Source organism: Cyprinodon tularosa, unplaced genomic scaffold (assembly GCF_016077235.1).
Source record: "Cyprinodon tularosa strain WSP-4 unplaced genomic scaffold, ASM1607723v1 ctg66, whole genome shotgun sequence".
Classification (NCBI taxonomy): domain Eukaryota; kingdom Metazoa; phylum Chordata; class Actinopteri; order Cyprinodontiformes; family Cyprinodontidae; genus Cyprinodon; species Cyprinodon tularosa.
Genome location: NW_024039407.1, coordinates 2,873,064 through 3,010,560, shown reverse-complemented (window position 1 = coordinate 3,010,560; position 137,497 = coordinate 2,873,064). Strand labels below are relative to the sequence as shown.

At 38.9% G+C, this 137,497-nt stretch overlaps 1 protein-coding gene across 2 annotated transcripts; it reads left to right on the top strand.

Annotated features, from left to right (window-relative positions):
• Positions 1-15,928: 15,928 nt before the first annotated feature.
• Positions 15,929-136,564, top strand: LOC119799431 (nucleolar protein 4-like). 2 transcript variants are annotated; one of them, XM_038309323.1, is made up of 11 exons: positions 15,929-16,339; positions 40,580-40,732; positions 42,038-42,149; positions 46,340-46,449; positions 84,291-84,444; positions 123,905-124,362; positions 130,509-130,700; positions 131,369-131,557; positions 133,226-133,339; positions 134,049-134,280; positions 135,849-136,564. In XM_038309323.1, exons 1-11 carry the CDS (start codon positions 15,929-15,931, stop codon positions 136,091-136,093), a joined length of 2,370 nt encoding a protein of 789 aa, XP_038165251.1. In that variant the 3' UTR covers positions 136,094-136,564. The 2 variants fall into 2 exon arrangements, with proteins under 2 accessions (XP_038165251.1, XP_038165252.1); XM_038309324.1 differs by lacking the exons at positions 15,929-16,339; positions 40,580-40,732; positions 42,038-42,149; positions 46,340-46,449 and adding an exon at positions 57,274-57,452 and having other exon boundaries at positions 135,849-136,093.
• The last annotated feature ends 933 nt before the right edge of the window (positions 136,565-137,497 follow it).

The window sequence follows — 137,497 nt, the reverse complement described above, 5'->3', positions numbered from 1 at the left end:
GGACTTTTCATGGCAGGGTTCAAGAGTTCAAATCTCATTCTGTCTTAATCAGGAAAAAAATCAACATCTTAGGAGGCCGGTAAAAAAAAACAAAAAAAAAAAAAAAATGGCTCAATTTTTCAGTAGACAACATTTAGATTACCGTAATGCTTAAAGGGGGGGAGGGGGCGTTCTGGCATGGTGTTTTTGCGTGTGTAAAAAAAAAAAAAAAAAAGTTTTGCACAGTGTCTTCAGTAGTTCCTCTTTTTGAATTTACAGTTGGCTTTCCTGCCTCAAACTGTGTGAACGCTGCTGATTGCACAGGACGGTTCTCCTGAGACAATGTTCCATACATACACTCCAACAACAGACTTCCTCATTCTGCACGTATATACGTTTCTCTGACATGTATATGTCACTCAGAGGAGCAGAGGGAAGCTCACACTGCTCCCCCGGCCGGCCATTAAAGTTCTTGTCTTAGTCGTCCACACAAGGCTACAGGAAGAGCCTCAGTCACTTATGCTAAGAATGTACCATCTGTTCATCAGGGGTCGAATTATTACTACGTTTTGCTCAAGTGGGACATAGATGCACATTTTGCATAACAAATAGCCTAAAAACTAAGGCTGATTACTATATTAGTCCTTCTGTCTCATGGAATCAGATGAACTAACTAAAATACATTAAGTAAAATAACAGAATCAAGATGAGAAACAGAAAATAAAGTAAGAAACATTCCTGTCATTTAGACTCTTAGAAGCTTTATATACAGCAACATCGCAGTTATGATTACAACCATAAGAGACAAACAGCCATAAGTATTTCATAAGAACATACAGTAGATGTTTACACAGGTGTTTTATCTTCCTGCAGCTGCTCACACATAGATTCCCATATCTCTCTAACTGCACATGTACTCAACCCAAATTACACAGAAAAATGAAGTTCTGGGGAAACTCAATAAACTTTGCTTAAAAGATGTCAGTTAGTGATTTGACACAGATGCAATCATTTACACACTGGAAAAAATCGAAATCTATATAAGTAATTTTTTGTTAAGTGCATTTGTTCTTGGATTGAGGAAGTAAAGTAGAAATTTTGCCAATGGAACAAGAAAATATACACTTAGTATAAGAAAGCACAATTGCATTGTCTTATTTCCAACGCATATTATCTAATCATCTCATTGTAAGAGCAAAAATACTCATTCTATTGGCAAAGTATCTTATTTACCTAATCAAATGAAGGGTAAATACCCTCAATTTAAGACATTTTTTTTTTTTAGATTGTTTTTCCAGTGCAGAAGTTTGATTTTACGATTCTCACAGGGTCAAGATTATATACAAAAAACCCCCATTAAGGATGGGTTGTATAGCTGCATTAACATGTCAGCATTGGTCTGAAATTTAAAACTGGGACAATTTTAACCATTTATGTTGATTTGCATCTTGTTGTGGGTTGCGTTTTCAGAGGCGGTTGGTCATGTGGCGTCTGTTTGGTCATGTGATGATGAAGAACAGGGTTGTGGAGTGTTCAACTGAAGCAAAGAAGCAATTATCAGCACTGTCATTTTACTTGTTTATTTTTACACAGTACAGAAAGGATAGACAAGTATATATGATATACATTTTTCATCATAACAATTGTTGATATTATCTGCAAAATATTTATATCCTTGCATCCCAAATACAAATGCATATATATATCCATGTCATTCAGTTACCATGATTGAGCAGGTTGGTTCTCTTCTCTTTGCAGCATAAACCTGATTTATTGACTAATTCTTAAAAAGAAGGACCAGTGAGAAAGGAAATGGTCAAGATCGAATCTGGAGGTGGGTTGCACAAGTAAAAAATTCTCTTAAATCCTTTTTAGATCAACTTCAAAGGGTCATCATTCATGTGAGTAAAGGTCCTTCAGGTGCCCAGATTGCTAAGATCTGTAAAAACAACCAAACTCTGTCACCCTGATAGCAACAATATAAATAAGGATTTTATATTCTTTATATAACCACTTAGGTCATGAACTGGATTCAACTGGACAAGTTTAAAAACCACATGCATTTAAAATGTGCCAATGCAGAAAGACATGCATCTTTCTAAATGTAAACCTTCCAGCTTGTTGGAACTTTAACACAGCACACATTGATGAGCCAAGCGTCTTCTGCAAAAAGGCTTTATGTTCAGACAAGACCTAAATCAAGCCGCTTGGTGCCAATCACAAGTATGTTTGCAGGAAGCAATGTGAGGCTTTAATCGGGAGGAGAAAGCAGCAGCTATCAAGCATTGTGGTGCTAGTATCAGGCTCAGGGATTGTTTTACTACCAGTGGTTCTGGTGCCTTTAAGTTTATCTCAGATGTGCTGCTTGAAACCTTAAACTCACACATAGAATAGAATATAAGATAATTTATTGTCCCCTAGTGTGCAGTGCATAGTACCTGCATTAGAAACAATAAATAAACATAAAAAACAAATACCAGCTAAAAACCCACCTGTAGGCTCATACACCATCTTAACACATCCCCTAAAGAATTAAAGATAAATATAAAATAAATTAACATACAATACTAAAATAAAAAGCAGAACACCAACTTATTGCAAACTTCTAATTTCTCCGTGTACAGATCTATCTAATATTTTGATTTAAAATTTTGATGGAGGTGGATATAAAGGATTTAAAGCGGTATTCGATTACTCATAATAATCCTAAAACCCACATCCATTTATGTGGATGTGGGTTTTTGATAATTAGAACCTGGTTAAGTTTAAAAAGGAACTAAAATGCAATGTTCTATAATCCTTCAACTATAGCAATACAGTAAAAATACAAAATAAAAAATCAATTCGAAAAATCACTAATATACTAAAATATTTTGAATGAAATCACTTAAATCATAATGGGGATGTTGCTCCAAATTTTCATTTTTTTGTATTTTTTTTTTGTATTTCAATTATTGATTAAAGTGAGCAGATATTTTTTATTAATTGGACAGAGCATCATAAGTCTAATTTTCCTCTCATTATACCCAAACTCATTCTCACTGAATTTTGTATGTATGCAGGCAGCTGTTGATGAGATTGCTAAAGCTAAGAGAACATCTTCTGACTCATGAAGGATGAACTGCTTCCAGGCACTTCCAGAGGATAACAAGATATCTAACATTACCATGACGATCACAGGAAATACATGGTTTGAACTTCCTCTCCCCTGCTCTGTTCCTGTTCCATATTATGATCTCTTCAGCTGGAGCTGCTGGAATATCAGGATGATAACTATCATTAAATAACCCTTTTTAAATATAAACCAGAAAACCTCTATATAACATGACTGGATTAATTTGATATCCTGATGCTGATGTACTCTGCTGCTATTTGAATAATAATAAAATGCATTCAGGTTAAGTTTGGAAAGCTTCGTGCACCTCCTGCTTTTTACCACTAGAGGGCTTCAATGATCAAAAGTTCTGGGATGACAGCAGAAACACAACAGGTAAAACTTGGAGAATTCAATAGAAAAGGGCTAGATTAAAACAAACAAACAAACAAAAACAAAAAAACAGGCGTGATTTCTGAGTGTGTTTCAGTGTAAGAAGATTCAGACACAGTCACATAGTTAGAAAGCAGAGTTCTTTTTAAATTGGTTTAATCTGAACTGATCTAAAAGAGTGTTATGATATTCTGGATACTCATCAGATTAGTAAATGATAATCTAGAACAGGGGTCACCAATTAAAAATCAGCTGGGTCGGAATAAAGAAAATCAACGACCAGTAAAGGTCCAGAGACATTTTTAATTATAATCTGTAACTTTAAACAGAATTTAACACTGAAATAAAATTTGGTGTTTATGCATCCATGTTATACATTGACTTTTTAAATAAATAAAAAAAATTTACAAATAGAAAAGTGTTTTTTGAAGTAGAGAACAACAATTGTTCAGTTTGGTATATAGACAATTTCCTGATTCACGTATTGTATAAAACACCTGAACTGACCGTTTGTTGTTTGTTTCTTTCTTTTCTATTGCTTAATGAAAGCAGTGAACTTTATGCTGCTCTGCAAAAATTTTAAACCTGGTTTTGAATGGCAACAAAGCCATTCTCAAGCACATATCAAGGTGCTCATTTTGAGCCTGGATCCATATTTATTTTCAATTCTGTTCATGGTGGAGAATCCTGCTTCCCAGCAGCAGGTTGAACCAAACATACTCAAAATGTTCAGGGTCATCTTTGAGCACCATTTCACTTTTCTGTCACTAGTTCACTGTGGTTCTTCCAGCAGTCTGCTTTCTTTCACTTTTTCTCATCGTCTTCTCCTTTTTCCCATTGCCCGGCTTGCCACAGGTTTGCCTGCTGTTTTTAAAAACAGCAAGCAGCAGCAACCCAGACTGACAGCAGCTCATTGGCTAATATGTATTATGTTTAGGCTGGTCCGGGACACTCTGAAGGGCTTTATCGTACAAATGGGAGAAGCAGCGATGTTTTAAATCAGGTTGGGTCCGGATTAGCCAGCAGGTGGGTTTGGATCCAGATCTCTAATCTAGAATCTAGATGCTCCAATCTGGTGCACCAGAGAAGGCCATGTTTAGGTCATTTAGGCTGACAGAACAACAACGGTTGGTATTTGATGTTGACTCTATGTTGAAATGATGAATCTGTAAAATATCGGATATTAACAGAACCAGTAGAAAAAAAAAAAGCTAAGGACATTTTTGACTCAGATTGTCTGATCTATATAGTTTTTATTAAGGTTAGGTTATATTGGAGCTGGTGTGGACCATTCCCGTTCTGCATCAGTTTAGATTTACACAAAGTTACTGAAGAAAAACCAACAGCCAGTCAGTGATGAGTGATGCACATTGGAGGTCCATGATCCAACCCAATGCTCAGTACAGGGTCTATAGCCTCTGGTAAATGAACGAGAGAGCCGATGAGTCCCAATAGGGGTGGGATGTCTGGTTTTCCTTCTATACCTGCGTATCTCAGATAAGCAGAAGACAATGACTGGTTTGGATGATAAAAGCACAAAAATGCACCTTGTTTTTATGACTCATTATAGAATAAAAAACATTATTATAATATGTCTGTCATGGTGTTTATGCTCAAACCCCTGATGGTTTTGTTGAGAATTACGCCTCCATACATGGGTCACTTAATTTACTGCCATGCTTCATCTTAGCCCTTTTTTTACAGTGCTCTGTGCTGCACAGTCTTACATCTAAATATTTATTTAAAAATGTCACGAGGTGATTAAAAAACCCTTTCTTGTAAATGCATTAAAGAAATCAATGCATGGATGTGCCAAAATTGTAATCAAACAAAAATGAAGCCTTTTTTTTTTTTTTTTTGTTAGAAAGAAGATGATCACACAGCTTAAATTAATAAGACCAGAAACCACAGATCAGGCTTGAAATTCAGGAGTAGTGATGGACTTAGACCTGAACCTTTGGAGGCACATAAAGACAGCAACATCATCTAAAGTACATCTCCAAGATTCTTATCCGATCTTTCGCCGTGCTTCTTGGGTCTTCTGCAGTCAGCCTAGCTAACCTTGGTCAGCTGTTGTCTCTTCATGCCCTGCAGCTGTTTCCCTGGCAGGCATCTCCAATTTACCACTGTGCTCCCATGCTCCCCTCTTGAGTTGCCTTATCTCCCCACTCTGGTGTGCTGTCTGCCCAATGAGCTCCTCTGTGGTTCCTTAACTCCAGAGGGGGGCACGGCTGCCCTCCTCATCCCGGTTATGGTGCCTTCTCTCCTGTTGCTCTCACACTGAATCACCACTGAGCTCAGAATGCTGTCTCCTCTTACCTCTGTTGTTGGATGATTCATCTCTTTGTTTTGGGCATGAATGCAACGACCGGCACTTATAATTGCATTGATCGTGTCGGCTCTCATGAAAATCGGCCGATTTCTGAGCACAGCTGAATGACTGGTGCAGTGAACAGCATGGGCGGAATCTATGCAGGAACAGAACACAGGTTAGTGACCACGTCTATCTGGCAGAGGATATAACGAACGTGTGAATCTCCTACCAGTTCTTAAAGTTCAGTCGGTTCCCAAAGGATGAGGTGAGTTAGCCGGAGGGGCGCCAATGAGACACAGCGGGCGCCGCCCAGAGGGTTCCGCACGCTGATGTCCCGGAGGTTGGAGAGCAGGCAGGAGATCAGAACCGAGCAGACAAAGGATGGCAGGATAATCCAGAGCCCGAAGCCAAAGCGTGTCGAAGACTTGCTCAGGATTCAGAACAAGGAGATCAGAGGTCCAAAGAGGTAAAGAAGGGAAATCAGGACAGTGTAAGGAACCAGTTCCAGGTTCCGTACACAGGCAGAAAACCAGCAGAAGTCCAAGGACAGGTCAGGCAAACAGATCAGAACAGGGACAAGCAAGCACAGAGGTCCAGAGGCAGAATGGATCTGAAACACTCAGGTACATTAGAGAACTCTTACCACAGGCTTGAATAATCTGACCCTGATGGCTGGTTTGAAGGCTGGCTAAATAGAGGCTAAAGCATGTAGATTAGATGATCGGTAATGAGAAATGGGTGGAGATAAGCAGGTAAAATGAGTAATCAGATCAGACATCAGAGCCCAGATCATGACAACTTCTGTCAAAGGGCGTTTAATTTTGATGAGGCCCTTGTGATCTTTCCTTGGTAGAGATGAAAAAAAAAATGCTAAAATAAATGCAGATTTTGATCACACAGTAAATTATCAAGCGTTTATCAATATTTTGTCAGAAGGACAGAAATTTTTCTTCTCATTCAATGTGATTGGTGCATACAGCCATCTTTACTAAATCTCTAGACCATCTATCTTGGTTCTTCTCTCATACTCTCTTCTTTTAGCTCAGCTTAGATTCAAAGCACCATAGTTCCATGCCTGTCAGTGGGCAATCTGAGGAGACTCATGTACAGTATATAGCTTTTGATGGTTGTAAGCCATACCTTGTTACATTATTATTACACATAGTGTCCCTCTAGGAGCTCAGAGGCAAAATATATATATATCTGACATCTAATGGTCAGACTGCAGCAACATGAACCTCTCCCCTGACCACTGACTCGCCCTCCAACATGGAGGCCATCATGGTAAAAAAAAAAGGCCTCTGCATCCTCTGCATTGCCTATCTTGTATGATCAAGTGATGAGGTTACATATTTATTTTTATAAACAGTATTTCATTAGCCTGTGTACAGATTTTATATAGGGGAAAACAGTCCAGCATTATGGCGATAGTTTGTCAGCTCTGCGCTGCTATAGTGCAAAGATGTCTGCCTCCATAAGTACCAGACCCGCTCTATGTAATTATAAATAGCAATTTCAAAGGCAAAGCAAACATGAAGCTTGAGACTTTCAGTTCATAGACGATAATTTTTCAATAAATACTCATGCATTTATGCATTTAGCAGATCCTTTTATCCAAAGCGACTTACTAAGTAGACACGTTACAATTTACAATCAACCTACACAGTTCTGTGTCTTTGAAACTAAGCTTGTTGATTTTAATACCTGCTCAGTATTATTCTCAAACACAAACATATCAATAAATATATAACCGAATATATATATATATATATATATATATATATATATATACATATTTAACAAAAAAGTGTGAAACAACTGTAATTTTGTCTTATATTCTCGGTAGCCACCTTTTGCTTTCATTACTGCTTCGCACACTCTTGGCTGTTGCTCTCCAAAGTATGTTATTTTTGTTTCATTTTTGTGTCAAATTTGTTACTTTTAAAGGTATTGTGGAGGATTTTCTATATTTTTTTAAAAGACCCACCCTCTCCACTTTAAAAAAAAATGTGCATGTGAAAGTATGCATGAGCCCATTTCTCCTCCTGCCTGCTCTGTTTAAAAGTTGCTGTTTGAGTCGCCCTAGCTCCTATACCCCTCAATCACTATATAGCAAAGGGACTTTATAGTGAACTCAGTCAACTTACCGTTCGGACAGATGATCACTACCCTGTTGGTCCACTGAGCGGTGCCTGTGCCATCTTTGTTATTAGCAGCCTATGGTGACAGCAGACTGCTGTGACAGCAAATCCCATAATGCTTTGCAAGGAGAGCCTTCCACACAAAGCATACCGGTATATATCTGCCTCTTCTGAGGCCTTTCTTTTCTTCTCATACACTTCGTGATAAAAAGCGCAGTGAGAAAGGTGAGCTTCAATGACTGTCTGAAACCCTAGCTCACCACAGATAAATGCCTGAAAGTGTACATGGGCAAAAAAACAGGATGACGGGATAAGCACATAGGAAAGCCTTATAAACATATCTCCAGAATGATTGCCAATTTGGAGAACCACTTATTTAGATGATCCACCGGAAATAAAAGATCATCCTCTATACCTTCTCTGTAGGTGTACGATATCAGGAATTTTTTGTATCTATCCGTCAGTATTTCCTATATTGATTGTGATACTTTTTTATATCTAAGATAGATTTATAAAGAAACCCTTCACCTTTATGTGTTTTTTTACTTTATTATTAAAGTTAAACAACGAAACATTAATGAAAAACAAAAACAGTTTTAAAGCAAAATCTAAAACAAAATTAGTACATCACAAAGAAATCAAATGATCTGCTGCTCTACACCAGTATTTTATTGTTATATCAATACAAGTGCTGATATCACTATTATTGACACAAGGATCAATCTGCCCACCTCTTGCTATTTCATATTAGAAAGATAATTTTATAAATTCACATATGAACAATGCAAGGAATAAACTAGAAAAAAACAACTTTATTAAGCATGGCTTACGACTGGTCTAAAATCTTGTTTGAGGGTCAACGTTGGGGTGGAGGCTGGTTGAGGACTCAAATGCAAAGATAAGGGAGGCAGAGATAAGTTCTTGCAGGTTTAATGAGATAAAAATGGTAACAGAAACAAAAGAAGAAGAAAAAAATTCTAGGAACCAAAAACCAGGGGAAAACACGCACGAGGAGCGACGAAGTGGCGACAAGGAACCAGCACTGAAGAACTGCACAGGGAGAGTATATATGGGAGACAGAACAAAGAGGTGATCAGGTGATATGGAGCAGGTGTGGATAGAAGTGTCTAGAAGGGAGCTAGGGGAAAGGAGACAGGCATAAAGAGGCAACAGAGAGTAACTCAAGACTGCTTAAATATAAGATAAGGTGGAAAATAAACCAAAGATCGACAAAACAGAATGACTTAGATAACTCAAAACTCAAAGTCCAAAAGAAGAGAACAATAACACCTCTTTGGATTTGAACCCTGTGTCAATATCGAAGGTAATGAATTAACTGCAGCCCCTGCATATTTAAAGCTCAGAATTGGGAATTGCGAGACAAAAGGAATCAGTGAAAATAATCTCCTGGAAATCTGTGTCTGCTTTCAGCTAAGACCTGGAACTCGTGTTACTTGTTGCACCATTTCTGTGCACTGCTTTTAATGCTTTGTTTTCAAACCGGACACATTTTCTTCCTCCAGTTTCCGTTTGTGTCTCTACCTTGTTTACTTCCATGTCTTTACACCATTGGTTTTATTGTTGTGTTATTGTGCAGAGGGGGGTAGCGCACAGCGTCTGTATTTTGATGTGCTTGTAGGTTTTAGGTGGTGCAGAACTGCAGGCTCGGCTGCTCTGTGCTCGTTCATATCATTTGGTCCGTTTGTGTCCCAGCCAGGAGTCACCAGCAGACCTCTTCCCCGACGCCTACTCACACTCCCTCCAGCTGACTGGCACCATGGCAACCAGAAGATCCAGCCAGCCGAGCAGGCGAGGCATCCGGGTCCTGTGTTTGTGACCATGTGTGTTCAGGTGTGTGTGTGTGTGTCCCTATTTGTCTCATCTGTGTTTTTATGGGTACTTCATCCTTTTCCCTTAAATAAACATATGTGCACCTTTCTCCACTTTTTTTTGTACAAGAGGGACTCCAAATGCAACATCTGTGTGCATGGATAGTCTCTAGTGTGGCATGTGTATGCACAGCTCTGAGTGTATCTCCAGGCTTGTGTGGGTATGAATGTGTGTGTGAGACAGAGGGATAGGTCAGTAAGACAGGAGGAGAGGGGGAGGTGGAGGTTTTGGCTGTTGTTGGGTCAGAAAAGCAAAATGTTAATTCTATGGATAAAGAAATAAGCTAATTAAAGCACATATAGTCTGAAACAATAATATAAAAATCAAAACATCATCTAAAAACATTCTGGCACGTTATCCTTAATTTTTTATTCATTTAAAGGTACGTAATGTGTTGCTAAAGCGTAATTTATCTTTGTTGAATTCTCACATTATGCAACAAAATAAACATTTTTAATCATTAAAGAAGCAAATAAAAAGTAGGCCGGTCCAGGGTTTGGCTGACAAGAAATCAGAGAACAAGGAACACTTCAGGGCCGACACCCAATACTGTAATCTGTTAAATGGGTAAGTATTCAAGCTCACAAAAGAACTAATACCAGCTGTTGTTATGCCTAATTAAGTCCCAGTCAATCTTCATCACCCCCTCAATCACCCGATGATAAATGTTCCAATCCACTACATACCATTCCCCTCTCATTTCAACTATATTCACTAGTGTATGCTGTATTCCTGATAGCTCTAACTGCTGTGGTTAGCTCTACAGTGTCTCAAAATGACTAAGAGGGGAAACATTCCTAGGAAAAAAAGTAAAAATGTACAACAAATAGACCATAGGAGAGACTCTTAATGCTAGGCATTACATTTTAGATAGTATACCATCTATTAGTCATAGAATGACAGAACCAGTGAAAGGTTTACTGAAGTTTCATGGTTTTTTTTTTGGGAACCAATATTTTGTCAAAGTATGCCAGTGTCAAAAACAAACGGAGGAAGAAAATATTTCCACGTGGAAGAAACCGCATAACATTTTGAATGAACAGTTTCTTGCATGTTTTATCATTTGTAACCCCGCTGAGGAAAAGGAAAAACATTTTGGGTGGCCAAAATGATTGACTACCTGTTTTTCCCTAATATTTTAGAAAATTCTGACCCAGCTTATGGGTACAATGTTACCCTAATTAACTGTGGTGACACAGAACTATAGTATATCAGTCTAGATATTGATAGAAGATGCTATAAACTCTCCGGCAGCATGTTGATAGTAAAAAAAAACTAAAGAGTCCTGAGAATAGAGCCTTGGGGAACCCCGCGTGTGATTTTTGTATAGAAACCATGATTGACAAGGCCGTATGCAGAACTGATATCCAGTCAAACCAATATAGATGCTATTTTGCATCAGTGTTAAGATCTTTTAATGAGAACTTTCTACAAGTGTACTGTAAGCACAACCCAACTAGAAAGCTTTAATTCATCTTTTGTATCTAGAAGGTGTAAATCATAAAGAAAATTATCTTCTAAATCAGGTACCTATGGTCCAATACGCTCAGACATCCAGAAGCGTTCTTTGTTTTGCAGCTTTTTGGGTTGAAGGTAGAATTGAGTCAAGTTTTGGTTAGCTGCAGTACTGGGAATAGCTAAAAACCAGTGTAATATAGGTCATTATATCAAAGCTGAAGGTTGATGGTTTTACAAAGTGAATAGTTTCTGTTTTATAGATTATAATTCAGCTGATAAAACGATCTTGATGGTACAGAAGATGTAACATGGCTACCATTTAGAACCTTGAATGTGTTAATATTCCCTGACTTCTGTATTTGATGTAATTTGCCTTCATACAGTAGGACAGTTTGCCTAGTTTGTTTCCAGCTGTTCTCATCAGGGACCATTTGTTGGCCTCAGAGACAGGATAAAAAAAAAATAGTCTTTGTAAAGGGGATTAGTTGGAGGGTTTTGAAACGTACTTTCACTTCCTATAATAGAAGGTTATTTTCATCCTTTTGCTTGAGTTTCTTCTTTTTCACCACCTTTCCGTTGCTTAGCTATTTTGGGGCTTTCAGAAACAAACCTAACGGACTTAGTATCTGTCGTCAGATGTTTTTCAGACACTACTATAAATACTACACTACTATAAATAAAAAAATAAAATCACGTGGCTTTTGGAGGATGATTATCCATATTCTTTCTGATCCCTCGTTTTTACAACAAATCCAAAACAGGTTTTTATTCAATAAAACATGAGGAGTCACAGAATATCTAATGGTTATTATACATCAGAGTTTGACCATTAAACCCAAGCTACTCTGATCACGTCAAAATATCTCTTTAGCTCCTCTGAATGCTCTTCATCCTTAACATCCCAAGTTTTTATTACCAGTTTCCAGCTCACTTGCTCTCCTCATTTGTCTTTTAGATCCCTTTACATTTTTATCACTCATCTGTCATTTCATCTATCAACCTTTCCGTCCCACTCATCCTCCTAATCCCTCGTTGTGATCCCTTTTCATGGCTCCTCCTCCTCTTCTTCTTCTCCTTCCATGATTATTCTTAGTTTTTTTTTTTTTTTTATCACACTTGATTTTTTTGGGATAAAGAAATCAATTTTAATATCAGATTATAATAGCTGGAGTACATACAAAATTCTGTGTTTAAATTATTTTATGTTTCATTTGGGGAAAATAACCTCAGCCTTTATTTAGAAAAGAAACTTTCTCCTATATTAATAAAGAAAAATTCTATGATTCACCATATTTTCCTATAATTTCTAAAGCTGTAGATTCAAATACACACTTAAACTGAACAGGTCTGACATTACGAAGTTGGCTAAAAGAAACAAAGTCCTTGAGATCTACCAGTTGGTAAAGGATTTGTGAAGCAAAAAAAGACCATATAAACAATTGGAGAAAACATGGAATGATGGAGAATCTTCCCAGGAGAGAACAACATCCAAATCACAGTGGGTCTAACTGCCTTAGAGTTAATAGATTAACATTAAAAATGAGAGACTGGGCAGAAATAGTGTCCATGGAAGAAAATTCTGTATCACATTTTCATCCTGATTAACCCCGATGCTTTTAAGAAAGTGTGCTGTGGACAGATGACAGCAAAAGGTGAAGTTTTGTGGAAGTTTTCCCTCCTTTTAGATCCGGTTTGAAGACAAATAACACCTTTCAGAAATTATCATTGCAACAGTGGAACATGGCGGTGGTAGTTTGATGGTATTTGAATGCTTTGCTGCTTTAGGGCTTGGATGACTTGTTGTCCTAAATAGAACCAGGATTTTTTCATTCAACCAGAAAACCCTGACAGAAGATGTCTGGGTTTCTGTCTGTGACCTATAAGCAAAACACTTTTCAGATGCAGGAGGACAATGAAGCCAAGCAACAAGTCCTGAATTGCTAAATAATAACAAAACAGTTTTATTTTTTTTATTTTTAAGTGGTCTAGTCAAAGTCAAAGTCTTATCATAGATTAATATAATTTGCAATGTCCTAAAACAAAGTAGTCTGGTGGAAAACCCAAACGATTATGGAGAGAAAAGTGGCCCAAAAAATAATTAACAGTTATTTAAATACTTAGTGTAAGTCATAAATTCGTTGTTATAAAAAACAAAAACAAAAACGGATTTGAGGATCTTTTCCTTATCTGGTGAAATCATTCTTTGAAAATAATATGATTTCTGATTTTAGCATATATTGCAGGTCTTGGTTATATCAGGTTGGTCTAATATAGCTTGCGTTGCTAACTGTAGTGTTTGCTCTATTAAACCCATAGAATAAGCTGTTTGCACCCGGAGCCGTAGCCAGAAAATGTTTATGAGGGTGGCCAGGCATTAACCAATGTACAATAAGGGGTGGCCGAAAGTAGATAGGCACCAAAACCTCACGGTCAATCTACACTGATCCAACAGGAAAATTAACGAACAAAACATCCATATTTTCTAAATAAAGACAAACTATACTTTCCCACAGCCTTTGCAAAAAAAAAAAAAAAAAAAAAGGCGAATATATTCAAACATCTTGCTTTCTAGATAAAAGGTATAGTGGATAAAATTCTTTCAGGTTTGAGTTTTGGGCGAACATCTTTTCCATTGTCATTACTTACCTACTTTTATCAGTAATCATTCTACATAAAATTAGTATGTACAAGTACTAATATCTACATAAATTGATTATTTAATACGTTTTTATTAAAATAGTTATTTATCTATGATTTCACTGAAGACTCCTATATGCAGAAACACATCATTTTCTCTTTACCCCATAAAACACTAAATCTATTTCTGCTTTCTATGCTGTACTTATCTTTAATGTTAGTATATTAATGTGCATAATTAACCACAGTTTTCAGCTGTCCAGATGTGAGTCGACTCAGCCTAATGAACCTGGAGAATCCTCTCTCCCTCTCTCTCTGTGTAGATTAGTTCTTTTCTGAACAACGTGGAACTTGCATTCGGTTAGGGGACGTAAGGAGGTGTCATTCACACCAGATCCGGTTGTAAAAGATCACAACATTACCTCTAACTCAATACATTTCATGAAAAAAAACACCAAATGAATCCCCTGTTCTAATCTAACCTGCGCTGACTGCAGCCGAAGCAGAGGATCAACCTGTTGAATGCTTTCTACTGAGAGATATACAAACACATCTGCATGCACAGTGGCGGTTCTAGACCAAATCTTCCAGGGGCCAGGAGGGGGCCAGCGTGTTTTCATGGGGGCCCAGAAAAGCCTGAAATATAAAACACGGCAAGGGATTCAAGTATATTAATATAGCTGCATAAGCTGAAGTTAGGTATAATTAAAATGACTCTCTTATTAGGACAATATACATTCATAAGTTAGGAATTTTACATATTTTTGACTTAATTTAAGTTAAAATTACTGTTTTCTCTCAAATCTGAATTAGAACTCATGAAAAACTGATAAATTCAGCCGTAACAATTAGAGCAATTTGTTTTAAAAAAAACCATTTTGCAGATGAAAACTGGGATCTATCTCAATACCACTGAAGCTATCACCTTATTGTTTTTAGATAATTAGTAAAAAAGAATTTGTAAAGGAAAAAAAAATCCACCAGATCCAAAGGACCTATCAGCAACCATGTGTATTCCAGCGCATATCACCATTAGAACTTCTTTGAGTATTATGTCTTCATTACAGGGGCCATAATAGGGGCCAGGAAGTCTACGGAGGCACTGGCCCCTGTCTAGAACCGCACATGTGCATGCATGTCGGTTGGTATTTATTTCTTTATTTCATTTCCAGTGGATAGCTACTTCCTGCTTCAAAGGGCTGGCTGCAGCGTGCGCATCCCAGGACGGCCCGGGTTGGAAACGTTGGACCTCATAGATGTTTGGATGGATCTCATTCAGGACAACGTTTCCTGTTCATAGTCTTTTCCTACAACCAGCCTCGCTGCGCCTAACAGTTTATCAGAGGAAGAGCCAATAACGCAGCGCAGCAGCGGGAGTCTAACAGGTGTCTGCCATCAGCTGGAGGAGGACGGGGAAACTGGACCGAATATTCTGATGGGTTTTTCTTCTCTAGTAAGAGAGGAAAAGGGGTGATAACCGAAACGCACGTCTTCCTCATTTCATTTCTCCCTCAAAAGGAGGAAGAGGCTCCTGGTTGTGGACGAAGGGGGAGGCGCTGAGTGACATCCCCCACGGGACAGGCCGAGCGACCCGCGCGGCTAACAGGTGTGTCTGAGGGGCACGCGCGGCTCAACCGCCCCGGTTTGTCCCGTTTGTACCGCTTTCTTCCTGCTCCATTTGGAGAGTCCGAACCGAACCGAGACTTCTGGGCCAAGGAGTTCAGCTGAGGGAACCCGAAGAGAGATTTTTGGCTTCCCTGCTTTATTCGCAGCCGGTGCGTAAATAGCAGAGAGGAGGAGGAGGAGTAGGAGGCGGTTTGGTCCAAATTATGGCTCATTTTTCTTTGTAAATTGAATCAATTTCTGACGATGATTGTCGGGACAATTTCACGGCTTAAACCTTTTTTTTATTCTATAGTTCTGAGCCTTTTCTACTGATTCCCACTGCGTTTCAGTCAGATTCCAACCAATTTCTAAGACATTTCCCAACACGGTAAAGTGGGTCAGTTCTCATTTTTCATTATGACAACGAGAAAAGCCGCCGGGGCTGCTGGAGACGTGCTTCCCATCTCCACCACCAACAGCAAGCTGCAGAGCCAGAGCCCGACCCAGCAGAGCATCCAGAGTCCCGCCGGTGTTCCGGCTGAGGTGGCGGAGATGGTGGGAGAATTCCGGGACTGGTGCCTGAAAACCTACGGAGACTCTGGAAAGACCAAGACCGTGACCCGGCGCAAGTACAACAAAATCCTGCAGACGTTGCTGCAGGACGGCGAGGAGGACGGCGGAGGAGCGCTCCTCCAGGAGAGGGAGGCGGGCGGCCACCACATCAACGCCAAATTTAAATTCTGGGTGAGGTCGAAGGGCTTCCAGGTGGGCCGGAGCGGAGCGTCATCGGATGGACCGCCGGTGCTGTACGTCCCCATCAAGGCGACGGTTGGTGCTCCTTCCCCTTTCTGTCTCTTTGTGTTTAGGAGCGTTTGTCCCATTTTGGACCGATATTTGTTTCATTTTTAGACGATGGGAACGAAGCCAAGGTAAAGGGGGGGGGGGGGGGGGGGGGGCTAAATCTTAGCGACTCGTTGCCATGGATACGACAAACACCTGTCCCATTAGGGCTGATTCCACCTGTCAGTGTCCCGGTTCAGCGACTCAGGCTGGGCTGCTCACACCTGTGGAGCCGATCCAATCAAACCCAGATTTTTTTTTTTTTAGCTAAAAAATGCATTAATTTCTTCTTTAAAGGAAATACACATCAATTAATAGCACAGGCAGGCTTTGCAGAAATGAAACCAGATGTTATCAGGGAAAGATGTTCACAAACGGTTACATTTTAACCACAGAATAAAAGATTTTCCTCCAGACTTCAGCAGACCAAAGGATGCAGCAGATCTTCATTTTTGGTACCTTTGTTCATTAAATCTCTGCCAAACTGCTGAGGTTATTCTTTAAAAAAAACTAATTCACAGAAATGTTTTTTTTTTTTTACATTTCAAAATTAATTTTCTGTTTGAGTTGTTTTTAATCTGTCATGTTGTTGTTCAGTGGGCTGCTGTTATTGAGAGATGGGTCAACTTCATGCAGGGTAATCTTAAATTATATGTTGATTAGTTATATCTTTAACCAGCAGACCCACTGCTCCATCTAGCAGGAGGAGCTTTGTTCAACATTAAGGTGTTCCTGGATTGTTAAACAAAGCTGCTCTTTGTCCAACAATCCGAGTTTTTAGATCTGAATTAGAGGGAAGTCCATAAATGGTCTCAGAATGCTGGTGTGACACGCAGAACCGTCCTTTTCCCAGCAGTTTAGAACAGTTTATAGGCTTTAGTTGAGGTTAAGCAACTCTACCTCAGGCTTCTATCATTTCATTGTGGTTATTCTTCCAGAATTTACTAATTTTTAGCATCCGAACATTTCATCCTCACTGGTAGCATGCTAGTCTCTCAGTAAGATTAGGGATTCTGATATTTATGTTTTTTTTTTACTTCATTGTCTTTTCTTTGTGACACTGAGCTTTAAAACCTACTGATCGAACAGTTCTTGAAATGTCGGAAGACACTGCTCCTTCAGGACGCTTTTAATCGCTAATTTATCAAGGTAAATCTCTCAGACAGAAAGCCACTTTCCACCGGCACGGGATGCCTTACAGCGTGGTTGCTTTCACATCTTTGTTCTCCAGCTGTCCCAAACAATTTGAAGGAGGTTTCATCGAATAGCATAGCTGCACCATTTAACTACAGTTTCAAATTTTTTTACACAAAAGAGGCTTCTGAGCCGCCCTTGGTGTCCCAAAATTATAGTCTCACTGTTTTGGTTCTGATGCACTCACACATACATGTTGCTAAGCAACATGTATGTGTCTGTGACTTCACTGGTGGCTACAAGCTTTTGTCTCTCTATGTGAGATAGTCCTGAAGCTTGAAAGTTTACAAAGTTGAAGGTATGTCCATAGAAAACAAGCTGCTTATACTCCTATGGTGCAGATTTTTATGTCAAAATAATAAATAAATGAGGAGGAAAAGTTCTGATGTGATTTCAATTAAATATTTTGCTAATTCAAAACTGTAATGTATTTAATTCAACACTGCGTACCATTTCACCCAATTAGTAGCTTTATTTGAATATGAAATGATTTTTCAGGTTGATGCTCCTTGCAGGTTTTTTTTTCTCAGAAAACTGGCTGGTGTAAATTTGAGAGTCAGATCGATCACTGAATGAGACCCACAGCTCTGCTTTACAGCAGTTTGAGCTCCCCTTAAAGATAAGAGCTAATAACCTAAAAGTTGTTAGACCACAATGCAGGGATAAAAATGATGAGATCAGACACATTTCTGGTTTGTCTGTTGAACCAAATATACAGGGAAGAATCTGGCCTTGTCCTTACGAGTAACACAAAGACAGAGATGGGGGATCTGGAGTCAACAAGTCATCTCTATATCATATATTTATTCTACCCAGCCACTGAACCAGGTGAGTCCAATCTGCACAGGTTAATTCACACTGCAGATTGGACTCACCTGGTTTAGTAGCTGGGTAAAACAAATACATGTTATAGAGATGACTTGATGGAACCACATCCCCCATCTCTTCACCACGACTTCTTATTCTACTGGTCCAAGGTGATCTACTATCGGATGCAAAAACACAAACAGAGACTCTTTAATTTTGGAACAGTGCAGTGTTGTAGCCTGACTGATTTACACCATTTACATGGCATATGGAAAGGAGCGGGTAGGGCAGAGATGGGGGATCTGGAGTCAACAAGTCATGTCTTTGTCATGCATTTGTTCTACCCAGCCACTGAACCAGGTGAGTCCAATCTGCACAAGTTAAACCAGATTGGACTCACCTGGTCAGAACAAATACATGACATAGAGATGACTTGATGACTCTGGGGTAGGGTGGGACTAACAGATTTTGTGGAAGCAGTCATCGGATAACTACAAAAAAATTTATATAAAAAAAAAAAAAATATATATATATATATATATATATATATTAGGGCAATTAATCGGATTAAACTTGATTAATTGATTAATGAAGTAATTGTCAACTAATTTAGTAATCAGTTAATCATTAACTGGGACTAAAACGTGCCTTTAGCTGACAGTGCGACCCACTTAGAGAAGTGACTATATCAAAATTGTAATAAAATATATAAACAAAACAAAACAAAAATATATTAAAAAAAAAACTTTACGACTGTCAATATGCTCTATCCAGAACTCCTCAAGTGGAAAAGTTGTACTTTCACCTGGTTTAATTTCTTGTTTAAGGAAGCTCTGGCAATCAAATTATTAATTGATTAATCTAAAAATAATCAACAGATCAATAGATTTGCAAAATAATTGTTAGTTGCAGCCGTAATATATATATATATATATATATATATATATACAGTATATATATATATATCTTTGAAGCTGCAATATTAACTTTTTTGGCCAAAGAAAGCATTATGGTTGCATTATGGGCCGCCTCTCATGCTGTGACAGGTCCAGTCTTTTTTTAGACCTAAAGAGTAGACACCACTGCTAACTTGGCCAGACTGTCTTCAGTCTGCCGTGTCATTGGCATTTTTTTTTATTTTATAAAAGTAGAAGTTTGAGAATATTTTCCACTTATTAAACTGTAAAGTCACAAGCTAAGAAGCAGACCATTTAGGCCAAGAACACCTCTGAACAAATTTAAATGAGTTTGTAAAAATGTGGGTATCTTTTATCAACCACAATGAATATTAATTTGTTTGAGTCCAACCCAAAATGGGTTGGCCAAGTATGTAAAGTTCGATACAAAGCTGTGACAAAAGCAAGAGATTCCAAGCCCAGAGCTGGAGCATAATAAAAATGCCAGCGTAGAAGTTGTGATTTTCCAAGTCAACTATTTGACAGTAAATATTGACTAGAAGAAAATTGGACTTTTTGACAAATGCCCTAATGCAGGAGGATGCACAGGTATCTGCTGCTGGTTTGTCAGAATCCACAATTTCATTAGAAACCCCAAGAGCTTTTAAGCATACATTGTTGTTTCTGACGGAGTCTGCTGCAATTTCTTTTGTTATTGTGATTGGCTAAACCAGAACCGTATAGGGAAGAGAGTTTTGACTACTCCATTGGCAACAATGGGTAAAATATCAAAGAGCAATGGGGAGGCACAGAGCTGAAGTAGTTTGAGGGAAATTAGCCGCTCATGCTAGCATTTCCATAGACAATAGTAGACAAATCTAAACTACAGGATTATAGAAAATAGATCTCAAATATCAAATCATGCTCTCTGTTTCTACGTAGCCTTAAGTAATAAAAAATAAAGAATGTGTTTGAGATGGATAAAAGGGAAAATTGTTACATCCACAGTTATATATAATATGATGCATGCAATGAATACAAATGTAGAGAGTTAAGAATTTATTAAGGGCAGATTAGACTTCTGCAACCGCACACATGAAATGTTGCTTTGGTCTGGTCGCAAACCAGTTTTGCTGTTATGCTTCTGCACAGTCGGTCTGGATTTTCTAGGGAAGCACAGCAGTTTCCCTCCAAAGGGCAAGGGGGAGCCTATTCGAGAACTCGTGAGAACTCTGGCGGATGGTCACGAGAACTTTGGAGGCGCCAGTGGGAGTGTTTATCTTCCAAAACAACAATGGCACGTCTGCAAGATATCACGGTCACAGAGATGGAGTTGCTAGACATCAAAGAGGAACAGGTTCTGTTAATGGAGCGAACCTCCTCAATTAACCTTTTGTCGTAGTTTCCATTGTAGTTGTTCCCCGGTTTTTAAAAATGGCATGCCCGGCACCGGATCGAGAAGGACAGACAGCCGGAAAAGGAAAAGGACCAATCACAGCTGCTTTTTGTCTGCGCACTTCTGCTTGAGGTCTGCACGGGTTTGCGACCGTCCGACATGTAGTCAGGATTTTTTTTAGGTGCGCGACGACGGTTGCAGAACCTCTACGTGGGGGGGTGTGGTCTTGCACGTAGACAGATTTGACAGTTGCAGAGGCTATGCTTTAGAAGCATAAATTGGCCTTAAGACTACATTAACTTACACCCAATGAAAATAACAAATGCCCAACTTACAGTAGTAGATTCCCTCACCATCTGTCATCTTTTGCAGACCCACGTTCTTTTTTAAGACCGTAACTCCTAAACCATTTAAGATATCTCAAAACGGGCTTTCAGCTTGAGCAATGGTTTTCCGCTTGGTCCTAGTGCCTGACGGGTGTCAGTGTACTGTAACGTAACATTGTTTTTGGACAGAAAAAAGTGCAGGGGCCCAAATGTGAGTCGACTCAGTCCAATGAAGTTGACATTTTGACTTTTTGGGGAATGCCCTCGTGCAGGAGGATGCACAGGTAGCAGATTCCCTCATCTGTCGTCTTTTGCAGACCCCCTTTTAACACCCATTATATTAGTACACTAGGTGTCACTTCAACCATGCAACTCCAAAGGTTTTGCTGGACATCCCTCCTTCACACATTATAGGTCAGACCTGCCAGGTTAACAGTTAACATCTTTATGAGTTGATGCAAAAACTGTATCATGCAAAAAATTAGCCGTTTAAAAGCTTAAAATTCAAGAACTGCCAATTAAAAGGCAGTTGTCCATGATGCCTGTATAAGCTAAGAGGAACTTAACTTCTCCTTTATCATCTTCTGCTCGTACAGGAGGACTACCTTATGGAAGCTGTGACACATTAATAAATAAAAGGATTAACTGAATCTGAGGGAACAATTCTAATAAAGTAAACTACGGTTCAGTTTATGCAATTGGAAGGTTAGGAAAGCTGTAGTGGGGATGAGCATTTTTCATTTGATCATGTCTAACTGCCGCCATTGAGGCTGGCATTCAAACTGCATAAAACCCTGAACTGACTGGGTTTCTTCTGTTCTCCTCAGGTCACTGAGTGAGAGTCAAACTCCACAGCTTCTTCCAGCTGTATTTATGTTTGAAATAATCAGTGTACTGCTACTTCTGTTTTCTTTCTTTATGTCACACTGAGAGGGATGTGACCTTCCTGCAGCAACTGTCTATCAGGCAGCCTCTTTGTTTACACACAGACCTGCACACCAGCGATGTGTGCATGTCTGCACCATTTGGTGTGGCAAATAATGATCCATTATTTCTCTGCTGAATGTCGGGTATGAACATTTATCCAGAGACACGGATCAAAGAGAATAAGACCTGTTGGTCTACATGGCTTGTAGGTGCACTCTATTGCCAGGGCTGTTGACAGACTCAGAAATAAGAGTAAAACACAGAGGATATGTTAAACCCAATCATATTTAAACTGACAGAGTTTACTGAATAACTGTGGAGCTGAAAATATTAACTTTTGATTTCTTTGTTTTGAAATGCAGTCCCCTCATAGACCTAAGATTTGCATAAAAGTGTTTTTTATACTCACGTTTATGTCACAGTGTTGAAAGCAGCCTGAAAACCAAAAACTGGGAATACAGGCTGGCTTAAGCATTAAACATTATGCTCCCTGTTCAGGTTTAATTCTGTCTATGACCGGTTTAATTTTGTATAGCTCTTATTCAAGTTTTTTATTTATTTTTTTAATCGGGAACTATGTTATAAAGAGTATCGGTCTGAATCCTTCACAGGGATGTCAAACTGCATCAAAAACTGAGTTTGGATTAAATGAATCAGGTTGAACCCAGTGTACCGGCATGGAGGTGGTAGCATGGTGCTGGGGGCTAGTTTGTTGTTTGTAGCATTGGTGCAATGCAGAGAAGGAATAATGAAGGCCAAGGATTTCCTACACATTCTTTAACATGTTTTGTCAACAGGAAAGCAAAATAAAACACAAATCAACACTGTTTTTAAATGAAAAACACTGACTAGTCAATCCTTACCGTTTGGTGATTATTTTTTAAGGTGACAATAGACAAACTTTACCCTGATAATAAAGTGCAGAGCCCTGTATATAAGCTTCATAGTGAAGCTTTAAGACCTGCGAACCTACTGGTGGTATGACTTAAAAAAATGTCATCTCTGATTTTTTTCCCTACCAAATCTTATTAATCTTTTTATTCCCGAAGTTTCATAATAAAAATAATTTACATAATAAAAATAGCATGTATCACTTTCAAAAACACTTTCAAAATTTTTTATTTGTTCTAGGATTTTATTTTGAACCAAACTGTTGGACTCTTCTAGAACACTTCATTTGTGCTCATGAATGCTGTCAATGTATGTAATTGTGTTTTTTTTTTCCTTGGAGGAGGGGGTCAAAAGCAGTTACCAATGATGATTCCCAATTAATGACTTCAACAAATAGTGAAAAGTCCCCCCTGCAGTCTGTGTGTTTTCAGCACCAGGGATGTGTGAATACAAGCTATGAGAGGCTTCCACAGAGTCGGGGAGTGTAAGAGACATCATGGTTGAGCTTTTTTACATTTCCATTGACAAATTCCTACCCTTGTAAAATAAAACAAGGTGGTACAGGACCATTAACCACACAAGGACGCCCACCGCACCACTGTCAGTGCAGCACAGAAAGGGGCAATCACACTGCATGTCCTCACAACTCATTGCTTTGAGCATTGTCAGCTGTGCTTAACAGCTTGATGTTTAATATAAAACAGTTCAATGTAAAGACTTTTTACTGCTGTGCAGAATTTTCCCGCTGAGAAGTTTAAAATTTTAGCCCATGGTACTCGGTGCAGCTTCTGTTACATGCTTCTCTTTGGGGGCTTATACAGAGAGAAGCTATATATGTAAAAAAAAAAATTGTAACAAAATTAACGACTGATAAAAAGAGAATTATCAGTGCCTTCCTCTTTATGTAAAAACAACACTATCATATTCATGTTTATGGGGGTTCGGAATTTATGAAAAAAATGAAAACCAACTTTGCATACACCATAATTTTCGGACTATAAGCCGTGACTTTTTCCCCATTTTTCAACCTTGCGGCTTATATAACAATGCAGCTTATCTATGGACTTTTACAGCTCACGGCCACTAGGGTAATACCTAAATCTATGGATTTTACCATCCACCATGTTGATGTCATATTTGCTTCAACACACAAGTACGGTAGCCACGTGCACAGGAATGTGGAGGTCCTCCGGAAGCAGGCTTCTACCGCGAGTGGTACAAGACAGAACGACAGCGAGAAAGACGGACATTGCGAGCGCAAGACAGTTTGTGTGACACCCTCATTATGGAAAACAAACGTACCGGTAGAAATAATAAATAGGAGCCTCCCCAAACATTTGCCTCTTTCCCGACAATCCTCTCTGTGCACGAACCATATGGTAATTAAACATAAAAAACCTGCGGCTTATAGTCCGGTGCGGCCTTTAATGTACAAATCATGCAATTTAGTGCGGCTAATAGTCTGAAAATTACGGTAATTAACGCCTTGACAGATGGCCACTCACACTGAGCCTGATTCTGCTGGAGGTTTGTTCTTGTTAAGAGGGAGTTTTTCCTCTCCACTGTCTCTACAGGCATGCTCAGTGTGAGAGATTGGCTTCGAGTCAATGTGTCAATGCATCAACTGGTTTTCCTTGGATAAAAAACTTTGAATCAATTTGACTGTATGATCTGGTTAAATTGTAAAGTGCCTTGAGATTGCATGTGTTGTGAATTGGTGCTAAATAAATAAACTGAATTGAATTTAATTTAATTAATTTCAGTTAACATCGCCATTGTATTACTGTAAATTAGTTCTACATTCAGTTATAACTTAGTAGTACAACTGCAGGTCTTAGCTTGCTATTCAATATGTCTGGGTGTAGCTAAAGGTGTGGCTACATTAGCGGCATATTCAGTCAACAAATTAGCTAACTTCTGATATTTCCTCTTTTTATAAGGCTTTGCTGTCGACCAACAGGGAAAATAGCTGGTTGTTTGCTTTTTGGCTTGCTTTTCATGCAGTACAACCGCTCTCACTAATGACAATGTCGAAAGTACAGCAAACAGTGAAAGTAGCTAGTTTGGGTGGAAAGCGGATAGGATGGAGGACGATGCATAGAGGGGTTTATGGGTTAAATTATCTACTATTAGCTGGCAAATCATGTATGCTTGATTGTATATGGGAATGGTGCAAGTTATGCACTTGAATTTGATTGTTTTTTTGTTTCTTTCTTTCAGGAATTGAAATCCCTCCCTCTGGCAGTCTTAAGCCTCTTTAACAGATAGATTCCAGTATTTTACTGGTGCCAAATAACAGGGTCGAACAATAATTAGCACCTTTCACAAATGCCATTTAGTTCCTGTAAACTACTGGGTCAGCTCTTTTCAAGCTTAAACTCGTAATGATGCAATGGTTACACCTAATGTCACCTGCGGGTGGCAGTACTGCAAGGGCTATATGTAGCTTTAACTGATCAAACCAGCCTCTAAGGAAGAACTTCTGCAGGAAATTTCTAGTTCTCAGCTTGTAGGGCCAGTGTGGGGGACAGATCCGGGTCATACAAATATGGGGGGACATGTCCCCCTTGTCTTCAGTGCCATCTGGGGACACCCACGTTGGTAATACACCGTTATCAGTTTACATCTAAGAACAAATAGCGATGAACCGATGCCACTCTGGTATGGTAGCCCATGTGTGAATCGGTGAGGAAAGAATCCAGATTTTTCAAAATTGAAATCTTCATAACAAGAAAAATTGATAAATGGATGAAATCAACTGATCAACAAGCCCTAGTTTAAGCATGGGGTTGGCAGCATTATGCTGTGGGTTGTTTTGAATGATACAATTGGATTGCAGAAATAAAATTGGAGAAGGAGATTCTATGTCCAAATTGGACCCTGGTGGTCAATAGGGGTGTAAATAATAATCATTTTGTATCAATGCATCGATCCAACAGCCGACAATCCGATGCATCGACACATCTGCAAGAGTATCGATTCATGTTTTTTTTTTTTTTTACCTCCGGTCTATTTTCATCCATTTGCTCCTGGACGTAATTCTGACTCCCGTGCTGCGGTGGCGCTAAACCTATTTTGCCCTCCTACCTCACTTCCTTTAGCCACCACCCTCTTTCTGCATGCACACATACAGTCGTTTAAACGGTAGGCAAGACAGACATGGTGGAGATAGCGGAGGTAAAAGAAGAGGTAGGCAAGACGTGGCGGAGGAAAAAGATGATGATGTATTCTTGAGGATCGAAAATAATCGAATCATTTGGTCAGGAAATCAATACTGAATCGAATCGCCATGATGGGTGTGATTTACACTCCTAGTGGTCAATGCCTAACCTAGAAATGTCATAACTACCACAAATTTATATACATTGTGTCCATTCTGGCAAGTAGAGCGGTGAGACATTCAGGATTATGACACAAGCCTGTTAAAGGTTGCAACAAGAGTGTTCAAATTTGAGTCGAAATTGTATCCTAGAGAAAATTAACAACAAATTTAACATTTCAGTAGTTTTTTTTATTTTGGGGTAAAGAATAATGAATTAGTCAAAGTTTAAAAAAAAGTTATTTCACATACTGTATCTATCCCATTTCCTTGAATGCTTCTGCACAATAAGTTTGTTGTGACTCTACTAATTAGTTTTAATAACAACTCATGCTGCATGTGTTTCTGCTTTTGCATGTAGAGTCTACACCATGATGATTAAACAGTGACAGCTGACCTGGGAATTAGAAGGACTCAAAACAGTTTTTGACTTGATGACTGCAGTTAATCCAGTCTCTTTCTTATCAGCAGCAAAGTGGGCTGGAGAACGAGGTAACCCTCTGCGTCTGTTTACGAAAACCTCTGCACTTTGCTCATCTGCCCTCTTAAGCAGCAATGGAGACATGCTGAGCAGAGCAGTGACAAAATCATCCCTGTTGTTTGGTGCATCTGGGGGTCGGATAGTGTGCTGTGCGTCTGCCGAAGAAGGGCAGCTGAATCAGGTTGGCCCCTGCTATCAGGCTGTGGGGATCTCTTCTATCTCAAAGAGCTCATTATTCTGTCATAATACAAACTCTGAATTGACAGGAATTAGAGGTCTCTGGCATGTCTGTATCTGTGTGTGCAAGGGTGTCTGTATCCTAACCTCACTTTGACCCTGTCTTGAGGCAGTTTGTGTGTCTAAGACCCCCTTCGCTCCAGTTTATCCCAAACCTGCTTTGCAGGGTTTATGTTGAGGTCTTCTGTAGTTTACTGGGCTCCACCATGTATTTGTTTACTTGTTAGAGTTCCCTTTGTGTTTTGAGCACAAAATGAACATTCATAAAGAAGTGATAATGTATAATAATGAATATATGGTGGTTGGATATGGTATTTCTGGATTAAGCGTATTTATCCTGTGCTGATGACACACGTCTGTGTGGCTTATACATGATAAATACAACTTCCTTACATCCTCGCCAACCTGTTAAGAGTGAATATTTTCTAAAAATACGATGGTCGGGCAGGAGTTAAGTGCACGTACCACATATTGAGTCTTTGGTCCTTGAAGCAGCCGTTGCAGGTTTGAGTTCTGGCCTTGTGACATTTACAGCATGTCTTCCCCCTCTCTCTACTCCCCTTTTCTATGGCTACTATTAGGAATAACAACAATAAAGGCCACAATTGCCTGAAAAAGACTTTAGAAAACTCCCAACCTTTTCTGCAATGCTGTTACAGGCATCGCTGATGGCTTCCCTTGCTCTCTCTAAAAGGATCCCCATTGCAGCTGCACCAGACCATCCACTCTTTATGATAAATATAACACTATGCACATGGAAGTTAGGGGAACTGAATGGGCTTCCTGCTGGAGAGAAGTGCACACTCCTCCAAAGTGCTCCCAGGTATGCTGGTTGCTGGGAGACCTCTACAAGCTGTGAGTTTAAATACCAAGTATACCTTTTAGGCTGTCAAAGGAAATCACAGGTGATGTTTGAAGTGTTGATGAGGGAGAAAGGAAAAATCTCTAGCGGTGACTAATGGGGTTTACTACATTCAGATTTTATAGCTCCAGCATGGCTTGTAAAAACCAACTTAAGCTTCTGTGTCATCTGTCAATCATTGGTGTGTTTATCCATCTAATGTCCGTCCTTTATCAAAGAGGTCCAAGAGTGAGTTCCAGACATCCATCTCTTGAGTAGCATCCCCCTGCTCACTTTTAAAGGCTTTACGGGAATCCCAATTCAGGAATGATTCAAAGTCATTCTAGCGTGTCGTCCCCAGAGTCTTCTGCCTGTGGGACGTGCCCAGCAAGATGGGTAATGTAAACATGTCAAGCTGTAGACGCTAATCCGACTTGGTCCAATCAGAAAGAAATTTTATTCCGATTGAGATAATTTTTTTTCTGGTTGCATTTCGATTGTTATCCATATACACACCCGCTCAGGTCTTTAGAGTAGAATCCTCTCCTCTTTGCATGTGTGCAACATCAGACTGAAGTTTTTCTCTTTACTAATCTTCATTCAGGGGCTCCTGGTCCTTGGTGGAGGATGTGACTCTAAATTTAATGTGCAGATGAACATGCCTGCCCTCTATCCCTGTAGCAAAGGAGCATTAGCATGAGGTACTTCTGAGTCGTATAACTAAAATGACAACCGAAAACAAAAGTATGAGGCGACGAAGGTCCATAGTAGAAGACAGGTCTGAAGAACCAATGAAAAAGAAATGTGCGGGGCAGGCACAAAGAGTAGCTAAAGCTGAGGCTGAGCAGACATACAAACAGGCAGCTTCTTCTTCTAGTACTAAAGCATTCCAGGAAAACTAAACAGTTCTGTGCTTGTTCAAATGGTCTAACCTGATCGAAAGGTTGATATATGTAAACACACCTCACAATCAGATCCATTTGTAAACAGAGATATTGAACTTTCGATCAACCAAGATTTAGATCGGCTTGGAGAAACGTTGACAACTTTAGTGATCTCAGTGTTGGAATCAAATTCTCCCAATTCTTCGGGTTCTACCTGCCCAACGGGAGGCACAGTGATTGAAGTACGGAGCTCCTCAAAGGGCTAAACCAGGTGAAATTACAAAAATTTCTAAATGCATTCGTTGGTAGGTGGAAAAAAAAAGATAGAGCTGTAGTAGTGCTGTTTTTCTAAGAAACCAGTAAAATGACCACTTTCCTTTCACCATTTAGGGGAAAGTTCTTGATGTTAGACATTGTGAGCTTGATTTTTAAAAGGTTTGTGCATCTTTAAACCTGCTAACTTATTTGTAAACATGGACATTTACAGACAGTTATTTGCTTATTGTACTTTGAGATACTTTGAGACAGTTTACTTAATGTGAAGTGCACTATAAATGGCATTTACTTTTATCATCAGTATTAATTTATAAATAATTATTTTATCATTATCTTTGTGCTACATAGCTTAGTACCTCATCCATTTTATAAACACTGCCAGTAGAACATGCGATCTGCTCATTTCAATAGGGTGGAACAAACCTGTTTACATTTCTTATCATTTGCACTAGCGGTCTCTGTAGACCGCCCGCAACACGACCACTTATTGCACAAGAAAAATGATTTTGCACGTACAGTTGTTTGGACTATTTTAAGATCAGGCCCTTTGTATTGAAGTCTTTAGATACAGTGACTTAACTGAATAATGTGACAATGTGTGATCCAAAAAAATCTGTTTAGGAAAGTTCCTAAACACAGTCTGACTGGGTTGACTTTCATCTTTGTTTTCTCTTGACAGTAAATATCTGTTGAATATTATAATTTCACATTATGATTATCTCAAGATTTTAAGTGTCCGGTCCTGCAGATTAAATAAACAGTTTCAGACTAGGTGTAGGAACCCTTCCTCCATGTATGGTCCAACTCGCAGTGCGTTGTATGAATCTTAGCGACAGATTTGAAGGATTTGAACCCCCCGTTTGTTTCCCACAACAGTTCAAACAGAAACGGATAGAGCTGATGGAGAGTGTGTCTGTGTGTGTTCATGTGACACTGCTAGACCTCTGTGTCCAGGCAGCTGTTCTTTATGTTAGTCGTGTTAACTATAGTGTCTTTGTTCAGCTGGAGAATCTATCATATTGAGCTTATTAACATCTTTTTATGGTTAGTTATTATGTAATGTTATCTAGTGAGAATACCTGCCATTTACTATCAGTTATGTACATTTGATCCAAAGCTTGTGTTTTCAGGGAGGACATCTCTTATCATTCTCCTTTTTTTTTTTTTTTTTTTAGAATAAATTCAGAAAATCCAAACTTTGTCTTAGAAGTTATAGATATAAAATCACATCCAATATTTATGCCATGATGTCTAACAATAAATTATGTTGCACAAATAACCAAAAAAGGAATCCCAGTTTGATGATAATAAGAAAAAAAATAGAACTGAATGAAACAGAAGCTACTATTGAAACAGAAGATACTATTGAAACAGAAGCTACTATTTTAACACTTAAAGCTTGTTTTAAAACCAAAACCAAAATACAAAAGTATGTTTTATACTACGTCATCAGAAATATGATTTTATTTAGATATATATATATAATCTAAATACCCTTTTTGAGAAAAGGACATGAGGATTGACCTTCAGCAAACTGGGTCAGAACTTTAAAAACAAAGCAGTGAAGGATGTGCCTATATTAGTTCAGATGAGGAACCAATAATCTGTCTTCAGGTTCCTGGTTATGCTTCTTTAGCCTGAATCAAAGTTGGGGTAAACAATGCTTTGAATTAATGAGAAAAGCTTTGAAATGTCATTTTAAATATGAATGTAAGTCATTTAGTTTATCTGTAACGATGTTGTGCAATGAGACATGGGATAAATTGTTTATGAGTCATCATATTTGCTACAATGAAGGACACAAAGCTACTATAGTGAGAAAGAGAATAATCTCCCTCATCTCACTCTGTTCAATTTAGATGTTTTTGATGCTGGAGAAAGATTCTGTTCTTATATTGTTATGTTAAAACTTAAGTCCAGGACCCCTTATGTCTTACGTTGTAAATATCAGGCCATAATTGGAAACGGTTCACTTTTTATCAGGTTATTCAACTCTAACCTCAATCAAACTCAAAGCTGAAAACCATCTAGTCGCCTTGTATGAGCCTTCACCTTCAGATCCAAGAGTTTGTAGAATCTGCTTGGGGGACATGGCCTTCAGTGGTGGCTCTCTGTCTGACTTCATGAGTCTCTCCATCTTTGTTTGGGGATTTTGGAGCGCTCAGATATCTAGTGTTGCTTTAGTTAATTGAAGTTCTTGGAACAGGTATCTGCAGAGCTCTGTTTGGTTCCAGCACATCGATCAGGTGAGACAATAAGTCTTCCTGTTTTGGATAATCCAAAGTGTTTTGGATGATGGTGTTGTTTATGAGCCTTTTTAACCGAGCTGCACCTGTCTGACAGATGGCGTCACATTTGACTTTAAAATCCTTTGTTATACAGAGGCCCCCTTTATGACAATAAGGCCACCGACCCAGATCATCTGTCATGATGTGTTTTTACAGATATCCTCAAATTCAGTCTTTTTTTTTGTGCATTTTGACAAAATATCTGTAGTTTGGTCTAATCTGTCCAGAAGAAGAAATCTATTTGCTTATTAAATGCATTAATCGGCAACAGCCAGATTTTATATTCCCAAGCAGCAAATTTGGACTCAGATTTTCACATTTGATCTTAGGTTAAACATTTTTTTTTATTTTGAAGATTAGATTTTGTGAAACCCATCAATGTCCGTGAGGTGAAACAAAAGGTGAGGCACAACCTGGACGGGTCACCAGGTTACTGCAGGGAAACACACACATCCATTTCACTAAATCCTAGTTCTCTTCCTCCTCCAACTTCCTCCTCATCAATGCCCCCTTGGCCGGTCCAAATGTCCCATCTGTGTGTAAACATAGCAGTTTACCTCACAAGGTATTACCAATTGGTACTTTTATGATTACTTAAAAGTAGGGATCCACGATATTGGGATTTTGGCCGATATCCTATATGCCGATATTTTAAAACTCATGTAGCCGATAACCGATATCGATACTGATGTTAAAGCTGGACAAAAATAAGTAGTCATTGAAAATAGCAGTTTTGTTATCCATTTCTGACACTTTGAAAAATAATATACTCAAATATATTTTCAAATAGATTTTTAAAAACGCGGTATCAATCTATTTTATTTTCAAAATCTCGTGAAATTTCATCGTTCTGTTAGAAACTCTCGTGATATTTTTCAAATTCTTGTGAGATTTTGTTAGTAAAATAGATCGATACCGCGTCAATATATCAACATATAAAAATATGGCAAAATGTTTTGAATTTTCGGGGGATTTCGTAGCATAACGATGACATATAGCAATATTTAATTAGTAAAAGAGATTGATATGGTGTTTTTAAATGGCAATATATCAGCATATGAAGATATTGTGATATTTTAATGTATCAATATTTTTTCCCTCGTCTTTAGAAGTTTTTAAGTCTGTAAAAAAGACGTTTTCTGAGGAAGAAGAAGTAGTTTTTTTTTTGTTTTTTTTTTAGACTTTAAAAACTCAGAAGCTGATCAAATATCGGGTTAAATATCGGTGGGGTGGCCGATGTCCGATATTCAGTTTTAAAGCCGATACAGGCCGATTCCAATAGGGGGCCGATTATATCGTGCATCCCTACTTAAAAGCTCTGCAAATGACCTTCTTGAAGTCTATGGAAGCCGCTGCATAAATAAATAGCTTCTTACCTCCAAAAGTTATCAGTTTAAAAAGGGACATTTCTGTGTGGTCTTTGAAGGCAGTGGTGAATATTTATAAGAAAATAAAATTGGAGGATCGATGATAAAGAACCAATCCATAAACTGATCCTGAGTCCCTTACCTTGACTTTAAGCTAAGATGCATTTTATCAAACCACACACACTACTCTCCTCCCCCCTCCACGTGTTTTCCTGTTGCCATGGACAACAGACCCTTTGGCTGCGTTGAAGGTAAAAGGAAAATTAACACGAGTCTTAATTAGACTGCAAGGCTGCAATTATCTGCATTCCTCCTGCCTACTCCTCCTCTGCTGACCTTCTCCTCCCTCTCTTCATTTCTCTTTTGCACCCAAAAGGAAAGCAGGCTTATTAACACCAGCATGAAAACGGGATGATTAGCCAGACTAGCCGACCACAGTAAACCTCCAGGGAGGATGAACGTATCGCGACTCTAAAACATGTTGGACTAAAACCAACCAACTGGACTCAGACGGTGACACCTGTGGTGATTTTAGAGAACATTTTAAAAAGATGTGTGCTTCATTTTAAATTTAATTTAGTTCAGTTCGATTGTTTAAGTAATTGATTACTCTGTTGAGTATTTTTATGTTTATTTATTAGGCTAAGAAGAAATATGTTCAATATTTCTAAACAAATATTTGAAATAAAAAAAAAACTTTATTGCACATTTTGAAGAAACTGCAAAGGGTAAAAAAATACATTTTCATATAAATATAACTATAAATATAAAAATGAAAATTTTATCTTTAATGGAAACAAATGGAATATATTCTATATGTATATATGTAGAGCTTTTACTTAATTACAGTTGTAAATAGGTTTTCTCTCAGAAAATGGTGTGTTTTTATCTTTATTGTAACAATTGGTTTTCGGTTACCAAATTGGTTCATGATTATTTTGCTTATTTAAAATTTATCATTTCAGCCCTAATTCAATTTAGGTATTTCTTTGACATTAGAAATAAGAGCTGTTCTTTAAATGAGTTAGAAATTTGCACAGTGATTTTGAGAAGATGATGCTATGAAAGTCACATTTGGCCTCCCTGCTTCTTCCATAAACCTCTTGGTGCTCCTGGCTGGAGAGGAAGAATAATAACTGGTTATAATTTGAGGGTAAAACAATTAAAATAAATAGTAAAAATATCTATATTTAGTCTTTTTTGTCCAAGCCAATTTTGTACTGTGTGTATAAAAGGTAGAGATTGGTCTACAGGTGGAAGCAATGAGTAAACTAAAGTAAACACGAAGAAAAAAGATTATATAACACCGTTTCTTTAAGCCCTGCACCTGCTCCCATGTGCTTTTGCTTTAAAATGCACTAAATGGTCTTTGTCTGATAGACCCCAAAAGACTTAAGATATCTGCTTTCTCTGTGTTCTCAGAACCAGATCTAAAGAAAGTGAAGCGCCTAATATCAAATATATACGTAAGCAACTCCACAGGTGGTAATGATGTCATGATGTGATCTTCATCCTTCAGTAGTGAACTGTAAAGAAGGACCAGACTGACACGTGAAGACACCATGGAAATGTGTCACACTGAGGTGTTCTGTGTGTATCCGTGTTTTGGCTCCTGTTTGCTGCAGTCGTGTTGAAGCACTGCCCTCATCCTGGAGGACATGTCTGTGCGACAGTCTTCTGCATGAGGAGGGGTAGGTGTGGAGGACGAAGGGCAGTGGTAATGATAGAGCAGGGATGTGGAAGGGGGGGCATTTAGCTTTCACAGCATGTATCCTAGCAACAGGCTGGTTTGGAAACGGTGCGAGGACAGGAATAGTGGGTCAGAGCCCACAACATGATGGGAAATGAAAGAGTGACAGACAGTAATTTGTGGATGGGGGGAGGGGAAGCGCTCCAGGTTGGAGCAAAAAGGTGGAGGGTGAGGCGAAAACAATCAGTGAGGATGAAGAAAAGATCGACTGCTTTCATAACAAAACGTTTAAAGGAACCGAAAGACCGGAAATGTGCCTCTGTCGGTGTTTGATAAGTTGCTGGAAACAGTGCTCATATCCTTTATACCATGATAAATACCATCATGAGGAATGACGGAGGCCTGCAGAGTGAAGCTGCCTGCACCACATAGCAGGAAGTCCTGCATTTAAATAACAGCCTGGGGTCTGATTGGGTTCTCCCTGTGCAGGTGAGGGCTCTCCCTGGGTACTCTGCCTTCCTACCACCTTTTCTTTCTCTCTTGATAACCCCCCAACATATTTGCACACAAACACATGATATGCACAAGTTATTCAGGGTTTAACATTCACTCAGTGCATCTCTGCAGATGGTTGTTGCTGTCTGACTTTGACCTCTCTGCAGGCCTTGTAAAAAGTCTGGGGGTGTTACAGTGTGTATATATGTGTGTGTACAGCTGTTGTTGTTGTGCAAGCTTGTCTGCCCTCCTTTAAGATGTCCCTGTGACAGTCTCTCACACACACCTACAAACACACCACATGGATGACTCGGTGGGTGTGTGGCTGCTGTCACATGTGCTACAGTCCCAGACTGTGATTTGCTCCACAACTGCAGAGGGGAAAAGCAGACGGAGCCCTGTGCTGTCTGCCGTTTTTGCTTCCTTCATTGTTCCTGTTTGTAAATTCAGAGTAGATTCTGTCATTTTGCTTTCTTTTAATGTTCTGAATCTATTTAATCTCTGTATAGTTATTCCTTTTTGTCCCCAAAGCTGTCATCATGAGATTCTCATGATCAGAAGCTGATTAGATGTGAGCTACAAGGCGGCTACATCCCCACTATAGTAAGGTCTCCTGAAGTGAAGGATAAACAGCCATGTGCTTTGGTTTAGCATCATATTAAGTGCTGGTATCAGAGGTGGTGAACAGACAGTGAAGGACAAACATGCCCTCAGCTTTCATGCTTCATCCTTCCATCTTTCTGTGTGTTTTGTGTGTGTGTCAGGCCCAAGGCTAACAGTATGGTACCCTACTTGGCAGGGAGGTGGAAAAGGCAAGTGCTAGTCTTATCACTCTTTAAATACAAATCAGGAGAATAATTGGATTCTGTTTGAGGTATGTGTGATAATATTCAAAGAAAAGATCTGTATTAGTCTTACTGCAAAATAACTCACCTTATAGCTGCTGACCTTTGGCCTCTTTTTACTGGTATTTTGTTTATTCTTTGAGATGAGAAAGATTACTTCCCATTACCCTTATCTTTTGCTACCTCCATAGATTCTCTATCAGACTGAATTCAGAGCCCTGGCTGTTAGCAGATCCACAGTGTCACTATTACTGTTGGGGTCTCTGGTGTGATTGAGCTTCCGGTCACAGAGAGGATCTTTGCTGGTGGCTGGGCCGACCCGTGTTGCTGTACACCTGAGAACATTTCAATATGACTACTGCAGGCTTGGGTGCAGCAGTTCTCAGTCTTCATCACCTGCTTCCCTGCACCACATTTATTAGATCTCACTCACATTCTCCTGAACCTCTGGGGTTCAGTTTGCCAAAGCTGTAGAATCAAACCCCTACAGATCTATGCTACCCCTCACCTCTCCAGTAAGCAAAATAATCAGTCATCAGCTGTCATCAACCAACTCTTTCCTGATAAGTCTGCTTTCTCGCCTCATACCACTCTGATGGGTCAACTGAATTCCTGCAGTTCTTCTCTTTCAGATTTGCGTTGCTTTCTAAATAAAATGGTAAAACTCACTGGTTCTCCTTGTGGTTCTGCATGTAGGTCAAAATAACTACAGAACAATATCAAAGAATCATCTGGCCAGTCTGACCCAGCGGAAACTCCCTCGGGTCCTTGTGATGTGAATCACTTCATCACCACAATCAATTAATGCACTATTTAGTAAAGTCGTATAGATCAGCGGATGGAGCAGTTCACTGAGATGTTCCAGGAGCTGCTTAACAGAAATGTTCCCCCAGGGTCTACCCCCTCTATAGCCGGTGCAACTGAAGTTCCCGTAGGAACTCCTCCCGCAACTTCTCATCTTAATTTTGCCATCTGCCGCACACCTGAGCCTTATGTGTGGGAAGCTGGATGGTGTTGTGAAATCCTGTTACTATGTTCACAAGTTTTCTGTCAATCCCCCAGGTCTTAAATTTTTCCCTGCTTCTGCACAGCTGTTTCTCATTGATTGCTGTTTAACAGGGTTTTGCTGAACTGCAATCATAGGACTCAGCTGTGCTAAAGCACGGAAACCTCTAAAACCTGCAGGACAGCGCCCCTCGAGGACCGACTTTGGGGGTGCCTAATCGAGAGGAAGCAATGGCGATTGGCCGTACCTGGTTGTCATCTGAGGAACGACAAAGTCTGATGAAAACTGGACTGCCTGTGTTGCAGTGGATGTGGCCACTTCATTTCTTCCTGCCCAAAGCAGCTAAAAGGAAGGGCCCCCTGGTAAGGAAAGGACCAGTGGGCAGTTGGAAGACCAGACCCTTCCGCATGACATTACCCTGCTCTTTCCTACTGAATCAACCATTTCCCTCTTTTGCTTTTAATTAATTTTGGTTGTGAACAAAGCCTTATAGATAACAATTTGGCGGAAAAATTACTTCTTCCTGTTGTACACCTACCTGAACAACTTCATGTCTTGGCTCCAGATGGAAGTCGTCTGCATGTAGTCGCTCACCAAACTGAACCAGTTTAACTTTTGGTTTGAGGCAATCATGTTGAAGTAATTTTTTGTTTTCTATTCACCCCAATCTTTCATTGTTTTAGGGTGATCTTCGCTCACCGTTGATAATACTCTCGTTAACTGGAAACACAATAGAGTGGAGTTATGGAGTACCCACTGTCCGTCAAACTATATACAATTAGCCGTGTCTCCAGTCTTAAATTCTCAAGAACAGGAAACAGCAGTATATCTCTCCCTGGTTCTTACCCCAGTATCTTGACCTTCATCTGGTTCTCAGTAAGTCCAAGTCTCTGTCTCTCCTGCCTCCCTCACCGCCCATATGACTGTGATAATGAGTTAGTTTCTGGAGATCCTCCAACGTCCAGTAGTTTGTTTAATTTGTCCAAGCCGGGGACAGAGAGTAGGGAAAAGTACACAAACAAGTTGCTAGCCGTTTTTTTAACCATAGAATAAATTTTGATAGCTTAGAAAAATATTGCATTATACAGTTATATTGCAATATCTTGATATTATCATATTGTGACCCAAGTATCGGGAAACATATTGACAGCCATGCTCACCCCTACGGTCAAGGCAATACTCCAGTGACCAACCTTCATTTAACCTTCCTACATTGTGGGGGGCCTTATCGTCGGAAATAAAGAATCAAGTCTTGGAGGCTCAGTGGTCCGAACTGGACCCTGGCACTGAACTTCAACTGAACTTTATTAGGTACCACCTCCATTCATTGGGCCCATGTGGCACAAATCTCCTTCCAACTTGGAATCAACTGAACTCTCACACTCCTTAAACAAAATTGCTGGTGGCCTACAATATATAAGGATGTTAAAAGTTATGGTCTAGCCTGTCCAGTGTGTGCCAGCAACAAAGTTAGTCACCAGCCTCTCAGTGGTCTTCTTAAATGACTGCATATCCCTAAACATCAATGGTTTCATATTGGCTTGGACTTCATTACTGGACTATAACCATCTATGGGTTTCACCACCATCCTCACTATAATTGACAACTTCTCCATAGCCTGCCACCTCATCCCTCTTTGTCGAACCTCATTCTGCCTTGGAAGCTGACTTTTCCTGTCCTGAACTGGTCGGTGGAGATAAATTTACATCTGGCTGTTTGAAAGATAATTTTTTCTCCACAGGACTCACAACACAAACTCTATCCCAGATTCATCAGTCCATTTAAAATCCAGGCAGTGCTCAGTTGATCTGCGGTTCGCCTCAAGTGTCAATATCATTTAAAGATTCATCCTGTCTTTCAAGTCTCTCTGATCAGGCCTGTCTTACCTAGTCCTCCTATATAAGGAGGCAAAGAAATCATCTCGCTTTGCCGGATGATTACCCCTGATGATTTTCCTGCCAGAGACCTAAACCCCTGCCTGCCTACTTTCTAGCACAATGTGTCTTCAAGTACCAACATTGTCGGATCTCACTCATATTCTTCAGGACTTTGGAGGTACAGTCTGCAAAGCCTGCTAAATCAAACCCCTACAGATCCCTGCTACCTCCACTTTATCTCTCAATTAAGCTAATAAATCAGTCAACAGTTTTCATTAACCAACTCCTTCCTGATCAGTCTGCTTTCTCCCCTCAGACCAACCAGAAAGTTAAACTGATTTACTGCAGGTCTCCGCTTCCACATTATTGTATTTTGTAAAAGGTTCAAACTCACCGGTTCTCTTTGTGATTCTGCGTGTTGGTCACAAAACTACAAACCTACATGACAATTACTTCCAATTAACTCTGTAAGCTTTATCTGCAATTGTCCTTTTTCTAGAGCATACTAAAAAATAGTGTGTTCCGCTCTGAGGTAAATATGTTTGTACAAGTTGGAGGAATTTAAGGGTTGGACCCTAATTAGGCTGCAGGCGGCTGCCCCGTTACCTTCATCTTGAAGCGACTGAGAGATGTGTTGATTGAACTTTAGTTCATTGAGTTTGCGTGAGATGCTTTACATCATGAAGGTGAGCAATGAGCTGGTTTCATTTACACACACTCGCATGCATCTACTTAGGAGCTTGTTTCTGTCACGGGTAGACAGGCTCCCTGCTTGTTCTCTGCTGGATGTTTGACCCAGTTCACTCTCTACAGAAACACAACAGGAGGATGCCACATGACCTTTAACTCCCATCATCTGTCAGGCTATGAACATGCATACTTTTATGTTTGCCAGTTAGATCCCATAATGGTTAAAATATGACTTTTACCTCGACTACTTCTTTACCTCTATCCATCCATTCGCCCCTCCATCTCAGATCAGTTTTCTGACCTAATGGTCCTAGAGGGAAAACCTTCTGCCTCTAAACCCTGTGCAGCTGCCCACAGGGGAATCACAGTGTTTCCCTAATTTGCATGGGAATGCAGCCAGGAGTTGTCATGATCAGCAGCAAAAAATTATCTCCTTTGGCTCCATTTGATATTCGGTTTTAGGATACAATCTCTGTGTTTTGCAACAGAGGGGATGTTATTGGCTACATCTAGAAATGTCCTCCAGAGAGTGAAAGCCAGGATGGGAGTCAGATTCTCTTAGGATGATGGATGGACAGGGACAGACAGATGGATGAATTAAAGTTGTCACTATTTCTATTTTTATTGAAATAATGTTACCAATGATAAAAGAAAGCAATGATTTAACTCTTTTTACTTTCTCCTTTTTTCTTTGGAAGATTTTTTCATTTTATCAAAACATCTGTTTTAACGTGAAAAACGCCTTGTGCAGATGTTAGGTTATATTTTAAGTTACTAAGGATGATTTTTGTCTTTTGGGGGGGTTTAGTTCCAATTTCTTTATGTTGTTAAGGTTTTCTTTAAACTAACGACAGCTCAGCTCTGTAGATAGATTTCAGCTTTCTAATGTCTGCTGATACCTCTCTGCTTTGTTTGAGGCAATGATCTGTCAGACAGAACACGTTCTAGAAAGTTTGTACACATCCTGTGTGAAAGGTTTACATTTAGATGGGCTTCGGATGGAGACGCACTGATATGAATGTTGTTTATTCTGATCTCTGGTATTAGTGAAGCTTTAACCTGCCGACAGAGATTTGACCCCCCCGCTTTATTTGTATGATGAAAAAAAAAAGCATTTAGCTTTAACTTTGTCTTGAGTTGCATGTTTAGCTCAGCTGGAGCAACTGAAACAGAAGTATTTTGTATTCACTTGTTTCATAAAATAGAGTTTAAAAGGAGCTAATGTTTTGTACTTTCTTCAGCCTTCCCGTTATCTGTTCATAGTGTTGCTCTCTCTTATTCTCTGTCTTACTGAATTTATTGAAGTCATGTCATAAAATAATTTCCATGTTTTCTCAGATTATGCCTTACACACCTGTTTATTGTCATTATTTTTTTATTTATGCTGGTATGTGTTATAATCAGGCTGATATCTCTTGTATTACAATATATGGTGTAATGCAGCTGGTTCTAGATATGATTAAAGTTTTAAAGTCTCCTTCCTTTTTTGTTCTAGTGTGTGGACGGCGTGTCGGGGGGAGACTCGTCCCTGAAACGGGTGGCAGTGGTGGAGGATTTTTTCGATATTATATATGCCATGCACGTTGAGCTCGGCACTGACCCTGGAAAAACACCAAAACACGCTGGTCAGAAGAAAACCTACAAAGCTGTGAGTGGTTTTACCTCTGTGGGAGGTTTTGTCTATTTCATATTTGATGTTTCTTTCTGTTTCCTTTGAATGGCTGTGTTAATAAAAAAACAAAACAAAAAACATCTCCATCAGATGCAACATGTAGTCATGCCTTAAGATTCTGCTGTGAAGCAAAAGTTTAAGCAGATAAGAATGAGAGGAATTCAATGCAAAATGATCAGCTCGCTTGTACATATCTATCAGAGGTCAAACTGTGAATCAGTCCAGCAGAAATTTTAATCTTGTGTTACTAATGGTTCCCTCTAAACAAATGGTTTTAACCATTTCCATTTCTTATAAAAACAGCATTGAATGTTAGAAACTGCTGATGAGAAGGGTACAACTGTGGAACCCGATTTGTTCAAAAAATCTGATGTACACCTGTGAAAGTGAACATCAGATTTCACCTGTTCAGATGCAGGCGTCATGTCATCCAACAAATCCTATGCACCAAAGAAGGTGCAGAACCTTAATGCCACCAGTGCAGAGCTTGCTCAGCACCCGGTGTTCTGCATGCACAGAGACGGGAGATGTTTGAAAGAAAGATGACAAACATCTCAGAAACTCTTTGTCAGGGAAAACACCAAATATGGACTTACACTGTGGAGTAAGAGCCAGAAAATACAGTAGAAGGCTGCTGCAAATTTCCTATAGTTAATTAAACGTCCTACTGATTGATAATAAACATTAATTTATCAGTTTACCACTGGAAGATTGTGCCTAGATAAAAAATTATTAAAAATGTTTTTACATAAAAAAATATGTATATTTATAGTTTTGATCCGTTTCAAATCTAATAAAATTCCCAGTTAGCAATAAATTAAATCATAAGCCCAACAGGTTACTAAGAATGCATCTAATCAGTTTGCATATTTATCCTAAACTAAACATAAACAGTCTGTTGTCAGCCACTCTGTTAGATAGTTGCTTATACTGCTCTCTTCTGGTTAAACTGTGTATGTGCAGCCTCCTCAGGGACTACAAACTCCTGAGGGAGGAATTAACATTATTTTCATTATTGTAAACATACTGAGTATAAAAAGAATAAAGCTGTGATGTCAACAGTACCTAATTTTTCATATTGATTATTTTTTTCATTTATTTAGTTGCAAATCTCTTCAAATTTACCAAAAGTCCTGGAAGAAATACATAGATATATTTTTAAATGTTCTTTGTTTAAAACCAGATGTCTCTAGAATATTTTCATAAAAAAACAAAAAACAAAAAAAAAGATTAGATTGTCCAAATGAAACTTCTGTCTTCCTTTTACCTGTGATTCCTCAGATAGCTGAGACGTACGCTTTTCTGCCGCGGGAGGCGGTGACACGTTTCCTGATGAGCTGTGGGGAGTGTCAGAAGCGGATGCACATCAGTCCCGCAGGACAGGACTTCAAAGGTACGACCTCGACAAAGTAGAAAATCCCCCCCAGATGGAGCATATAGAGCTGCAAAGACATTACTGTAGTTTTTAGATATTTGTCGTGTCCAACACTGAAACATCAAAGGATTAATAGATGCAGCATTTGATAGGAAATCATATTCTATATTTTATATATAATACTTAGAGGCTTATTTTCATATATGACAATAATGACTAAATTCCACGAGGATGGAAAAACGTATCTGAAACAATGTGGCCATAAGTAAATCCTGAATTAATTGTGATTATCTCAGCATTATTCCACTATCGCCACCCAGCAATGATTACACCTTCTCCCCTGTCTGACGACATGAAGTAGGCTGATATATATCAGATATTCATCTTGAAATCAAAAGACATTCTGAATATCTGAACTTGGTTTTGGAAGGAGACGGGTTTTATTTGTATTCCAGCCTGGTTTCCAGTGTTTCTGCATACATCATACAGTTCTTAGGATTTATGAGAAAATGTTTAATAGAAAACATTTGTGACTTTTTTGCTCTTCTGCTGTTTTAATGGCCCGTCCTTAAGGCTCACCTGAGTTGCTAAGTGGGGATGCTGTTTTTATATGCATTCTTGTTTAATATTCTCTATCATGCAGCTTTGTTACCCTCAGTTTTCAGTGTTTTTTTTTCTCGGTTTCCCTGCCCTCCGCTCCCTCTCTGCACCCATCCTGCCTTACCCCTCCAGCTTATCCATCTCTGGTTGTGTTCCCTCTTTTTGACATCTGTCCCTCCCAGTCTCCTCTATCCCTGAATCTGTCTTCCAGCTGCTCTTTGTGTACTCCTCTCTCAGCAACCCCCCACCCCACCCCAAAAAAAAGCTTCAAGGCTTCCAGTGCCATTACATTTTCCTGCAATTCCTTCGTCCCGCTTCCTCCCTCTTGTCATTATGTCTACCCTTCCCTGTACCCTCTCTCCATCCCATCCCCCCCAGTGCATCCTCATCCCTCATTAGATAAAGGAGTCATTGGAGTGTCCCGTCTCTCTCCTCAATTAGCCTAATTAATGGCTTTTAACAATGAAAATGGCCCAGAAAACAAGCTCATTTTCCAGAGGGTTGGAAGCGGCGCTGTCGTAAGGTTTAGGGGATAAAAGGACAGAGGAGCTGACATTAAATCAGACTTTGGAGGAATGTAGAGGCAACTGGATTACATATTTGGTGAATACAATAATTTATCACTGTTTGCTTAAAAGTTCAAAGTTAATTTTGTTGTTTTTTTGTTTTGTGTGGGCAGCTCAAGCTTTCCCAAGACTGTTAAACGCCTGATTAATTGGAATGAGTTTATACCTGAAATGATAAAACACACACACACACAGAAACATTGTGTGCCACTCAGACTAAGGGAGCAGCTAATTACCTTCAAACACTGTGGGGGCTCCCACTTACACACCCACACACACATCTACCCATTCACCCATCCTCCCCCCCTTTATCACTGTGCAGAGGGTCTTTCTCTAAAGTTCAGCTGTGAATTATTAAATGCAATTAATCAGGGTGGACCGGGGTCCTGTTTAATTGATACTGGCGGCAGGCTGTGAAAGGCGGAGTGTGCCTGTCCACGTGAGGGGACAATGTCCCACTTTATTAATTTCCCTGTCATCAATCATAAACCTTAAAAAATTCAGCTTAAATTGACCACAGTGAAGAATAATGACAGGTTCTGGAATAAACGTGACTTAATGCAAACATGCAGCAAATGTTACGGAGTAATTCAGACCATGTCCTCCTGTTTGGGTCTCAGCAGCAGCTCTGCAGGGTCCTCTAGTGTCTACTTTCAGACAAACATGTTGCGGAAGCTCCATCTGGTAAAGGACGACACACAAAAATGAGAATATTTGTATGTCCAGTCGTGTTAAGCAGCTAGAGAATCCCTGAGGAGGACAACATTCCTTCCTGGACGGGAAACGGAGCTAGAATCAAAAACCTTTACATTCATAATAAAACCATAATCGCTTTGTTTATATCAGAATGCAAAATAAAGGCACAGACTACAATTCAAATCACTTAAGCATCCTTAGATGACCCCCCACAACCTGTTTTTCTGTCTGTCTTAGCTTCATATTTCCAATGTATTTATTCCCACCCCCTTACCCCAATGAATATCCTGTGCCGCTCAGATGCGGCACCACCTCTCATACCCAAGAAGGGAAAAAGTAAAACTAAAAATATTAAATATTTAAAAGCCTTTAAAGGGGCCTAGTCAAATACTATGAAAAAAAAATCGCCTTTATCGCATTTATACTTTTAGTGTTTACTTTGTCCTTTTTTAACTTTAAAAATACTTTTTGCACCAGGCGTGATCAGCAGACGTTAACATTGTTGCATGCCATTTTCCAGCAGCTTATGTTATTGAAGTGGAAACAAACAATGTAAAATATAATATGTATTTCATAAAGTATAAACTTTAGAATAGCAGTGCTAGTATTAGTGTTAGTAAGGTAGTGTACTCACACATCCATCAACTTGGCAGAGAAATCTGACTGCTTCTGCAGCTCCTACTTCAGTGAAAACCATTGGTGTTGTATTCAGAGCGCTACACTTGTATTATCACGTTTGGCATCTAATAATCTTTTGTATTTTTCACACTTGATGTTGGACTTCCACTTTTACTTTTTTGCACCTTTGCTGAACGTTGCTGCGCGCTCGGTTCCGTTCCTTTTTTACCCACTGTGCACAACGTATCTCCAGTCACAGGAGGTTGTGATGATAAATATATGAAAAGAGCTTTGTTTACTAAAAACTGGGACAAAAAAACCCCAATAAAAAACAAAAACTATAGAGCAGAAAAATACATTTCTAAAGTCATAGTAGGTGACTCGGCCCCTCAAACTTCTTAGACAAATTGAAAACGTTTGTAAAAGATAGAAGCAAGAAATAAGGAGCATCATAAAGGCATGTAAGGAAGGAATTATCTATTTTAGCATATTATTGTAAAATGATTTTTCATGTTGTTTTTCTCATGTTACAGTTTTAATCAAAGGTCATCTTAGATTTTCTTTAAGGATAGCTCTGCTCAACTTTTGGTATATAAAAAGGCTGAAAGAGGCTGAAGGTATTTGAGGCAAAATACTGAGTTATATTATAAGGTATACAAAATATTTACTTAATTTTCCCTGAGATCACTTGATTCCTACATTGTCTGGAAGAGCCTGGAAACAAAACCTTAATTAATACATAGAAAGCTGTTATCCAACCAGAACTGTCCATCCAAAAAACCACATTTGAGAACAAATTTTTTTCGTTTGAAAGAATTAATCATCGATACATATTTTAAAGCAATGTTGCAGAACTTTGGCCAAACCCTGCAGTATTTCCACTACATTCTGCCTGTTAAAGGCCTTCCACAGCATCCCAGTCAGATTTGACATGAATCTCAATGAGTTGCCTTGCCTTTCACTTTGTTGTTGATACATATAAGGGACAATAATAATATGGCCTAGTTAAAGTACAGACTCTGACTTGGCCATCCTACACTTTTATATGTTAAATTCTGGCCCATCGGGTTGTGCACTTCAGTCAATTGGCTCTAAGAACAACCTCAGTACTTCCTAAACTTAAGGCAGCTCTTCTGTTTCCTGACTTTTATTACTGGGTGAACTAATAATCAGTTTATCCAAAATGACAGGAAACAAAAGAGCCACCTTAAGTTTAGGAGGTAGTGGAGCTGTGTATATAGCCCATTATAGAAAGCATTCCTCGTGTGGGGGGGGACAGAATATTTTTTTAGGTAGAAAATTAAAAAACAAGTTTCTGAGCCTAAAATTCTCAAACAACCGGATTGATTTTTACACAAGAAGTCAGGCAGAGATATCTTTTTTTTTTCTAAGTTAATGACGTAAATTCCGGGAATCATGCATCTTACACCTCCATATATTTAAGGATTTTATTTAAGACATTTATGGGTTGAGTGATATCTGTGTTAATCATCAGTAGTTGTTTTAATGTCAATGGTCATGCCTACATTTCCAAGTGAAGTTAGATGCACAGAGATCCTTCATGTTTTGCTACATATTCTGATTTTTGCAGAGTTTTAACCTTCTACCACTGCTAAAGGGGCATGTCCTGTTAATTTTATTCTGTTTTATCCAAACATGTTTCTTCTTTATTAACTGTTTTGTGGCCTACTGTTACTGAATATGAGTTTCTCCTGTTTTTCTCACCAGAAAACAACAGACCCGCTTCTCTGGTTTCAGAGGTGATAGACCTCAATGTGCCTCTCACCACCACCTACATGAAACAGATGAAGCTGCATTTTATGAACAACAACAACAAGGTACCGCCCGGTTTCTGGTTCTCTTAATGATGTGTGGTTCAGCAGCTTTGCTCATGAGCCAACTTCAAGTTTATGTGTGTTCTGCTGTTTCTGTGTACACTGAGTCAACCTGAGCTGCCCTAAGAGCGGGTCAGCGTAGATCCTAGATTTAGTGTGAGCTTCTGAACCAGCAGCGTTTCGACAGTAAACTCAGGGACTGTTTGTGACAGATGAGTGGGAAGAAACCAGGAGAATCGCTGATGCCCTGGTAGGAGAAAAAAAAAACTCTCACTCCTCTCTTTAAACCACCAAGAAGAAAAATTGGTGCTTTAATCCTATTCGTAATGCATGTTTTATTATTTTACTTTAAACACCAAGTTTACAGGATATGAGTCACATGAGAAAATAGTTTAACAACTAATTCTACAAAAATTAAAACGTCCTTCTAAAGAGACTGAAACAGTGATGCCAATTTGTTCATTTTCACTTCAGACTGCAGGATTTAAAGGAGAAATATGGAAACGCAGATCAATGTTTTCAGTCTATTTTCTTACATGGAGTCTGAGAATTCTGCATTTTTCCAGTGCAGGCTGCATGAATTCAGAGCCGGCTGTAGCAAGGAGAACAGAAAACATAAAACCGATCAGAGCCATTTCACAGAGCAGTCCATGCATGCTGCACCATGACCATGCTTCTTTTCTAGCTATCAACAGAGTAAGTGACAGCTATAAAACATTGTTGTGTATAACCGGGAACCATTTTTGGCTATTTTATTTGGTAAATTTGGTAATCTGGGCTGGATTGTCAGCTTTTGGAAGGCTGAATGTTCGCCCGCTTTATCAAGTCCAAACCCAGGCAAGATGTAGGTTTGGTTCTGTCAGACCTCTGGGGTTTGCTTGAGTCTCAACCACGTAGGTGTTGATCTGTGGCAAATTTTGCTTATTATACAAGCTGCAAAACAGCATAATGCTGCCAACACCGTGCTTAAAGGTAGGTACAGCGTTCTTAAGAATCACGTTAGCTCCTCCAAGCTTCTTTTATGCCTTTCTCTCTCCTGACCATAAAGCCTTTGGTTGATTGGTTTGTTGCAGGAGAGGCTGTTGGTTTTAAATAGTGTTGCGCCAATAGGGTTGGGAATTGAAAAGATTTTCACGATTCCGATTCCCTTTTCGATTCTATGAAACGATTCGATTCTTAATCGATTCTTTTTTCGATTCCAATTTGGGGGAAAAAGGAGAACAAACAGTTTGATTATCAGAATCAACTTTGTTTACTTAACTATTGCACAATCTTACAAACTCAAAAAGATCAAGATGTCCACAGGAAATGTGAAACTGGAGTAACATCTGTGTTTAAATGAAAAATGAATACAAGAACAAACTTAATAACCAACAATGTCTAATAACAAATGATGGGATAATAACCTATTTTAAATAACAAAAAATACTAATTATAAAACAGTAGTAGGGAAAATTAACAGTTCTTTTGCAGAAAGATGAGCATATCTGCTTTTTCTGGAAGGATACGGGATCTTTCAGCGCTTATGGTGTCTCCAGCCGTGGAGAACACCCTCTCAGATGGGGTGGAGGAAGCCTGCACACAGAGCCAGTCCAGATAGCAAGGGCAGCGTATCTTGCTTGTTCCACCACCACAGTGTGGCGCTATCCCTGCAGGGGATGGAGGGCAAGCTTTTATAGAGCTGGATTTCCTGATCTACCCTCTGGGCTAAGGAAAGACGGGGCTTTGATTCACAAAGTGACCGCAGCACGTTGTCTTCCTCCTCGAATAGTTCTTCCAACTTGCGTAACTTGCGTAAGTTGCGTAACTTACGTAAAAAACGTGACGTAAGTCGTGCTCCCCAGAGCCGGCGCTCTCGGCTCTGGTGCTGCGGGAATCGAAAAAAGAATCATTCAGCGAGCTGCCAAACGATGCCATGGAATCGAAAAATACGGAACCGGTTCTGAACAGGAACCGGTTTTCGATTCCCATCCCTATGCGCCGATGCCATTTTTTGGCCCCAATACCGATACCCGATACCTGGCTGTGCAGTATCGGCCGATACCGATTCCATAATAATGTAAAATAATTGCCATCATGGCTTTGTCAAGCTGCTGCCTACATTTGTGAAGCAGGAAAAAAATCTAATACAAAGGGACTCCAGTAGAACTTTTTATTGCCTACCAGGATTGGATTACAATAGTTGAATAAACTATTGGCTCTCAAAATGATATCGGTGCCCTATTTGTTGGTACTCGCCGATACCGATACCACCATTTTAGGGCAGTATCGGGGCCCCGCCCGATACTGGTATCGGTATCGGTGCAACACTAGTTTTAAAGGAGGGGTTGTCAGTTACTCTGGTGTTCCTGCTCCACAACAGCAAAATTATTAGAGGATATTGATATTTCATGGTTTCTTCATAATGGTGGAACCCCAGTTTTTACACTGACAGAGGGAACTTCCTGATTTGCCATGACCATCAATTCCGGCTAGAAGGCATTTCTTTCAGGTTTTGACCACTTAGTCTAAAAATGTAGGTCATGTTTGCGTATATTTAAGTCTTTATTTATAAGTCTGACCCTCAGGCAATTAAAGAATCTACAAAAAACATGAACTTTCACACCTGTTTTTTGATAAAAAAAAAGCATTATTTAACCATCAAACTGTGGTAAAATAAAGCTTTTTAATAGGTCAATAAAGTCTAGGAACAACAATGCATTCATGCCCGTGATGAGAGGATCTAAATGTGGAACCACTACTGTATCTTTTGTCTTCCTGAGCTGTTTGCTTTTCCTCTTATTGCTGCTCTGACCTCTGTCTCCGGAGAGAGAACCGGAGCAGCTCATTCCTCCTCCTTCAGCTCTGATTATTAAACTGGACAGAGGCTCAGCGAGGGATTAAACACATCCTGCCCTCCATATGATGTTTTAAGTGAATTGAAAGCCACACATTCAAAAAGAGACGTGTGTTTTGTCACCTTCTGGCTGATGTGTTACAGTAGGCAGGTAAAACCAGGGGCTGAATCTGGACTTGGTGTTGAGGAGGATGGAGGCTGTAATTGCTGGGTTCTGTGTAGTTTCTTCCGCTACTGGTTCTGCTGCGGCTATCAGCGCGACACACTCGCTGTCGCTGCTGCTCCCTTTGTGGGTGTGGGTGTGGGCATGTTCGTGCGTTGATATCATTCGGGGGAAGCGAGGGTTGAGCTCTTTCCAATTAAGCGAGGCCTCTGAGCGTCGAGTTAATTAGTCGAGGAGAAAGATGAACACCGAAGTGCCAATTTACTCTGGAATGCCGATATGTCTTCGTGTCTTAGACACACAGATAAATGCAAACAGAAAATATGTCAAAAACACAGTTGTAGGACAATTCTTACACTTCGTCTTTCCCTTTCATTCAACCGTCATCAGTAAACACACATTACCACACGTACATGACATCATTTTTATGAATCTAGTTTTGATCAGAAAACAGACTGTTTGCCAGCAGCTGCATCAACTAATAAATCATATGAGATGTTTGTTGCTCTTTGAAGGTGCAAATTCCCTTGAACACCAGAGCTGAACCTTCGGCTGCGGTCTGAGCAGCTGCTGTCAGAGAAACAGTATTGATCTGCAGTCATGCATCGGATGTTTACCATGTATGATAAATAAAACATGCAGCTGTTTTCTTATTCTACCGTCCTCTGAGCTATACTATCCGAAGCACTGTGCCTGTATCCTGCAGGTTTACACTGATGTTTTTAACCAAATGTCAGCAGTTAAAGATAATTCTGAAGTAGAGATGCAGCTTAGAATTTTACACTCTAGAAAGGCTTTGTGTTACATAATGAGGCTCTTTAACAAAATTCGAAAGCAAAAATAACAAAGTGTTTGAATGGAAAACTTACTGTTTGACATTTAGTAACCAGGAATCTGTTTAGGTTTTGGAACGAGGTAGAAATGGAAGTAGTGATTATGGCCATTTCAGCAGAGCCGGCCTAATGCATAAGCAAACTGAGCCTTTGCATTCCCTCCTCTGACCAGCAGAGGACGTCACAAAAGTTTGACATAAAACCCAGAATAGGCTTATGTTTGGAAGTATGATGGCCGTGGGGAGTGGGGGTGCTGCAGCATCCCCTAGTGGCGAGAGAGAAATAAAAAAAAATCTATTTAAAATACTTTGCACAATTTATAGATTTCATATGAATATTTTGGGAAATAATTTTGACTTTTTTTAAAAATAGTAATTTAATTATTTTGATGCCTATTCAAAACAAGTTCCCGGAGGTTACGTTGTCAATATCAAGCAAGCTAGTGGTAACGGCAACAGATTAGTAGATTTACTTAGTCTAATGACAGAAACAAGGAGGAAATATGGCACAGAAACTTATTTCGGATTTGTCCGCTCATGAGAGACTTTATCTCCACGACCCCAGAGTGCACCTCAACATTAGGACACCTGTAACCAGGCAGGGCACCCTGCCGCTAGCTCAAAGTAAAAGCATGGTGCCACCACGCACTTTAATATCTATTCGTGGAGTTTAACGTAACTATAGTATTTAATAGAGTGTTATTTTGATCTAGTGTTATTTGTGTAATGGATGTGGGGAACTGTTCAATAATGTTTTAATAGTATAAGATGATTATTTCCTTGTGGTTTGCGTTAAAGGATTTTGGAGCTAATAGAGTTATGAGTGACATAAAAACAGTTTCTCGGGTTCATGCCAGCTGACAAAATCTATGTTTTTATAGTGTTATTGTGAAGTTTGATAAATAGCGCATATATTCACCTGAGAACTGATGATGATGTGTGTGTGTGTGTGTTACAGACCCTGGTTGCGTACACTGAAGTGTATAGGACAATAAAGTAGTGAATCTTAATCTATTAACCTATTTATTTTTATTGTATTTTAAATAGGCTCATAGGTCTTTTGTCAAAAAAAAAAACTTAAACATTTTCCCTGCACCCCCTGTTCAAAATTACTTCCAGTGGCCCTGGGAAGTACTATTTCCTGGTTAGACGTACAAGGACCTTCTTATGTAGTCAGATTTACAAACTAGTATCCATTGATGCAGCAGGAGGGGGGCTGAACAGATTTAAAGCACTTATGACGCATCTCATTAAACCAAAGAAAAGACAACTCTGCACATTTGTTTGTAAACATGTTCCTTAAGTGTCATAAAATATTATATTGCCAATGCATTTAGCTCTATGAAATAAACCAAATCTCACTGGTTTCCTTACTTTCAACCAGAATCTCATGGTCAAACCTGAGCTCTGACCTCAGCAACAAAACAAATACATCACTATTTCTTGATTTCGGAGACTCTGTGCTTATTTCATTGGAACAATCTTGGTTCCAGAAATTATTTATCTTCAAAAATGGGTTCCCAAATTATTAAATTCTGATAATGGCTCAGTTGTCCCCTTAAGGCAGTATTTATGAGGATATATTATGTTTGCACAACTTTATGGACTTCGTACAAATAAAGTAAAAACAAAAATGTTTACATGATCCAATCTATACATTTTTAACCATATCTCTACTTGATTATTACAATACTTTAAATTGGGTTTTACAGTAAAAATTCAGAGCTGAAGTGTGAGACCTGTTGGGTGAAAGAGCATAAAATGTTGAGGTTTGATGCATTATAGGAATTATATATGTGGAGATAAACTATAGGCAGGAAAAATCATTTAAATCAGGTATTTCTGAATAATTCAGTTGGAAAATGTGATATGAGTGCGATAATCTCACTTTGGTCTGATTAAAAACATAAACTTTAAATGCATAAAAGATGTAAAGGATAAAACTCAGCCTTTCATGACTGATTTTAAACATTGTTGCTGCTTTAAATTTTATTTCTCACCACATGATCTTTCAATGGTCTATGGGCCTTTGTTTTTATTTTATTTTTTTGTAAATATAATAAAGGGTGCGGACTTCATTGTACATTTTGCCTGATCAGATCATCACTTTGCTTTCTGCAAATCTAAAAACAGAACAGAATAAGGCGAGAGATGGTTTTCTGTTGCTACTCTTAGTATTAAATGGCAAAATTAATCATCAAAGAATCCCTGAGCTCTGCAGTAGTGAAGGAAAACATGGCGTCGTTTCTATAGTTTAACATTCAGCTCCCATTTTCTGCTACATTTTATTGTTTGTATCAAACCCATCGGTGTAACAGAACCATCATTAGATGCTGCAGTTATTCAGCAGAAAATCCACTTTTGAAATCCTCTGGTATATGAGACAAGTAGAAAGCAGGCTCAACAATCTGTCCAACATAATGCAGCTGTATATAACCATACAGTCTGGGTGATTGGGAGTGAAAGCACATTGCAAGGAGGCTGCAGGGCGCTCTGAACAAGGGAAGGTCACAGTCCTTTGTCAGAGTGGTTCTTATGTGGGAGTGAGGATAAACTGAGAATCTCACCAGGAGAGAGAAAGAGGCGTTCTCACTTTTACCTCAGAGACAGAAAAGTGTTTTTCTACCGACATTTTTTGCTATAGAACCTAAATTCCTGGATCTTTTAGTCTGATTGATTTTGTCAGCCTCTCCATTGGTGGGGCTGAGAGCCTGGCCATTTATGCAGATGACATATCGTGATGCCGATAGGCTCCTCTTCCAGCTGATGTGTCGCTGAGAGCACAGATTCCACCTAACACAGGATGGGAGTTCAGAATGGGATTAAAAACTGTGACACTGAGCATATGCATTAATCTGAGATGCTTTAATTGTTGTCTTCTAAAAGCCAACAACAAACCATGGAAATGCGCAGATAGTTGATTTAAAAGAACCACCTAGAAACTCACTTTCTGCCTCCATTTAAACTTAAAATCTGTGTTTGTTCAACAGTCCTTTACATTGTGATTGCTTTAATCTCTATCACAGAATGTAAATGCTGGGAAATATTAAACTTTCCCAGTTAAATTCTTAAGAAAAGGCTTTGATGGAAGCAATTCACTCTTTGTAGAGCTCTATAAATATGGAAGTCATGACCTTCATATTTCTTCTCAGGTAAGCTGCCTTTGTCATGTTTTTTAGTGAAAATCCTGCAAAACACTGATATTCATCATGGGTGGTTGAGTTTAAATTTTGGTTGCATAATACTCCTGTCTAAATCTAAAGCTGAAATGAGACAATGAGAAATAAAGTAACAATAATAAACATTAATTTGTCATTGCAACCTGGTACATAGCAATGAAAAATGTCTAAGCTAAGGGTTTGGCTTAGGGACTCTGTATGATAGTCTGTGGGAGCTGAACCAGGAACCTTGCAGCCTCCATTAAAAGAAAGCCCGGTGCACTAAACACTTTTTAAATCTGGGGATATTCAACCAGTTAGCTCATCTTCAGTTCATATTTTATCCAAAATGTCCAACCTCCCCTACAGAGGCATTTTCAGGGTAGATTTCTCCCTGATTTCAGCCGATATCTCCCGTGTTTCGGATGTGGAAAAGTAACTAAAACATGAACTGTAGACTAGAGGTGTTTGAGTCCTCCGCTACGTCCATTAGCACACATCCCAGCCCTCCGTTCATCTGCCCATCCCTTTCTCTTTCTTTCTTTCCATCCGCCCCTCGTCCCAATTCAATAAGAGGAGGAAATTAGCCAGGATGCTTCCCGGCAGGGGGGGGTGTTGGCTTGGAGGGGGAGGTGGCAGAGGGTGGGGGTGCAGACAATGTGGTGAAAGGGTAGAAATGGTTGAGGAGCGAGATGAGAAGAGACAACGGAGAGGAGGAGGATGTAGTCATGGCAGGGTGGTGGCTCTGCCTTGGAAAAAGATGATGATGAATAAAAATGCAGATGTTAGTGTAAAAAAAAAGAAAATCTTCCAGGGATTGAGGGGTGTTTGTGGGGTACGGGGCAGAGCAGGGAGCTTAGAGAAGAAATTAAAAAAGAAGGACATGTTTCATTATCATTTGTGGCCTCTGCCTCTCTGCCCATTACTGCAGCTACCTCCAGAGGAAAGACGTTTCATTAATTTAGGGAGGAGGGGTGTGTGTGTGTGTGTGTGTGTGTGTGCGTTTGTGTAGGTGAGATAGGCTGTTAGATGCAAGCCTGATTGTGGCTAATTCTTTGAAACAAAATCACAGCAATACCTGTTTAGTTTGAGATTGGGCATAAGGTGACTTCAGTTTGAACTCAGTGGAAAAACAGTTTCTCTGTTCAGCAGTAAAAGAACTTCTGAGGTTTATGCTAAACTTTCCAGTTTTATACATCTGTTCATGTTCTTACATTGTCAAACTAAGGCTCTTAATGCAGTTAGGACACTTATTTCTAATAGCGGCACATATGGATCTGATTGGACCAAGAAATATAAATATCAGCTTTTTTATAAAAGTATTTGTTTAGCAAATACAAAAAATAAAAAATCAATGGCTGCATCCATAAATTGATGTGATATGTTTTGTCTTTTAATATAGGCAATTGTTTCTCAACTAGCAATGACTCATTACATTTTTTCTGCTGGCCGAAAAGGTGCTGAAATAAAGACATCGCATACCCTCTTATCCTATAGGATTTAAAGTCCACCTTTTATTGTTATTGTCATTTTCAGTCCATTCTTTAGTAATCGTTTTGTTTCCAGGCATCATGTTTTTATCCATGCCAGGTTGTGTTACAGAAACTGAGGAAGCATGCAGAGGTCTAATCATTCAGGTGCAGGAAATGTTTATACAAACATATCAGTTTTATATACAGAAATGGGTTTTTGGATTATAGAAAAGGTCCCTCCCAAAGTGTTGGTCAGTGCCCTCCACTTGGATCCTTCAGGGTGTTTTTACCAGGGGTGTGACCTTTAGCACTCCTTATCCTCATGCCATCTGCTCTGATCCTTTGGTGTGCTCTGTCCAATAAAGCAGAAAAGCCATGGAAACAGGGTTGCAAAGGAAATCCCCTCTGTGCTCTCAAAGAGCACCACACATACAGTTTATTGATACAAAAAGCAACACTGAAGCATTGTTTTAAAGCAACTTTTCCCTCTAGATGCACCCTGTCACTATCTGCAGTTGAATTCACTTTATCTTCCCAGGAAAATGTAAAGAAAAGACCAGAAAACAAACAGGAGGTTAATGACATGCACAAAGCTATGAAACATACATGGACTTAAGTAACTGTTGGAATAAATAAGAATTAAATGAATAAACTGTTAAAACTTGTTCATAAGCGGCTGGTGGAAAATATTGATGATTGTATGCATTGAACTCAAAGCCCAGAGGAGATTTAATGTGCAGCTCGGTTTCCATGGTATTTCTGCTTTATTGGTCATTGTTCACCAGAGAGGCAGTCATTTGGGGATTTCTTTTTGTTTCACTGCTAATGAGCGGGGCTCTAGATAATATTTAGTGTGTTTTGGGGCTCAGGGTGACTCATCCTACACTGTTTTAACCCAATCTGCTCTGCAGTTCCCAGACTTTAACGCTATTCATTGACAGGAGCTCACTACCACCCTCTGCCTGTAGGGGGCGGCTTTGCTGTGTACATTTATATAAAAAAGTTTCATTCTAATGTTTGCAGAGGCTTCCTCTTTTACATTCACACTAAACAGATTTTGTTCAATAGGTTTAAAATATTTTTTATCCTTTTTTTTCTTGCCACCTGGCAGTAAATACAAAAATAAAAAATGCATCTTTGTTTGTGTATTTTAAATGAGCTGGAATTTTAAAAGTTAAAAGTTTAAATGAAATTAATAGAGATGCACAGTGCAGAAATATGATGCACCTTTAAAAAAAGCTAAAATGCAGGAGCACTATTTAATGATCCAGTAGCAGAACCACCTTCCACTGCCATGATCTAAAATATTTATGTGCCGTTATTCTTTTTTTTTTTTTTTTTGGAGCAGGGGGGCCTGTACAGTGGAATTCGGTCCCTCTTTTTTGTGTTGCTTTATTTACTCCCAGCTTTTTATTCAGCCTGAGCATATTGATCCCTTCCTCTTCAGGCATGCTTTTGCAGGTTTTCTCTTATGTTTGAATCATAATCTTATTGACGACCCAGATTCTGCCAAGTTTGAGCTGTGGGATCCATTTAAGTCCAGTACTTTGTGGTGTAGTGATGAATTAATGATGAATTTAACCCCCCAAGAACCCTACATCTTGTAGCATCATAAACAAGCCCTAATCATCACTCCGTCACTACTATGCTTTTGACTTATTATGGCCTGTTATTGCTTATATGCTGTCAGATTTCTGCACTGGTTCTATTTTGAAAACATGTTGTTCACGGATTTTGTGAAAAGAAACATTTTGGTTTGGTTCATGGTTCTGTGAACCATGATTCTGTCCATGGTGGTTGAACATGGATCCAGGCTCAAAATGAACACCTTGATATGTGCTTTAGAATGGCTTTGTCTCCATTCAAACCCAGGTTTAAAGCCTTGCAGGGCAGCATAAAGCCAACTGCTCTCATTAAGACAGAAAAAAGAAAGTAAAACAACAAATGGTCAGTTCAGGTGTTTTATAAAATATGTGAATCATGAAATTGTCTATATACCAAACTAAATTATTGTTCTCTACTTAAAAAAAAAAAAAACACTTTAGATTTTAAAGTGGAAAAATTCTCTCTTTTTTTTAAAGTCAGTGTATAACCTGGATGCATAAAAACCTCACTTTATTTCAGTGTTAAATTCTGTTTAAAGTAACAGATTATAATTAAAAATGTCTCTGGACCTTTACATGTTTATTATTTTCTTTATTCGGATTTTTAATTGGTTACCCCTGATTTAGAAGTTTGGGTGGATGGAGGTCTGCTTCAGCCTTACTGGATTTGAGCTGCACCCCCCACCCCACCACCACCACCTCCCCCGCCCTCAGTGATGTCATAACACTGGTCCCGCCCCCTCTGGTTGCCACAGAGTCTTGAGGGTCCCGCTGAGTGCGCTCACTCCCAGCCTGTGTACAGCAGCATATACTGCATGTTTAAATACCCAGAAATAGGAGAAAGAAACAACTAAAAGCGAATAATTATACATTTTATCTCTTTAAAAAAAAGACATAAGAAGTCGGTGAAGATTGATGGTCGTAATCTTGGAGAAGTGAAGGTAGGAATGCGTCTTTGGCATGCGCTTTATTATTAATTTATCAGTGTGCTCCGGAGTGTTTTCCTCCGGCTCAGGGTCTCTGTCTGCTTCCTGCATACCACTGACTGGTAGCAGGCAGATGCCGCTGCTGCTGCTGCTGCTGCTGCTGCCTGAGCGTCGGTGCTGCTCAGCAGCTCTGATTAGTCCCAGGATCCGATAGGGAAGCAACCGGAGCGGAGCGATCCTTAGCGCAGGCTGGCGGTGTGTGATGCCTGAAGAGTTGCAGCCGCTCCTCGGGTCATTATGTGGGCTCACCGGGCCGCTCCGTCCTGCGGCAGGCAAAACACCGGGATCATCATCATCATCATCACCATCATCGTTATTCACGAGCTGTGCCTGCTGCCCCGCGTGCGCACATTGTTCTGTGATTGCTCCGGCGCGCGCCACTGTGCGTCTGTGGGACGTCTGCACGAGCTTTAATGATGCGCGTGTTCCCGTGGATGGATGGATGCGGGGTGGATGAAGGGAGGGCGGTTGCTAAGGAATGACCAAGCACCCGCACCGCGCCGCGTGCCAAGCATCCAGACAGCCGCATGTTTCTGCGTGTCAAACCCGCACTTCCTCTGCTTTTTCTTTTGGCAGCTTCTGGCTACAGTCAACAATAACGAGGCTTGGCAATATGGCAACAAGTGAATAAATTCATTTATCTCTTCAGTTTTCTATGTGAGGAACTAATAAGATTAATCTGCTGTTAAAGTTACAGCATTTCTTAAGATTCCACTTGTCTTTTGTATTAAGTGAAAATATGAAGAAATATGGGAAAAGTGAGAAAAATGTATCACAGCTTGAAGCAGTGTGAGTTTAGTAGTTTCTGGCTTGTTCATTTTAGATTTTCGGTCCACTCATCTCTTTGCAAGCATCACCAGGTTACAGCCAAGTTCTCCTAGTCAGAAAGCTGTACTAAACATTTGATCATCACCCCCACCACCAGCTCCAGTTGTCATGAGGGGTTTGTGAAGGTATTTGATTTTCTCCAAACATCGGACAGTCTATTATCATCAATTATTGGTGGTAACTGTCCAAACAAGTATAAAGTCCTTTATTATTGCATGTGTTTGTAGTTGAGGATTATTTTGTCCCAGACTGGTTTTGGGTGCAGAATGAAACTATCCTCCACAGGATATTTTACATTGACCATCAGTTCATTAAGACTCAATTAAGGCTCAGTAGAACAAGTACTAGGAGGTGACAGGAGGTCTGGTAGTCATGGAGAATTTGATTGATTTTGTGTATTTGATGTTGTACTATGTTAGAGTCAACATTTCTGAAGGGGAGTAGGAACCACAATAAACAGATGTAAAGTGCAAAGAGGAGTTTTGTTGAGATATAGTGAAATATCTTATACAAAAACAAAAAAAAACCTACAAAATGACAAAAGGAAAAATCAACATGAAAGTAAGAAATTTGTAGTAAACTGAGCCCAAGCTGCCAGAGGGACAAAGTCCTGAAGTCTTGAGCTTCATTCATATCAAACTTTGTTAAACTCATTATGGTTTCCAATAATTATATTAGAGACAAGAAACCTCAGTCTTTACTCAATGCAAACATATAGACATGTTCAGTATTTACCATATATATCATTGCTGAGGTCTGTGACTGGAAGCTGTCTTAAATGTTTTCTATTTGTATATCCCCTTTCTTTCTCATTTAGCTTAAATTATTTTTGTGATGTTTCTTGACACAGTATTTATCCAGAGTAATGTACACCAGAAACTTGTTCGTTAGTCATTGTTGAACTAACACACCTGTGTGCTTTAGGGCAGCAAACTACAAATATTCCTATTTTATAGGGTGGCTCACACCTGCTGGCATAAATCTAGAAAAATACTCCACTATGTCTTTCACTTTATGTATTAACCTATTCTCTCCTTCTATCACATCTCCTAGATAGTTTATTGATTTTGAACCTAAACAATTAACAGGTCAATTGTTGTTTTTTGTATTTCCAGAATGTTTTCCTAACCATTCATGCTCAATTGCTCAGTGAAAACTCTCTTTCCACGAACACCAGCTTGGTTTGTAATGGTTTAAAGTTTGATCGTACATGTTAAAATAGTTTCCAAGGAGAACAACATACAGTAATGCATCTGGCTTCCATGTTTTCTCCAAACCTTTTATCCACACAGTGTAAAAGAAATAGTGGTTCATCAGACTTTTTTATTGTGCAGAGAAGTTACATCAGAATTATCTTAATGCATTTTTAATACATTTTTGCCTGATCCACAGCAAGCCTCCCTCTTAACTAGGTTTTAATTTTGGTGCTTGGAAATTAAAGTCATCTGGATGCACAAAGTTTTTTCCATTCAAATTTACAGTTGGAACAATTCATCAGGAAATCTTTCTTGGTAACGACCACCTGACTGCCAAACAAATACATTTGGTTCACCTTTTTAGAAAGCGTGTCTCCACTGCTCTGTTCCACACCAGGATGTTTCACGTTTTGCTTTGTGCAGTTATGAAAAGATTAAATGTAGCAACTTGGCCTTGAAAAAAATCTTCTCCATGAAGTTCTCCAGCGTCTGGTCCTGAGAAAATGTGAAGTCCACATGAAATTGAAGCTCTGTAGATGTTTGACACCCATATTCTGGCATTCATTAGCAAAGAAATCGCATGACATGACTTGTTGCTCCAGACCCATACTATGACTTATCAATGCTAAAATTCATCAAGCTCCAGATAGCAGTGAACTGCTGGTATTACGGGTTTATTTGAAGCATTAAACTCAATAATTCAAATGTGATCAAAACTACTTTTTACAATATGTGTCTGTCCACGCAGCTGGAGCGTGATGCTGAGACGCTAAAATCAAAGACTCCCTGCAATGTGTGTAACCACAGAGAGAAATGAGCATTTGTCTGTGTTCATGTTCAGCTGCAGGGTTCCCTCTTTGAGAGAAAGGGGCTTAAACAGGCCCGCGCTGACATGCAGGTCCATCTCTGTGGGGAATATTCTCCAATGCTGTGATCTCCATGTGTTTCTGTTCAGGGTCAAAGCAGCCGACCACTTTTACAACTGAAGGTCTAAGGGACGTTTTTGCAGATTCAGCTCATTCTAGTAACTGTATGTCTACATGAGGCGTTGAATATTGACATGTGAAGTCAGCAGATTTAGCTGAGAATTCCCACATCTTAGATCTATGTTATCATGGAGTGATGCATGGAAGGCCTTTTTATTTTATTGTGATAGAGGAGTGGTGAAATGTCCGTCGACCTCACAGACATAAAATCTTAATATTAACCCTGTGGCTCCTGAAGGGTTAAATGCTGTTTAGGAGGACTAGAAGAGACTCTCATCAGATAAATCCTTATGTGAGGATCTACTTAACTTCTCTGCTCCAAAATAACTCCAGTTTTCCCTGACCTGGCCATATGCACGACAGGAGGGCAGGGAAGAAGGACAGCCGCTCGGCTAATCCCCTTTCCCTCTCTATCTTCTTCCTCTCCCCCTACATTGGGGGTGGGGGTCTCTCTATTTTTGGAGATTCTAATGTCCATAGCTCCTTGGTTTGATTCTTCTGCTTTTGCTCTTCTTCCTCCATACATTTGTATAAATTCACAGTCCAGATGATGCATACCTGATATTGTTTTCATTTTCCTTCTCATTAAACTGAAAAATGCTAGAGGGCATGTTCTGGTTTTCTTTTGTTAAAAGAAAAAAAATCCCAAAATTTTGCTTTTGGAATAAGAAAATCTATTTTATAATTGTATTAATTTAATTTTATTGTGAGACACTTTGTGATTGTTTGTATGTTTATCAATTACATACAAAAAACAAGCAGAAAATTGCTTTAAGGGTACCCAAAAATAAAAGATAAATAAAACACTAATCACTCTGTGATCGACCCAGACTGGGGATCATCATATAAAGAAACAATGATTTTTTTTTCTCATCTCACATGAAATACATACATTTTATTTCTCTAAATGCATCTTCTTGACTGGATCCATTAATCCTACTGCTATCAAATAACCTGCAGCACATTTTTCCTTTCGGTTGTTGTTTACTACATTCATCAAGGAATTTTGAGTCTTTTTTTGTACGTATTATAGCGGTTAGAGGGAGAGTCGGAATTGGCCAATCAGACCTCAAGGAAAACGGCAAATTATAACGAAAAGGAGGAACTGGATGGTTTAGCTCCAAACAAATCTTCATGCCAATTTTATGAAGAAGAGGGAAAAACAAGAATCTGCTAATTCTATCTTGAAAATCTATGAAAACGGCAGACAATACACCTTCCACTACTTTTTTTTTTTTTTTTTAAGTCATGATCAAAGAGATAAGACATCTAGAGATACATTTGAAAAATAGTATGGCTGGTTTCATCTTACGGTGGAGCATTGAAAAAACAGAATTAAGATTATAGCTTAAATCTTTGTTAATCCCCTGTTACTGTGGAAAAAGTAAAATATATGTTGGCAAAAAAAAAACTTCATAATTTTAACTAAATGAAAGAAAGAGAAATTCTTAATGGGATGAATATTTTTTTACCGCATTTCTCCTTTGTAGAAACCTAGCTGAGATGCACAAAAAAGACCATATTGTGCTCTAGAAATGCTACCAGAACATCAGGTGAAGATACAGCTTAAGATAATTCATGTTTTATTTTAAGGTAAATGGCAATAAAGTGGTAGAACCCTTAACTGCTGTAGGGTTGTTTCACTCTACATGCATTTGAATTATTTGATCTGCAGGTGTTTCCTTGAAAAAGGTGTGTTCCTTACCTCCTTTCCTTGTTGGGCACCATATAGACAGTAAAACTAAAGCAGAGGTTAAATCTGCCCTGAAACCCAAGCAGTTAAAGGACTCTAAATGGGTCTGAGGAGCTTTAAGGCTGAAGATTTGTTCTTTGTCCTCTGACCCAATCTCCTGTGTTATCACTAGATAATGACAGTTTGAGGATGTTGCATTGTTAGTTTACAGAAGTGCAGGGTGGAGTTCAAGTTCAGCTCTGTTACGGGTCTGAGGTGAGCATCACGTAGGTGTGTGGTGACTCGAAGCTGCTCAGCAGTGTTTGCTAGGCGACACCAACATGGTCCAATGGTGACCTTTGCCAGGACTAATCCTCGCTGTGTCTTTCCTCGGAGCGCTTCCTGGAGGGGAAAGGGGTTAATCGTCGTGCTTCAGGCAGATTTGTGACTGACCGGATTAAGTGGTGCACAGAGTGTTGGACACGCCGCTAATCTTCACTATCTATGCCCCTGCTGGCTGTTGGGAAAGATGTGGCTGGCTGACCGGTCACAGCCTGACTGCCTGAGGGGAGTTTTTTTTAATGGTTGATCGAGTTGTTCCCTGGCTGAATGTTTGCTGGATTCCTTGGTTGGATAATATCTGCAGGACTCTGGTTAAAGACTGACTTGATGTAGACGAGAACTCAATAAAGAATACTTTTTTTCTAGTCTTTAACATAGTTGAACAACTTAATGTGTTGCTCTTTGCTCTCCACACCCTTTTCTGTAAACAGTGTGGAAATCTTAGTTATAGTCAAAGGTTCTTTGTTTATTTAACACTTTGGTATATTTCACTCTCCCTTTGACCCACTTTGTGAGTAAATATTTAGCCAAGGTTGAGTATGCTGGAACGTCATTTAAATTCTATTTATTCAGAGCCATTCATAACAAATAACATCTCAAAGCATGTTTGAAAGAAAAGTATATAAACAGAAAGTCGATTTAATTAAATTAGGGTATGATAAAACAAAGATGGAGTACACATACAAAAAACACAGAACCACTGAAATAGGAATACTTTCTATGTCAGTGTCAAACTAAAGAGGGATGGCAGTAGTAGCTTCGTTAGTGGCTTCGTTTAGGAAAGAAACACAGCTAAACAGATAAGTTCTGAGCAATCGGTTGAAAAGTGTAGGAGAGAACAGGTTGTAGCACAGAAATACAGGGCAGAGGGGGTGTCATCTACAGGAAGTCATTACTGCAAAAGCTTAGCCTATAGCCTTCACTAGAAGGGTGTCGGAGCTTAACAAATCACCAGATATATAAATAAGAACAAGAAAACAGAATATATATATATATATATATATATATATATATATATATATATATATATATATATATATATATATATATATATATATATATATATATATATATATATATATATATATGTGGCAGCAATGTTTGCAGATAATGTATATTTAAAGGGTATTAGGAGAAAGCGCTAAAGGTAGGAAGGAAGAGTGGCTAGTATTCTATGTGCTCCAGCAGCCTAAGCCTATAGCAGCATAAGTACAGACAGACCAGTGGCTTTATATCTTTACAACCAAATCTCAGTCATTACTCTAGGATTTTATGTTAGAAGTGATGAATAGTTGTAAAAAAATGACCATCAATTTTAGAACCACAGTGAGATGTATAGCTGCAGGTCTTTTGGGGCGTCTGCACCAGCTTTCCATGTCATAACTCTGAATGTTCTCTCAAGTCATGTTGGCAAAATAACCAAAAGTTAGTCAGATTGGATAAAATGTGAAAAGCATAATATTTGTAATTGTCACAGATTGTTTGAGAGATCTAAATTTGGGCACGTTACAGTCCTTAAATCTTTACACTCCTTTGTAGTTCTCAGTTTATGCTTTGGATTGTTCTGTTCTCAATGTAACTCCTTAGATTTCCACATATACAATACATGTTTCTTTAAAAAAAAGGAAAATTATATTAAAAAAATGCCTGCATTAATTCCCTAAGAACTTAATTTTGTTGATAATTTGTTCAATTTATTGGATTGCAGCTGTTTTTCCTGTTATACCTTACCGTGGGGCTAGTGCAAATCTCTACCAGATATTTGTTTGGTGATGCAGCTCAGATTGACAATAAGTCTTAAGTGCTGTGCTATGAAAAAGTACCTAAAGATTCCTACCCTGTCTCCTTCCTGCTGTTATCCACCTCCTCCATGACAACAGGAGCTACTGCAGAACTACCCCAGCTCATTGTTCTGACTCTCTTCCATCTTTGTCAACAAATAATCAGAAAGCAAACCTAAATTTCCCAACTATTTCAACTTACTTACCAAATCTTTCAATGCACTGGCTGATGTCACATTATATATCTTCTTAAGCTTGACTGGATTTTACCTAGTTAAATAATAGTTACATAAAATACATAATAAAGATTTTTTGATAACTACATATTATAATGCACAGTTTTTGAATATTAGGTGTTCTCAAAATCTAAATCCCTGGACCATGTTCTTAAAGCATATCATAAAAGTTGCATTAACCTTTGTAAAAACTTTTAAATATTTGCTTTATTAATTAAATGTTGGCCTCCTTGGGTTTCCCCCAACTGAAACGAACTTCCATTTAAAGCTGCCATCTTATTTGGGCTGAATAGGCTATATTAGCGTTTTCTACCATGTTTGATTCAGATTATTGGTATGGCAGTGTCTGCCAGTTCTCTCTTGTTTTTATCCTTTTGTTCTCTCTTGTTTTTATCCTTTTACTCTCTATTCTCCCCATCCTCTCGACTCTCTCTCCCACTCCAAGCTAAAAGGGGATGACGCTCTACCTGCTGTATGCCTCAGAGACCGAAAGCAGGGTGGGCAAAGGGGCAAGTCTGTGAGTCTCTAATCAGTCCTGCTCTCTGAGGTCTCTTCAGCAAGGCATAGACCCGAGTGAAAGACCCAAACATCATTTATTATTTATTTAGAAAAATCTTAAATCTCATGGTGGCCAGTCCTCCCCTAGATAACTGAAAAGCGCACCATAAGGTAATGATAACTGAGATACTTTTTTTAAGGAGAAATGCTTTTGGAATTTTAGTTACTAAAAAAATAACATTACAATAACGTCCAGGGCAGCCCAACACTGAAACTGACCTTGACTAACTTCCCAACAAAATGATGATGCTACCACTGCTATGTTTCATTATGTTAATGGTTGTACAGCAGTAGGTTTTGGCCATACAAAGCACGTTAAGGCCTCTGCTGACATGCTATAGTTTTGTTCCCCAGAAGGTTATCAGTCTTCAGAAGGCTGGTGAATATACTGGATAAAGTCCTTAACCGGCAACAGAAATGTGAACCCACACACAGACACCCACACCTGACCTGTCCTCTACATAAAGACAAGGTCACAATCTTCCTGTGCGGACACAGATACAGTAAAAAAAAAAAATCTCTGTTTTTCTCATCCTCTCTATCACTACTCTGTCTCTTTGTAGACACATTTATGGTTCCCTCACACACACACACATACTCATTCTGCTATATGTAGTGAGGATCAAGAGTTGACTTCCATTGACTTCCATTCATTTTCAGTCATTTTCAACCCTTTCTGTGCCCTAACCTTAAAACTAACCCTAAACCTAACCATTACCAATGCATCCCTAACCCTAACCCAATTGACACCTTATCTCTAACCCTAACCATTAGTAAACCAGCTATTGAGGACCAGAAAAATTTCTTCACAAAGCAAGAACTGGTCCTCAAACTGATGGCGAAAGGGGAAAAATGGTCCTCACTCTGAGGGCTAGACAGGTACACACAAACACACACACACACAGAGGAATGTGCCATGCATCTTGTTGTTTTGATTGTTTTTGGGTTTGGATGCAACGGATGTTCCTCTAAAGACATGTAATTCTAGCTCTTCTGTCTCCAGATTTATACCTGTACTTCACTACTAGACTTGATTTATACTGAAATAGTTGTTTATTTTATTGCTGCTCGTCTTCTATTGCTGGGAAATGTTAGGATTAAGCTGCAAATGTTAAAAAGTCTCAAATGATCTACTTTGGAGGTTCTTTTATTGATTTGATTTCCTAGATTTCCTGCATTTTAATGTAACTGAAAAAAAATAGTTAGGTTTTACTCTATCTCTCTAATCCCTCTGCTCTAATATTTTTGTGACGTACAAACACATGTGCATCTGGGCTTATTGCAAATTTTATTGTAGGGTTGTCCTAAAACTAACATTTTAACTTGATAATAGTACTTATGAGAACACTTTATAACATTTCAGCAATATACCATTTAAATGAAACATCCAATGTTTGGCTAAACAAAAGACAGGAAAACACATAGTATTAGTATTAGTAAAGGTATTATGTACGTTTATTAATATGAGTTTCTTATCTTTGGTGTACCACCATATGCTTCTGTTTGCCTGTCGAAGCTAAAGCTCTGAACACCGATCCAACAGGAAATTGTGTTGGACGAGGTCTTGGCAGTTCGTGCTATTTGAAAGTCAATGGGAATGAAAACACCCAACACGATTTTCAGCAGGGGGCTTGAGTAGCTCTGACTGAGAAAAAAAAAATATAATTTGGTGATGCAGACCAACCATGATGTCTTTAGATGGCCAACATGGAGGTTTTGACCTATAATGTCATGAATTTAGTTATGAATTATTTAAAGAGGAAGCACCCTTACTTTAGAGACAAGACGGCAAAATAACAGGTTTGATGATGATTTACAAAATGCACCTCATCCTCTAATCTACACCAATGTAAACTGCCCTTTACAAACGCTGACATGCATGAAAAGTATACATTTTTACCAGGGATTTGAACCTGATGAAAGTTCTTGTTTAACATGATTCTGAAAAGCCATTTCCTATTTGTTGTAAAAATTTGTGGCTATTTGGGATGGTTGTTTTTATGATGGATTTTACGTTTTTCCTTCAAATGACTGACCCAACAGCGAGTGCTGCTTATCCTCCTTTTGACTTCCTTCCTCCCCTCCCCCCCTTCTCTAATGCAGGATAAATGTCTGATGGCTTTGACTGCATCTTCTAAATAAACATGAGCAGAACAGTTTTTAAGGAACTTCATTTATCAGCACGTAAAATGCATTTTTCTAATCTAGCTGTACTTAAAACTTTGCACAGCAATCTCTCGGTTGCACTGAAAAAACTCCTGCAGAGAGCTTATCAAAAAGGTCCTGACAAAAATCGAACTGAGAACAGAGACGTTATGGATCGCCACCACATACAGCTGAATTGCAGCCAGAGGCTCAATGACAAAAGTGCCGCTGAATTCACAGAGAAAGTGTCTCTTTAGAGAAAAACAGATATTAAGCTCAATAAGCGCTACACCAATATAGCAGCAGGCCGAACAATTAACACAGCATCAGCTTCATTCAGTGTCTGATGCAGATTGAGAACATGCTCCCAAAGTCATCTGTTTGCTAGTCAGGCAGGAAAAACTGACATAAATTTATCCTCCTGTCTTCATGTGAAAGTCATGTTTCCCTCAGTATGTTTGCATCCTCTGAAGGTCAGCAGCAGCTTATTGATTATTGCTGTCCACCTCCACCATGCTTCATACTGTACAGGCTGTTTATAGCCTGACAGGCAGACTGAACCCCGTCTGTTTGGTCTAAGCTTATTTCTTTCTCTACTTTGTTCCTATCAGCATCTTAAGCTTCTCCTCTAACCTTCTACCAATCCTTTGTCTTTCTGGATGCTACAGATGGTGCTGCATCAAATCGGCTTGTCTAAGGGTTTTCTGGTGATACCCTCCACCCTTTCACAGACACACACATGTACATCCTCCTCATGGCTGCTTTTTTCAGCAATCGATATTCTGCAGTGGAGCTCCTCAGCTTGCTCCAATTTGTGCACTCTGCATGCTTGTGTCTGCATGTGTGTGTATGTGTGAGTGTGTTTTCCCAGCCAGCTCACCTCTTATCAATCTCCTCCTCTCCCTCTGTCCGAATTCTCCCTCCTGACCCCCTCCCCATCAATCTGTGAGAGAGAGATCCAGTCTGAATGAGGGGGTCCTGTTAGGCTCAATATCTGACTGTCTTTCTCAATGCCTGATCGTAAATTCCTCATGTTTACCACCAGGTCCATCAACCTGGACTCAGATTTATTTTTTCTGTTTCCTGCATTTGTGGTCTGCTGCAGCCCGTTTAATCATCGGATGAAAAGGTGTTCACTAATATGTTAAGGTCTCTGCTGCACGAAGGGAGATAACCCCACTGATCTATTGTAACTGAAGCAAAGTCTCCTGCTGGAATCTGTCTTCATTGTAAACTGATTCCGACTGAGACTCGATCATTTCCTAGGATAAAATATGATGCTGGTTTTAATCCAGCTGTGGGTCAGGGTCTTTCTGAGTCAGGGAGCCTTTTTTTCCTCACAGTGGTCTCACAGTCCTGCTGCTGTTCAGAAAACAGGACTTTGCCACAATTGTGATAACCTGAACAGTGAAAATGAGCATGTTCTTGATTTAGAAAGACAAATCCTTGACTCAAATGCCCTCAATGCTATATCCTCCCTATATTTGGCTGCTCTAGGCCACAGCGTCCTACTGAGGAATGCACCTTTTTGATAACAGCCTGATAAGCATTGATAATGGGCCTGTTTGCTGATTTCATTTACAAAAAAGAAAACAGAGATACTTGTCCCTTATTATTGTACATTTGAAAATAAGAAATATTAGCAATGAGGCCCCCAGAGTATGTTTTTGCCAATTATGCAGGAAAATTCCTCTGAAATAAGGAAGACAGCCTTTACCAAAAATCTCCTTATTCCGCCGTCCTCTGGATGAGCCGTTTACTCATTTACAAGTAAAATTTACTTGCTCAAACATCTACTCAAGTACTTAAGTATTCACTTTTGCAAATACTTAAGTATTTAGAAGAATATGCATTCAAATTAAGTATTACAATTATTATTAAATACTAATAAGATTATCTAATATCAGTACATTTCTGTATAATTTTAAAGAACCTATACATTTCAGAAACCCCCTGTTGTATTAAAACATAGAACTACTCTGTTACAAATTCTACACCACCTGTAAAGAACTTAACCATAAAAGTGCCACAGAATATAAAGACGGTTATATCAATTATTATTTCTTATTTAAAATCTCATCTTGAATGTCAGCAAAACAAAGGAGATGATTGTAAATTTCAGATAAAACAGGAGCAAGCTAAATTCATCAAAGGAGAAGAAGTGAAGGTGGTGGAGGAGTATAAATATCTTGGTATATATATATATACATGTGCTGGTCATAAAATTAGAATATCATGAAAAAATAGATTGATTTCAGTAATTCCATTTAAAAAGTGAAACTTGTATATTATATTCATACATTACATACAAACTCATATATTTCAGATGTTTATTTTGTTTAATTTTGATGATTACAAATGACAACAAATGAAAATCTCAAATTCATCATATCAGAAAATTAGAATATTACTGAAGACCAATAAAAACAAAGGATTTATAGAAATGTTGGCCAACTGAAAAGTATGAACATGAAAAGTATGAGCATGTACAGCACTCAGTATTTAGTTGGGCCTCCTTTGGCCTGTATTACTGCAGCAATGCGGCGTGGCATGGAGTCGATCAGTCTGTGGCACTGCTCAGGTGTTATGATAGCCCAGGTTGCTCTAATAGTGGCTTTTAGCTCTTCTGAATTGTTGGGTCTGGTGTATTGCATCTTCTTCTTCACAATACCCCATAGATTTTCTATGGGGTTAAGGTCAGGAGAGTTTGCTGGCCAATTAAGAACAGGGATACCATGGTCCTTCAACCAGGTACTGGTAGCTTTGGCACTGTGTGCAGGTGCCAAGTCCTGTTGGAAAATGAAATCTGCATCTCCAAAAAGTTGGTCAGCTGCAGGAAGCATGAAGTGCTCTAAAACTTCCTGGTATGTGGCTGCGTTGACCCTGGACCTCAGAAAACACAATGGACCAACACCAGCAGATGACATGGCACCCCAAACCATCACTGACTGTGGAAACTTTACACTGGACTTCAAGCAACGTGGATGAAGTGCCTCTCTTCTTTTCCTCCAGACTCTGGGACCTTGATTTCCAAAGGAAATGCAAAATTTACTTTCATCAGAGAACATGACTTTGGACCACTCACCAGCAGTCCAGTCCTGTTTCTCTTTAGCCCAGGCAAGACGCTTCTGACGCTGTCTGTGGTTCAAGAGTGGCTTGACACAAGGAATGCGACAGCAGAAACCCATGTCTTTCATACGTCTGTGTGTGGTGGTTCTTGAAGCACTCAATCCAGCTGCAGTCCACTCTTTGTGAATCTCCCCCACATTTTTGAAGGGGTTTTGTTTCACAATCCTCTCCAGGGTGCGGTTATCTCTCTTGCTTGTACACTTTTTTCGACCACATCTTTTCCTTCCCTTCGCCTCTCTATTAATGTGCTTGGACACTGAGCTCTGTGAACAGCCAGCCTCTTTAGCGATGACCTTTTGTGTCTTGCCCTCCTTGTGCAAGGTGTCGATGGTCGTCTTTTGGACAACTGTCAAGTCAGCAGTCTTCCCCATGATTGTGTAGCCTATAGAACTAGACTGAAAGACCATTTAAAGGCTTTTGCAGGTGGTTTGAGTTAATTAGCTGATTAGAGTGTGGCACCAGGGGCCATCAATTTTGAACCTTTTCACAATATTCTAATTTTCTGATATGATGAATTTGAGATTTTCATTTGTTGTCATTTGTAATCATCAAAATTAAACAAAATAAACATCTGAAATATATGAGTTTGTATGTAATGTATGAATATAATATACAAGTTTCACTTTTTAAATGGAATTACTGAAATCAATCTACTTTTTCATGATATTCTAATTTTATGACCAGCACCTGTATATAAAAATTTTCAAGGCTGCACTTTAAAAAAAAGATAAAATTGTCCAGAGAGCTGTTCCAAACCAAATTTCTTTTTGTTTTACACTGGTGTAAACAAAATGACAAATAAAATCTGTCTAAGTCTAAGGAAGCATGGATCCTTCAGCGTTTGCAGGCAGATGCTACATATGGTCTATTGGTCTGGTGTGGAGAGAGAGATCTCAGTGATACCAGTATTACTTTAAAAAGCTCAACAAGCTAATAAAGAAAGCCGGCTCTGTTCTAGGAACTCCTCTTGAACCTCTGGAGATGATTTCACAAAGAAGAATTCTTCATGAAGTGAATAACATTATGGACAACAGTGAGCATCCTTTTCAGAAGCGTTTTAAACAAAAACATTGTCTTCAGTCAGAAGCTTGCCAGACAGACAGCTACAGAATATCCTTCCTGCCAACAACTATCAATACCTGGATAAAAAAATAGCCTATAAGTTACTGCAACATTTAATTCCCCTTTGGGATTAATAAAGTATTTTTGAATTGAATTGCATTTGAAAAAATAAACCAATAAGAAAATAGGAGGGTCTTGATTTTCCTTGATTACCCAAGGAACAGAGGTTAATGGTTGAATGTATTACTACGAAGAAAACAAAGCTCTGATTTGAGAACTGATCCTACTGAACAACTTGTCCACATGACAACAACTAACACTTTAATGAAATTAATAAAATACAAATAATATCTGCCTGACTTTCTCACATTTGTGGAGTGTAATGCAGATTTCTAAAACAGAAGTGTCCAAATTCAGTCCCAAGAGCTGCTATCTGCCATGCTGAAAGATAAAGAAAGACAGCAACAGCGGTTTATAAAGCTTAAATGAGCCAAAAGGAAGAAGTAACATGCAGCTTCCTGGAAATGTTCTGGAGTAGAAAGTTATATGTTCTCCTCCAAAAAATACTCTGGTGAAGTAAAGATACTAAAACAAAGTACTTAAGTACACTAATCAGGTAATTGTACTTTTAAACAGACACTAGCTAAGAGGTGAGGAAAGGCAATGCCGAGCAGGACCTGGACCAGGATTCAAACCAGGACCTTATTGTTGCAAGTCAATATTGCCACCAAGTGCTCCCCTGAGCATCCCACCTGTTCAGTTTCACCTATCTGAACTTTATTTTAATCTCCTTTCATCTATTTTATATTCTCCTGATAAAGGATTTTTGGTTTCCTGCTAACCCCTCCAAACCTTCCTCACTCTCAAGTATTTCCCAAACTTTGACTGAACTTTCTTCTGAAACTAGAATCTAAATCTCACTTTAAACAGACAATAATTATATGACTACAATTTTTGGGGGGGTTTTAGACTCACATTATTGCCTGTCTTTCTATCTGCCTGTTTGATGCAGATATTTATGGAGATGGGCGTTTATCACCATAGTAACCAGGGACTGCTATCACATTACGCAGCAGGTTCTTGTTTCTCTTAACGATCTATCATCAAGTTCGGTTTGCTAAGCTCAGTATATTAGATCTTTAAAAAAAATGCAAATTTGTTCCAACAAAACTTTTTTTTTCAACATTGCATGATTTGATGTATCCATGCCATGATTTGTTTATTGTCTGTTAAGTGGTGCAAAATCTTGAAACGACGATGGTGATGGAGAGAGCGACCTTCCTTTACTCCCTACGGTTATGAATAAACTACCCTGAAAGCTGTGCAGATAGAGTTGGAACAATGTGGGAGTGTGGGTGGCGGTTAGAGAGGGGCTGATGCTAGAGGAGGTGGCAGGTGGGGGGGCAGCAGAAGATGGGAATGGTGTTGGCCTGGCGATGGGATAGAGGAGAGAAAGTGGGGGAGGGAATGAAGGGGAGATAAATGAGAAGATGATGGGGGTGCAGCAGGCAGGCAGGCAGGTGGAAGGATGCCAGTATAAAGGCTTGCAAGGCTTCAGGGTCCAGCTCTGCACCATCATGCTAAAACAAAGAAGACAAAGAGAATAATGGGAACAGGAAGGCAGCCACCCCCCAACCTATAGAAAAACCCAGAGACAGTGTCCACTTTCATTGATTTTTAAATGGAATACATGTAAAATAGCTTTTAAGGAGAAAACTAATCAAACTCAAAGCAAAAAAAAAAAAAAAAAAAACAACTACACCAGGATGAGTTTCACAGGAATGTCTAAATGAGTCCAGTAATCCTCTAATGAAACAGTCAGAAACTGGCAAAAATCTTTTCATCTGTATTTATTTTCTTTTTAAAGCTGATCTGATGATAAACAGCTATTGTGGACTGAATCTTCCATAGCTAAATTAATTTTTTATGCATGCTTTGAGCTCTGTTGTGAGTAGTATTTACTCTTCTTCAGATTTATTTTCTGCACAGATTTATCCTTAAGCTGTTATTCCAATTAAAACCTTAACAACCCATCACTGCCTCCATAACGACTGGCTCTGTAACGACTGCATCTGTAACGACTGCCTCTGTTACTGGGACCTGCCTAAAGGTAGAGGGATTTCTCCCTCTCTTCTTTTAGAGTTGGTTCCATTCAGTTACATCGAAAGGTTTGTCATGAATGTCATGTTTAAGGTCATGTCAGTGAGTCTAAATGGCATTTAATTCCAGGCTTTTATTTGACTGCTCCAAAATCCTAGTGTTTATTGTTTTTTTAAATAGAGGTGGACCTTTAGGTCACAAGCATAAGGCTGGTGATTCTCATCCAAGTTTCGTCAGAAAAGAGCAGAATCAGTGAATCCATCATCTGCAGCAAATTGTTCCGGTTCTGAAGCAGCAAAGCAGTCACAAATCAGCACACTACCACCACCATGTCTTACTATCATGATTTAAAAAGGTCCCTTTTTATGAGAAAATATTCCTAAAAACTTTTAGAGATAATTTTGAGGTTTTTATTGTAAATGGGAAGCGAACATTGTGTTTGCTGGGGTCAGCAGTGAGGTCCACTTTGCTCCTTCTCTTTCTTACAGTTTCATCTTGAACTATGACCTTAGTTGAGGCATTGAGGCCTGGAGAGATGTCTGGGTTATTTTGTTGTGACCTTGGTGAGTTGTTGAATATTGATGTTTAATTTCATCCATAGGTTATTTTGGTGACCCAACACCCCAGCAACGTTCCATAGTGTTCCATGTTTTATCTGCTGCTAATAGTTCCCACTGGGGTTTGTTGGAGTCCAATAGCCTTAGAAAGGCTTTGCAACCCTTTCCAGATTGACAGATATCAGTAACGTTTTTTTCCCATCTCTTCTTGTATTTCTTTAGTTTAGGGTATAATATGTTCTTCAGGTTGTCAGATATTTAATTTACTCTTCCAGTGATTTTTTTGCAGTAATCAGGCCAGAGGATGACTAATGCCAAATTTATTTGCTGATATTAAAATGTGATTCCTCAATTAACTCTTGTTTTTACATGTTCATGCAGGGTTAGGTTTGATTTAATACAATTTTTCTCCTTTAATAGGTAAAATTTTTGAACTGATGGAGTTTATCTTTGTATCGTATTAATTTGATTTGAAAAAAAAAAATCATTGTGACACAAAGGAAAAAAATATTGCTCTACAGCTCTGAAAGTATTTTTTTATGAATTAGAGTAATGATATCACCAGATATGGTTCATATATTGGTCCATGTCTTACTTTCCCTCATGCGTTTATGTTGATTAACCCTTAAAGGACGTCCTCAGAGTGGGCCGGGGACGTTCATACCTGCTGAACCTTCAGCGGCTGTAGAAAAGAACCAAATAAAGGATTCACAAAGACAGGTTAATTTTCTGGAACGAGGCAAAGTGAGGAGAGGAGATGAGCCCAGGCAGGAAGAAGATGATTCCTTCCGTTTGTCCGGTGGTTAACTTGATTAGGTTTGGTCTACTGAACCGGATCCGTCTGTTTTACTGTGGAAATCTGGGAACACACACGCATACATGAACACACAGACATATATTGGTTTGTTGAAATCGAAAAGCAGATCAACATGTTGGTTCTTTAGGAGTAAAAAAGACGAGGAGGGGAACAAGAACACATAATGAAAAGCAGCAGCACATGTCTTATTATCTTATTTTTATGGATTCATATTTTATGCGCATCGTTTAAACATTGATGGTTTAAATAAGGCGTGTTTTTTTATACTAAAACCCGTCCAGGTTTATTCCTGAGTTTTTGGACTTCCCCATGAAATCAGTGATGCTCAGCCTCCAGCTTCCAGTCACTGGATTCTATTTGGACAAAATAAGCAAGAAAAAAAAAAGAACAACTTTATGAAAGTAGTCTTTATTATTTATTTACGTCACACATTGCAGAGCCTGTGGCAATCCACAGCTGTGTTCAAATGGGTGTTTAAATAGTGTTTATTTATTACCACAATGTAGCTCAAGGCCATTTGAAACCAGTTTTATGTTGTTTTTTTTACTTTTTTTTTTTTTTTTACAAAGATTTGCTTTTCATCTAGTTTCATTTTCATGTTTCACAAAGAGACCTCATATTTTTCTCCCTGAAAAATAACATTTAGTGCATTTTTTTCCCTCTCCACCAAAGAAACAAACTGTAGTCTTTTAAGAAGATCTAAGGGACATCACATATAAAAGCCAACAGGGTTACAGAGATAATATCATTGCTTCCTCTTCCCTAGAATAATATCAATAAAATCAATTTAACATAAAATCTATTTAACATAAAATCAGTTTAACATTTCATCAGTACAATTTGGTCCATATTACCGTAGTAATGTTATGTGCTGCAGCCTCTTATCTTGTTGTTTTCTTTTCTGGTTACTCTTACGGTCCTTCTCTAGTCCAACACAGGTTGAAGTGGGTTTGACTGAGGCTACCATCAGGTTCTAGCTATGCTTCCTTTTACGTTTTTTTTCTTTAAAAGAAATACTTGAATCATTTCATGCAGATAAAGAACCTTTTGATAAATGCATGTTATTTTTTCTCTCTCGAGGATGGTTACATTTGAGTCTGATGAAGTGGTAGGCTACTTCCAGCTCTTGTCGTCTGTTTTTTATGCAAGATGCACTTAACTGGCTTTTAGTTTTTTTTTTTTTTGGAGATATCGTCTGCTAAAAATATTTTTCCTAGATTTTTAACGAACCCAAACTCCTTTGTTTTACCTTTACTTCGATGTAATGATTACATGTAACAACACAGTTATCACACTGAAAACAGTGACAATCTATCCATTGAAAAAGACGGATAGATTGAGGAAAGGCTAAACCACAGGGTTTTAAGAGATCCTTTCCAAAACTGCATGTTATGCTTGAACAAGTATTTTAAATGAAACGCTCATTTTTTTCTGTTTCAGTTAAAAAAAGGTTCTTTATTTGTAATAATTATAAATCCAGGTAGAAAGACAAAGAGAGCCAAGTTTGCATCATCTGGAAGCACACTAGAAAGACTTAGAGAAGGCTCAACAGAGATGGAAGCACTAAAGTTGTTCTGCGGGTGAAAAGGAGCTGTTAGGGCTGCTGTTGATGGTATTTGAACAGGAATTAAGAGTAGATTAGAGCGAGCTCTGATTTGATCATCTGTCAGAGTTGATTCATGTGCCTTGGTGCTAGGAAGTAACAGCATCAGAAAAGTCTTGGAGCTGATTGAAATGCCATGCTGAGAGTTCATAGGCTTTCCTGCCAGCAGCTGGTTTCTACCTCAAAACAATGTTTGTTGGCCATCTTAATGTGATTAAATACAAAGAAATATTAGCCTTACATGGATTCATTAATAAAGCTGAAACAGTTTCTATTAACCCGTTGACTGAAAAAGATTTACAGTGATATAGATACAGCAAGGCAAGTTTACTTGCCTTACAATTCAAAGTGCTTTATGAGAATTGTATAATGAAACAGAAAGAAATAAAAATAGAGACTAAAAGGAAATAAAGATAAAAACATAAAAAGCAGGCAATAAAATAAATACAACAGTTGGATCACAACCTTAAACTAATGGTCCCTCAGGTAATAGTTTAACCTCAGCATTTAAAGGCAGCTCTAAACAAACAGGTTTTTAACTTTGACATAAAACAACTCAGGCTTTCATCACTTTTCCAGTCTTCTGGGAGGTTGTTCCAGATAAGCGGAGCGCTGGAACTAAATGCCACTTCTCCATGTTTGGTTCTAGCTCTGGGTGGACAGAGTGGGTTAAAACTAGATGACCTGAGTGTCCTTTAGGGTTGATACACTGACAACAAATCGGTATTGAGTCGATGATCCATTCAGTGATTTATATACTAACAAAAGGATTTTAAAGTCTATTCTCTGAGATACAGGGAGCAGATGTAAGGACTTCAGGACCGGGCTGATGTGCTCTACTTTCTTAGTTCTAGTGAAAACACGGGCAGTAGTGTTTTAGACCAGCTGCAACTGTCTGATATACTTTTTAGCCAAACTATGAAGACAATGTTGCATTGCTAACATTGTCTTCTCATACATGAGTGAGTTTCTCTAGATCCTGCTTGGACATTAGTCCTTTAATCTGGGAGATGTTTTTCAGGTTATAAAAGACTGAATTAGTAACTTACCTATGTACCTCTGAAGGTTTAGGTCTGAGCCCATCATTGCACCAAGATTTCAGCCGTAATCAATTTTTTTTCTAGTGGTAGCAGCTGAAGCTGTGAGCTAACTCTGAATCTCTTCTGTTTTGTTTCTGAAGTTTATTACCTCAGTTTTGTTTTTATTCACTCATAGAAAATGATGGTGCATCCACATATTGGTCTGTTCTAAGCATCTCGCCATCGCTCTAATGGGTTCATAGTCACCTGGTGACATTGTGATGTAAAGCTGGGAGATGTCTGCATAGTTATCGTAACTGATCTTGTTGTTTGCTATAAGATGTGGAATAAGAGGTACCCCAGAATGGAGCCTTGAGGAACTCTGCATGTGATTTTTCGGGTCTTGGATTTAAAGTTCCCTACTGACGCATACAGTAGGATTCCCTGTCCTTCAGGTAGGATTTAAACCAGTCCAGTGCAGTACCAGAAAGGCCAACCAAGTTTTTAGGACACTCTAATAAAATCTAGTGATAAACAGTATCAAACGCTGCACTTAGGTCCAGTATTACCAGCCCTGTGGATCTCCCACAGTCTGAATTTACACAGATGTCACTGAACACCTTAATCCGGGCTGTGGTTGGAACGAAACCTGACAGGAAGACATCAAACAGCTTGTAATGGTTAAGAAGGCCTTTAATTGTTGAAACACAACTATTTTAATAATCTTGCTGATGAAGGTGAAGTTTGAGATTGGTTCATAGTTCTGAAGGACCAATTTGTCAAAGCTTCTCATTTCCAACAATGGTTAATTATTGTTGAGTGGACAGATTCAGCTGAAGTGTTGGCTTGGATACAGGAGATGATGCTGTTTAAGGCTTATGGGGATTTCATGTCTGTTTGTTGGGGTCAAAGGAATGGACGCTGTTCCTTTAATATTCCTGATTTCCTCTCAGCAACATGATTCAGTGCTCTGATCTGAATAATGAAGTTCTTCAACGTTTGATGTAATTCTGTGATACTTGTGATCCTCTTTGAAATTTCAGAAAACACGGTAAAGCCAACATTCACCTTTTCTCTGTTTTTCTTGTTGCATATGTTTTAATCTCATTCACAGCATCATCAGTTACTATCAATGTTTTCGGCTTAGCAGCTGGTTTGTTATGAGGCCAATTTGGAGAAAGCTGAATGTCATAATACCTGTGTTGTCTGAAAGTTGGCTGTTCTCTTCAAGGTCACCTTGTCAGGCCGAATATCAGTTTTTTAGCAGAATCCCAAAATTCTCACTAATCTGAGCGGGTCCTTCTTATTCTTTGTTTTGGGAGCAAATGGCTTTTTGCACCTGTTGATACTTGGAGAAGAAGTCATGTTTAGCTGAAACCTCAGCCAGGTTTTGTCATCTAAATGTTGCAAAAGCCTTGTCAGGCAACTTTTCAGATCTGGGTTGTTGGATTTTGCTCCAAGTGGGAAACACTTGGAGCAAACCCATGGTAATTGTCGTTAGAAGCGTTATTGTTATTAGAAGCAGAACCTTGTTTCTGGGTTCGTTTGTTGTTGTTCCTACGAGTTGCTGTTTAAAACTACTTGTGGGGTTACCTCAGTGTTTTGAGGCAGTGGTAATGTCAGCACTTGATGGATTTAATCATTTCTATAAGCAGCATTTACTTCTACATTCTCTTCCAGTCGGTTAATCTGCATGTCCAAGACAGCAATCCTCTGTAGAAGATTGTTAAAGTCCTGTGTGGTTAAGGGAGGCATTTTGCGCTGAAGCAGACTCTGTATTGTGATCAAAAAACATAAAAAAGTGGTCCAGCTAGATAATCCTTGACAATTTTAGTTTAGTCCATGTTTCTTGCACCTTGGCTAAGAGCGAAGGAGCGGTGCATCTGAACAGACAGAGACACAGAAGGATGTGGGGCTGCAAAACATTCTCATACTTCCTAATCTTCAGCATTTTGCCATGTCTTAAATCTGAGCTACAATTACTTTTAATGCTGTTTGTAATGTGATAGACCATCAAAAAGCAGAGTTTAATTCTAAAGTGGAAAGAAAATTACATCTTTCTCCACTTTTGTAAAAATCTGAAGAGGGGCTTGCATTTTTGTTGAGCTGCATTTACTCCATCTCTCAATTAAAGTGCAATTGCCCTCATTCAAAAGGTCCCTAATTACAAATTATAACCTAGAGGCCCCTGGTTACTTGGGATGCTCTGATTCAAATTCAAGGATACACAACTTTTAGATTCCTGTTGATGTTAGATTCAGTTTATATCGATCCAATTCACAACACATGTCATTTCAATGCAATTTACAACCGTTTAGAGCAGGGGTAACCAATTAAAAATCAGGTCCGAATAAAGAAAATCAACAACCAGTAAAAGTCCGGAGACATTTTTAATTATAATCTCTTACTTTAAACAGCATTTAACACTGAAATAAAACGAGGTGTTTATGCATCCATGCTATAGATTAACTTTTTGAATAAAGACATTTTTTAAAAATGTCAAATTTTTCCATTTTATTTTTATTTTATTTAAGTGTTTTTGTTTGTGCACACGAACTTGGCCATAAAAGTTGATTCTGATGCTTAAAAAGTAACTACACAGTTACTTTTCTTCTGGAGAAGTAACTTGTAACTAAAACTGTTTGCTTTTTAAAAATAAGACATAAATACATTTATTATTAATTATGTGATCACTGTATTTTTTTTTTCAAGATCAAATAAATAACTTGTTTATATTTTATTTAGCAATTACCATTATACTCTAGTAGAGGCTGCTCTCCCTCAAATGACTTTACTAACAAAAGAATAAAGTATTTTATCCAGTCAAACTTGAAGTGTAGGAGGTTTTATTTAGCTACATAAATGCAGCTCCTGATTCGTTTTAGAGGGTGCAGTTAGAGTCAGTTTCTACGAGTCATTATTTCTACGCCACAGTGACACAGGAAGTTGTTGATTTACCATTAAAAATTAGCAGAAACTTTGTTCAACTAACAAAAAATAAAGAATGGTGAGAGTTACACTTATTTTATTTGGGGTAACAGTGGTGTTGGATGTAGGGGTTTGCCCTAAAATTGAAGGGTTGACGGTTCAAGCCCCAGCCCCGGCTTTCGTTGTGTCCTTGGGCAAGACACTTCACCTGCATTGCCTACTGATGGTGGTCAGAGGACCTGGTGGCGCCAGTGTACCACAGCCTTGCTTGTGAGCGAGCCCCAGGGCAGCTGTGGCTCACTGATGTAGCTTGCCACCATCAGTGTGTGTGTGAGTGTGTGTATATGGGTGAATGACTGAATGTAGTGTAAAGCTCTGTGGTCAAGTCTCCTGACATTGATAAGTGCTATATAAGTACAGGTAATTTACCATTTATTTTACAGCACTGTTAGCATTCCCAACAAATGCGTGAAATGATTAAAATAATTTCCTAACCTGCATTTTTTTTCATGCCGAGTAAATGCTAAATGAAATATGAATTTTTTCCCTAAATTTTTAATGGTGAGATTGTGCTGCTGAAATAAAACCTGAATTTATATTGAATCCTTGCACACATCTTCACCTGGAAGATGTCACCAGATGAATGTAACAGTGGCAAAAGAAGTAAAGAAACAAAAGACTGCATGTAAAAAATACTAAATTGAAAAAAGGTACAACATTTATACATTTAATTTTAAAGCAGAGCAGAAAGAAAGTATCTGAAAGGTAAAAAAAAACAATTTGTGGATAGCAATAAAATATAAAGAGCAGCTGTTTTATAAATGGATGAGAAAACTATGCAAGTAAGCGGGACTGTAGAAAAGCCCTTCCAGGGTTGGTTAAAAAAAAAAAAAAAAAAAAATTCTGTAGTCATTAATCTGAGCCTTTATGGAAAAACTAGAATTACGGGGAAGGGTGGGAAACCATTTTCTGTCACTTTCACCTAGTTAGAACCCCATGTAAGCTCTTACTATAGTATAAATCAGTTTTACAAGACATGTTAAGGATGCATACGCAGAGATTTCTTCTCATCTGTGAAACTCCACCCAGTAAACCTGTGGGACTCTGCAGAGTTTGAACAACAGAGAGAGAGACCCTGCAACCTCATGCAGCTCAGGAGATATTAAATGTTGATTTTTTCACTTTCAAATTTTATTTAAAAAGAAAAGAGATGTTCCATTAAGGCTTTAAGGCAAGCTTTGCAAAATGTGCAAGAAACAGGAGAAAAAAGGTGGTGAGAAAAGCCATTTTAATCTGGAGAGCCAAGGCTCAGCTATAAACTGTGTGCAGAATTATTAGCAAAATTAATATTTTAACCACATCATCCTTTTCATACATGTTGTCCTGCTCCAAGCTGTATAGGCTTGAAAGCCAACTACCAATTAAGTAAATCAGGTGGTGTGCATCTCTGAAATGAGAAGGGGTGTGGCTTAATGACATCAACACCCTATATAAGGTGTGCTTAATTATTAGGCAACTTCCTTTATTTTGGCAAAATGGGTCAGAAAAGAGATTTGACAGACTCTGAATAGTCAAAAATTGTCGCATGTGTTTCAGAGGGGTGCAGCAGTTTGGAAATTGCCAAGCTTTTGAAGCGGGATCGTTGCACAATCAAGCGGTTCATGGCAAATAACCAACAAGATGCGTGTTGAAAAAAGAAGACGCAAAATAACTCCCCATGAATTGAGAAGGAGCAAGCATGAAGCTGCCAGGAAGCCATTAGCCCCTAGTTGTGCCATATTTCAGAGCTGCAACATATCAGGAGTGCCGAGAAGCAAGGGCATAGGTCTGATTTCAACTTTGGTAGGGACACTATTGGTCTGATGTCATTGGTCCTATGCAAATATATGCATGCTCGTTTTTTTATGCTTGACGTGAAAATTAGGGTGGATTTTATTTAGAGAAATGCAGCATTTCTTGCTACATTTGTACAACATTTGTAAGCACTACACACACTAGATGCTGTTTATCAATGTTTGAAGCATCATCGGCTCTGATGAATGAGAAATTTTGACTTTTTTCCACTTTGAAAAGGTTTGCATTTGAAATAACCAGCGATTAAGAGAGAAAGTAAATCTGTGCCTATTAATCAAAATGAAGTCTAAATATGTCTGTTATATCTGGATTTATCCTGTATTTTCTTTTGAAGATATACAATTGTGCAGAGGTAAAACCCACACTTATCTTTTAAATATTTTCTCTGTATCATGAAACTAAGAAAAATAATAGATTCAAGGGACGCCAAATAAATGTATTATATTTAACTTAGCACTGGAACTGACACTGAGCATGTAGAATATTAATTTCACTCTTCAAGTCATCTAGGCTGTAGTTACTCTATTTAACCCACATCATGTATTTTAAACAACGATGAAACAATTCATCAGAATAATAGATTATTGTAATGTCAACATTTTTAGTAATCAATTAATCGTTAACTGGAGTATAGAGACTCTAAAACATGTCTTTATCTCACAGAGTGACCCACTTAGAGCAAGAATTATACCAAAATTGTGAGAAAAAAAAATATATAAACAAAAAAGTTTTTTCGTCTGTCAATATTCTCCATCCCCTCTACGTGCAACAAAGCTGTATTGTAAATTATAAACATGTTATTCACATCTAATTATTGGTAGGGACAAGTAGGTTGTTCCAAAAATTTGGTAGGGACATGTCCCTATGGTCCCTATGTAAACCTACGCCCATGCCGAGAAGCACAAGGTGCTCAATACTCAGGGACCTGGCCGAGGTAAGGGAAGCCAAAAAAAGGCCACCTTTGAACAAGACACACAAGACAAAACCTCAAGATTTGGCCAAGAAATATCTGAAGACTGATTTACACAACGTGTTTTGGTCTGATGAAATGAGAGTGAGACACATCAACTTCCAAAAATATGAAACTTTGCTATTAAGGAGTCTTTTGGGTTGATTGAGAACACAATTGTGGCCCAATAATAAAAATATTCCTCAAAAATACAACTTGCCTAAAAATTCTGCACACAGTGTATTTTATAGTAAAACATTTAGATGTTAAATGGATCTTAGACTGTTGGAGTCTGATCTGGAGGAACTTGCTTCCTGATGTTTCACACACATAATTCAAATTTAATGGCTTTTTAAAATCCCTCTCTGTTTACATTAAAATGTGTTAAAAAAAACCTACATTTTTGTCAATCTAGATTAATTTAAACTTTGGTTTAAACTAATTTGAACTACCCTCATTTCCTCAGTTTTAATCAAAACTATACAGTTTATTCATTAAGGTGGAGGTGTTTTTGTTTTCCATCACCCAGTGTATCTCTCACTGATAAATCACCTCACACAGTGTGTGGAGCACACTCTCTCTGATTTTTCCTTTCACATACTTCAGCTTTAACAGTGACTGAATGTTCTCATAATACCTCTGAAGCTTCATTTAGTCCTCTAACTGTTGTTACAGTAGATGCTGCAGCTTTATTTATTCTGCCTCACTGTTTTGTTTGCTTGAGCATGTTCATTGTTTAAAAAGACCAGACTTTAAAGCGGAATCCTTTCAGTGTGATGTTTCCTGCTCTCAGCGAGGCCTGCGGGTGTTTCTCTCTCAGCAGATGTTTGCATGTTCTGTTTGATTTGCCAGCTTAAGGCTTCATGCTTTCACTGATGTTAAAGTTGAAGCTTTTTTGGATTGTAGAAATGAGTCCAGTAAATAAAGAAGTTAAAAGAAGTACAAAATGTATATTAATATCATTGTTTTCTGGTCAGATCAGCCTTATTTGTCACTAAAGCATGAACCGTTTCTTCCATTTGTTTTCTTAGGATGACAGTTCATTGAGCAGTGAGGAGGAGGCAGAGATGAGTGAGCCCACGTGGCTAGCACCTGATCTGGGAGCGGTGTCGGACCTAAGCCCAGCCAGCCGCGGAGAGAGGATGCGCCACAGTCCCCAGAACACCCACAGCAAGGACGACGATGGTAGGATTCATAAAAGAGATCGATTTGATTCAGACAGAGGGAAATTGTCTGCTTGTTAGAAGCTCTGAGAGCAGTGCTGGTATTTTTAGGCTAGAGAGGACCTGATGATGAACGGAGGAAGTTGGTGCCTTGTGTGTGTTAAGTTGTTAAAAAATGCTGGTTTTTAACTAAAAGTGTGTTTGGGGTAATTTTACGCATGTCTTAGAGTATAACCGATGTTAGGCTGGCAGATGATGGAGATTTAAAATCAATAACGTTTATATGAGGATAACAATGAAACCTGATGGTTGATTGACGTGTTCATCTTCTTATCTTCAACTATTCGTATATTAAATCCCACACAGCTTAAGAACAGCTGCCTTGTGACAATAGAACAGGAAATAGACCAAACATATATTGTACTTCTCTGAACTAATTGACCACTTAGAAAGCCTAAACACCACAAGATTCATTAGTCAGATCACTAGACTAGGTTTTAGGGTCTTATGTAAGAAATCTTTAAAAACAAGTTAGAGGGAAAATAATCTAAACCCACAGATGACTAATCCAACCATAAGGTTTCGTCTTAATCCATGTTGCAGATCTGTTAGTGCAGCTGTTTGAACCAGGGTCTAACAAATTAATAATGTTGATCTTTTCAAGGCTCAAATGTTTGATACATTTGCCTGTTGGTGTCTTTGTAAAGGGCGAGTATATCCATAGTGAAAAAGATATGATCTAAAAAGACCCTCATCTGTGGTTAACACCAACTTACTGTATTTTCAAACAGCATCCTCCGATTCACTTACAGATGACTTCTGACTCAAAGCATTTAAGAGACATGTAAAGTGCAGCAGCAACGGATTCTATTCAGTGGTTAAAATCCAAAACACAAAGGTTTCAAAGGCAAACTTTAGTCACTGGAGCTCAACATGTCCAAGATCAAGGAGCTGTGCTGTGGATGCAAAATAAAAACTCGGCATCTCTTCTGTTCATGGCACGCAGGTTCCAGAGTTGGATGGTGGAACAGGTTCAGCTTTTATACACCTACAAACTTAAACTGACATTTGGTCGTTTTTCAAACGATACACTGACAGTGTCTGGACCTGCTGAGGAGAATCAGGACCTTCTTTGTCAGGATGATGTTTATAGACTCTATTCTCAACATTTGCCTGTTTCTAGTACCTTAACCCCAGAAATAAAACACAACTAATTTACATAATTAATCGGGCCAAAATAAAGAACTGCCTTCGTCTGAGTTGTTATACAGCTGCTCGGTAAGCAGGAAGTCTGCCTGCCACGTCCCCTCTCAGTGTTAGAGGAAAGTTCACCCCCGTCCTTCTCCTCCCAATCTTTTCCCTCTCACACTCTAGGGAAGTGGTTCTCATCCCTGCTCCTCAGGGACCCTTTCCTGCATGTTTTAGGTATTTTGCTGTGTCACACCTGACTTAAATGAATGAAAGATTAACAGGTTTCTTTTGCTGAGGAGGAGCAGTCATTTGGATCAGGTGTGTTGAAACAGATACACATCTAAACCACTGAAGGTAGGTGTCCCTGAGGATCATGGTTGGAAACCGCTGCTCTCAATCAAACGCTTCCCATGAGGCAAAGAACCGTTATCTCACTACTCTGTTTCTGACTGGGGTTCCCCGTTATGAAAACTCATCAGGAGCTACCGCTCACAAAGCTTTGCCGCCATCACATCCATTCCCCTCCTCTGCTGCAGCTCTAAAGAAACTGTGACTGCAGCAGCACGCACAACCTCCACTGTTGCTATGAGACTTTTATTAATCTCTCATCTGACTACCAGAATTAATGTTAGGTGGGTATTCTACTAACCAGCAAGCAGTTTGAGCCTTTAGTTGGAGAAGACAGGTCATTTCAGCACAGCAGACGGGCCACACACACACAGTTATGAAGGCGTGTTCACAAGTTCACTTCAGAAGCGGACAGGCTATTACTCTAAGAAGCTGCTGAGCTTCTGCGTCACTCGGCTGAACGATAATATCTGTGGTGGAAAGCTTTGATTGCTCCATCAAAGTGACAGTTTGAAAATGTTAGTGTTAAGGGTTGAAATAGCCTGCTGGCTTTGTATTAAACCATCACAGCTGTTTGGAGAATGTCAAAACGTCTCATTACTTTTAAAAGACAAATCAGTATTGATGTGATTTTTTTGGTTTTAATTTTAACTAAACTGAACTAATTATAAAACCTTATTTATAAGGCTTTTTCAGATGAAAATAAATCATAAAGTGCTTCACAATAGATTAACACAACAATATAAATGCTGAGAATGCATAAGAAACCCAAATGATTAAAAACAGAAGTTATAAGATTATTGTTTAACTGTAATTTAAAATACATCCCAGAGTCAAACAATCTCAAGAGAAAGGAAAGGAGTTCCAGAGTAAAATGAAGGCTCTGTCTGTTCTTAGCTAAGTGTAGGAACCATCAGCAGGAGCTAAAGGACACGAGGCAGAAGTCCACTGAGATTGCCTGATAGCAACCTTTAAAAACCCTCCAAGTCAGTAGAAGACTCCTAAATTAAAACCTTACAGAGATTCTGAAGCCAGCAAGGAGGAACGGGGAGCACTGTCAAAGTCCCGCAAAAGGACCTCCAGCAGGCCACAAATGTGCATACTGTATGTCTTCATAAACGTTAGAATCTGACTCCATGAGGATGGTATGAGGGCCCAACGGCAGATGGTGGTTGTGCTCACTGCCCAACATTTTGCAGGATGCTTGGCATTTGCCAGAGAACCTCAGGATTGGCAAATTTGTCACCGGCACCCTCTGATCTTAACAGATGAAAGCAGGTTAGCAGGTAGCACACTGAGCGCATGTGATAGAAGACACTGTGGAGAGCGGTCTGCTTCCTACAACTTCCTTCAGCACAACAGGTCTGCCAGTGGGTCAGTTATGGTGTTGGGAGGCATTTCTTTGGAAGGCCGCACAGCCCTCCATGTGCTCGCCAGAAGTAGTGGGATTGCCATTTGGTACTGAGATGGAATCCTCAAACCTCTGGTGTGGTTGGCCATGTGTTCCTTCTAATGCAGGAAAATGCTAAACTTCATGTGGCTGCAGTTTGTCAGCAGTTCCTTTAACATGAAGGCATTGAAGCTATGGAATGGCCCTGCCCATTCCCCAGACCTGAATCCAATTATGGGATATCATGTCTCGTTTCATCCACAAACGTCCTGTTTTGCCAAACGCTCTCCAGGAGTTTGCTGATGCTTTAATCCAGGTCTGGGAGGAGATCCTTCAGTACACCATCCGCCACCTCATCAGGAGCATGCCCAGGCATTGTAGGGAGGTTATACAGGCACATGGTGGCCACACACAATACTGAGCCACATTTTGACCTGTTTTAATTACATTACATTAAAGTTGGATCAGGCTGTGGAGTGTTTTTCAATTTCATTTTGCCTGTGACTCAAAACCCAGGCCTCCATTGGTTAATACATTTGGTTTTACTGATGATTTTTATGTGATTTTGATGTCAGCACATTCAACTATGTACAGAACAAAGTATTCAATGAGAATGTTCATTTATTCAAATCTAGGATGTGTTATTCGAGTGTTCCCTTTGTTTTTGAGCAGTGCATATTAAAATAGTATTTATTACTTTGGTCTATCTCAGTTTATTTCACCGGTAGCAGTTTTTTTTTCCATCTTTAATGGAAGGATATGTAAACTTTCAAGCACAGCTGTGTTCCAAGGCGAAGGCGAACCGTAACATAAGATTCTTTTTTTTTTAAATGATGCATTTGACTTATGAGCCTTTGAGGGAGTTTATACTGTTATAATAAATTATAACAATCTGATCCTGTTATCTGTAGCTTAATAATTATGATCACACTGCTTTAATGGGACCATTGGGCTGAGGAGGTCCATGTCTTTATAGAACCCGATCTGGGGCAGGACATGGCCTTGGTTTATCTTACAGCTGACAAGTGCATTGATCAATCTGCTGCTCATAGGGGGATGTGGTGGATGTGTTCTCATGACTGTTTTACTCCTTTCCATGTATCAGCACCTTAAAAAAAAAGAGTTTCTTTGCTTAACCTCCCAGCCTATCCCTGTTTTTATACGTAGCTTCGAGCTGAACTCCTCCACCCTGCTGACCTTTCCAACATGAAACACTCCTGGCTCTATTTCAGCCCATCATAGAGTCAGAACTGCTTTTCTTGGATCCTCCTTGTCTCAACTGTTAGCTATCTAGGAATACTGATGAAGAAACTTTATTTGCAGCTGACTTCTAGTGGACATTTTTCATTAACTCTATTTTATTTAATGAACATCTTCACCAAGTGAGATAGAATACCATGATTTGCTGAAGAAAACCTCTAATATAATTAGCTGATCAAATCTTTCTGAATTTATGCTAATAATCCATTTTAGTGTCAGAAGATTCCGATTTCCTCAGATATTGAAAAATCTGCCTGGAGACGATGCACATTCATTTCTAATTGTTTCATTTATTCCTCCTTATAATCTCTACTATTGGATACTGTTCTGACAAATTTCACGCATTTTTGTTATGGTGACACTTTTTTTTTTTTATAAGTATTTATTTCAATAAATGAATAAAATACTTGACTTCATTTTTAGTGATATCATACCAACCAAACAAACAGAAAGCTGCTCACACAGTCATATCCACACACACACACACACACACACACACACACACACACACACACACACACACACACACACACACACACACACACACACACACACACACACACACACACACACACACACACACACACACACACACACACACACACACACAGTGAACAACCGGCTCTCGCATCCAGTATGCTGGGCCAGAGAGAAGTAGGGCAGAGGGGAAACAAACCACTAGGTGACTTTGATCCTCCTGCCTTTTTCTTCATCCCTCACCCTCCTCACCTCTGCTACTGTAAGTCACAGAGGGGATGGAGGAAGGACACGCAGATGGGGGAGGTTGCAGGTCAAGCATGGAGCAGAATTGGAAGGAGAGGAGAGAGGCGGATTAAAACCTGTCTCTCTGTTGGATGAACATTAGGTTCTACTTCTATAAACCTTGCTTTGCACAGGTGCATCTTAAAATTATGCATTTAGTTTAAAGATGCTTCTTAAATCTCTTTGATATTATGGTTTGGTGCAAAAGTAGAATGCTGATTGTATTGTATTCATAAAGCAGATAACATAAGTTTAACTGTTGGGCTGTTTGACATCAGACTGAAAATATTAGACCATCTTATTTATTGTAACATTAAGTAGTAACTCATATATGTATCATGTAAATAAAATAAACAGAAAACGTCCAACACATGTGCCACTGTTTGTTTGACAACACAATACAAGATCCATTAATGGAAGTACTTGTGTCTGTAGTTATTATAGAGAAAACTATGACAAATATTTGGATATCAGCTCTTAAATCATTATCATCAAGTTTTTATGTCATCTTTGCCAAGAAGTTTATGTTTTGGGGGGAGTCTGTCAGTCTGTCAGTGTACAGAATAACTTGAAAAGTTATGGACGAATTTTAATTACATTTTTTATCAGTGTCCCTCATGCGAAAGGAACAATTATAATCAATCATAATCATAATCTGGATATATGATTTTTTTTAAGAGTCTCTAACGTTGTGATATTTGGTGCAACAAGCAGTTCCCCAGTAAACCAGAGGGTGGCAGACTATTGACGGCCTCAACATCGGACTCAAAACGTTTGGGGGTATTTTGCTAAAAGCAAAAACACAAGAAAACGGAATGTTGTTGCCTTGTTAGCAGGATCGATTGAAAACTTAATTTTGTTTTTATCCTTGCCTCTTGCCAACGAACAATTTATTTAAATTTGGTGATCCAGATCAGAGCCAGTTTTATCTAGAAGTTTAAGTAACAACATGGGTCCAAAATGGTGCTTGCCAGAGGTCAGCGCTCTGTTATTTTCTAGTTATTATGTATAATTATTTTTAGTTTTAACACAATTTTTAGAAGAAAACTCCAGAATTACCTTCCTTTCTTTTTTTTTTATTTTTTGTTTTTAAAATTAGTTTATAATCCAACAAAACTGAGGGGTTCAAGGCTTTATGTTCTTTCAAAGGGACCCGGACTCGAGACACCTCTGTTTTGTTCATTCTCAGTGTCTTCTGGTGTGTATTAAAAGAAAATAACTTTTAAAATAAATAGGCTGTTTGAAATGGCTGTAAGATAAAAGCCTTTCATATCAATCAGTTGCAATTATTATTGATTCATGTTTTGTTAGCCTATTACAAGCTAGAATTTAACCTGTAATTCATATCTCTATTTAGCTTTTTAAAAGCAGGTCAGTCCTACTACTGACCTTGCTTGATTTAATTATGAGGTTAAGAAGCTAAATCTCTTCTTCTGTGTATATATCCTCCAGAATCCCATGTGTTTCTGGATCAGAGTTCAGTGAAATTATTGGAATTTTGATCAGATTATATTAACATTGACCAGGTTTCTATCCTAAGTTGTATTGATATTGATTTATTGCCCAGCCCTACTTCCACGTTATACTGATGACATGCCTATTTACATTAACTAAAGGAATAAAAACAAACCTGCCTGCTTTAATATTAAATAATTTAAATGTTTATTATTGTAGACTCTCTGTTTAAATTAAATAGACACTTCACTAAAATATCCTAACCAAAAATAGGGTGAGTGTTTAGTGTATGATTGTGTATTTGCATGGTTGAGTTTGTCTTACATTATCTGAATGAGGTGGATTAATGGATGGAAATCTAAAGCTGTGCATCAAAGTCAAACTATGTAGTAAGAAATAATAAAAAGATGGCATCATAAGCCTTTCATAACAAAATGTTATAATATTAAAGAAAGCATAAGGGGAATATAGATAATAAAACTGGAGACTAATGGTATAAATAAGTCTGCATGTGCAGCTAAATTTTAGGTTAAATTAAGTTAAATTTTAGTTAAGTTAAATTAGTTAAATTGTATTTAGCTTAAAGATTAGAACATGGCTTTATGTATTATGTTATGTTTATTATTCTATTCAGTAGCATCTGTGTAGCCAGTAGTTCATAGTATGTATACAAACAAAAGGCTATCCATGTAGGATCACAGGCTGATGTTGACTGTTTCCATTCTCAAACAGTGAGCTGGAAGGTGGGGGTGAATTGAACCAGGAATGGTTGATTATTTATAATCTTTGGTTTCTGTAACTGCACTTGTTTGGTTGACTTCAGGAAGGGATCAGAAGGTTTTCTTTTTATGTTTTTGCTTGGAAAAACCATAGAAAAGGTGAGTCTGCTGCATTGGTTTAATAATGGAGCTGCTGTAGCTTCACATGCTCTAAGGATGAGATGCTTCTGTATGTTTTAAGGATGCTTTCTGCAGTGCAGGATACAGGACCTTAATTATTAACACCCTGCTTCACAGAGCCCAACCTGTTGTCTGAATAAGGTGTGTATGTTAGTGTTCATATGCTCGGTTACTTATTGCTGTATGCAAGTTCAATCACTAAGAGCAATTAGCTGCCTCCCTTGTAGTGGAGTGCCTTGCTCTCCACTGACTGTAATGACGTTTGGAGCAGTGAGAGGTTCAGACCTCTGCACCTTTTACAACATATGACTAAATGCAATAAGCTCTCAAATCAGCATGAGCTCAGCCTTCTGTTGCACTTTAAATGCTCTCCAGTGTAGTGGAAGTATAAAATAAAATACATGGCAGAATTGTATCACTGTGTTCCTGTTGTTTTTGTGATGGGAAGCTTTTTGTGGAAAATGACCTAATGGAGTTTGCAGCAATTGCAATTTTCTCAACCCATTATTATTGCTCTTTCTCTCCCAGCCTGAGAGCAATGAGTTCAGGTCACTTATCAGTGGATTCTGGGAAACGGAGACATTGCTATTTATAGTTCACAATAGATGGTAATGGAAGTTAAATATTGCTACTGAACATAAGTCTATGTCATCTTCTAATGTGTAACTGCTGTCTTTGGTGGAGGACCTGAAGTTCTTTGACGTATTTTCAACATATCAGAAGTTTGTGTGAATTTGGTCACTTTGGTGTCTAATAGTAAGACAAGACAAGATCACAGGACCGACAAGTAACCCAAAGCTAATCCTCACAATAACTTCCTGAATGCTTTTGATTTAGTATTCATTTAATTGTCATAATATTAAGAACATTTATGCCATAACATTTAGTTTGATTTAATGTGAATTTTTTCAATCACAAAACATTTTAATCATACGTATAATTTGTTAATTTCTTTTCTTCAATTCTTTACAGATTTATATTGTTTCATTTTCCCCCACCTGATTCTTGCTTCTGTTCTCTTTGAATTCAGAACCCCCTATGGTAGGTCCTCTAATTCATGGTTCCTAACATCACTCGTCAACATAAAATCTGTTCAGCCATGTGAAATTTAAACTAGCAGCAAACTGTTAGCAAATAATACAGAGGGGAAAAAAAAAAAAACGAGCACATGTAAACTGAAAATAAAATGGTCTTATTAATCAGATATGTCAGTCAGTCAGTAGGGATGTAAATAATAATCGTTTTGTATCGATGCATCGATCCAACAGCCGACGATCTGATGCATCGATACGTCCGCAAGAGAATCGATTCAGGTATTTATTTTTTTCCTCCGGTCTATTTTTATGCATTTGCTCCTGGGCGTAATTCTCCCTCCCGTGCTGCGGTGGCGCTAAACCTATTTTGCCCTCCTACCTCGCTTCCTGGTTATACTCTTGCAGCAGTGTGTTGCAGTAAACCTGACACAGACATTTTTAAACTATGCTCAATATTGAAGCGTGGTCTGTGCTACACACTGTGGGTCTAGATACGGCCGAGGCGGCGAGGAAGTAGGGGCGAGTTTAGTCCGACGACGGAGGGACATGAGGGCCAAAAAGGGTGTATATCCAGCGTTCTCGCGCACCTTGCTCTTCTAGCGGGTCAAACTTCATGAGTTGTTTTCCGCAACTTCGGTCATAAAAACAAAACAAGCCGGCCTCCTGTCTGCGGAATTGCACTAATTGCACTGATTATGTGCAGTATTTTTGCAGTATTTTTTGATGCAACTTTTCTACTTCTGTTATTTCTAAAAAAAAAAAAAAAAGTGCATAATGATATTACAGCTTTCATTGATTTATTTCAAACTTGAAACTTTGTTTAGCCTGTAAGGTGTAAAAAAAAAAAAAGATTAGGAGATTAATCAAATCGAATCGTATCGTGGTGTATTCTTGAGTATCGAAACTAATCAAATCGTTGGGTCAGGAAATCGATACTGAATCGAATCGCCATGATGGATGTGATTTACACCCCTATCAGTCAGATATTTACCATTTTAATCACTTTATGTATTATCAAATTAAATATCTGTTTTATTATTTCGTTTATTACTTTAATGCAAATGTTTAGTTAATTTTACTGTATTGATTTCTTTTATATTCATTTTCTTACTATCATCTCTTTTTTATTTTTAAAAGAGATAAGGTAACTTGTTGATTCTTAACTTTTTATAAATTAATAGTGGTTCTATTTTATAGAGATATTCAATCAATAGGATTTTCGTATATATGTGTGTGTATATGTATGTATATATGGACATACAGCTGGACTGAATGCTAATGGCAAACCAACCGGACATTGTGGTGGTGGACAAAAAGCAGAGGAAAGCCATTGTGGTTGACATAGCAAGAACAAGTGACTGCAACATCAGGAAAAAGGAACATGAGAAACTAGAGAAATACCAGGAGCTCGGAGAAGAGGCAGTGACCCCCAAACTGGAGGAGTGGTTACATTTTTTAAGGCACGATAATCGCTCATCAAAACACACGCACCGTTCGCTTATGTTCTCTTTGTTCCCGCAGCACTATCTGTACTGCTCGTTTTAGCCTCCGTCTATGTTGTCCAGAAGCAATGAGCATCTCACTCATCAGAAAATATTAACTGGCTTGTGTGTTTGAGCAACTGGCTTAGTGCCAACAAGACAAAGAAATGAAGTAAGTCATGTGGAATGCACTGCTGCTGCAGTTCCTAATCAGAGCAAAGGAATATTTAAGTATTTTTAAAATGTTCTACATGTATAATTTTATGTTGTTGAGATGACTGTAAAAGCCAGTTATTGTAATTTCGTTTGCTTTATTTATTATTTTGAGAGTAACTTAATTTAATTTGAATTAAGTCTGTATTTCATAATGCAATGTGCACTTTATTTTAACAGTACATCTTTATTTTTGTCCTGTTTGAGAAAAAATGTAAGTTTACAGAGTACTTTGAAGTGCTGTTTACTGTTCTGTTGTTTTGTACAGTTTTGATGGAATCATAGCACTTAATTTTTTACAAATTTTGAATAATTATTGGCCAGAATTTAAACAAGGAAGGAATGTGAAGTAGTTTTGAAAGCAAAAAATAGAATTAATTGTAATCTTAATCATAATCAATGTTAATCACCAATCAATGTTAATCCCGCACCCATGTGTGCATAAACAAAGAACTTGACTTTAGTTTTCCAGGTAAAAGTTGACTGAGGAGATTTGACATTGATGGGCTTTTTTCCCAGAACTGTTCAGAATCACAACTGAATATTGTATCAGTCACTTCTACTATATGTACAGGACATACAGCAGATTGAAAATGACGTTTCTGAGGCCATAGATATTTAGACTTTCTACTAATCTACTAAACTAACAAGTCTTAAAGTGTAGAAAAGTATACAGATATTTACACCTAAACATAGCTAAAGTGAAATAAGCATTTAGATGAAAAATGCTCGCTGATGCAGCAGTATTGTGAAAACAGCCTCACCATCCTGCAGGATTTCTTTTAATATTGATGGACATTTTTTTTACTTTAAGCTTGACTCAAAGGCTCCACCCCAACCTTTTTTTCTCTTCAACCAACCTAATTGTGTTCAACAAACCCTGTTAGGGTGTACATGTTCACTACAGAGGTTTTAAGACCTTGGGAAGGTCTGTGTGTTTTATTGCTTTATGGTTTTGGATGATAGAGGTTGTGCAAAGGTTGGCTCCATAAAAAGGGTTTTCAGTCTGAAATTTGTACCCATAGTTATTGACTTCCACCTCCTCTGGGACATTATGTCCCTCAACAGCAGCACCTGCTAGTCTGTTAAAAAGTTCTCTGTGTTCCTCAGAATAGTTCAACCAAAACAAACAGCGTTTTACAGTACAGGACATAAGAGGTCATTTGTTGTTGTTTGATCACTTTTAGATTTGGGTTTTATGGTCATGGAGAAAGGGGTTTCAGTAACTTGGTTCTTAAGGTAAATTAGCTGATGGATACAATGGACAAAAGTAAAAAAGAGAGGTGAAATGCTTTTTTTTATTACCTTACTACTTGATGATAATAATCGAAAAAATTATTTACTTGCAAAAGCTTTTATTAGCAAATACAAAGCAAAAGCACTGGATGCGAAAAGTCCACACATTTACTCTTTTTTTTATCTTCCTAGCTACCATCACTGATTCTGGAGGATGTTGGATATCAGCTGTTGGACTAAAGTCTGACCATGACCCATTCTTGTTTTTTTTAATTCTTGCATTGATTTCAGTTTTTGTTGCTCTCTGCTTTGAAATTTTCCTTTTGAGAACAGACCGGAAGTTCTAAGCGTAGATCCAAAATGTTCCAACCTTTAAGCCCCTGGATCTTTTGAAGTTAATCCATTGGTCTTTTATTTTGTACACCTCACACAGCAACAATAATTAGTTGTAGGATTGTTTGCAGAAGCTGGTCCTGAACAGTGCTTTTTATCTCACTTTGTTCATGAATGCATGGGTTGTAACCGGAGGCTGGACTGCTGGTAGCTCTCATATTTTTCTTCTCTAGACGTTGGCTAGAATCAGACAAATTTTGCTCCTTTTCAGTCTTTTTCTGTCCGTCATTGTGTGACAATGTTTATTGATCACAATTTACTTCTTCCTTTCTGCAATGCCACAAGACCCGTGTCCAAAGGGCTTTATGTCTGTCAGCCTGCTACCAAGCTCTGCTCTGGTGGCAAATGTATTCTGTTGATATCTCCCTCAAAAGAGAGGGTACTTGATATTGCTGGACTCTCCTGAACATCCTAAAATATTCTACACTGTATGTAAAACCTTTACCTTGCAGTTTTTTTTAGGTAGCAAATGGTTCTTTTATGTGGAAATTTTTGAAACTTTTCTGACCTTGTCAGATGTATAGACTATAAAAATTTCAAAGAGAAATGGGGACCAAAAAAAAAAGGGGGGGGGGGGGGCACAAAGACATTAAAGGAATACTACACCCAAAACATGATTAGCCTTCATTTTCTACTCACCCCCATGCTGAACAAAACTCTTGAGTACTTTTTTGATATCTCAAATGCATCTGGAGATCTGGGAGGCTTCTTGCTGTCTGCTGACATTCAAATAATGGAGGTCTATGGTGACCGAGACAGAAAGGTCCATAAAAGTCCACAAAAAACGTGTCAATATTCCTCCATACTGCTCTTCCAATGTATTCCAAGTGTCCTGAGTGGGTAGCATCCAGAATTTACTCGAAACGAAGTCATTTAGAATGTTTTTAGAGCATAAACAGTAGTGTATAGGATTTCCTGAAAGCGCGCACATGCAAGCTCACGACGCTACGGAAGCCGGCAGACCAAACCAGCGCATTCAGCTCGGCAAAGAACTCATGCTCTTCCTCAACACTGAAGTCCTCAGACATTTTTCTTTCGTTGTTTCTTTCTTTGCACAGGTAAACAGCACATTTCTTCTTCTACGCTTGCATTATCGGCAGAGCAGACGCTGAATGCGCACTTTCATCTGGCTTGGTCTGCCGGCTTCCGTAGCGTCGTGAGCGCGCATGTGCGAGCTTTCAGGAAACATTCTCAATGACTTCGTTTCGAGTAAATTCTGGATGCTACCCACTCAGGACACTTGGAATACATTGGACGAGCAGTATGGAGGAATATTGACACGTTTTTTGTGGACTTTTATGGACCTTTCTGTCTCGGGCGCCATAGACCTCCATTATTTGAATGTCAGCAGACAGCAAGAAGCCTCCCAGATCTCCAGATGCATTTGAGATATCAAAAAAGTACTCCAGGGTGTTGTTCAGCATGGGGGTGAGTAGAAAATGAAGGCTAATCATGTTTTGGGTGTACTATTCCTTTAAGGTCAAGAACAGAGACTCTGCCTAAAGGTGATGGAGATAGGACAGATGTTTCAGAACCAGAGGATGGAGAGATCCTTCATCTTCATTTCAAGCAGCCCAGATGTTTCATCTCTAATTAGTCTTCTGCCTCCCTCCCCCATACTAACTTTCCATTTCCTCTATATCATCAGGTGTTTTACTGCCCCCCCTTATTCTTCTCTATCATTCCCCAACATTCATTTCCACTGTTGTAGTTAAAAATGCACTAATCTCTGGGATTTAATCTCTTTTGAATAGATATGAGCAACAGGTTTTAACTAAATAATGTTAACATTAAAAAGACACAGCAGACACCCCTCCTCCAGAGAACGGGCAGTTTGGTTTTACAGCAGTCCTTGGCCTTGTCTGTTGTACACAGATAGGAGGGAGGTACCTTCATAGCATGACCTTGGCTCTGTGTATGTGTGTATACAGCCTGATGGCCTCTTTTTACACCAGCATACACAGGCAATAAAGGTGTAGCACATCTTATTGTCTACTTGAACCTAAAGTTGAGTCACATTCAGGGAAAGGAATTTGCAGCAATATGTTGTTATTCTAGTCATATATGACATTTTGCTAGGCTTAAAGTCTCAGACTAAGGACTGGAATGAGGATGGGTGTTGACAGGACAAAGAGGGGACACTCACAAATGCTGGTCAAGGAGGATATTCTATTGGGAAGATATATAAAATCAAGTAGAGCATAGCATCGTCATCAAATCCTGGGAAAGTAAGAACACTACAAACAAAAGCAATGAGCTAAGACTGAATTCTCTTGAAAGCAAAGCAAATAGAGAACACATAGATAGAAGCTTCTATATACCCACACAGAGAAAAGATAATGGATAAAGATGTAATTTGTTTGGCCTACAGCTACTTAGCCAAAAAGTCTTCATAGTGAATTTGGGCCAAATCTGGGAGCTGGTCCTGCTGACAGAGAAGCTTGTTTGGTAAAAGATCTGCCTCCTTATTAGCATGAGAAACTATAGAAACCATCAGTAAACCTGCAGGTGATTTGTGACAGACTGTTATTTCAACAAGGTTGAACAAATTATTTTTAAGATGGTAAATGTTGGAGTTTATTGCTGGTGTGTGGGTGGATGTAAATGAGGCTTCGAACATTTCTGTTAAACTCACACCATTTAAGCAACACATCTGCTGTTCAAAGCAATTGAGGGCAAAAAAAAAAAGACTGAATTGATTTCTCTTTGCTGTCTGTATTCTCATCTGTTTTTTTTTCTTTCCTCTCAAATTGTTAAAGAACTTCTCCTTTAAAGTTGGACAAAATCTGTTATTTCAGCCAAGTTTGCATGAGCTACATGAACACCCAGTATAACCCCAACACTTTAAAGTCGAGTGTTTTAGTAGCCATACAGTGTTTACTTTAGAACCTGAATCTACAGTGTATAATGTCCTTCTTTGTTCTGCAGAATGTACTCAATAACCTTCTTATGGTTGTCAAGGAAACCTTTCCTTCCCACATCACTCTTCTAGATGAGAATAATGTGTAATTGTTCATGTTCAGGTAAGGTGTATACTTTTCTGAAGATTGGTACTCAAATCATTTTTTTTCCTGTGTTTTATAATAATTTTTATTTGAAATTAATGTAAAATCTTTTGGACGTATTTCAAAAGATGCTATAGTTCTAGCTTATTTTCTGAAGAGGAGTTTTGACAGTTTTATTATACAGTATAAAATTTGTCATATCAGGTTATTTACGCGTGTATGATTCTGCCAAAATAAGGGCTCAACAACAGATAGATCCCCGAGTGATAAGGAGTTTGAAATAGCTGGTGCCATTCCTTCAAAAGAGCAAATTGAGGTAATTTTGGTACCTTATTAGTGTACCTTCTTGGTACCTTGTCTGAGGTGTTGTCTGGAACAAAATAACCCCGAAAACACTCTGGTCGCACCGGGGGGGGGAAATCCCATCTGTCCGGGAATCGCCTTGAGTTTCCCCATGAGGTGCAAGACATGGCTCTGTTAACAAAACGAATGTCTGCATATACACTCAGACTTATGTTTGTTCCAGCAAGCAAATTCATAATGTTTAAACTTCAAACTATTAATCTTCCAAGTTCCAAGTAAAGAAACATCTTTTAGACAGTGTGATGGCCCAGGAATGAAACTCCTCAAGTCATTTTTTTAAATTTACGTCGGCATACTGTCACTTGAGCTGAATGGAGGAGGTGAAGCTGGTTATTAGACGGACAAAATCAGCTGGATTTAGAAGAACTAATTTCTACAGACTCTGGATTCTTTCCAACTCCATAGTCAGTTCTGTAACCTAGTGAGAGTTTGAGCTTTTGATCAGGATGCTGGTGAATATTCTCAGTCATCCAGGTCATAGTTATTCCAAAAAAAGAAAATTAAAAACACTGGACTTTCCCCCCAAGTTTTTGATGGTATAAAACCTCGAACTCGATGCTATTCCTGACATTTTGAATTGAAAAAGTTTCCTGGATGGGAAGCGAAACGTCTTTTGATCAGGATGTTTGCTTAAACCTCTGAAAGGATCTCAGATGCTTCTGACTGGGAAAGACTTTGGTCCAGAGCCAGGAGATATTATTTTATAAGCTCATATCTTTGGGACTCCCAAAAGAATCCTAAAAAAAACAAAATGTATGGTGCATCAGGGGGAGTTTTCTGCTAAGACAAGTCTCTCTTCCATTGTTTAAAAATAATTTTAAGAACTTTTCATTATATTATAGATTTGTTCTACTATTGCTTTACTTTCAAACTTGGGATTTGCAGATAAATACATTGGTTAGTATTCCTATGATTACATGGGTTCTCCCTGGTTACTCCAGAGGTGCTCTCTCCCACAGTTCGACCTTATAAATGTTAGTTTAAAAGGTATTTCTAAACTGCCCTTAGGTCTGTATGTGTCTGTGGACAAGTATTTGTTACCTTTTTAGGACAATGTTAGCCAATTTCCCAGGATTATGCTACATTGTGGGGACTTACAGGCACTTGTGAGGAGCAGTCAACAGGTCCACATAAAGATTAGTTCCCTTCTTGGGTTGTGGGGGTCAGGTTTAGGATTAAGGTGTGAATGGAGTTTAAGTTAGGTTCAACATATGATCCTCACCACATATAGCATGACAAAGATGTTTGTGTGTCTGTTTGTTGTTTATCTATACAGTGTCTGTATTTTACCCTGTGATGTACCGGAAACCTTTACCCTACCTGTCACCCAGTGACCACCAGAGATGGATGGATGCTTGTGTCTAACACTGCTTGTTCCGTAATGCCCTGATAAAATGAATTTCATGAACCTTGAGAAGAGTGTAACTCTTTCCAGCTTGGTAAATAAAATTTAAATTTTTGGTTCCCCACTGGAAGGAATTCCCGAAGTTGGACCCCAAAGCCATCATCATCATGTCATGTGACCCTTTAATGCCATACGGTCACCCAGGAAGGGGTTCTGTTTTAATTCCTGCCCTCAAAAACTGTGGTCAGATTTTGAGCAAGAGAAAACTTACAGAAAGTGCTCCAACAGATGTGAGAGGGGAGCTAGAAGTTCCTTATGGCTGTTGGCAAGTTTTGAGAAAACAATGTTGAAAATAAGTCTTAGAGAAAAGAATTTATCAGACACAGAAATGATAGTGTGTGCAAAGACTCCTGAAGGCTAAGTTAGCAGCTGATTCTGGACTCTGTGGCGAAGAGATTTAGATGCCTGGAAGGTACAGATGATACAGAGACAACCACTGCATCATAAGTCAGAGCCGACATTGAGAGATAAGAGTGTGTATGTTTCAGTATAGTTGGTTTTATGCAAATGCATGTGTGTGTGTAGGAGTGGTGCATCGAGCGAGGTCGAGGGAGAGAGCAGCTCCATAGTCTGGGTCTTTGTGCTCCTCAAGTAGTCTGTGTGCATGCTGCCGTGTGAGTGGGAGGCTGTCAGGGAGGGGCTCCAGGCATTATCTTTCACCTCTCAAGGCCACAGACAGAGCCGCAAGAGATAAAATACACATACACACTGTGCAGCGAGGAAGTGAGATGGACGGGAAGGAGCAAAGTGAGAGGTGTGGAGGAAAGGAGGAGTAGATGTTGGAGCGAGTGGGGTGATGGATGGAGTGGGAGAAGAGGTGTGAGGAAAAAAGAGCTTAGATGAATGAAGGTAGGAAACTGAGAGGTTGGAAGAGAGGATGAGTGAAACCATTGGTAACAAGAACAGAGGGGGTGTTGATGGTTGTTTTTAAGGCAAATGATTCCATTATTTAATGTCTTAGTCACAGGTTTTTGTTTATAGCTTAATGTTATTTAAACAGAAAAAGAATCTGAAAGATTCAGACGCCAAGTGACCTGCTAGGGTGGCTTGTCATGTTTAACTAATTAGGCAATAATACAGAGGCAGGCATGTCCAGGGCTGAACCCTTGCATGTTTTCCACATTCCACTGCCCCACCTCTTCAGACTCAGATAATTGAATTATTTTCTCACCCTGACCCTAAAGTCTGCAGGAGGCAGCTCTGTTTGAGAAGGAAAACATTTAAAATGTGTCAGACTCCAGGACTAATTAATCTACTATAGTGTGAAATCCCTTAATGTGTTATATTTAACAAGTGAACCCTGATTCTACGCGCAGTATAAATATAACATTTGTGTAAATGAAAGGATTTTGGATAGAAGATGAAAAATAAATCACGCTTTGAACTTTATTACTGGGGAGATTTCATCAGAAATATTAAAAAAAGAGGGAAGCAATATTGTCTCTGCAGAAAGACGGATCAGGACCTACTGTTGGCTTGGAAGGGATTCCACCTTTTACATATTCTACACCCGTGTGTGTCCAATCCAAGCAGGAATGAAGCTTATACAGTTTGTCAGAACGATACACCTTTTTCAGCACGGTGGTGGTAGTATGATGGTCTGGGGCTGGTTTTCTGCCTCTGGACCTCAAAAACTACAGATGGCATTCATCTTTTTGGACATAAACAGCTGCTATAACAGAAAACTGAGATAATAACTGATATACTGCCTGTTGCTTAGCAATGCTGCTGCACTGCAAAAACTAATCTGAAAATAAACAAAAATGTGTCTAAATAAGTGCATTTGCCCTTTAATTCAGAAATAAATTACTATTTCCTGCCAGTAAAATTAATACCCTCTAAAATAAGATAATTATATGTACTGCACTTGAAATTATATAAATGAGGTGTTCTTTTAGGTACAGAAATCCCACTCCCTCTGTGTCGTCAGGAATAAAACGTCTTGAAACCTGTGTTTAATGAGCTGCTCTTGACTGTTTATCAGCTGCACAAATAAGCCAAACAGAGGTGCTGCATTATTAATTTAAATGATAGTTTTTGTCCATTTTCTGGATTGTCTCAGCGTAGTCCTAGTCCTAGTTCCTGTCCAATGGGAGCAGTGACTGATTTAAACATGGCTTTACTACAGCTTATAGTTGCCATATGTGAAGGCACACCACACCAAAAGAAAAGGTTGGAACTTGGGAGTAATAGCTACTAGAAAATAACACAATGCAAATTTTGTCATGTTAGAAATGGAAACAATTTAGTATTTTTATAGGATGATATTAGCAGATTGGATGAGTTGAGTCGGAACCAGCAGCAGAGGCAGATGTGTTTTTATGTGGCCAATGAAGATATGATGCATAAAAGGGTCAGTGGTTATATTCCCTGCTTGTTGCATATCTACACCTCATAGCTGCTATGAGTAGAATGTGAAATTTCTCACATCTCAGTCTTATCAGATGTCTTGCCTGTTAGCAAAAAAGCTAACAAAATTCACTTTTTTACCTTTTTTGCTGTCTGGTACCTTCTTTTTGTTACCTTATCAAAATTAACTCAGTTTTTTGTTCCTCCTACAATGTTGGGAAAAAAAAAAAAAAAAAAACGGATAATATAATGCCAGGACTTAAGGGCAACATTTATAAAATATATTACAGGAAACTCTGGTCTTCCAAAGAGGGCAAAAGATTTCTGCTAAATTTGAAGTTAACTGTGGAATTTTAGAAATACCCCAAATTGCAACATTTTATGAGAATTGCTGAAATATCTGTTTAGTTAACACAGTTTTTTTTTAAATGAGGGTTAGCGAAAGGAACTTTGTAATATGCAAACATTAATAGAAAACAAATATTACATAAAACATTTAATATAAACTAATACAAAGGTTAACTGCATAAATTGTAGTTATTGTTTATGGAAACTTTCCTAGATGCATGATGCGGGAATTCTGTCCACAATGACGTGTGAAGCATAAAGTAAGCTTTAAAGTTTACCCATATTTTACATTAGAAATACAAATTTGTTTTAAATGGTCAAGGAAGGTTAAAATTGACCTGACTGAATCAGCCTTTTTTGTATTGAGATTTCCTAAAATCACAGCACAGAGTAGAGAATGAGGATACCGTCTCATCCTCTGGATGTCGACCCTGATTTAGAAAACATTCACGTTATTCGGGAGCCAGGCAAGCAAGGAATAGCAGGAATACAAAGTATAGGCCTTTTATTTTTAATTCACGGGGCAGAATTAACACAGAAAGTTCACAGATATTATTTAGAATAATATAAAATAACTTAATGTAACATTTCTTCACTAACTTGCTTTTTGAAACAGTGAGATTACTTTTGCTAAGACAATTAGTTAAATTTGAATTTATACAATTTTTGCCATCCTATTTGACCTTTAACCCCTGCTGTTAAGGTGTTCCCAAACTCCACTGGGACCACCTCACTCTGAATCCCACCAAATCCTCCCTGTGAGTAAATAGGCTGTATTCCATCGTTCACTCAAACCATTAAGCAGCATTTGCAGTTGACACACACTACCCCAGCCGTTAAACATTGAATTGTTTATGTGCACTATTTCATAGCATAGATATAACACCAGTGGAAGAGCTATGTTCATAATATTTGCTATGTTTTATTTTTGATTGTAAAACCTTCAGGCAATTGTTTAACCTCTGCAGCGTTTTGTTGAATCATCATAGTTGATTTAGGATGTTGTAGTTTTGCCACTGTTATGTTTTAAAGCAGAGGTGTTGAAATAAAACGGAACCTTTGAAATATTATTACAAGCAAATGTCTGTTGACCTCATTTGGGATTATTATGTTTGATGAAGAATATCTAATCTGGGGGGGGAGAAACACTCTGAGCTAAAACATGAAGGTAAAGAAAGCTGAATGTGAGCAATCTGAACTCTGAGGGAACTTTTCTGGAAAGCCGTAGGTCATAAAGCATGAACCATGTTTGTGCTGTAAAATCTGACTAAGCTGTTACTCTCCAAAGATAGAACTGTATATTTTACTGCCTTCAACAACTCCTTTTATAACCAATAGAGAGATTCTGTACACTTGTTTTTTTGCTGGTTCTTTGGAAACCATGCAGTGTAGCATCACTATTGGTAACCATCACCTATCAGCTGAACCTTTTTTTTATTTCTGTTCCGTTTTGTGTTTTTAAACTAGAAGCAGATTTAAAGCTACAGTGTGTAATTTTCAGTGACATCTAGCGTCCAGACTGCAGACCGCAGCAACATGAACATCTCCCCCCCCACCGCTTCTCCCCCCCAACAGTACAGCGAGCGTTACGGGACAAAATGTCTTCCACGACGTCCGCATCACCTACCTTCTCAAGTGATGAGGTTTGTTTACATAGATAATTTTAACACTGCCATCTATTGTTCAGTACCGTCTCAGTTCATCTCACTCAACTTGCCGTAGTTACTTTCGAGGGTAATGGGCGATCTCGCAATCGCTAGTTTGTTGGCTCTGCGCTGCCGTAGCGCAAAGATGTCTGCCTCCTTGGCTGCGAGACCCGCTCCTATGTAATTATAAATAACGAATTCTAAGGCAACGCAAATATTAAGGTTAACAGGCTGAGCTCGTAGATGATAATAAATAACATAGTTATGTATAATATATTACATTTCTGACTGTATATCCCTGTAATTATTACACACTGTAGCTTTAAGAAAGTTCTGAACAGGCTGACTGTTTCACTGCTGTAATGTAAGCATCTTAAAAAAAACAAAAACCGACGTCCTCCACTCTTACACAAGTCAGTGAGACGTGTACAACAGATGGAACTTTATCTAAATATCCCTGTGACAACCGCACACTCCTGCAGTGTGTGCAAAGTAGGTCACAAGGGCAATGTTGACCATTACAGCCTCAGCTTAGCTCACTGCTTCGTTACACGGACACACAACCAACACAAAGTAAAAGGAGATTATGGAGGAATAGGTCCATAGATCAGCATGATATCAGCGCTGACACACCTTCACTGCATTAAGAGAGAGCAGGCGAGTAGATCAACATTTTCTCCTTCCCTCCCTCTCTCTGCTTATCTGTTCTGTTCAATGTCGCCGAAGAAGCAGAAGTGGTGTTAATACAGAGGAGGACAGGGATGAGACCAAGAGGAAAATAGAAGACAAGCTGCAGAGGACCAGAAGCAACGTCAAAATAATATACCAGAGTCTGAAGTAAAATGTTCTATAATGAAACAGAGAGCAGGAATGGAAAGAAGGAAGGAGATGAGAAAACAGGGAGAATATTGAGGCAAAGCAGACAGAGGAGGAAAGTATATAAGTGGATGGAAAGAGTGTAAAAGAGGAGCAGAGCCAGAAGGCAGAGGATGGAGAGGGCAGAGAGGGAACAAGAGGAGCAGAAAAAATTGGACTGCAGGAAGAAGAGCGTCTTTATGCTCTTGTGAAACACCATGTGATCCCTCCCACCCTAAATATATCAAAAAAGCCCCTAAAAATTAGACTCCTTCTGCATGAAAGGGGTTGTTTAAACTGCTACACAACTAACGTCAATTTATTGTTGATTTAATTTGTTTCAATCCACAATTTAATGCTGTTTAAAATCTTTTTTTTTCTCTCCATTCCTTCATAACAGTAGGAAGATGATATCCGTTTTGTTTAGAGGGGCGGTTGTGATGTTTTTGTGCCGAACTGTAACAGTAACTGTTTGTAATGTGCTGATGTAGCCGTGATCCTCATGCAGAATCCTTCTGTGTGCTTTAACACTCCCCTTTCTACAAAAACACGCATCTGTGATGGCTCTGGCATAATGTTATATGATGAGTACAGTGCAGACTAGTCATATGCACAACAATGAGTCAAGGCTTTTAGCAGGGATAGCTACACCCACTGAGCCCTGCCCCCTCTGTATCACTTCATGCATCGCTCCGTCCTCTCCAACCTTCCCCTCCTCCTCCTCCTCTCTCACATTTTGGTTGGGTGTCTTATGTCCAGCTTCTGTCTTCTTTTACCAAATCTCTTACACTGATTTTTGTCCCCCCACACATTTCTCACACTTTCCTGCCTTTCATATTTGAAGCCTCCTTCTACCTGATCAATTCCTCCTCCATCTCCCAGTGATGTGATCTGGGTTCAGAAATGCTGGTATCCTGTCCTCTCTCATCCTCTCTGTAATGCAGGAGCTCTACCTTCATTAACACTAAGCTGGCTGCAGTTCTTTCAGTGTGGAATTCTCTCTATCATCTTCATTGGACACAAATTACTTATTTGTTCTTTAAAGGCATTTATTTATTTATTTTATCGTGTATGTTGAAAAAGCTCTGCACTGGTGGAAACGTTGGCTGTGCATTGATGGGAGACTGGATGTATCAGCTGTGTGGCAGCCATCAACACCTTTCGTTTATAAATGTTGGAGATCGGCCTGTTTTTCCAGTATAGTCCTGTTTCTCTGACCGTGACTGGCTGGATGTGTTCTCTTCATCCTCTGGCATGGGAGCTGGCTCAGAGCTCGTCTGCCTGGCTGTGTGTTTCCTGGACGGGCCGCCTTTTACAGCTGCTTTTTGAATCTCTGCTTCTGTCTCCTTGAACCCCAGTGGGCCTCAGCAGATGGCCGCTCACACTGAGCCTGGTTCTGCTGGAGGTTTCTTCCTGTTAAAAGGAAGTTTTTCCTCTCCACTGTCGCTACAAGTAGGCTTAGTGTGAGGGATTGTATTTGAGTCAATGAGTCGATGCAATCAACTGGTTTTACTTAGAAAACTTTGAATCAGTTTGACTGTATGATCTGGTGATCTGTAAAGTGCCTTGAGATGACATGTGTTGTGAATTGGCGCTATAGAAATAAACTGAATTGAATTGATTTGGAGGATGCTCAGTGTAGCAAGAAGGTTCCGGGTGCGATTCCTGGTCGGGGGCCTTTCTGCACGTTTTCCCTGAGCATGCAAGGGTTCTCTCTGGGTACTCCGGCTTCCTCCCACAGTCCAAAAACATGTGTGTTAGGTTAACTGGTTTCTCTAAAAAGTGTCCTTTGGTCTGAGTTGTGTGTCTCTGTGTTGCCCTGCGATGGACTGGTAACCTGTCCAGGGTGTACCTCGCCTCTCGCCTGTAGACAGCTGGAGATAGGCACCAGCACCCTTCACAACCCTGTTTGGGATTAGCGTTACAGAAGATGGATTGATGGATGGAGACTTGTTTTGCCCTTTTTGGAGTTGCCAAAGTCTTCTTCTAAGCGTCTAATTATCTCACTTCCAAGTTCTTATTAATGCAGGATTTCAGGTAAAGTATTTCTGGCTGCAGTTTCTCACATATGAGGCCATATTATTAAAACATGAAATGTGAATAAAAGCTTGTGTCTAGAGGTGACAATGGTGCACAAAGGAAGACAATAGCACCTTTTCTGTTAGACTGATTTCACCTGGACTCATTCACAGCCTCTATGGTGCTGAAGACTGAACTGACAGGAATTAAGCTAATTGTTTTATGTAAAAACACATTGAAAAGGGGTTATGTTCACACTCCGCCTTAACTTTGACATAATACACAGAAATGAGCCATTTGATCAAAATGGATAGAAGTTTGCAAAGATACATATATAATTATTAGAGAGTGAATTACTCTCAGTCCCTGTATCAGTTGGTTTCAGTTTCCATGAGTGACGGGGGGGATTGACACGGAGGATTACATCTCATTGAATGAGGAGATTGATCTGTTCAGCTTCATATTGCGATCAGCAGGATTATCTCTGCTGCTTATAATGACTGACATAATGTGCCTGTCTGCAGCGTTGGGAGGGAAAAAGCGGCACCATGCAATATTCTGCTAGCGTGATGTGATTCTGTGGTATAAACCAAGTGATGTATAATGAATCCTAAAGGAATTTCAGAGTAAAAATATGAGATTTTAATTGTTCCTCTGATGTTTGGGCAACTTAAATGGCTCCGCCAGTATACTCTCCAAGGTGATAGGAAATGAGGAATAAAAGTGCTCACATGAACTGTCAACAGTCATTATGTCATTTGGGTTTACTACTTTTAGAAGCTGGATATTCAGCCAGCTTTTTGTGGCAGACATGTTTATTCGTCTGATCACTATAAAGATGTGTTTTTTTTCTACACAGTGATCCATGTCCTTTTCATACACTAGAACAAATACAGTTGGAAATATTGTCCTGCCATTTTACACCCTAAGAAGACCTGATTAGCTGCTGCCATGATTGTTTCAGTAGTAAACTGCATGTACTTATAAGCAGCCTTTAGGTGATTTTAGTTTTTTATTGCATGGCTGACATACAGTAGGTCAAGTTCAGATGTGTCATATAGTTATAATCTGAACTTTGAATATTGGTTATCAAAAAAACCTGCAGAAATGTAACGAAGACCTCATTATCAAAGCTTTCCTAGTATGTTCTTATGCATGTATTTAGTACGGTTTTTGAAACTGAAATATGTTTATTCTGGTATTTTGGGGCTTTTTTCTTTTTTTTTCATCAAACATATTTTTTTATGTTGTGTCTCAATCTATTGAATGGATTAGAGTTCTGTTTTTAACTTGCTTATTTTAAAATTAACTTCCCTCTAAATTCAAGAAAATAGCTCAGGATCCCCTGCATACAGTTAAAATATGTGTATATGCTCTGTATTTGTCTTGTAGGAAAATTGATACAAGTAGTAAACAAAATAAAATATAAAATGCTTTTTACATCTGAGGGGAAATGATGAAATGAAAATTAGTTTTTAATAAGTTATTTTATACTTACATTCCTCAACAAAAAGCTGCTTTCTCTCTAAATCAACCGATGCAACACGATGGACAGCAATACATCAGGAAATATTGTGGGTGAAAGGGCAGAATGAGAGAGCGTGAGGGTGAAACATTAACTCTAAGAGCCAGAGAGTGTGGTGTGAGGCAAAACTATAAGTGACAGATAAGTGTGCAGGAGGACGTGTGTGCTTCCTGCAGACAGGCCCTGTTTGTTGTTGTCCTGGTTGCGTTCTGACAGTGGAGTTGCGCTCGTCCCATCCTATTACCTCATTGACTGCCTGCTCGGGATCTACAGTACTCTATTATCGCCGTATTAAAGCATGACGGCCCCGATCCCGCTTCATATCATCCTCAACGCTGATAAAAAATGATGTAGGAATTCCCTTCTGGTCGGTAGCCTTTGGCTCATTTGGTTTGAGTAATTTGGGTTGTTCTGTCATATGTCATCCGCAATGTTGGGTAATCCTACAAATATCCAGAAGAAAAATACTAAAATTACCTTAAAATTACCTTCATACAGCCTAGTGAACATAAGATGATTACTCCAAATATATGAAATATTGACCAACAGGACATGGAATGATGGGGATGCTTTAAGGGGCTGTCATGTTATTGTTAAACCGCTATCTTCTCAGTGCTGGTCATGTATTTATCACAATAGAAGGAGTTAAAGAAAACTGAAAGAACCTCCTATGTTTTGTTGGCTTAATTCAGGCTTATCAATCGTGATATTACTTATTATACTCCTGACTCTACCTGTTGGATGCTTACTGGGTTCGAGTTTTTGCAGACCCAGAACTCACTGGACGGGAATTGGACTGGAGTTTTCCTGATTGTCGATGGACACCAAAATGCGTAGAAATCTCCAGATCTCTAAAATATTTTTCTTCAAATATGAATTCATGTTTTCAAACTTATCCAGAAAGTAGTTTTAATATAAAAGTTTTTCAAGCCTGTATCACTTGCAAATAGTAACTCAAACCAGGCTGGTTTATGTGGTTCATTATTTATCCATAATATTGCAAGAATTGTAGCTATGATAACAAGTTTGTTAAATAGAAACATCTCAATATTTTTGATGTGGTGGTTTTTCAGTCGTATCCAAATTGTTATATTTTGCAAAGACGCAATGAAGACAGTTTTTCTCGCACCGCTATCACACTGGTCATGTGATCAGAAGCTGGATTTACTGCCATATAAAAGACAAAGAAGAAGACTGGGAGTAGTAGAGGATGATGGCGTCCACTAGAAATGAGGCTGAAATATTGATATCCAGATGTGTTTACCCTTCCATTAAAGACAGAAAAAAATCAGATGCCTGTGAAATATAATATAGGTATATACATACATACATATATATGTATTGATAAATAAAAAAACAGGCCTGTTGGAGCTCCTGAACTAAAATCTTGTTGAGCAACGCTTTGGGGAAAGGTTCTGTCAGAATTCTGCTAAACTTACGTGTGAATTTATCAACATCTCATGTGTTTACCTCAAAGTTATTGCATTTTCAAATTATTTGTTTTTTAAATTAAAATACTGCATTTGCCAAACTTTGCATTTTTTAACATTAATTATATATTATATACTGTTGTTGTACCGATAAAGTTTATCTGGTGGACCCTGGTGCAAATCCTCTTCAAGTAATTAAAATCTGAGCAAAAGGGAATTCCTAGGCTGAGTAAACAAATGTAGGGGAAAACCTTGGCTTTAATTTTATAGAAAACTTACAATTATAATAACATTCCAGGTCTGGATAATTATAGATAATTATTTTTTGCTGTTTCTTCTTTCATTGATATTGATAACAGTGGTTTTTACATCAGATGCACGCTGCCTTAAAGCTGCACAATTTCTTTCTAAGGGTTAATTTTCAGGTCTTTTTGGTCATTAATGCCGAAAGAAAGTTTTCTCTTGGGAACCCAATTTATGATTCTAATCTGAATATGTGTGTCTGTGTGTTTGTTAGGGGGAGGGGGTGGTAAACAGGCAGTGACAGGCTGTGACAGCAGAGTCTTTGTTACTCCTCTGCTGACTGTACCATCTCTCCGTTTGACCTTCTATCCAACAAACACCCCTTTAACCCACCCCCCCCACACACACACGTGCACCCCCCAGAGACACACACGCACTTCCAGAGGTTAATTTTGTTGCCCCAGGTTTTATTGATCCCCTCTTTTTCAAAAACACTTTTTTCCTGGACTTCTTTTTTAAACCATTAACTGAATTTTGAGAAAAACTTATTTTATAAGTTGTGAAATAACAAATAACATCTACTCATCATATCTGCATCAATGATCAGAACCTCTCCTAGTTTTAAACCTTTACTGTGGATAATTACTCTCTCTAAGCATCACCAGGCCTTTTGCTTTTGTTGAGTTGAGAAGCAGATTTTTGCTAAATTCCCACTCAGAACAGAACTAGTCTATTGAACAACATGTATGCATGTATATAATAGGATAATGTTTTTATACCATCATGGTGATAACTTAAAATACGTCTGTATATGCCCATTTCACTTAGATATTGTAGATCAACCTGCTAGAATTTATAAAGCAAAGACATCCTCATCTGAACTTTTACAAACTGTTTAATAGTATGAGAAAGAAATCCAATTATCCGTTCTCTCTCTTGTGTTACTCTTGTATTCAGCAAAGTAAAATAGCCTTAATGATCCCACCTGACCCCTTAAGGGGAAATGATCAGTCTGAGATTGTGGTTAAATGTTTTATTTATTGTAGAAGCAAATCTTTTGGCTCACTGTGTTATTTCCTCAATAACTTTTAGGACCAAAGCAGGAATGGATTTTCTGTGTGAAAACCAATCCTCCCCCCTCCTGGTTTTTACATAATGAAACCAAAAGCTTAATTAAGAAGAGTATAAGTATGTAAATGTTGGAAGTCCGTAAACCCGAATGTGTCTGGTTCTGTTTGTGCCAGCTGTTCCCATCAGAGGGAGGTCGCTGTCACCATCAGTAGGAGGAGGGGTAGCTTGGACTTGTGTGTTTTTCAGGCGTGATGGTATGTGTGTGTCTCACTTCAAGTGTTGGAGAGGGGTTGCTATGACAATGCCAGGAGAACATGGGCCGTAGGATGCATGGCTGGGTGGGGCATGCTGGCAATGAGAGCCAGGAAGACCGTGTCCTGTCAAGATTATCCCTGTAATCCCACTTGGGGGGGAGGCATCACTAGTCAATGCCACCCAGATACCCACTGTCACACACATCCTTACACACTCCACACACCTCCCTGTCCCCCTTTATCCACAGAGAGGGAAGGGTGGGGAGTATGAGGAGGCTGTCAAAGGGGGGATGAAGGAATTAGCATCTGTTACCTCTCAGTTAGGTCAGCTCCTGGGAGGAGGAGAGTTACGGAGCAGAAAAGGCTCTAACTGCCACAGGATAGTGGAGCTTTAGATGAAATATGAGGAGGGACGAGCCATTACGCTTCCACCCCTCCTCACTTTCATCACTCCATCCACTCCTCTGTGTCTTCTACTATTCTCTCTACCTTTAATCTACACACTCCCCGATCTTTTTCCTACCTTTTGAATGAATTTTCTCACAGGATCCTGTTTGCTTCTTTGTTTCTTTCCTCCCTGGTGTGTTCCTGACCTTTTTTTTTTTTTTTTTAGCTTATTTCTTCTTCATATTTCTTTAATTTCTGTCCCTTCTTTCTGTTATCTGCTCTTATTATTCTCTCTCTCTACATTTCTTCTCATTTTCCTCTACACCACACAATAGAAGCCTGCTAACAACTAACTAATTGAATTATCTCCGTCTCTGGAAAAGGAAAAAGCACTACGATGATTTTTTAAAAGATAATTATTTTTTTTGTATCCTACTAAGTTGTTTAAATTCCTTTTATCTCATAAAGTCTTTGCTGGAATGTCTTTACGTCTCCGATGATGATTTAGAGCAGTAAAATTACAGTACGTAAAATGATTAAATCAAACTTCTCCACAATTCAGCATGTATCTGCATTCTTAAAATGATAAGTAAAAGTATTTCTCCCTTTGCAGAATTCTTGTAATGTACAGAGATGATTGATTCTTCCCTTATTGCCCCATAAAAGAAATACCTGGTTGCTTCACATTTCGAGTGACGATAACGAGGATATTTTACACGACCTATGAATACCCTAATGTCGTTCTGATTTTTCTATATTTATATCAAGAATTAATTAAATATTTTAGAGAGAAATATCTCTGTAAAAAATGAACAATTGTCTGTCTATATGGTTAAAATCTCTCTTAAAAGCATTTTCAGATTGCTGTTATGTGATTGTGTGGCGCTCTTTTGATGTGAAAAGGGAACCCTGACATGTAAAGCTGCCTTTATGGCTAACACACACAGACGGAGGTGAAGAATTAGATGTTTCAGTAGATATATTTCAGCCACTGTTGGAGATAAAGAAGCAGGGTGAGAAGATGATCAAATCTCATCAGATGGCAGAGCAGAAGTTTAGGAAGCAGCTCCGTATGTGTCAGAGCTGCCAGCTGAGCCGACAGAACCACACGGCAATAAAACACTCCACAGGTGAAGCAGAGCAAAGCTTAGTAACAACAGGCACAACGGATGTTTTTAGCCATTAAAAATTACTTGTTTTGAAGTTAATTTCTGTGGTGAAGCATTTTATTTCAGTATATTTTTATTTACATTTTAGACTCATGTTTTATTAGTTACATTTAATAATAAAAGAGATTGAAGGGAAACTGTTTAAAAAAACAGTTAGGTGTGTCAAATGGCACGATTTATTGTTGTGTTCATGCATGTGTTTATCTATATACGCATGCATAATATATAAGGCATTAGTGAAATAATGTCTGCAATACAACAAGCTTCAACCTATTTATAACAATAAAGCTAAAACATGTTAAAGCAGGAAAAAAAAATGAAATGCTATAAAAGATGATATGTTTAGGATGATGTAAAGCTGTAATATTTTTTTATATTTTTACCAATGTTCCTGAGATATTTCCTCCATGGACAGAATTCATTTCTGGTGGAGTTTCTTGTACTTTCTTTTATTTTTTTAGGGATATAATTAACAGTTTTGGCCTTTGTGACTTGTTGTTACGTTTGCAACAAGGATGTATTCTTTACAGGTGATGCGCCTTGGAACAGCTCCCTTCATGGTCCTCCTTTGTGTGTAGGATATTGCAACCTCTGGAATAATTTCTCCTGAGATTTCAGATTTGTCTTGTTCTTACCAGTTTGCTAAAAAATCCTTGAAATACAACTGGCTGTGCTTGGTTTGACCGGTGTTACTACCCTAGCTCAGGGGGTAGGAACAATGATGGGGAGACCTCACAAAAGAAAGGTTTAACCATTTATTAAAGTAAATAAACCGGCTCATCTTTTTGTCATTTTTTACTTCCGGGAGCAATCCTCTTCATTCCAGAAAAGTAGTGCAAACTGACATCTGGCTTCGCACTATTGCTGCTACGAAGCACCAATGCACCATTTTATCACATTAATGCAGTGTTTTCCCAATCTGCCGTCTCCCTGAACTGTTTAAAAGGTCCTGGAGTTCCCCTTGGTCGTCTACTTCGAACTGTCAAAACTTAACAAGGAAATATGCTTATTTTTTGTTACTATAGTCTCTTATTACATCTTTTATCACAGACTGTCACAGCGCTTTATGAAAACTGTCTTTTTGTTGATCTAAAAGGAAATTGCAGATTATGTTTTGACATGAAAAACATCCCATAAATGTTCATCTCCTCTAGTTTATGTTGTCGTAGTTTTGAATGTTAATTTCATGATCATGTTTAAGTTTATCAACATTGATGCCTCTGGTGGCAATTAGTAAAGCAGTCAAAACACGAGCGTTTGTGTTCCCATCAGGATGAGAAGAGATGAATAGAAATGACTGATGCATTTGTGTGAAAATTACTGATCTCACACTAAAGACTTAAACTTCTCAGAATATCTGATGGATGTTGAATGTTTTGGGGGTACGTGTGACCTCTTCGTCCAACATGCATCAGCTTCAGATTATGTTTTCCATCAGCCGAGTCAGGTTTCTATGTAGACTCTACTCTACTAACACTACTATAAATACTATGATTATAAAGTCCTTACAACAGTTTAAACTAAGTCTCCATATTTCTGACGGTAAACAAACATTTACTGTATATGTATAATAGAAGAGTTTCTGCATTTTTTCTAAGACCAACATTTAGTAGCCTAATTAGTTTTGGGATAAAAGGTTTAAAATATTTATCTGTACTTGTCAGGAGCTCAAGGTGATGCGGAGCTGAAAGCAGCAGCATAAAGCAAGAAGATCAAACAGTCTTTCTTTTTGGTTAATGATTCATTCAGGCTTCTTCCTGACCTGTGAGCACACATCCCTCTGTCTGACACTAATTATTCTCCAGCATAATTAAAAGAAGCTGAAATGAGAGTCTATGATGGCTGAGAAATCATCAGCAGCGAATGAACAAGTGACTAAATCTGCTCTCAGTCACATATATTCCATCCATGTGCCATACCTGCTTAGTCTATCCAGGGTCATGGGACCCTTTGCTTTACTTCATGCTTTACTCCTAATGTAGATCCTAGTGACCAAGATCATAAAACTGAAGGAGAATGATGATGCTGTTTTGATCATAGAAAATGAAAGAACTCTGTGCAAAATTATTCCGGTTTCTGAATTTTTAGTTGAACTCTTCATCTCTAATATTTCACAATATTTCTTCCATTATTTTTTTTTTTCAAATATCCCACTTCATATTCCGTTTGCAGCAACCATTAATTCACCAATAGTGTTGCTCAACAAGAAGACCATCTTACTTAATTTCCTTAGGGAAATTAAGGACATGTGCACAAAAACTGTTCTTGTTTTCTAAGATATCAGATGATTTAATGATCTTTACAGATCATCAATGAACTTTAAAAACATCTACAGTTAGTTTCTCAGAACTGCATATTGTTTGCTTTATTGTGCAATAAGGTTCTCAAACTATGATACAAAAATCAAAAGCATCAGCAGAGCATCGATTCAGTACAAATGCAGAAATGAAAGCTGCTGTGGCTTCGTGATGTTTGGGCCCAGCGTCTTGCTGCCATGCAGCCACATTGTTCCTGCAGTCGGATCAAAAGAAGACAACAGCCATACATTTGTAGAGATAAATCAGCTTGGTGCTGTCAATTTGATTTGCTTTAATGTTCTTTGTTGTTTTTCTTTTATTGATCTCATGTTGCATGAGTGCCTGATTTTGTTGAAAAATGATGGAGTAAAAACATGAGTTCTAAGGAAGCAGCTGCTTTGCTTGCTCTGTTGTCAGGGGCTTACAGTATGACGATGATGACGGTTGAAGAAGCATAGCGGTCAGAACCGGAGCTAATTGGACACGGCACCCAAGACAAATGAAAAGCTGATGTGCTGAGGAAGTAATGGTGAGAGGCAGAGTTTATTCCCCCCCAGTGGGGAGAGTTTCAACCCCAAGGCCACCTTTATTTCCTCAGTGCATTAAAGGAACAATCTGCTTAATTAATGCCAAGGTTTCAATCTGCCTGCTTGATTTAAATCAAGGGACACAAACCCAGAGCACTACAAAGCAGACATTGATTTGTTGTTTTTTCCCCAGTGTGTGTTTAAGGTGAGAAACGCATCAAACCTTATTGGCTCAGTCAGATGGTTCTGTATGAACTATGGGTACTATGACTCTGCTGCGCTGAGTGCCACATTAGTAATTGCCAGAAAACAAATAAATCAGCTTCTGCCCAGCTACTATTGTAAACTTAAATATTTGTAATTTTGGTAAATGTATAGCTATTAAAGAATGAATGAACCATTAAATCAGTGGTTTATTTCTGACATTTCACATCCCCAAAAAATTTCTGTCTGCATGTAAACATCATAGTAATAAATACTCACGCATGCAGAAATCCACCAGCTTATTTAGTGAATGTGTCTGCAAGGAGGTTTGACAAAGATAAACAACATTAATCCTTTAACATTTTAATAATATGAGAATAAATTATAATAAAATATTCAGCAACACCCGGATCCATACTTTGCACTTTCCATTAAAACACAAAGTTCTCAGTAATTATAATAAATGCTGAAATTTGTCTGTTTGAAAAACCCACCTATATAATATATATTGACTTAGACAACTTTTATTGTCATTTTTTTTATACTCTGTGTATACAAAACAAAATGCAGTTTTGTACAGCTTTCAGACAGTGATTGAGCTGCAGTTTAGCAGTGAAATGAAAATTTCCGTTCCATAAAGTGCACCAGTGATCAAATGTAAACAGTGTGGGAGAAAAAAAACATGGTGAAAAAACAAGTTGATGAGGAAGTTCAGAGCATTTTAAGAAAAACAGTATATGGTGCACTTATGCAGAATTTTGGTTTGCTGTTATCTGTGTGATGCAGATTCTGTGACTTCATTTTGGCCGTCTCCCAATGTGTGCACTTGTGCATTCTCATGTGCTCGTGTACTCGTGAAACGTCATCAACCTCAGCCCTAGTGCTGTTCCAATTCACAAGAACAGCAGACCGAGAACAAAGTCCCCGGATATTGTTCTCGCCCCTCCCTATTTACCCATTATGCATCAGAGCAGACTTGTCCGTTCTTGAGATTGACAGCTGTCCCAGCATGCACTGCGGCAGCTTTCATGGAGCGATCACAGAGTTAAGAGTATTAAGTTATAAGTTCTCTTGTCTGTTGCTGTTGTTCAATAAAAGTACGTTTTAAGATAATTTGAGGATAGAACGTTATACTTTAAAGCGTCACTATATGGTCCATTTACTGTTTTAATGCGTCATTTAAAAAATTCTGACGTTGAGAGGACCGCCGCAACCAGTGGGGAAGAAACTGTTGCAGAATCTGCTGGCCCTGCAGCGGATGTTCCCTGCTTCCCAGAGGGCAGCAGGGAGAACAGTCCATGGTGGGGGAGTGAGGGATCATTGATGATGCAACGGGCTCGAAAATCACCCCTTAAGCGCCCACCATGGACTGTTCTCCCTGCTGCCTCCTATATATATTGTGATGACGGCTAGTTTTTCATCTCCTCTTCCTTATCAGAGAAAATGTTTGGAATATAAAAAGAACCATTTTACCACAGTTCACTCTTATTATTTATTTGAGTGACAGAGCAGCATTGGAGTGATTGAAAAGAGCACGGAACGTATGATTTATGACGTGTGAAAGACAGCCTCAGCGTGCCACTCTCAGCTAACAGCTTCACTATAAAAGGTGACAGCTGGTACACCTTCACGGAAACACGCAGACACAGAGCATCCTGAGACACGGCCAGTCTCCAGGAAGAGCTCCAAGTCATGCTCTGGGTCACCCAGTGAGGGAGGTGATTCCTGCCAGGTCAGCCAATGTTGCATCTTCTTCACCACCTCCCTGTGGATTGTCAGCTTAGGAGTGATTGACTGTGAAAGCCTGAGTCCACCTGTCCAGCTTCTCTCTGGAGTACAGGGGGAGGTGAAGTTTGAGTGTCACACAGCAACCTTAGAGTGGAAAGACATTTGTCCTTCTTGAACCACATCAGGGATTCTGCGTCCTGCTGCCTCTGGGGGAATCCTTAAACACCAGATATGACCATGCATCACAGTCACTACAGGGGAGAGAATAAGAAGCAGAAAAACAAAATGGGTTGTTGAGGAAGAAAGAATGGAAAACCTGTATTTAAGTCAGTCGGACCTCATGTTGAAGGTTTCTCTGAAAGAGTAGAGCTGTGACCTTTCCTGGTTCATTGGAAAATGGAGCAGATAGATCTCTGACCAAACAGGGGTTATTTACCCTGGATGTCCATTTACCTTGGCTTTCAGAAATCTGGAAGAGGACATGTTGTGTGAGGAATGTGGGGATTTGGGCTGCATGTTCTCTGGTATGTGAATTCAGGGTTCCTTCTTTGCCCAAAAGAATTCTTAAAATTTCTGTTATTGTATTTTACATAAAAAAAATTGGTGGTACAAACATACAGCTGACATAAATACATTTGGAAATGTAGAATAAGAAATACAAGGAATATTATGAGAATATGGACAATATGAATGTATATTAAAATGAATTCACAAATGCAGAGATATTTATATTATTTTCAATTGTTGAGTGTCAGTGGGGGATCTGCGCCTTGTTTATAGGGCCAATAGTGGATGAAAAGAAGCTTTATTTGTGGCAGAATGTTTTAGTTCGGATGGAATATAGTTGGAAAATTCAGATTCCTATTCATTTCAAATTTCATATATTGATTTGTTTATGAGTTCTGATTCTCTATTTACTTATAAATGTTTTCACTCTGTCTGTTTCACCTGCAAGGCCACAATGTGTCTGAGTGAGACGAGTTGTTTGGGACAAGAAATACTATTCCCATAACAAGCCAGGTTCTTTCTCAAGGTTTATTCATAACATGTTCCATAGTGTCTGTAATTTGTTTTGATTAAATGTATTCTGCCAACCTTCACTGCTTTTCCCAGACTTTAAGTCAGTTTAAGAAAAACGGTGTTTAGGCAGAACAGGGCTGAGCATCGAGCTGTGAGGACTGTATAAATAAACTGGATTGCATATCTGAATACTTTTTTTTTTTTTACACGACATAAACTGTAGCCACATTCCAGACAGGAGAGTCTGAAACAGGATGGAAGGGTCACCTGCTCGCCTCATAGCCATGGAGACGTGTGTTTCCTGAAATGAAGGAAAATTGTGGCCATTCACCCTCTCTGTGGGGTGACTGATGCGCTGCAGCCTGTTCTTGTCCTTGCTGGTGGCAGCAGCAAACCAGATGGTTAAGAAGAGAATGGACTCGATAGCAGAGTAGAGGTGCACAATCTTTGGCTTTGGCAGGCTGAACTTTTTAGCAGCTCCAGGAAGTACATCCTCTACTGGGTCTGAGGGAGGTGACGTCCAGTTCGCACTGGATTGGCGATGATGATGATGAAGAAGAATGAAGCAGAATATGGCGACTGGTGGCGAATCAGAGCTTCATAGAACAGATTTAAAGGCTGAGCAGCTATAAGCCTTACTTCACTGTGAAATGCAAAAGAGTTGAATGTTTGGTTGTGGTAGTTTCCAGAAGGATGGACACTTTCCTGCTTTATTGATGGCTGTGAGAGTTGGAAACAGAGTAAATTCCTCTTTGCTTCAAAAAAGGTTAAATCTTAAAAAACACGTCATCATTGTAGAGTTTTCTCATTCAGAAAGTTTTATCCTTTTCCCTGTAGAGGTAGACTGGAATAGAAAACTATTTTGTTTACATTTTTAAATCATTGTGATTATTGTTACTATATTATGTGTCCTATTACCAATCAGCAGCTACAAGAGAGATGTAATAAACTCTCAGAGGATTCAGCTTATTCTTTTTTCAGAGCGTTTATCTCCTAATGGCATTCAAACGGGGTAAGGTAGCATAATGAAAAGCACCCTACTACCACACCAACCTGCATCAATTGTTTCTCCATAACTGCTCCAAAGCCTGTCTTTCAATTTAGTGGGAGATGGTTTGTTCTGTTTTCTGAGGGAGATGTGGAAAACGAAGAGCTCCATCTACGGCGACCGAGGTCAGAGAAGTGAAGAGTTGGAAAGCAGAGAGGGTCACTGAAGGTTGATGGCTTATAGAAAGTGAAAGGAGAGGCAGCAAATAGGAAAGGGAGCACCACACCCTGTTCAGCTGGAGCAGAGAGGGAAAAACACCATGTAGAGTAGAGAATCCCTCCCTGTTTGGTCTCAGTCCTGAGGGGACATTTGTGTCAGCGGAGCAGGAATTTCTCATCACGCAAATGATGCTTCAACATTCATGAATGCTCTCTGCCATGCTTTGCTCCCTGCACGTCTTTTCCTTGCCTCCATCTGAACCATACATATCTCAGACTGGAGGTTAAGATAAATGTGCTGTGGAGAAGACTGTTGAACGCTGTGTAATAAAACATACATATGCATGCGCTTTTACATGCCTTTCTGCACATACATGGTGAAGTCAGATGTCCAATAAAACATCAGACTTTGAATAGGGGAGGATAAAGATCCAAAATCTCCCTCATGTCTCTGTCCTTTCACCACAGACTCTCTGCACCCTCCCCCCTTCATCCCCACGTCTGTCCTCTCTCATCCTCTCCTTTCTCCTCCTTCTGCCTTCAGCCCCGCCAGCAATGACCCCCACCCCCTTCATCTTTTGCCTCCTCCTCCTCCTCCCAACCCTTATTCTGCTGACCTCTTTTTTTCTGCCTCACTGTACCTCTGCTACTTCTTCCTCCACAACTCCTTACCCCTCTCTCCTTTTCCCCATGCAGCAGATGGGACTCTAACTCTACCCCCTCCCCTACTAAACAAAAGCTTGTTATTCTGCAAAAATAAAGTCTCTTAGCAGTCTGTCTAAAGGAAAATCATGCAATCTTAAACAATAAGACTTCTGCAGTGATCCAAACCGTCAACCTCCCACCCTGGTTGGAAAATATGTATATAAAGAATGAAATGAAGTTTATTTAAATCAGAAAATGAAAACATTTCTGTGGTTGTTAAAGCCAAAGATTGAATGTTCCAGTTATAATAATGTTTTCTGTAATAATTAGCCAGTACCTTAGGGTGTAAATTGTTGTAAATTCGATGCTTTTTGTTAGGTTTTTGTTTATAGAGAAACGTAAGTTGAGCAAACAAAATAATCACGCTATTAGTTCACAGATTACAAGCTTTTTAGTACAAAAATACCTTGATAAGAGTGATGGCCCTCTCTCTTGTTTGATAATCTTCTTCAAGCCAGAAGTGTAACCCTTCTTGTGTGGTTCAGGAATATATGAAGACTTCAGAATTCTTCTATTCTGAATGAAGCCCAGAGCAAGTAAAAGTACGTCTTGATCAGATCATTTAATTTTTAGCAATCTACAACAAGACTTCTGCCGGTGGTGGTGCAGTGCTCTGTGCTTCAAACAGGTAGAGAAAACAATAGTCATTCTAATTCTTTCACCATTATCTCTTAAACACCCTTATATAAAGGGAACCTCCTTGCAGAGATTTCTTGCAGTTTTCATACTGAAAACAAGCTTACCCTTCAGTCCAGCAGCTGAAGCTTGGACCAAACTACATTAAGAACAGGACATTGATCCCAAACACTGCAGCAAATCTGCTACAGAATGATTGACAATGGAAAGGATATTGACAGTTATATGGCCTAGTCAAAGTAAGGGAATCTAAAACGAATCCCATCAAGCCTCCATACACTGAAAAAAACTGTTGGTGTTGCACCTGTTTTCAGCTGCTCAGTTTAGTTTCAGTTTAAGGAAGTCATTATTTTTATTGATGTAAGAGGAAAAGTGATCATGCTAAAAACCTCTTAAGTCACAACTTATTTTGGAGTTCAGCGAGGTATGAAAACGTTCTTCTATCCTGAATAAAGCCTGCTGGAAGTTTATGCAGGTCATGACTGGATGATAGAAAAATGTAAACCATGTGATCAGTGTATTTGTATTATTATTATTATTATTTTTTTTAAACACATTTCCGTCCAATCAAGCAATTATTTGCACATAACTTTTCTGTATCCGAAAAATATCAGAGGTTTCATTCACACCCTCGGTGTTTCTGTCTGCGTAGATGCAGTCATCCGTGCACAGGCAGAAAACAGGTAGGGAGAGAAAACAGCCCTGGGGGGCACCTGGACTGAATCGTTTTTAGTTGGCATAGATGATTCTCCCCATCATCACCGTCTGCCGCTGGTCAGTCAGCAAGCTGATGATCCACTGACAGGTCTACTGACTGTGAAATCAGTGAGCTCCCTGGGCAGGATGTCTGGGTTAATGATGTTGAAGGTCCAGTTGACCAGTATATTGACCAGTTGGCTCAGGAGGCAACTTCAGATGATTCAACACCAGAAGAAATAATCTAAAGAATGCGATGACATCGGAGAAGCAGGTCCATATTCATTTAATCCTTTTTGAACCAGGATGATGGTGTTCCTGATTCTCACTTATCACATTGGTGGTTTCAGATTGGACACATTAAAGGTGCCAATTAATACCAGCTAAGTGATAGATGCTATGTTACGATGCTGAATGAAGACTTTAGTTAGACGGTAAACCAGTTGGAGCCTGGATGTTGTGTCAAGGGTTTTGATTAGGAGTTCATGCTCTTATTTTGAAAGAAGTCAACTCTATTTCATACCAGCAGAATTATTGACTTTACACTAATGGATAGTCAGGCTTTGGGGATATAGGAAGTCTTTATCCAGTGGTAAAGGGTTGTAGGTGGCAGTTGGACCTACCATGCTAAGGTTAAATGGAATATTCTGCCTGACTAATATTCAATTAAAATGCTTCAGTTTTCTTTCCTCCTCCTGTCAGCTCAACCGCTGTCTCTGTCTCTACTTTCAGATGACTTGTCTTCAGAAAGCGGCAGCGGGAACGGCTTACCTGCCCTGACCCCTCCCACCTCTGCTGTGACAGATGGTGCCATCGTCAGGGAAACGGAGGTCGTCAATGGTGGCGTTGGGGCTGCCCCTCTGGACTTCAGCAGGCCGACTTCTTCTTCCTCATCATCTGAGGACCAGCAGCCGGTGAACCTGAGCGAGCCGCCCTCTCAGCGCCTGCCCCTGTCTACCTCACACCTGCCCATCACCGTCTCTGCAGCAGCTGCAGCGCTGCTCGGCGCTCTGCATCCCAATGCGCCAGAGGAACTCCGGAGGAAGTACCCGCTGGCCGCCAAACCCCCCCTGGCTCCACATCCGGCCCTGCCTCTGCCGCACGCACACACTCCAAACACACACGCCCCGTCGCACACACACACTACAGAGCTTCGACTGGACCGAGACGGCAGGGACTACGGGAGTAAGGTGAGAGCACATGCATGCACACCGACTCAGCCTTAACTTAGAAACATCCATTTACATCTTCCTGTCAGAAGCAGTGAGATGCCACACATTTTTATAAACCTGATTTGGTTTTTGATAAAACCAGCAGAAATAAAGACTTTACTTCAACTGCTTTGAACAGGAGGCTCAACAACAGAAGTTTTAATTTTAGAAATCCTACTTTCATCTTAGCAATTAGGATTCAAAATCCTAAAATCTTCATAGCTTTTATATTAGTATAATTTTCCTTCAACCACAAGTATGTGTCTGTAGAAAATGAAATATGTTTTTTTTTTTTTTAAGAAGTTAACTAGAATGAAATGCTTAGCAGTTTCTTGCACATTTCCTTTGGTGTTTTGATAATTAATTATCTTTAGTGATGATTTAAGTTTAAGGTTGAGAGCCTCTGTACCATTGCCCTAATCTGTAGAGCTTTCTTGGGATTTTCAATCACTCCTTTCCTGTTTTCTTTTAAGTTGGGACTTAATATTAGTTTCAGTCAGAAGAACAAATATGCTCAGCATTTTCAAATGGTTTAAAGAGTGCGATGATTGCCTGCTGTTGGGGAAACCAGTTGAAAGTTTGATTTGGTGATCTGCAGTTGTTCGGTGTGATGATTGTATCTCTCTGTTCACTATGTATGGTGTTCACTTTGGAGATTGTGCACCATGACTGCTGGTGTGAACAATTTCCTTCCTTCTCTTGTCTAAAAACTGAATTCATGGTTTTTGGTACAGTTGAAGCTGTAGATACACAATCCTTTGACACCTACACCAAGAGATCCATCACTAATCTCTGGGATAATTAATTAAAATAGAAAAGTACAAAGCAACGATTCAATCTCTGCATTTAACCCATCTTCTTGGTGAGCAGTGGGCTGCAATTGTGTGGCGTCCAGTGATCAATGTGGGGTTAAGTGGCTTTGCTCAGGGACCCAGAGTGGCAGTCGATGGGAGTGGGGCTTGAACTCAGAACCTCTGGGACCCAAACGCAATGCCCTAACCACTATGCCACCACTCCCCCAGATGGAGATGGAGAGCAGCTTACATTTTAACAGGGCAGGCAGTTCAAGCCTTTATTGTTTGAGGCACTTGGCTAAAATAAAACCTGTTTTTTTTTTTTTTTTATTCCAATCTATGCCTTTTATAAACCAGCTTTGATCAATGCAAAGCTCTTCATGTGGGTCAATAAGTCTTTTATTTTCCAGCTCTAAATGTGCAAAAATCAGCCCTTCCATTTTGGCTTGTCTGCACCTGCTGTCAGTACATTTTAGGATTTATTATTAAATGCCTTTCATTAGTTTAAAAAGTGCGGCCCCATCCTACCTCTGAGTTGTTTCCTAAATGAAGCTGGAACTGTTGCTTGATCTTTTTGCAGCCATGAGCTCTTCCACTGCTGTCTCCATTACCTGCTCCTTTTCTCCCTCTTTTCACCTTTGACTCTGCTTTTAAGCTCATTAGCATGCAGAACTTGCACGTTTCATTGGACTGAAACATCAGTGGAATCTATAAGACAGGATTGTGCTGCAGCTACAGGTCATGCAGTGTGATTGGAGCTGCCGTCGTATTACCTTCACACAGTTGGACACGTTCAGCTTGTAGAATATTTCTGAAACGGCAGCATGTCGCCCTTTAGAGTTCTTTAGAGGTGAGGAACAGGAAGAGAGCTGACATGTCTCATGTTGCTGCTGTGACGTTACGCCATAGTCTTATCGACAGAAATCCCTTCTGTTGAACCGACAGAGTCATACTTAACCCAAGCGTCTGTTACTTTGCACTGTTACGAGTTCTAAAAGAAATGGTTCAACAGGTCAGGTCTTTAAGGCAGCAATGCAAAGTTTGGACGTATTCTTTGCTCAGTAAACAGTAGGCCTGGATTTGTTAATTTCTTTGTAATGCTGAAGGTGGGCTTTAAAGCTTTACATTTTAGATTCTCATCCTAAAGTTCCAAATGAAGACTTTTTTCCTCAAATTGTTAGAGGCCATCAGATTTGTTGTGTTTTTAAGAGTTAAAAATGCACTCAGACAAAGTACGCAGGGTTTCTAGAAGGGAAACAAGCCCACAGAGTGGATATAGTGCCTTCAGTGTATTTTAACAGAGGACATTAGGGGATTTTTTCACATTATGTTTCTGCCAAGGTTACCGTAGTCTTATTTCTTAGTTTTTAGTCGTTCTAATTTTCTTTTGAGAATCAGCCTTTTTTCCACTTTTCTCTTTGCTCTGATCTCATCGTTTTATTCTTTTATTTCTTTTCTTTCTGATTTTACTTTCAGAACTTTGGTCACTGCTCTCTGTGCGAACTTGTGGCCTTAATCTTAATCTGTCTCTGTTGTTTCATTTAAAAACATCCACTGGAAAGTTTCATACAATGGAATCTGAATTTAAATAAGTAGTTAATATAGAATCTAGATTTATTTTATCAAAGCAGTAAAAAGTTCTTCCATTATTTTAAAACTAAAACTGGGCTCATATAAATAACCAACTTTTTTTTTCTTTTGGGGTGGTGTATGGAGGCCTGTGTTATTTGTGAAGGAGGTGCAAATAGAAATATTCTTATTTATACATATTATTGGCGTAAATGTTCCTATTTGTGCATCCTAAATGAAAATATACCAAATAACAGCAGAGAAGGTAGCAGGGCCTTTGGTAAAAAAAAAAAAAAAGACAGAAGTTTTAATACAAAAGCCAAAAAAAGAAAAACTGATTAAAAAGTCATGTTTTTTTTCTCTGTGGTTTTCATTAATTCATCTTTTCTTCTTCCTGCTCTGTGACCATGGTGCACTTAGAGAATCTCTCTTTGAAAGAAGTAATTTTCTCCTTTTATTCAGGTTCAGTGTGAAAACACAGCAGCGGTTATCTGTGGAAACATGAACTCTTTGCTTGGTGAATTAATAAGGACACCCACATTGTCTCATTCTGGATGTATTAAAACACTGAACTGTCGTTTCTAAAGACAAGGAGACGGAATGAAAAGCTGGAGGTAAAAGCAGGAGTTTCTCTCTCCTACCTTCCTCCTCTCACCGTCTTTGTGTTGAAGCTGAATGGCAGATACTGGTGAACAATAGACACTGGCCTTGAAGATAATATATTAGTGCCAGACCTGAGTGAGGTTTGAACACGAGCGCAGCTTTACTCCTTCCCCTCGCATTTAGACTCTGAAACAAACACTCTCAGCTTGCCTCCATTATGGAGCCAACAAACGCTTCTTTCACTTTTTACACCGCTTCTCCTCTGCCAGCGTTGTGGGGGTGTGTTAAGTTCACTTTAAGTGTCACTCTGCGTTTCTCCTGGCTTTTACTGTGTCTTTGCTAAAGGTTTATCACTCTACATAGTGTAAATGTGTGTATGTTTGCAGAACTGTGATCTTCCTTAGCAGGAAGAATTTGTTGCAGGCGACCTGTGAGGGCAGCTTAAAGATGCATTCAGTCTCTGGCTTCATTAGTCCTGCAGGATCAGCAGAGGTGAAAAGATTTGTTCAAGTATGCTAACTGTGCGACACAAGGCTACTAATTAAAAAGTCTTGCATGTATTGCTCTGCAGAGTGTTTGTACCTCTTAATCTTCAGTTTCCTTAGGGTTTTTTGTTTGATACTCTGAACATTGATGTTCATATATACATAATTTCCCATGATGATATAGAAAAATTCTCCCTTTAGATTTTATTTGACTTTGTTGATAGGAATAATGAAGCCAGGCCGTCTTTGTAGCTACATATGTTGAAATGGAAAGTCTAAGGCCTCTGAAAACTTTGCTGTCCGCCTAAAAGCATTCGCCTTTGGTTACCTTTAGTTATCGCATTCATTGCTTTTTAAGATTCCTTTGGATTTTAAAACATAAAATTCACCTTAGACAGTGATGACATCACAGTGTAGCTTTTGAAATATTCATAACCCTTCTGAGTTGATGAGCACGCTGTGTTGCCATCTTTACATGTGCATCTATACTGTACCTCCCACTGAAGGTACTTAAAGGTTTTTATTTACAGTGTTTCCTTTAAATATTTTTCTTCAATATTTAGAAGATGGTGTTATTAGGAGTCATCCGTTTTTGTATTTTTGCTTCATGCAATCATCGGTTCTTCAACCAAACCCGTTCTGCATGTCTCTAAAGAATTAGAACTTTGAAAAAACAGATTTTCTCAAACTGAAACCCAGAACTAGCTAAACTTAGTGATTATCGAGTATATCTATGGGTATTCTTTCACTTGTTCTAACTTATAAGGTCATCAAAGATTATTGACCGTTAAAAACTTTCCTAAACGAGATTTATAACTGCAAAAACCAAGCAAAGCAAATACATTTACTGAATAGGCGGTTAAAGCAAAACGATATGATAAACTCTAGCAAGAAAATGAGCAGAGCTAAAGACAGCCGGATATCTTTAGTAAACGAAAATTATTTTTGCAACTTGAAGGTAAGCTGCAGGAAGAAGAGCAAAGCATCTGTTGCCATGACAGCCAGCCGTCACAGCCAGCCTTGACACCTCGATGAATGTTTGCAAGCTGTGAAGCTAATTTATCCATTTTGCACAACTTCTTCAGCTGCTGTTGGAGAGGAGGAACTTTTTCTGGCCTTCACTCACTAATTACACATCTGTAAAGTCAAGCTGCTGACTTGGTTCCTACCATTTTCACTTTACTTTAAGCTTTTCATTATTATGAAATATATATATTTGTTGGTCACCTTTTTTGTTTCATTCAGTGTTTGAGGTCATAGAACTAATTTCATAACAAAAGTAGTCTGATTGGTCGTGGTAATAGTAGTTTGAATTTAAGATTAAATTTGATAATGATTTTGTTATTTTTAAGTGAAAAAAAAGTTTCTTGTGGTATATGTTCACACCCCCACCCATGGTTAAATTATTAAGGAAATGTGTTTAGTCACAGTTTTGATGTCAATTCTAACCGATCTTAGCTTGTCTTTATTAAAGTGTTGACTGCAGAATAAAAAAACTTTTTTAAAAAAACTCACTGAAATTGTCTAAATATTAATCGGTTTTTACATCTTAAAGCAACAAATCATGTCAGAATCTAATGCAATGAAAGACTTGATAAGAAAATAAGTGATATTTTTGGGAGTACATTCACAGCATAGCAGGCGCAGTTTGCATCAGTTATGGTTCAAAGAAAGACCCTTTACCAAAAATATCTTTGATTCTCGATAGTCTGTAGATTCCAGACTTCTTCGTTTCACTTTCTCATGTTCTCGACTGTAAGTAAGAACATTTGAATGTACATATTTAGACATATACTTGTAAGGTTGACCTTTCTATTATTAGATAAAATCCAAAATTAAATTAAAGTTGTCGGACAGTTTCAGTCGTACATAATCTCTCTGTCCTCAGAGGAAAGGTTCAAATGAAATAATTGAAAGTTGCAGAACCTACTGTCTTTCTTTTTAGACTTGAAATTCTTCTTTTCTCTAGAAAAAAAGTTTTTCCATTTTGGTCCTAAAATGTTTAAAATATTTCATTTCCTGTGTAAAGCATTGGAGTGGATGCATCATGGTATGAATGCATTTAACTGGTAAAAACAAGCCAGTTGGCACTTGAGCAGTTATAAAGTCAAGCTAGAATATTATTCAAAGACTAGCTTTTTCACTAATTTTACTAAGTGGAACAAATTATAAAGATGAATGACAGCCAGACCAAGCCTTTATTTCTGTTTATTATGATGGTTTTCTGCTCACTGCATTTAAAAGACTTCAGATCAGATTACATCAGACTTATAAAATATAACATATTTCTTGAGGCAGAAATGTGGATGAAAAATATCTTTTAATTTATGTTTCACGGTTTTTATTTTCAAAATATACTTTCAATCTGACAAGCAAGCCTCTTCATAATATAGATACATGCTGATTGGATGAATCCGACTGAATGTTGAAAAATTTGCAGGTAGGTCTTTAGATTGGGAGCAATATTCGCTCTTAATCATCCTACTGAAATGTTTTCAGTTTTGCACCAATTAAAAGCGTTGATAAATCACCAGATCTCATTTTTTTTAAACATCTAATTTAATCTAAAAGAAATATATGTGTTTATCCTATAAGACCAAAGCATTTGTTAATTTAGCATAAACTATGTTGAAAAATGTGATTTAGAGAAGAATAAGTGTTTCTGTGTTTGCAGTCTCCACAGTACAGTTCAGGAGGGAGCTACGACGGCATTAAGATGGAGCTGAACGCAGAAGACCTCACCATTGGGCGTCACAGCACCCAGGTCGCCCCTGACGATGACGACGACGACCATGACGACCATGATGACAGCGACAAGATCAACGACACGGAGGGTGTCGACCCTGAGAGATTAAAGGCCTTTAATGTAAGTCGGGAGATTGGCCTTGATGGATGTTCATAGTGGAAAAACTCAGCCACCAGAAAATCCAGCTGTCTGACCTAAAGCTACTAATTTTTAGGATGGTGTCAGAAAGCATAAAAGAGAAATCTGACATGAACAATGAATCCATGTTTGAATGCTTCTGTTAAGTACCACAAATATAGAGTTTATAGCCATCTAAAGTAAGGGGTGGGGTTAGAAGGATTTTGTTTCTCCCAACCTGCAGCTCAAGAATAGCAAAGACTTGACTGTACAGCAGGCAGTGGATGTGTTGACCCACATCCTGTTGTTGCTGCTTGGAAAGGCGTAGGATATTGGACCCTAAAGTCAGGAACACTGGGCCAATTCTTTTTGTGATGCAAAAATATTATCACTTTTATGTGTTCTCTAATTCTAACATGAATTAGAAACCGTTTTTCCCAAAAATCTACTTGGTTTATTTCATTATTCAGTTTCCTTTTTTTAAATCTGGTCTGAAAAAGTAAAACTAAATTACAATGATATTGTTTTTTTTTTTTTACATTTTCTTTAAAAAAAAATTTGTCCTGCCAGTAATTTCAGCAGTACAATTTTATCCCACATGATAGAAAGTTTGGACTCCATTAGGCCCTTGATGACGCCATTTTATCACCTGACATGTGTTTTTGTTGCAGATGTTTGTTCGTCTGTTTGTGGATGAGAACTTGGACCGAATGGTACCGATCTCCAAGCAGCCCAAGGAAAAGATCCAAGCCATCATCGAGTCCTGCAGCAGACAATTCCCAGAATTCCAGGAACGCGCCCGCAAGCGCATCCGCACCTACCTCAAATCCTGCCGACGTATGAAAAAGAACGGCATGGAGGTAGAGTAGCTGTACCTGCTGGGTTTTTAGAACTTTTGACATTAATGGCATGCGTTTATATGGGTGACACTTAGCAAGGAATGTGCTGAAGGAGAATGAGTGCAGGTACTGTAGAGCTGGCTGCGTGAAAAGGATTAAATGAAGAAGGAAATATGGAGATTTTCACTGGGAAGGGTCAAAATGGATTAGATTAGAAATGAATGTAGCAGGATGATTAGGATGTTCAGTTTGGAGGCAGGGTTACGAAGGCATGTAGAACATGGACAGAGGATTATTTCATATTCGGATGCTGATGGAGCTCCCAGAGGAGAGGAGAAGGAGAACAGGCAAGGTTCCATGGATGCAGAGATGAAAACCAGACAGCAGGATTTCCTACAGAGGTTAAAAAAAGGAGACAGTTGATTTACTTTGGCTCCCCCTAGAGGCATTATTGATAATTATTAGTTATTGATAAAACATACAGATTCATGATTGAGCTTATCTTCACATTCTGGGATCTGCCCATAGGTGTCATGATAACTTGGTTTTTAGTTTTAATGATGCAAGAGTAATTTGTCTTGGTAAAAATATTAAGCGTCTGTGTGGGAGCAGCAAGCATGATGTAAATATGTCTCGATATGTTCCAGATACAGGAACATACAGAAATGAGAGCCTATTAGAGAAAAGCTTATTTATTTCTCTTTATCCTACAGCTGGGTTTGTTTAGTTTTATTGAAATATCTCTTCATGAAACACTAGTTTTGTTTTATACATTTGGAAATGTATAATTGGAGTTCTTGTCCAAGTTATTAAGATTTTGTTTTCTCGTTCAAAATAAGCAACTGACTGAACAAATAAGGAAAGTGTTGATGGTATAAGGTATAATGGTTTTATTACTCTTTATTTATTCTTTGTTTTGTAGTTTTGGAAAACTATTGATTGCTTCCAAAAAAGTAAAAAAAAAAACAACAACAATCCACTGGACTTTGTTTTCTAAGTTTGAAGACTTTTCACGTTCCATCCAGGAAACTTTCTCATTTCAATTTTCAATTGAGAAAGTTTCCTGGATGGGAAGCGAAATGTCTTCAAACTAGGAAACAAAGTCCAGTAGATTTTTTTTTTTTACTTTTTTTTTAAATGACTTTGACCTTGATGACTGGGAATCTTTACCAGCATATTGATTACTTCTTTATTTTCTGTGAAAATATAACAGACATATATTCTTTATTCTAAAAGTTGGAGGTTCTTCCATCCGTTTTAAAACCTAAAGAAATAACAATTAGATTTATTGATATATTCACTGTTATTTCTTCAATGTACAGTTTTTTTTTTTTTTTTCCTAATTAAAACTTTTTTTCTGAAGGGTTTGGGATGGATTTATAGCTGTATTTTACAGATCCTATTTTGGGAGGGGGCAAAAATTGCTCACCTGCACTGAGGTTTTAATAGAACAGGTCATGGTAATCTCTGTACTGCCCCCCTGTGGTTTAGTATAATATTACCTGTTATAACAAAACAAAAGATGTTCATCGTTCTTCCTATTTGACAGAATGTTTCTGTTAGAAAAGTCATTGTTTGGATGTTGGGTGATTAATATACTGTGACTTGTGTTTTCTCTATATTTAATAAAGAAATGTAATAATTTAATGAGTGAATAACTGTCCCACTTTAACCTTTTCCTGTTTGCAGACCCGTCCAACTCCACCTCACCTCACCTCAGCCATGGCTGAAAACATCCTGGCTGCAGCCTGCGAGAGTGAATCCCGCAACGCTGCAAAGAGGATGCGCCTCGAAGCCTACCATGTAAGGAGCAAATCACCTGTAGCCTCACTGCTATAGAGGAGTCAGAAATGTTTGTTTGACTTTAGGTATAATTCAGGGTCACGGTTAAAGAAGTGTTTTTTATTTGTTTGCGAGTTGTTGCAGTTAGATCTCAATGAGGAGAAATTACTTCCAACACAAGGATTAGAATCAGTCTATTATGAGTAAATATCAGTAGAAAAAGTCAATCAAAATTAGTCTAATCTGACTGGATTCTTAAATCTGATTTAAAGTAATGGCCGCCTTCTAACAGGAACATTTAAAGAAAACGGACTCAAAATCTGATGCTTGGCTGGTCTTTATCCCAGAATAAGAATATTAACCCCAACAATAAGTAATTATCATGTATCTAAATGTACCCTATCTATGCTCCCTTCTTGGCCAGATCACTTTAGTATCAATGAGTTATTACATAAAAATTATATGAATAAATATATTGAACTTATACCTACTAAACAATTATTATTCTATCTATTGTGAGAGTTTTTATGTACCTTAGAAATCTTTATTTCTTATTCAGGTTAAAATCCTAACAGGCCACCATGTTGCTGCAGGTGTCTATGTGTTTGGGTCACTTTATAAAGTCTGTCTCCTTCTCACTGGGATCAGCTGCATTCCTCCCTCTAAACATTGCTTAGTTTCTTTTGTTATTTTTAATCAGTTCCCACCATGTCCCCCTGTCTCTCTACAGGATGAGCAGATCTCCCTGGAGAAACCGTCCAGCGGAGGCGCCACTCTGAGGGAGCCGGTGTCCCTCGCTCATTCTGCCTACTCCTTGGCTGCATCAGCCTTCCCTTCCCAGGACACGCAGCTCTACATCAACGGGGCCGGCCTCAGCTATGGTTACCGTGGATACCCAGGCCTGAGCTCTGCCATTCAACATCCCATCTCCCTGACGACCGGCACTGCCACTCAGAGCAATGGTGAGTTTAGATGGAAAGGGAGGGGTTTAAGAGCTTATGGAGCGAGGAACATTAAGAGAGGGAGGAGGCCTGGGGGGGAGCAGCATGCAAATTAATGGAGTAATATTTTACAATACCTTTCTTCTGATTTTAACTCACTCTTACTGACATCCGCTTTCTTAAAGAAATGATCTGCATGTAAGTAAGGTCCTGTGTAAGACAGTCAAACATGGCGTCTAATAAGCTGGTTCTCTGAAGCAGATTTAAAGCTCCGATATTGCCCCGTTTCAACCTCACTCTGGTCTCATTCCTCTCTTTCTGATGCTTACATGCTGTTACCAAGAGATACAGCTTTATATGCTTTGTTGTGTAAAAAGCATCTCCCACACATGTCCATTGTGCATTTAGTCAGACTTGTCATTGTTGCTCAAATTTGTGTTTATGCTGATTGTCGTCGAGGAAGGAGACCCTCGGTTTAAGTTTCAATCCATTGCATTCTTCAGAAGGCTGAATTAGAATTAAGTCTATTTTCCTCTCCAAAACATTTCATGTTTAGGTTAGAAACTTGCATTTTGGCCCCTGATCCGAAGCCTTTCCTCTGAGTTTGCTGTGTTAATGGAAAAGTACAGTCAGAAATTCTCACAAATTTCGTCTTTCAACTTTTCAATGAAAACGGATAGATTTAACAGCTAACAGGCAACAGATATTTTCACCTGAGCTCTGAATCCTTGCAGCTCATCCAGAGTCATTATGAGTTTCTTGAGACATAACTTTCGACATCATCGTGCCTTCTTCATCATCATGCCAATGTCTTTTATGAAGCATCCAAGTAACAGAATGTTTACCCACCTCACCCATTGATCTCTAACCTCTCACTACACCTGGACCTTTAATCAACTGTTTCATTGTTGCTTCACCTCTGCTGATGCAAGAACCAAAAGACACCTCGTCTTTCTGACGCCTCACAGAGATGCAGAAGGTCTACAAATGTTTATTTTTTGGTCCCTGCCTTCTTGGAAAACAGCATCGCCTTCTGCTGCTGTGTGGAAGTAGCACCATAACACAGACAGCTTTAGTTCAAATCAAAGGAATTCAGTTCATGTCAACCATGTATGTCTAAGCCATTTTTTTAAAGGTACTTGTATCCTCGGTCATATCGATGAAGTTGGTCAGTGTCATTTATTATGTCAACTCTATTTTTCAGCAGTATTTAAAGTTTGTGGGATGATTTAATATAGGGATAGGTTACGTTGGTCCCTAGTGCCACTGTCCTGCAGCTTTTTCATGCATCCCTTCTTAAGGGCTCAGTCTGTGCTAAACTTAGACCTGAGATGCCAAGAAGGTAATTTGGTCTTTTGTTTCAGGTGTGTTGAAGCATGGTTGCTTGCAAAAGCTGCAGGACAGTGGCACTTGAGGACCGATAATGCCTACTGTTTAATACCAAACAGGAAGTTTTAGTCGTTTTTTGTTTTTGTTTTAAGGAAATCATTGCAAATTTTAAATATATCACAGCAGTTGTTACTAAACTCTCTGTCCTCATCCCACCTCTGATCGGCTGTTCCCTTGTCCATTTCCACCGTCCCATCCAGGTCCCACAGACCTCAGCATGAAGTCTCTCTACTCCAACAACATCACCAACTCCTCCTCCTCCACTACCACTAACAACCTCAGCGGACGGGGCGGTGGGGGTGGCGGAGGGGGCGGGGCATCCACACAGCTCAGCCAACCAGAAATCACGGCTGTGCGTCAGCTGATCGCAGGTTACCGGGAGTCGGCAGCCTTCCTGCTTCGCTCAGCTGACGAGCTGGAAAACCTCATCCTGCAGCAGAACTGAGGAGAAACACACACAGACACACACACCTCGGACACAGACACACACAGTTCTCATGTAATGCTTGTTTTATGTCTGTTTCGGCTATGATGAACTCCAGACCCCCTTATTGTCTTTCTTGTCCCGCCTTCAACTCAGATTCTTTACACTCACTATAGTGTCTGTGCTGAAGTGCGGCTATGGAGGGGAAATTGGAAATATACTGTATAAAAAAAACCTCAAGAAACAATGAAACACTTCTACCCACAACGAAATGAACCAGTTGAAAGAAAGCAGAGAGTTTGGACTCAAGAGGAAAATTCCCTCCTCCCCTTTGTTGAAGCATCCCACAATCAGCCGAACACAGGAGAGGAAGATGGAAGTGATCTGGAAAAGAAGGAATAACTGAGGAATCATAAACTCCCCAGATTTGAGTAAAGAAGTGATTTTCTTTTTTTTGTTTTTGAAACTTTTACAATTAATGATTTAAATTAATATCTGATGAGTCCCAGAATGTTTTTTATGAGAATTTGTTTGTTTCTTTGATTAATTAATCTAAAAACTTGGCACTAAAAATTCCCAAAATTCGATACAAAGTAAATATAGAACCTGGGAAGAGAAATGTTTAATTTAAAGGAAAATATAGATTTTTTGTTGTTGTTCATTTTGAGCTTGCTTGTACATATTGGCCCTCTGTGTCCTACAGCACTTTTCTCTCTCCTCAAACCTCCCGATTTTCACTGTTTTTACCCAGGGAGCAACTAGCTACTTACTTATGCATCCAAGACGCCATTTTTTTAAATTATTTGTTTATTTTTGAGCACCAGAATTTACCTCAGACCACACCTGCCGACTCTGCTACCAATTCCTTTACATTCCCAACAGGAAACCAGTTTACTTTGACTGTTCCCACCATCTGTCGTTCAAAGTCCCCTGCAGAATTGAAGCATTTGAAGGACTTTCTGAACTCTGAACTTCAGTTTTCTCGGTGCGGGTCAGTTGGCGTGCTGCTGTAAATAACACGTTTATCTTGAAAACTTGAAGAACCTGAGCTAAAGCCGGCAGGAGTGTGTTTCTCTGTGCGATCCTTTCCTTTAAGAGGACGGAAAGTGTGTGTAACGTGTGTGGGGTTGTGTGAGTGAGTGTGGAGGGGATGTGAAGAGAGGTGATGTATTTCCTAACTCCCATCTCCTCTCTTTATAAACATCTCAGCGTCATTTGGTTAAATATACCTCCTCCTTCCCCTCCCCTTCTCTCCACGCTCCTCCTTTTCGTGGACCTAACCATCCTCTGGTCTCCGGCCCAGGCTTCGGAGGACAGAGGAGGAATACTCTCTCTTTCTGTGTTTTGTCTTTTTAAACTCTGAAATGGCCATTACTATTGTTAATGTTGTTACTGTTATTATTCTTGATATGATAATTACATGAA

Bases quoted from the DNA above. Each gene is read 5' to 3' on its own strand.
- LOC119799431 (XM_038309323.1), top strand. From the start codon at position 15,929: ATGACAACGAGAAAAGCCGCCGGGGCTGCTGGAGACGTGCTTCCCATC. The intron at 42,150-46,339 runs GTACGACCTCGA...TTTTCTCACCAG, and splicing joins CGCAGGACAGGACTTCAAAG to AAAACAACAGACCCGCTTCT. The intron at 131,558-133,225 runs GTAGAGTAGCTG...TCCTGTTTGCAG, and splicing joins TGAAAAAGAACGGCATGGAG to ACCCGTCCAACTCCACCTCA.